This window comes from Mirounga leonina, unplaced genomic scaffold (genome assembly GCF_011800145.1).
Source record: "Mirounga leonina isolate KUSES-001 unplaced genomic scaffold, KU_Mleo_1.0 Mir_153, whole genome shotgun sequence".
Lineage (NCBI taxonomy): Eukaryota > Metazoa > Chordata > Mammalia > Carnivora > Phocidae > Mirounga > Mirounga leonina.
Window position 1 is genome coordinate 15,009,645 of NW_023270387.1, and position 115,582 is coordinate 15,125,226.

Sequence of the window (115,582 nt, forward strand, 5' to 3'; positions counted from 1 at the left end):
GGTGGAGCTGCTCCTTGTACTTGGCGTGAAGTCTCAGCACAGCCCCGTCCCACTGAGGCTTGACAGCTCTCAGCTTGGCCAAGAGTCGGTCCAGGCTGCCCTGCAGACACCAAGGTTCAGGCCCCAGGAAGGGAGAGGGTAGAATGAGGGGTGCCCCAGGCTGGTCTGTAAGCTTTCCTCGCCGGTGACGTCTTCAAGTTCTTACTCTTAGTAAGTAGGCATGATTGTAGTCCCCTGGCTGTCTGCCCTCAAGACAGAGCAGGGTTCCCTGTGGGGATGCTGCTTCTCCTTCCCCCTGGTCTGTCATTAATGACAATGACAGCATGGACTAGTTGGGGCCTGGGGGATGGGGGAGTGCCAGGTACCGGGGTGGTTGGGCTTCCAACAGTGTGGCTTACATGTAAGATTTCCTCATACTTGGCCTCCATGTCTGCCACGTGGGCCCGAAGCTGAGCCAGAGTCTGGTCCCGCTCTCCGAGGGCCTGCTCAGCCTCTTGCCGTGCAGCCTCGGCCTCCCTCTGGCACGTCTCTGCAGGGCAAGGCGGAAGGATGAAGGGGACTGCATAGTGAGACTCTACCTGTAAACAGAGTCTCCAAAGGCACCTAAAAAGCAGAACTTGAATGGGATCATTCCAGACTCCCCCCAGGATCATCAGTTTCCCCACAGCCCGTGTAAGGAGCTGACGTACAGCGTTAAGGTACAGCAGAGAGAGCAGTGGACTTGGGACAGGGATGTGGTCCAAAGTCTGGTTGTCACTTACTCCCTGTGTAACCTCGGACATGCCTCTCTCTGAGACACAGTTTCTTCATCTTTAAAGACAGACTGATACAAACCTTATAGGCTTACCGTGAGTTAAATGTGAGAATGTATGGGAAAATACCTAGTATTTACAGGAGGTGTTCCATAAATGCTGATTGAGTTTAAATTTGAGATAAGGCAAGGATTAGGAAAGGAATTCAGGGTCTGCCTGGCAGATAAACAATTCTTGGGTATCTGTAGCTAAACTGAGGCTATTTTAGGGACGCCTGGCTGACTTAGTTGGTAGAGCCTGAGACCCTTGATCTCAGGTTCATGAATTCGAGCCCCACGTTGGGCGTGGCACCTAGTAAAAAAAAGAAAGAAAGAAAGAAAGAAACTGAGGCTATTTTAGGTTAAGAAAACTTTGAGACTGGGCGCCTGGGTGGCTCAGTTGGCTGGGCAACTGCCTTTGGCTCGGGTCATGATCCCAGAGTCCTGGGATCGAGTCCCACATCGGATTCCCGGCTCGATGGGGAGCCTGCTTCTCCCTCTGACCCTCTCCCCTCTCATGCTGTTTCTCTCTCTCTCTCTCTCAAATAAATAAATAAAATCTTAAAAAAAAAAAAGAAAGAAAACTTTGAGACCACAATTGTGAAAGATCTTATGTCCCATGCTAAGATAGTTCAACTCTATTCCTTAACCAAGAGAGAAAGGAAAAACTTCCTGTTCTTTACATTTTTGCTTATCTGCAAGGGTCATTCCTTTATTTAGCAATAATTATGTAGGACTTGGCATGCACTTGGCATTGAAGATACAAAAGTAAATAAGTCACATATCTTTCCTTAGTTTCATTGTAAAAATCAGCTAGGAGGGAATATATTTCGCTTGTGACAGACATGGCAGGGGTAGGGAGAAAGATCTGGATTTGGAGAGACCATCAAGAGAGGGAGATGGGGTGAGAGACTCAGGTCTGCTTTAGTGACAACGTAGGGATTTTTGCCATCTTGAACCCTCTGCTCCAATCCTCCATGGTGGGACAGTCAGTGGGGAAAATGGTCCAAGAGCCTAGACTGCAGTCTTCTAGAGAAGGACCATCTTCAGTCCACCCCTGCAGGCTGGACCTTGTCAGTGCACTGGAGAGAAAGGGCTTAGGGGGGTGGGGAAGCCTACCCAGCTGCTCCCGAAGGCCCGTCACTTCTTCCTCCAGCTTCCTGCTGTGGATCTCCATTTCCTTCTGCAGGGCCCGGCACTGACGACTCATCTCTGTGGTGGGGGCAGAGGGTGACCAGAGACCCGGGTGTGGATGGAGCAGTGGAGAAATGAAGGGTAGTTGTGGGTGGGGAAGGGCCTGCTTGGCCCAATGGGACAGGAGCATAGAGACCTTCCCAGTTCTCGAAATTCCCAGAAGCTGACAGAGCCTGAACACCTGGGGAAGAGCTAGGAAACCACACCCCTTCCCCCATTCCAGCTCAGGACCTGGATTCTAGCTCTTCTCCTCACTCATTCCCAAGGCACAAATGAGACAAAAGCCATGTCATTTTTTGTAATCCACATAGCTGGAGGTAATCCAAAAAGCACATGGCATCGGGCATCCTGGAAGGTTCCTGCCCGGGATCCAAGAGACCTTCCTTGGGTTCCTTTAGGCCCCTGCCTGATTCATGCTGAGCCAGGAAGGTTGGGGCTAGGCAGGGCAGATGGAAGTCCTCCTCGGTTCCCTTCCTTGCATCCTCTGGCCCTCTTGATTGTCCTCTTCCAGGCCCCTGTCTCCTGCCCACATGCCTGACCAACCACACACCTGCATAGATGGCCTTCGTCTCACTTCGGGCCTCCTCCAACTCAGCCTCCAGCACTTGCAGCCTCTGCCTCAGCTGCTCTTCAGAAGCTTTGGCCCGGCGGGCCTCATCCCTCCGAAGAGCTGTGAAAAGTCCCAGAGCAGTCCTCACACCTGGCTGGGGATCCCACTGAATCAGGCCCTGTGGGCTTAATAGACTCTGCCCACCTCTGGGAACCTGGTGGCAGATCTCCAGCCTCTCATTCTCTCTCTGGGTTGGCTGGTTGGTTGGATGGTTTTTCCCCTAGAATCCCATGAGCTCTTCATTGCTAGGAAGGAAGAGCTCCATGTTCTGCTTATAAAAAATAGCTATCCTCGGGCGCCTGGGTGGCTCAGATGGTTAAGCGTCTGCCTTCGGCTCAGGTCATGATCCCAGGGTCCTGGGATCAAGTCCCGCATCGGGCTCTCTGCTCCTTGGGAGCCTGCTTCTCCCTCTGCCTCTCTCTGTCTCTCATGAATAAAGAAATAAAATCTTAAAAAAAAAAAAAAAAAAAAGCTATCCTCACCCACCCTCACTGCCCACCCCTTCCTTTCTCCACCAGGGGATGGAGGACAGGTCAGCTCAGCCTCCTGCCACAGCTCCAACTGTCCAAGCCTCCAGGATGCAAAATGCCGCATTGCCCCACCTCTGTTGTCCCAGAGCTTCCACCCTTCTTACCCAAGTGGTCTCGGAGCAGCTCCTTCTCCAGCACTGTCCGCCTGTGCGTGGACTTGGCCTCCACATCTGCCCTGGCAAGTTGACAAAGCCTCAGCTTGTCATGATCTCAGCCTTCCTCATGTCTCCCCATCCTCAGCCCACACCCTGGACTTTCTTCCTGCAGTTCCGAGGGCCTCTAAATGAGGGATCTCTGATGGCAATCTACTGAGTTCACCCCTGTGTCCCGGCTGCCCAGCACAGAGTAGGTACACGGAATATGGGTGATGAATATATCAAGGAAGGCACAGAGCCAGAAGGGCATCACGGAGTGGGTGCATGCTGATTTCCCCAATTTCCCAGCTCCATGGGAACTGGAGGAGGGGGGTGAGTCATGAAAGCTCCATCTTGTCATGCAGAGGGCTGCATTCTCTCTGGAGCAACTCTACTTGGTCTCCAGGCCAGAGCATGGAGAAGCAGGAGGCACTCACCTCCAGCCGCCCTGACTCACCAGCACCCGCATTCTGTTTCTTCTTCTGTACCCCAGTTTTCTTCCCTTTTTCTTTGGTCTTGGGTGGCATCTCCTTGCTGTCCTGGGGAGAGAAAGGACTCATATTTATGCCCTGGGCACAGGGCTCCTTTCCTGACCCCTAGATTGAACCAGGAGTCCCAGGAGAGTTAGAGTTCTAGTCTCCAAGTCTGTCTCTTCTACTTTCCAGAAGCTTCCATTCTTGGTCTCCTTGGAACCTTAGGCAAGGCTGGGATGTGGGGAGGGTGGAGCTGTTTCTTTCTACCAGTCACGTTCTGTGGGCAGAAATCATTCCTCTCAATCCTCTTTTGGAGAAAATATATCTCAGTACTTGTTCCTTCCCTCTTCCCATCATCCTTACCCTGCCTCTTCCTACCTGCGGGATCCTCTCTGGCCTCTGTTGTGTCTCCCTGTGGGGAGGACCCACTGATGGGGAGGGGCAGAGAAAAGGCCCAACCAGCTGGGAGCCCGAGGAGGAGCCTGGGTTCTGGGAGCCAATCCAGGGTGACAAATTTCCTTCGAGGGCAGAACTGGGAACTGCACGGTTGGGTTTCTGGAGACCGAATGTTGCCCAGGTAACTGGGAAACATGGAGCTCACAGACAGGTGGAATGTGCCAAGTACAAAGCTTAAAATAGCAAGGTCCTGGAGGGTCGCTTCTCTCCTTATCCCTAAATCCTAAATGTAGTTTGAGGAGAAAGGGCTTCAGAGCCGGTTAGTTATGCTTCATTTCCATGTAGCAGTGCCTGAAGTTTGGAGACTTACAAATTACAGATTTACACATCTGATACGATGCTGTGGTGCTGATACAGAGGAAAAGCGCTGACAGGAGCCATTTTAGGCGATTTACATCCCTAGGGCTCGTGAGCCAGCACATGACATTATTAGGCTTTGGGAAGGCATTCTATCGTGTATGAGGGAAAGAAGTGCAGGAGAAGGTAGCCGAGAGAGTTTCTCACTTCAGAGAAAGGAGACACAGAGGAGAGGTAGACCCAAGGACTCCAGGGTGCTGACATAGAGGGAGGCAAATGTAGAAGAAAGGATATTGGTTAGAGACAAGAGCCCTGAGTTCTAATACCCCCTCCGGTTATGCAACCTTGGGCAAGGCATTTAATTTTGTGCAACCTCAGTTTCCTGGTCTTTAAGTCTTTGACTCTGTAAATCCTGAAAGGCCTGGATTTTCACTGGGTATTCACAGGGCTCTCTTCCCTTGTGGGGACTTAATTTATTGCCTCTCTTCCCCTATTCCCTGATGTGGCTGATTTTCAGCCTGGTGCCGAGAAACTACTTTGCTAGGCTCCCCTCAGTATTGAGTTGGTCGGAGCTCCCTCTAGTGGACTTGCTTGACCTCAGGAGTCTCCTTAATTTTTCTACTTAAATTCTTGGGCCTTGTCTGGGGGGGCGCCTCCCTCTCGGGGATACTTCCTACCATCTTGAGGGGGTCATGAGTGGTTGGAAAAACAAATTTGGGGAAGGGAGTATGATGGGTGGACTTGTCCTTGTCCCCACCCTTCTTCCAGCCCTGTGCCATTCTGGAGACTTGTCATCGGTCTGCCACCTGGATCTCTGGGCACCATACTGGCTAGAATGAAAACAGCAAAAATGTCAGGGATTTTCCTCTTGTGGATCAAGGAACCTGCAGACTCTTTAGATGTTTCTCTCTATCTCTGTCCCCCTCAACACTTTTGGCCAATTGCCTGTTGTCAGGAGCAGATCTGAAGAAATAGCTTTGAGATCTGGGATTTAAAAATCCTTCCTCTGGGGAGTGGACAGATTCAGGTGGGGGCTGATTCATGTTTATTTGTCACCTTCGTGGCTGCAGGGTACTTCTCTGACCCTTCAGACATTTTACAGAGTAAAGAGAAGAACCAGGCTTGCCTTTTCCGGGGCTTATAGTTCTTGTACCCCAGGGTCAGATAACTTTGTGCACAACTCCCAAATCTGGAGAATACTTTTCTTCTCATGTTGAAGTTTGTTTTTCCTTCATTCTCCCTCCAGAACTCTTTGCCCCTGCATAGGAATGCAGTAGACATTCCTGCCGCAGTCCTTCTCCTCATCTAGAAGCCTGTTTGGGGTCATTTTCCAGGGAATGATTAGTTTCTGCGTTACGCTGATGCATGGGATGACATTTTGAGGACATGGCTTACTGAATACAAACAACATATCATGCCTCAGAAAAGCATTTACTTTTCAAATATGTTCAGTCAACCGACTTTCAGGTGCAGAATGAGGATGTGGTTTGGGTGAAGGTGAAATGGAATAAGAAAAGTGCCCCATATCACATGATGTGATGATACAAACTGAGCCAGCTCTAGAACAAGCCAAGAATGCGAATGACATTGTGATCAACAATCCAGTCCCATCTTTAGTATACGTTGAAAACAAGCCAAGTAAAAATTGTGTGTGGGGGGGGGAAAAGTCAATCTTTCCTTCTTCTTTCATTAACTTCAGTTTAGAAATGAAAATGGGAAAGATCATCTCAGCAGAACTCTGTCTTCCTTTGAATAGGATCCCATCTGGGAGTTTTGAAGAGATATAGAGGAGAGAACTGTCACTCTCTCTGCTTTATTCGAATGTGAGAGATAGGTCATTTGTATATTTAAAGAAATATGGCTTTTTCTCTTTTACAGGGCACCTGAGCGGCACAGTCAGTTAAGCAACTAACTCTGGATTTTGGCTCAGGTCCTGACCTCAGGGTAGTGAGACAGAGCCCCACCCTTGGGCTCCGTACTCCGAGGTCGCAGTCGCTTGAGATTTTCTGCCTGCACCGCCCCCCCCCCCCCCCCCCCCCCCCCCCCCCCCCCCCCCCCCCCCCCCCCCCCCCCCCCCCGGCCCCGTTTGCGTGTGTCCCGCGCGCGCATACGCATGCTGTCTCGCTAATAAATCAATCTTAAAAAAAAATTACGGCTTCTCTTTTTTTTTTCTTTTTAGAGAGGGGGGAGGAGCAGAGAGAGAGAATCTTAAGCAGGCTCCACACCCAGTGCAAGCCCAATGCAGGGCTCGACCTCATGACCCTGAGATCATGACCTGACCTGAAATCAAGAGTCAGAGGCTCCCAGGAGCCCCAAGAAATATGGCTTCTGCAAGCAGAAACAAAGTACAAATTATACCATTATATTCTATCCAGGTGGTACTGAAGATAATACAAATTGGAAGCCTTTACAGGAAGCCAGAGATGCGATCATGACCCAGACGAACCCATATAGGCCCAAGGGTTAATTTCTTGCCTGTATTCCATTAAATCTGGGTTTGATGATGAGGGGGAAAAATACCCTGTGTACTTACACTATGTTACGTACTGTGGAAGACCAAAGTCGAGACAGCATAGCACAAATTAATGTGAGGTAGCTGTGAGAATAAATGGTTATGGAAATTTAGAGGAGGAAAGGATTATTTCTAGCTGGAATGTCTGGTAAGAAAGAAAATATTTGAATTGAGTTCTGAAGAATGGACTGGACTTCAGTAGCACGCTTTAGGCAGAGGGAACGCTCTCAGCAATGGTGATGAAAAAAAGAAAGAGTTGTGGTATTTTGTGACTTGGGAGTCACCCAGCATAGGATATACGTATTGGAACAGTATAAAACTGCAAGGTAGTTTGGAGTTAGATCATGACTGTTAACTTTATCCAGGAGACAATCAGCAGTGTTTGAAGTTTTTTTCTGATGCGATCAGAGCTATACTTCAGGAAGACTGGTCTAGTGGCAGAGTGGATTGGAGGTGGCAGGGAAACCAGTGAGGAAAAGGTTTCAATAAATAGATCAGGGGAGAGAAAGGGAGGGCCTGCAACCAGGGTGGTAGATGGGAAGTTTTGACAATTATCTAAGAGGCTGGCCTAGGTTTTCCCTTGGGAGATGTCTTCTCTTTCTAGGTAGGAACTGATTAAAGGAAATTCTATTGATAGGAAATGATAATGTTGACTCCATAATCAATCTTAGGTAAAGGCCATGCTCAAGGATGTCTGGCTGATGGGTCCTTGAGTTCAGATTTTTTTTTTTCTCTTGTGACAGGAGCCCGCGATGAACTTAACTCCTTTATCAGTCAAGGGCTTTGTGGAAGACCCAGGTAGGGGATCTAAGACGGAACCGAGTACTTACAGGCACACTAGAGCCTGCAAGCTCCCAAAGAGGAGGCTCAGAATTAGCAAATAAGGGCAGGGCACTTCCTTCTTTAGGAAGAAAGTTCCCTTTTTTCAAAGTTTTCCCAGCAGAACTTTTAGATTAGAGAAGTGGAAATGACTGGCAATTGCATTTCTCTTCCATGAGAGGAGCGAGTACTCCTCTGGCCAGAGCTCACAGCTGTCTCACAGCTTCTGTGGTCAAGGCCTGGTGCTGGCGGTGCAGACCTGCGGCGCAATGCGTGGAGCCCACTGCGCTGAGCTGCGGAATCTTAAGTACATACTCAATTCCCAGAAAAAGGAACTAGTGTTCAGAAGCCAAAAAAGGGGGAAGTGTTTTGTTTTCATAAGGTCAAAGGGCCTGGAAGAAGAGCTTGCGGCCTGAGCGTCTCAAGCCTTTCTGGGCTGTAATCAGGCTTGAACAATCCGCAGCAGTCACATTCCTGTTCTTGGCGCCTACTTAATGAGTTCAAAACACCAAGGGGTGGGGAAAGAACTTCCGTTTTTCTCCCACAATGTGAAGAAGCAAATGGCTTTAAGCTCAATTTCCTCATCTGTCAAGTATGGGGGAAAGACTTGACGTTGAGGTTCTTTCCACGGCTACTTGTCTTCGCTTAAATATCCCAGTAACCTCCTCAAAGAACGCCAACCTTACAGCCCACAAGGAACATGGAGGGCTCGGCTTCTGTCTCGTGCGCAGACTCCATGCCAGGCCCCGCCCCCTCCCTTCCCGGCTTCTCCAGCAGAGGGCGCAGACGCAAAAGTGCCGCCTGGGCCCGCCCCCGGGGGCAGGGGAGGGGTAGGCGGCGCGGAAACTTGGCCGCGGCTTTCCGGGAGCTGTGGCTCGGGAGGGGGTGGCGCAGGAGCGGTCGCTACCCAGTCCGGACCAGGCCGCTGGCTTCCCCGAGCTCCGCGCGCTCCTCCAGCCCCCGGGCTCGCGCGCTCGGAAGGGGCGCGCCCGCGCGGACCCGCGCTCCCGTCGCCGCCCACTCCCCTCCCCGCGGCCGCCCCTCCCTCCGCCCGGACCGCCGGCAGCGGCGGCGGCGGCGGCGGCGGCGGCCGGGAGAGGCCCCTCCTTCACGCCCTCCCTTCTTTTCCTCGCTCGCAGCGGAGCGGAGCCGGCGGACGCGGCTCAGCCTCCAACCCTCCCCGGGCCATGGCCGGCAACGTGAAAAAGAGCTCCGGGGCCGGGGGCGGCGGCGGCTCCGGGGGCTCGGGCTCGGGCGGCCTGATCGGGCTCATGAAGGACGCCTTCCAGCCGCACCACCACCACCACCACCTCAGCCCCCACCCGCCCGGCACCGTGGACAAGAAGATGGTGGAGAAGTGCTGGAAGCTCATGGACAAGGTGAAAGGCCTGCCCGGGACCCGCGGGAGCAGGGGTGGGCGTGGGCGGAGGGGCCGAGGCAGGGGAAGGAAGGGACAGAGGAAGCTGGGGGAGGGGACGGGTCATGCGGGGCTTGGGGAGGCGAGGAGCTGGGGTGACCCGGCCGAGAGGGTGGGGGACGTGGGGGTGGGGAAGAGACCGGGAGGGTGGGGGTCGGCGGTGGGGGAAGGGCTGCGGTTGGGAGTGGGGAACGTTGAAGTGGTGTGTTTGGGGTAGCGAGACAAAGATGGGGTGGGGGCTGGGGTGAAGGTTAACTGGGAAGCCGCCGGGGCGGAAGTATAATGGGGGGGTGCGGAGTTTGGGGCTCTGCAGGGTCTAGGGATGTGGGTCACGACATTGGCCCCAGGAGGTAGGAGGGAGGGGGAGGGCGAGGAAGAGTGTGCAGTTAACCGGCTGGGGTTGTTAGCTGGATGAGGAGTCGAGCCCTGAGTCGGGAGTTAACGTTTATGGGCTCCGATTGAGAGACCTGGGGTCAGGACAACTCTGCAGGCAAACTGCGCTCGCGGCGAGCGCAGAGTTTTTTCTCATTAAGATGTAACACCAAGATAAAAGAAATTCGGGATGTTTAAATGGGCCAAGGAAGGAACTTTGCTCCACATCCAGCGCTGGGGCAAGTTTTTATCCTCCAAAACATTGGACGTGATCCATTGCTGGTGCTGAGATTAAACCACAAGTTCTGGTTAGAACCATTATCTGGGGAAAGATGTATTAACTGAGCGTGCTGAGCCCCAAATTCAGACTCTTTCCAGATTCTGACTGCTTCCCAAACTTCCTCCTCACGCTGCTTTTAGCTGGGTTCTACTTTCTTCGTGGCCGACCTGACTCCTTGTTGCAGGACCCGGCTTTAAGCTTGTTCAGTGAGCTTCTTTGATGACCTTTTTTGAAGCAAGTGTGAAAAATACCGCTTTTATATTTGGCCATTTAAGTTTGGCGTTTGGGAGAATTTTACTTCCTCATAGTGTCTGTATAATGAAATCTAGTAGCCCAGAGTATTTAAAAGTGTTTAAGCATTTCCAGAGAATTCAATACAATATTTCCTTAATATTTTTCACATTCGTTAATTCATAACTTATTTTTGAAAAGTAATTAGAAGTATCTGGCATATTGTAAGAGAACGGTGTTATTTCCCCCAGAGTAAACTTGGTTTTCTTTGGTTCCTCTCTAGGTCTAGGTTCCTCTTCTGTAAGTTCTTCATGGATTGTTTTGGAGTAAAACAGCTAATAAAAATGATTATGAAGCACTTGGCAAATATAAACGTTCTGTATAAATGCTTAATAAGACCAGTGCGTGAATTAACACTCCTGCAGTGCATACAAGTGGTTTCAGAGTCACTTTTTCAGGGCTGGTGTTTCTCATGTTAAATAATTGGTGCTGTAATTAAAGATACAAGTATTTGTATATTCATTATGTTGGTGGTGTAGTGCTAATCTCATTATTAGAAATCATAATAAAACCATTACAGAAAGTTGGGCATGGAAAGGAAACTTTGAATTCATCGACACCTTTAAAAAAAAAAATGTATTCAGTATCTGAAGTTTGTAGGTTTGCATTTTAAGGATTTATAGCTAAGGACAAAAAAAGTTCTCCTGGAATAGAGAAAACATTTGTATTTTTAGTTTCTCGTGTAAGATGTATGTATGCAGTACATCAAAACTATTGACCAAAGACCTTTCCTTAAAAATAATAAACTTTTTCTCAAACTTTTTCATCTCTATAAAGTAGTTCAAATAAGATCCTTCTTTAAGTTTTATTTATTTCTTAAAGTATGTGTATGGATTTTTAATTTTTTCTTCAGAATATTTAATTGGGAAGAGTAAAGAGGACTCATTTTGAGTGCTTTTCAGGTTTTGATAGTTTCAGAGAGAGTTGGTGCCTAGCTTTCCCTTTCTAGTGTTGGGAGAGAGGGACGTTTTATTCTTGTGTTGCTTGTCCTGGAAGGTAATTTTTAGTACTCTTCTGTGCCCCATATCACATATTAACTAGTCATGCTGAAATAAAACTTAGTTCTTCTTTCTGATATATTTGTCTGATAGGTTCATGCCACTCTCCAGATTTTGAGTACTTTTGTAAATATTAGATTGTAACTGTCTCTTCTATGCTTGCATAGATGGTGTTTTTTCACTTTTTTATTGTTAGAGTCTTAAATATGTCCGTAACCCTTCTTGACTTCATGCAGTATGATGTAAGTGGTAAAGAACTTAACTGTCAAATCCACAAGTGTCCCACACGCTTACTGAATTTGATTCTAAGTCACCTTCTCGTTCCTGTTTTGTCCTTGTTATTGAAGCTAGGTGACTGTTATTCCAGCCTATTAATTATCAATTTATTGACTTAGCACTGGGAACTGTTGGCGTCCTCCCCTCCCCCAATATTGAATATGTGCAGATGGAGAAGTTGGCATAAGTCATGGGTTCTGGTCAACATAGGCCCGATTTACCAATCCATTGTGGAACTTAAACTCATTGTTGGGAAAATGCTTGTGCTAGAACACTTGTTATTTAACAAAAGACATGGTCAGCCTCTGGGGTTTTTTTGTGCTAGCCTAGTATCTTGTAATTAATATTTGTATAAATACTTGTGTGTGAAGAAAGTGGCCAGTAAGAGACAAGTGGGCAGGGGAGTGGAGAGAGAGAAATCCTATAAATTGCCTTAAATGTCAACTTGGAAGTATTAAAGTATTTAATTTGGTGAGAGATTCAGAATTCTGTTTTGTTGTTTTTTCCAACATTCTGTTATCACGTAGAGCAGGAGGAGCTGGCAAACTTTCTGTCGAGGGGACAGACAGTAAATATTTTAGGCTTTGCTGGACCCACTTAGTATTGTTTTCTTTGTTGTTGTTTTACAAATCTTTAAAAATGTAAAAGCCATTCTTAGCTTGCAGGTGTAGGAAAAAGGCTGGAGGTTGTAGGTTGCCCGCCTCTGAAGTAGAGCAACATGCTGGCTGTATTTTAGGTCTGTACTATGTTTTTATTTTGAATCAGCTTGTATCATTAGAACATTAAGATGTTGATTTTTTTTAATGGTTATTCATAAAAGAATTTATGGGGCGCCTGGGTGGCTCAGTTGGTTAAGCATCTATCTGGCTTTTGGTTTTGGCTCAGGTCATGATCTCTGGGTCATGAGATAGAGCCCTGTGTCCGGCTCAGTGGGGAGTCTGCTTGAGGATTCTCTCTCCCTCTGCCCCCCGCCCCCCCCGCTCGAGTATGTGCACTCTCTCTCAAATAAATAAATAATATTTAGAAAAAGAATTTATAATTCACTTATGATTTATGAGGGAAAAAAGCTTCCTTTTAAGGCATGAGTTTAAAAAAGTATTTTCAAAAGGTGATTCTTCCTTTTGCTACCTGTCTTCTGTTTGTCCTATCCCCCCCCCCCCCCCGCCCGCCAAAAGTACCTGAGTAACTTTCTGTAATTTGGAAGTAAGGTGCATTAAATAGAATTTATGATTCAGTATATTTCATTGGACTACTTCCTCCTTCCCTCTCTCCCTTCCTTCCTTCCTTCGCATGCTAAGTCCCAAGCATGGTACTAGGTGTGAATTCTTACCTTCTAGGAGATAAGGGACCACATAAGTGTGTACAAAGTAATACAGGATCTCTTAAGTTTAAATGTAGTGTTCATATTTCTTCAGTGTTTATCTTAACCTCTCAAGATTGTAAACTCCATGAGGACAGCAACTATAATCTCCTTTATCTCCTGCAGTCTGCAGTCATGAGGCTTTACACAATAGTAAGTGCTTTGTAAATATTTAAATTGCTTTGTATGTTCCAAAGGAATAACTGAAAAGGTGTGGGGGTGGGAATAAATTTTAATTACACTAAACTTATTTGTCACAGTAGCCCTTTGGTGGTATAATGTCTGTTCTATAGATGGAGACAATTAGGCTCAGAGAGGTTATGTAATTTAATTTAGTTAGTGGTGGAGCCTCATGTGGAATCCAGGATTACCTCTCCCCTAAGGCTTAGTTATTCCCTCCGTACAGTACCTTCTCAGGTATGCAGCAAAGCTTCAATAACAGAAAGCCATTTATTCAGAAAGTGACCTGTGTAGGTATAAAACAGTCTTCACGCACACACGTTCCACCATCCACACGCTCAAGCAGAGTAGACATTCTCTTGAATGATATTAGGAGAGCATTTAATATCCTTCAGTGAAATATCATCTGTTATCTGCTTTCAGGTTACGGGTTTGTGTCTCTCCAAATTACGTGTATTGGTTACTTTGCATGGTGATCACAGAGGCTTGTACCCTTGATTTTCCCATTATACTCAGTGTATGTTCTCTGTGGTATCATTTATCACCCTTTTTTCCATCTGTTTTACCCTCCAGTAGAGCTCTTCAGGACCAAGGCTTTGTCTTCATTTCAGTTCCTGGGCCTAACATGTGGTACTTGGTGAATGAAGTGCAAACATTTAACAAAGTAAAATGACCTCAGAACTAAGTCCCTCGGGCGCCTGGGTGGCTCAGTTGGTTAAGCGACTGCCTTCGGCTCAGGTCATGGTCCTGGAGTCCCGGGATCGAGTCCCACGTCGGGCTCCCTGCTCAGCGGGGGGTCTGCTTCTCCCTCTGACCCTCTCCCCTCTCTTGCTCTCTCTCATTCTCTCTCTCAAATAAATAAATAAAATCTTTAAAAACAAAAAAAAAAGAACTAAGTCCCTCTTCATTCTCTGTATGATTAATTAGGGGGAATCAGGTAGGGAATCTCTTTTTTTGAGTGCTGACTTGCAGTATCATTTACTCAAAGTACTTTTACCTTTTTCGGTTATAAAGGTAATATGTAGTCATTGTAAAACATGATTGTGCTGTTAAGACCTCCCCCAAAGGATGTAAAATTCTTCATAATTCCTTATGAAACACGAGCTCCCTTGAACATTTTCACATGATACGTGATAATTTGGAAGGTATATGGAAAAAAAGTGAGGTTGGGCCAGGGGAGAAGAGAATCTGTTCATTTTGTAAAAAGTTGCGTTGACATTTTTGGTAACTCTTGCTACAGTAAAACCTGTTTTTAGTATGTGGTTGGTATGTTGTTAGTATATATACATTAAACCTGATAAATCATGGGCAGATTGGTCCCTTACTCTTACTGCCAACAGAATTCATGTTATATTCAAACATAACAATTTAGTAATGTTTATACTATGAAAAAAACCCCGTTTCCCTAATGATTAACCCAGATCATTAAAAGAAAAACAAATTAAGTATTAACTTGAAAACGGAGTCTGAACTTCAATCACATTTTTTAATGAAGTTGTTAATTCTGATCTACATTAGGTTTGTTGGAATTGGGGGGTTATAACAAGCAAGTCATTGTGAAATGTTTTCATGATTAGCACATTTTGTGCTGGAAGGAAATAGGTGGGAGTAGGCAACCAGGAGCACTGGAAGCCAGCCTCAGCTCTGTCCCCACAGTGTTCCTTCCTGCAGCAGCTTCCAAAAGGAGGAAGGGAGAGGGGGCTTATGGTGGCACTGGTAGCGTACCCCCACTGGGGACTGCAAGCCCTGGGAAGATCCTGTGCCACAATCCTAGATGCTCCTGTGATTGCCTCAGAAGAAATCCACAGTGACTCCGGGTCTCCTCTCTCCAGCTTTTAAGACGGACAGTGAGTCTTGCTTAGCTGACTCTGCTGTCTGGGCACCTTCTCAGAACCACCTCTGACTACTCTTTCCTCTGGCTCTGGGATCAGCCATGAGGAAGACTTAAATGGAGGCCAGCATATTGATACGTAGTGAATGAGATGCGATCCTTATTCCCGCCTCTTCCTTTCTTAGACCTACTTTGAATAGCAGTACCGAAGTATAGCACTCTTTGTGAAAAACAGTGTATGAATCATAACATATACAGAACAAAATGTAAACGTTCCCTTTTAGTCTCCTACTCCCACGTGACTACCTCTCCAGAGGTACTTAACTGCCTACGGTTTGGGTTCCATCCCTCCAGTCCTTAGTCCCTTTCCCCAACTGGCTATGAGAGGGTTGGATGGCCAGCATTGCCGAGGAAAGATTTATCAACTTTGAGCAAGTTACTGACTTCTTAGCATTTACTCACTAAGACTAATAACTGAGTTCTCATCATTCCTTACAGAGCAGTTTACATTTCACATCTGCTGATAAACATCAGAAATATCAAAATAGTGTGTTTGAGGAGAATGAAACCGATTCAGAGAGATTAAGTAACCTTAGTCACCCAGCTAATACTTTTGTTTTTCATGTGGATCTTGAACTGGTGTTCAGGCTCTGTTAAGCGATTTCTTATAAGCCAGTGCTTCTCAGACTTTAAGATGAATTCAGACCATCTGGGGATTTTTTTTTTTTTTTTTTTAAGATTTATTAATTTTTTAGAGGGTGGGGAGGGGCAGAGGGAGAGGGAGGGAAACTCAAGCAGACTCCACTGAGCATGGAGCCTGACGCAGGGCTTGGTCTCAGGGATGACCCTGAGATCATGACCTGAGCCAAAAGCAGGAGTCGAACGCTTGACCAGCTACGCCACCCAGGTGCCCCCAGACCATCTGTGGATCTTGTTAAAAATGTAGAGGCTGTGTAGATCTGGGGTGGGGCCCATGAGTCTGTATTCCAGACCAGCTCCCGGGTGATGTCCATGCAGCTGGCCCCAGGGACCACACTTGAAGCAAGCCTCCAGTCCACAGTTGCTTTTCTCTTAGGTGAGCTGCCAGACTTTTTTTTTTTCCCTCCCCTTAAGAAATAGCAGTAGGGTTATCGTGTTTATGTTGAAGATTTTAATTATTATGTTCTTAAATTTCAAAAGTAATTTGTACTCAATATACATTTTTAAGCAAAAGTGGGACTTTTAAACAAAAATGGTTCTAGAATTTTTTGCTTTTTAAAAAATTGCTGTATTATGGAGATTTACCAGGTTAAGGCCACGTATAGGTCTCCCTGAATTTTTTAAGGATTGTATAAGATTTCATAGTTACATGTTTACCTAATAAATTCGTATGGATAATTTTCTAGGTTATTTCTGATTTTTAATATTAGGAACAGTGCTGTAGTGACTTTACATTATGCAATTTCTAAATATTTCTTTAGAATAAACTCCTAGGAATGAAATGTGCTGGGTCAAAAGACTCCTACATTCAAGTTTAAAAATACATATATTAGCACATTGCCCTCCAAAAAATTTGCTTCCACCCATGATCCTTGTCTAGTTTGTTGATGTAAATATGATTCCTTGGTACCTTAGGTGAAAATTATGTTGGCATCTGTCCACAATCACACTTTATTGAACACAAGCTGTATGCCAGGTTCTGTTAAAGATGTTAAAGGAGTTAAAGATGACCCAGTGTAGGGGCGCCTGGGTGGTTCAGTTGTTAAGCGTCTGCCTTCAGCTCAGGTCATGGTCCCGGGGTCCTGGGATCGAGCCCCGCATCGGGCTCCCTGCTCGGTGGGAAGCCTGCTTCTCCCTCTCCCACTCCCCCTGCTTGTGTTCCCTCTCGCTGTGTCTCTCTCTGTTCTTAAAAAAAAAAAAAGTTCTGTGGGTCAGGGGTGCCTGGGTGGCTCAGTCGTTAAGTGTCCGCCTTTGGCTCAGGTCACGATCCCAGGGTCCTGGGATCGAGCCCCGCGTCGGGTTCCCTGCTCAGTGGGGAGCCTGCTTCTCCCTCTCCCACTCCCCCCGCTTGTGTTCCTTCTCGCTGTGTCTCTCTCTGTCAAATAAATAGATAAAATCTTAAAAAAAAAAAAAAAGATGACCCAGTGTACTCAGAATCTGGTGATCTAACCAAAGGTATACAAAGGGCTCTGGGAAGTCTCTGTGGGAATCATTAGGCAAACCTTTACTTCATTCCTGAGGAGACAAGAAAGGGGATTGGGAATGGGGAGGCACTTTAGAGCAAATTGGTGCCTTTGCAATATCCTAAGCCACAGTTGTATCTTAATCAAGGTCTGACATCCAAAAGTGATACTAAAATCATTTAATCTCTAGTTTATGCTAAGTATTCCGTTTGAAGTTGCACTGATAAGTCTGGGTAGAGAATTATCTTTTTCCTTTAAAACATAAAATCCAGGGTGCCTGGGTGGCTCAGTCGGTTAAGCGTCTGCCTTTGGCTCAGGTCATGATCCCAGGACCCTGGGATCGGTCTGCTTCTCCCTCTTCTTCTAACCCTGCCCCTGCTCATGCTCTCTCTCTCTCTCTCTCTCTCTCTCAGATAAATAAATTTAGAAAATATATTTTAAAAAACAGAATCTGTGTATAAAAACTGCATGGTTAAACTATCAGCATGTGTAGGTTATTTAATATCATACATTGTGTTGGATTTTTTTCCCTGCAGTTAATGTGATAAATGAAAAGTAATGAGATTGGTAATTAGTTATAGGTGGCATAGTGTCTTTAATAAAGAGTGTTGGGCGGTATTTGAGAAGTGTTAGGTAGTAATTATAGTTCAAGTCCCTAAATGGAGTTTCGAGAAATCAATAATGGAGAATAGTAATTAGAAGTAAAAGGCTTTTTTCTTGGGGCTGTTATCTAGTGATGATGTGTTTCTTAAAAACACACACACACACACACACAAACCTAGGTTTCTGATCTCTCTTAAAAAACATTTAAAAGCTTCACTGTATGTACTTGTAAAACTGTTAAACGTTTTCAAGTTTTTGTGTTGATGAGTTTCTAAACCTGAAGCTTTAAGAAGACATTAAGAAATTAAAGTCTTGGGCGCCTGGGTGGCTCAGTCGTTAAGCATCTACCTTCGGCTCAGGTCATGATCCCGGGGTCCTGGGATCGAGCCCCGCATCGGGCTCCCTGCTCCGTGGGAAGCCTGCTTCTCCCTCTCCCACTCCCCCTGCTTGTGTTCCCTCTTTCGCTGTGTCTCTCTCTGTCAAATAAATAAACAAAATCTTAAAAAAAAACACAACTAAAGTCTTAAGAGGCTTTAGAAATTAATTGATCTCTTTCATTTATAGAGGCAGAAATTGAGACCCAGAGAGGTGAATAAACTTGCTTAAGGTCAACATAGCCAGATAATGTTAGTCATCAGGCTAGAACCCGGGTCTCCAGACCTGGTGTCCTTCCTGCCATACCTCCTGCTCCTTTGAGCAGTATGGAGCCTTTTAAAACTGTAACTAGATTTTGCGTGTTGTATGTTCCAACTCAACAAACTGAATACTCATTTTAAAGCATAAATCTTATTTTAATCACGTTTTAAGTATGATAAAGTTTGAAATGAAAAACGCTTGCATGGGTAAGTTGAGGTCTACAGAGCTAAAAATACTTAGTCATTCATAGTCCTATATGCTTAGAGATTTCTGCCTAATTGGAAATTCACGTTCCTTAGTGGTAGAAAAGAGTCTGTGTTCAGAATAGAATTAGGCTTAGGCACTGTTCTCAGTACCTTTTCTCTTTTTATAAATTTAGCTATTTCCAGGCATAATTTTATTCCTCTTTATTGTGATCATAGCACTTTCCAAATTTTTTCTATTGACCATTGCGCCTTGGCAGCAGCAGAGGGAGGAGTGAGGCCAATGAGAAAGCTGTTATGAATGGACTGTATGGCAGCCGTACAAGGATGCTGTTGCTTTCCCAGAGCGAAGCACGTTTCTTTTTGGCATTGTTTTGAGTGATGCTGTAAATGTACAGGCAGAAGTAAACAAAAGGAAGCCATTTTTGCCATTGCAAGACTTGGAAGGCCAAATAAAGTTGGCCAAATGGAGGACACACTGAGCAGGAAAGTATTTTAGCGTTTTAGAAATTTTTTGGTGAACGTTTTTGAAGTTCAATGTCCATTTATGCTTTAGCTAGATATGACTGCCAGTTTAAAGTTCACTAAGTAATAAAGGCAGGTTTTCGCTTTTGATGTTTGTTAACTCTTGAATTAGAGCCTTTTTTGAACTTTTTTTCTAGAGCTTATATGTTTAGGGCATTTCTTTTTCTTTCTAGAAGATTTTAGTATCGCTAGAGTAGGTCTACTTGGGGCGCCTGGGTGGCTCAGTTGTTAAGCGTCTGCCTTCGGCTCAGGTCATGATCCCAGGGTCCTGGGATCGAGCCCCGCACCGGGCTCCCTGCTCCGCGGGAGGCCTGTTTCTCCCTCTCCCACTCCCCCTGCTTGTGTTCCCTCTCTCGCTGTGTCTCTCTCTGTCACATAAATAAAATCTTAAAAAAAAAGGTCTACTTACATATTTTCTTTATGGTCTGTGTTAGTGTTAAAAACTCAGGAGTTGTTAGTGGAATACTGATTTCCCTGGTCATGTGATGATTCATCTCAAAAAGATCTTGAGAAAAGCAGACATTTAATCTGCAAATGATCTTTATAAGGTCACATTCGAAGGAGGGATAAATAGTATTTGTGAAAGGTACGTGGTACTAGCTTAAAAATGCAAGCAAATCAAGTGTTTTTGGAGACATTTTTTAACTTGTGATATTTTAAATCTGGTATGTTATGAGGAGTGTTATGTTTTTCAATGAATTGTCGTTAACATTGATTGCATGTTATACATTGGGTATTGTATGTAACACTAAGCAATTTTAGTTTCATTTTGTTGTTGAAAGGAACTATATCTTTTTTCCAGAGGTATTAGGCAAATAATGCATTTTAACCTAAACTCTGTGAAGTTAATGCATTTACATTTAGATAGGGAGAACAGGGGGCGCCTGGGCAGCTCAGTGGGTTAAGCATCTGACTTCGGCCCAGGTCTTGATCCCAGGGCGGTGGGATGGAGCCCCACATTGGGCTCCCTGCTCAACGGGGAGCCTGGATCTCCCTCTCCTGCTCTCCCTGCTTGTGCTCTCTTGCTCTGTCAAATAAATAAATAAAAGCTTTAAAAATAAATAAATGGGGAGAACAGGTGGGTTGGTGTGTGTAGCCCCGGATGTAAATGTAAACTCTTATTGGGAGCTCTGCTGGATTTGGACCTTGGGTGGGGGGGGTACTGTAGCTTTTGCAGATCGTGGGTCACCCTGTTCTTGGGTGGCCTGCTGCCTTTTCTCTATCCTTCGGTCATCAGTTAGAGACTACGCAGGATTGGGAAGGTAGCAGTGGCATGAGCCAGGATGGTAGGAATTATGGTACTGGTTTCTGGGAGTCATCAAAAGGTGACGTTCAGTCTACCACTCTACCTACAATCCACAATTCCTGCCTACCCTGACGATAAGCCTGGTCAAGGTGAATGGAAATGGGGAGCAGAACTAACACATACTGAGTACCCACCTTACTGGAAACTGTGCAGCCCTTTTATACGTGTTTATTGTGAGGTAGGTATTCTCTCTGTTTTTGCTGGTGGAAGAGCTGAGGCTCAGAGGTTAAGAAAACTAGTGACGGTAAATGACCAAAACAGGACATAAAATAGTTGGTTGATGCAATCTTAGCAAAATACGAAAACATTTGGTCCTTTCTAATTTTTTTTTTTTTTAAGATTTTATTTATTTATTTGACAGAGAGACAGTGAGAGAGGGAGGAGTGGGAAGGGAGAAGCAGGCTTTCTGCCAAGCAGGGAGCCCGACGTGGGACTCGATCCCAGGACCCTGGGATCATGACCTGAGCTGAAGGCGGATGCTTCACCAACTGAGCCACCCAGGCGCCCCAAGTCCTTTCTAATTTTGATTGGATACTTCAAAGCTTATATTTCAGGCTTCATCATAATGTCCCCTTGTTAATTCCCTGCCTATTTCACATCTCTCTCTTGCTCTCTCCACTTGGCTCTCTCCATTTTAGTCTCACTGATCTTTTTATTCCTCAGACAAATCCAGACCTGTTCCCACTTTCAGACTGTTGGATTAGTTTCCCGCTCTGGGCTCCTCTTTTGCTGATACCACATGGCTAGCACCTTCCTGTAATTTCAACTTAGTCCAAAAACACCTCAGAGAAGCTTTCCTTGTTCACTGTTCTAAAGGAGTCGTCTAAAGGGGACGCCAGGGTCGCTCAGTCGGTTAAGCGTCTGCCTTCGGCTCAGGTCATGATCTCAGGGTCCTGGGATTGAGCCCCAAGTCAGGCTCCCTGCTCAGTGGGGAGCCTGCCTCTCCCTCTGCTGTTGCCCCTGCTTGTGCTTTCTCTCTTTATCAAATAAATAAAATCTTTAAAAAAAAATAAAGGAGTCGTTCAGCATTTTCTTACTCTATTACTCTATTTAAATTCTCTGCATAGAGCCTGATACTTTTCTTTTTATTCAAGTATAAATGACATGTAATATTAGTTAGTTTCAGGTGTGTAACACAGTGATTCTGTATTTGTATACATTGCAGAATGATCACCACAATAAGTATAGTTACCATCTGTCACCATACAAAGTTACAAAGCTGTCCTCACAAATTTTTTTTCTTTCAATGAGAACTTTTAAGATTTACTCTCTTAACAATGCTCAATTATTCAGTACATATTGTATTATTGACTATAGCCGCCAAGCATTACATTCCCCATGACTGAAGTTTATACTTTTTGACTCCCTTCACCCGTTTTGCTGACCTCCCAACCCCCTCTCCCCTCTGGCAACCACAAATTTGTTCTCTATGAGTTTTGTATTGTTTGCATGTTTGTTTTATTTATCAAATTTTACATATAAGTGAAATCATAAGGTATTTGTCTTTCTCTGTCTGGCTTATTTCACAGTAAAATACCCTCAAGGTCCATCCATGTTATCATAGATGGCGAGATTTCATTCTTTTTTATGACCCAGTAGTATTCTGTTATACATACATACCACATCTTCTTTATCCATTCATCAGCCCATGGACACTTAGATTGTTTCCATATGTTGGCTATTGTAAATAGTGCTGCAGTGAACACAGGGGTGCATGTCTTTTCAAACTAGTTTTGTTTTCTTCAGATAAATATCCACAAGTGGAATTATTGGATCGTATGGTAGTTCTATTTTTAATTTATTTTGAGGAACCTCCATACTGGTTTCTGTATGGCTGCATCAATTTACATTCCCACCAAGAATGCATGAGGGTTCCCTTTTCTCTGCATCCTTGCCAACACTTCTGTTTTTGATACTAGCCATTCTGACATGTATAAGGTAATGTATCTCACTGTGGTTTTGATTTGCAGTTTCCTGATGATGAGTGATGTTGAGCATCTTTTATGCGCCTGTTGGCCATCTGGATGTCTTTGGAAAAATATCTGTTGAGATCCTTTGCTCACATGAAAATCAGATTGTCTGTCTTTATTATTGAGTTGTGTGAGTTCTTTAATGTTTTAGATGTTAACCCCTAATCAGATACATGATTTGCAAGTATCTTCTCCCATTTGGTAGGTGGCCTTTTCATTTTGTTGATGATTTCCTTTACTGGGCAAAAACTTTTTAGTTTGATGTTGTCCCCTTTAATTTTGCTCTTTTGCCCTTGCTTTTGGAGTGAGATCCAAAAAATCATCACCAAGACCATTGTCAAGAAGCTTACCACCTATGTTTTCTTCTGGGAGTTTTATGGTTTCAGGTCTTAGAACCTCATATTTTTCTTGAATTCATTTTTTTAGTTTATTGCCTGATGATGGCTCTCAGATTCAGGCATGTTGTCCTTTTACTTCTATATCCCAGTGCTTGAGATACATTTGTTGAATGGGTGCATTGAGAAAAACCAAAACCATCAGGAACATTCCTACCTTCAGCTTACTGCCTTCATCTGTCTGAATTTGTCTCAGTCTGCCCTCACTCCCTTCTGTTTTAGAGGATGGAGGTGTCCCTTTTAATGATGTTTAATGTTCCTAGCTATATTGTAGATCTCATTTCCTGTTGTCTTCCCAGAAACCTTAGCTTTTCACTTACCTTTTTTCCTTCTGGTTCTTTCTCCATGCCCAATTTTCTGTGACAATAAAACCTCCAATTATATACCTCTTGTAGCCTTTGCTAGATCTTGAGATCTTAGTCTCATTGTCAGTCTCCTCTACCTTCCTCCATGAACTAACCTCAGGAAGGTTTCATTTTGATTATTTTTATTATAAACATATATTCTGTAAAAATATATTCTGAATTATAAACACCTGCCTTACAAATGAGGTTTGGGAATGTAACACTTATAAATTGGAGACTATTTTTTTTATTAGTATGAGTTCTTAATTCTTGGACTTAGAATATAGTTGTCCTCTGTGGTAGTCTTTTTTTCTTGGCTGTGTTTTTCCCTTTTGGCTTGCAATATTTAATAGGATGAGCAGCTTCCTAAAACACTGCTAAAATATTCATACATCAGATATTTTTGTTGATTCAGCTTGTGTTTAGTAGGATTATATGGGCCTGTTTTTTTCAAGAGTTGAGGAAATGGTGTACAGAGAATAAAATACCTAGCTTTAAAAATTTAATACCTGACTCATCATTTGACGAGTCATTGATGATTAGTTATTAAATGGGAATTTTGCAGTTATTCTAACTGACCCTAACGTTTCCACTTCTGGGGGACTCTATCTGAAGGAAATAATCAGATGTATAAAATAATAACATGCTCAGCGATGTTCATCACAGTGATCCTTGTAATAGTGACTTGAAAACAACATAAATGTTAAAACAGAGTGTGGGGTGGGGTGGGATGGTTAAGATATATTATGGTATATCCATAGAATGGAATCGTTTAGACATCTCATCTCAAGCTTATAATGAGCTTTTGTTGACACAAAGAAATAAATGTTTTTAAGTGTGAAATAAAAAGCAAGACATCAGACTTTGCTTCTACCAACGTTAGACAATGTCAGATTGTTTCAGACCAAATATATTGCTGACAACTAGAAAAGCTAGAAGGCATTGAAGAGCCATAAAAGCAGTAAGGAATTAGGAGGCCAAGTTCCAGAAGATAAGGAAAGCTCTGAGAAGTTAGCCTAATGTTTGAGGCTGCCTCGTCCATGAGATCATGGCTGAATTTGGAAGTGACAGTTGAGAGGCTGAGTAGAGTTTTCAAAAGGCTGATGTCAGGGAGGACAAAAAATTGGAATCAGAGCCTCCCAGGGTAGAGGGCCCTGGAAAACTCTTGGTTTTGGGGTTGGGTTCCTCAGGGCCTAAATTGTAGGAGTAAGGGTAAAACAAGTAGACTAGTCTTTATAGGGACTGAAGCCCAGCTTTTCAGTTTTTTCAGTTCTGGATTAGATTAAGGTGATCTGGGAATCCTAATGTCCCTAGCCTGTCTGCTTGCCAGAAGCAAAAGTAAACCCTTTCTGAGTAACATCATCCGTGGCCTCAGATTGTGTCTATAATTTCTTATATATAGTGTCCAACATTCAATAAAGAATAACCAGGCATATGAAAAGACTAAACACAACTGGAAACTGAGAGGAAAAATTGACAATAGAAACCCATAGGACAGGCAGAGATATTTGAATTATCAATCATGGACTTAAAAAATGTATGATTAATGTGTTAGAGGAACTAAAGACAAAATCGATAATTTTGACATTTGAAATAGAAATTCTGAAACTGAAAAAAACAACTGATTATTAAGAACCCCGTGAATGGGTTTAACAGCGTAGATACAGCTGAAGAGAAAATTAGTGAAGTGAAAGATAAATTAGGGAATAAATCCAGACTAAGCCACTGAGAGGCAAAGGATGGAGAAGACAGAAAAGAGTGTAAAAAACATGGAACATGGTGAAAAGTTCTTATGGATTAGGTCATTGAAGTTCCAGAAGGAGAGAAGAAAGTAAATGGCACAGAAGCAATTACAGGCATACCTCATTTTATTGTGCTTTGCACATACTGCATTTTTTACAAATTGAAGCAAGCCTCTTTACAAATTAAAGCAAGTCTCTCCATTTTTCCAACAGCATTTGCTCACTTTGTGTCATATGGTAAATTCTTCCAATATTTCAAACTTTCTCATTTATGTTTGTTACAGTGATGAGTAATCTTTGATATTACTATTCTGATTGTTTTAGGGCACCACGAACCACACCCATGAGAAATGGTGAACTTTTTTTTTTAATTGAGCTCTACACCCAATGTGGGGCTTGAACTCAAGACCCCAAGATCAAGAGTTGTATGCTTAAAAAAAAAAAAAGAAAAGAGTTGTATGTTCTACTGACTGAGCCAGCCAGGCACCCCTGAAATGGCAAACTTTTTTTTTTTTAAGATTTTGTTTATTTATTCTACAGAGGGAGAGACACAGTGAGAGCAGGAACACAAGCAGGGGGAGTGGGAGAGGGAGAAGCAGGCTTCCAGCTGAACAGGGAGCCCGATGTGGGGGCTTGATCCCAGGACTCTGGGACCATGACCTGAGCCGAAGGCAGACGCTTAACGACTGAGCCCCTGAAATGGCAAACATAATCAATATATGTTCTGTGTTCTGACTACTGACCAGCTCTTCCCCATCTCTCTCCCTCTCGTTTGGCCTCTCTTACTTCCTGAGACACAACAATATTGAAATTAGGACAATTAGTAATCCTACACTGGCCTCTAAGTATTCAAGTGAAAGGAAGAATTGCACATCTCTCACTTTAAATCAAAAGCTAGAAATGATTAAGCTTAGCGAGGAAGGCACCTCTAAAGCTGAGACAGGCTGAAAGCTACACCTCTTGCACCAGTTAGCCAAGTTGAGTGCAAAGGAACTTCCTGAAGGAAGTTAAAAGCGCTAGCTACTCCAGTGAACACATGAATGATAAAGCGAAACATTTACTGCCCATGAGGAGAAAGTTTGAGTGGTCTGGATAGAAGATCAAATTAGCCCCAACGGTCCCTTAAACCAAAGCCGAATCCAGAGCAAGGCCCTGACTCTCTTCAATTCTGTGAAGGCTGAGAGAGGTGGGGAAGCTGCAGAAGCAAAGCGTGAAGCTAGCAGGGGCGGGTTCATGAGGTTTAAGGAAAGAAGCCGTCTCCATAACGTAGAAGTGCAGGTGGAAGCAGCGAGTGCTGAAGTAGAAGCTGCAGCAAGTTCTCCAGAAGATCTAGCTCAGATAGTGGAGGCGGCTCCACGGAACAACAGACCTTTCAGTGTAGACTGCACAGCCTTCTATTGGACAAAGATGCCCTCTAGGACTTTCATAGCTAGAGAGAAATCAAAGCCTGGCTTCCGAGTTCAGTCTGACTCTCTTGTCAGGGGCTCATGTGGCTGGTGACTTGAACTTGAAGCCAGTCCTCATTTACCACTCCAGAATCCTAGGGCCCTTCAGAATCATGTTAAATCCACTCTGCCTGAGCTCCATAAATGGAACAACAAAGCCTGTTTACAACATGGTTTGCTGGATATTATAAGCCCACGGTTGAGACCTACTGCTCAGAAAATTTATTTCAAAATACTACCGCTCATTGACATTGTACCTAGTCACCCAAGAGCTCTGATGGAGATGTAAAATGAGATGAATGTTTTCTTTCTTTCTTTTTTTTTTTAAAGATTTTATTTATTTATTTGAAAGAGAGAATGAGAGAGAGCACATGAGAGTGGGGAGGGTCAGAGGGAGAAGCAGACCCCCCGCCGAGCAGGGAGCCCAATGCGGGAATCGATCCAGGGACTCCAGGATCATGACCTGAGCCGAAGGCAGTCGCTTAACCAACTGAGCCACCCAGGTGCCCTGAGATGAATGTTTTCATGTCTGCTAGTAAAGCATCCATTCTGCAGCCCATGGATCAAGGAGTCATTTTGACTTTCAAGTCTTATTATTCAAGAAATACATTTCATAAGGCTATAGCTGCCGTGGATAGTGATTCCTCTATGGAGCTAGGCAAAATTAATTGAAAACCTCTAGAAAGGATTCATCATTCTAGATGCCATTAAGAACATTAGTGATTCATGAGAAGAGCTCAAAATACCAACATTAACAGGAGTTGGGAAGAATTTGATTGCAACCCTCATGTATGACTTTGAGGGGTTCAAGACTTTAGCAGAGGAAGTACCTGCAGATGTGGTGGAAACAGCAAGAGAACTACAATCAGAAGTGGAGCCTGAAGATGGGACTGAGTTGCTACAGTCTCATGATAAAACTTGAACGGATGAGGGGTTGCTTCTTACAGATGAGCAAAGTGGTTTCTTGAGATGGAATCTACTTCTAGAGAAGGTGCTGTGAAGATTGTTGAAGTGATGACAAAAGACTTAGAATACTACATAACTTAATTGATAAAGCTGTGGCAGGCTTTGAGAGGATTGAAAGATTTTGAAAGACTTTGCACTGTGCATATAATGCTATCAAATAGCACCACATGCTATAGAGAACTCACTCGTGGGAGGAAGAGTCCGTCGAGGCAGCAGACTTCACTCTTGTCTTATTTTAAGAACTTGCCACAGCCGCCCCAGCCTTCAGCAGCCTCCACCCTGATGAGTCAGCAGCCATGGACATTGAGGCCGGGCCCTCCACTGCAAAAAAGTTACAGCTCACTAAAAGCTTAGATGGTGCTTAGCATTTTGTAGCAATAAAGTATTTTTTAATTAAGGTATGTACGTTTTTTTAGGACCTACTACTATTGTATACTTAATAGATTACAGTATGGTATAAACATAACTTTTATATGCACTGGGAAGCCAAAATACTCATTTGATTCACTTTATTGAGATAAGTGCTTTATTGTGGTGGTCTGGAATCGAACCTGCGGTATCTCTGAAGTATGCCTGTATATTCTGGATATATACATTTGGATATGTATATATGTATTACAAATATTTTTGATTCTGTACATGTGTTTTTACTCTTTATAGGGTATCTTGAAGTAGGAGAATTTTAATTAACTTTTTTATGTGTGTGGTTAATGCTTTTTATAGTCCTGTTTAAGAAAATTTTCTCTGGGGCGCCTGGGTGGCTCAGTCGGTTGAGCGACTGCCTTCGGCTCAGGTCATGATCCCAGGGTCCTGGGATCAAGCCCCGCATCGGGCTCCCTGCTTCACAGGAAGCCTGCTTCTCCCTCTCCCACTCCCCCTGCTTGTGTTCCCTCTCTCGCTGTGTCTCTCTCTGTCAAATAAATAAATAAAATCTTTAAAAAAAAAAAAATTTTTCTCTGTAGTGAAGATAATTTTCTTATATTATTTTCTATGCTTTATAGATCTGCCTTTCACATTTAGGTCTATAACCCAAGGTCTACTTTTTTGGGGTTTTGTGTGTGTGTGTGTGTGTGTCTATATGTATGGTGTTTTGTTTTTTGGTATAGTGTAAGGTGAGGGCTTAGTTTATTTTTTCTATATGGATACCCAATTGTTCCACTACTATTTTTGGAAAAGACCACTCCTTTGTGATAAGTGAAGGGCCTATATATGTGTGGGTCTGTTTCTAGACTTTTCCCTTCCACTAATTTATTTCTCTTTCCCAGACACAGAAAAATCCATGTAAGTGGAAAATACAAAATAAGATGGTAGGAATAAATACAAATTTATTAGTCATTATTAACAAATATAAAATGTACTAAACTCATTAGTTTAAAAACGAAGACTGTTACATTGGGTTTTAAAAATACTGCTACATGTTCTTTAAAAGAAACCTACATAAAACATAAGAACTCAGAAGTTGAATGTAAAATATGGGAAAAAGAATTATTAGGCAAATTCTGGAGGCTTTTTTTTTTTTTTTTTTAAGCATTCTCTACACCCAGAGTGGGGGCTGGAGGTTCTTTATATGGCAAGGAATGGTATCTCAGTTGAGCTCCGTGGGGTTCAAGTCCCCTCTGCTCCCAGACCCTAGTGGCTGTTACAACTCTGGGCTCTACGTTACTTCCCATGGCGGCAATGTTGTTGTTGTTGCTGTTTTTTTAAAATGATTTTTATTTATTTATTTGACAGAGACACAGCGAGAGAGGAAACACAAGCAGGGGGAGAGGGAGAGGGAGAAGCAGGCTTCCCGTGGAGCAGGGAGCCTGATGTGGGCCTCCATCCCAGGACCCTGGGATCGTGACCTGAGCTGAAGGCAGATGCTTAACGACTGAGCCACTGAGGCGCCCCAGCCATGTTCTTTATGTCTGTCCTTGGGAATTTTTTTTATTGTGTTGTGGGGTGAGCCATGCATTTAAAATGAACTTGTCCTAGTTCATCTAGCACTTTTTAGGTGTTAGTGCAATGTCTTCCTCCCCCCTGCAATGTTTAGTCTGCTATGTAATTTCTTTTCTTTTTTTTAAGATTTATTTTTACGTTCTCTCTACACTCATCGTGGGGCTCAGCCTCACAACCACAAGATCAAGAGTCGTACAGTGCACCGACTGAGCCAGCCCGGCCCCCCTTGTCTGCTATGTGATTTCTGGACCATTAGTCTCTCATATGGTTTTAAAGAACCCACCCTCCTAGGGGAACCACTAAAAATGCAAATTAATTGCCCATGGGCAGGAGTGTTATGGATCATTTCTTATGGTCTTGTGCATTTTTTAATAATTCTGCAACAGAGCACATATTTTATAACTTTTTTTTAAATTGAAAAAGGAAATCGTCCTTAAGATCCTCCAAGTAATAGCCCTTCTTTTCCATTTGTTGCAGGTGGTGCGATTGTGTCAGAACCCAAAGCTGGCGCTAAAGAATAGCCCACCTTATATCTTAGACCTGCTGCCAGATACCTACCAGCATCTCCGCACTGTCTTGTCAAGATATGAGGGGAAGATGGAGACACTTGGAGAAAATGAGTATTTTAGGGTGTTCATGGAGAATTTGATGAAGAAAACTAAGCAGACCATAAGCCTCTTCAAGGAGGGGAAAGAAAGAATGTATGAGGAGAATTCTCAGCCTAGGTAATGGCAAATACTACACAAATATTTTTTCAGGTCTGTGACTGCCTAAATGGGTAACACTTAGAAGTAGCTGTGACTTGGTTTGAATTTTTAGGTCAACGAAAATGCAAAGTTGACATTTGATTTAAAGGTGGGTTTTATATCAAACGTTGCCTTGGAGGGTGTTGAACCCCTCTCTGAAAAGTCAGTGCCTTTTAGTCATGAAGATGAATTGGAGGCAGAAGGTCCATTGGGGACCCCAAAGATCATGAAAGTTTGGGGATAGGTGAGAGTTTGAAAGAAGGTCGAGGTTAAGCTGAGGTTGGGAGTCAACAATAAGAGGGCAGATTTTGCCAGAGCTGTAGCTTATTTAGGGAAGTCAAAAGTATGGGATAATAATAGTTAGGTAACCCCCCCCTTTTTTTTTTTTAATAAAACAAAGTGAAATGACATTTCTTTTGTAGGTAACTTTTCCAGTAGAATAGATATTGACAAATGTAGTTAATTCAGTAAATATTTGACAGACTCCTATGTATTCTTTGATACTTATTACTGTATTGGGTGTCCCATATGTTATTAGTTTGGCTATTTTAAATTATATACTGGGAGAGAAATGGGTTGATTGTAGATATGGTTATATTTGATTTGGTCCAGTTGGAAATATTAACTCATCTAGGACAAGTAATAAAACGTAAATTCCACTAGAACTTTGTAGGTAGTAAATTAACTCTCAAGGAGTGACATGAATTAGGAAGAACAGTAATTTTTGAGGGCATTAAGTAAGCATGTATTACTCAAGCACTAACTTACTAAATGGTATCCTTATAGCCTACCTACCACTCCTTTCTCTGTTGACTTAGATTCTGGGAACCCTCATCTCTTAGTTAAAATTTTACCCATGTCATTATTCATAAGTTTACTACGACAGATTACTCAGGTTTGGTCCAGAGTATCAGTTTTTTCTCATTAAGAAGATTTCTGGTGACTGAATTCAATCTGTAGAAACCTTTGTAACTTCTAGTTTATATGAAAATGAACTTTATTCTTTTTAAATATTTAAATTTTATGACTTTTGTTAAGATAAAACCTGACTATGTGGATCGTAGCTAACTGGTGATTTTGTATTGCTGAATTAAAAAAAAAATAATTTTACTTACTTTAATTAAAAAATTTAATTTAGCATCTACAGCAAACTAGGTTCTAACTGTAGGAGGTGAAAAGGGGAATTATGATGTACTGAGGTGGATGCTTTAATAGAGAGAGGTGCAAAAGGCTGCGTGAACACAGGTTTGCCTTGTGGTGTCAGGGAGTGTGGCACAAAGGAAGTGTGATGTGAGCTAGGTTGTAGAAGGCAAGTAGAAATTTTCTAATCAGAGAAGTGAAAAAAAGGCCTTTAACACAGGTGCATGAACATGCACAGGCTCTGTATGTTGAAGGAACATGAGCAGTCTGGTTTGGCTAGAATTGGGAAAGACAAGTGAGCTGTGAATACAGATGGGAGTCAGGATGTAAGTGTTCTTTTACCTCTAGACATTCTCCCGTAGATAATAGGCTGCTATAGAAGAGTTGTTTTTATGTAAATTTTTTTTTTTAAGATTTTATTTATTTATTTGAGAGAGAGAGAATGAGAGACAGAGAGCATGAGAGGGAGGAGGGTCAGAGGGAGAAGCAGACTCCCCGCCGAGCAGGGAGCCCGATGCGGGACTCGATCCCGGGACTCCAGGATCATGACCTGAGCCGAAGGCAGTCGCTTAACCAACTGAGCCACCCAGACGCCCGTTGTTGTTGTTTTTAAAGAGCACTTTTACAGTGAAATAAAAATTGTAGATTTTCCAGTTTTAGAGCATACTGAACATTATTTAACATTTTTTTTTCCGATGGATTGTTCATCCCTGAGAGACAGTATTGTGTACTGGTTAAGAGGATGGACTCTGAAGCCTGCGTTTGAATCTTAATTTTGCCACTTAGCTTTGTGAACCCTGTTTCTTCATCTGTAAAATGAGCTGACAGTAGTACTTTCTTTGTAGGGTTGTTGGGAGTTATTAAATGAGTGAGTCAATGTTCAGTACTTAAGAGTGGTGATTGGCACAATGAAAGTAATAAGTGGGTTAGCTCTAATTTTAATCATCATCCTCATTTTCTTTACTATAAACATACACTGTGTATTAGTGAGACTGCCAGATCATAATGAAGTACGTAGACCAATTTAGCCTTAGTAAGTGGCCCCATACTATTGCTTTCAAGTTCTTTAGCCATTTTTTTTAACCTTCCTGTCAGTATGTTTGTCTATCAATGTTATTACCCATAATAGGAAGTTTTTAATACACTATGGGCTTTGAAATTTTTTTCAAGTTATATGTAAAGTGAGAATAAATAAATTTCAGTTGCAATTCCGATTTTTTTTAAAGAAAAATGTATGGCTTTACTGTGTGACCTTTGTGAGCTGTATTTCGGTTCCTATTTTCCTAATCAGTTTTTTAAATTGAGATATTAACATATCATAAAATTCACCCTTTTACAGAATGTAATTCGGTGGTTTTTGGTATGTTCACAAAGTCGTGTAACCGTCCCCACTATCTAATTTCAGAATGTTTCCATCATCTCAACAAGAAACCCCACACTCATTAGCAGTCACTGCCCATTCCCCACTCCTGCTTCTCCCCCAGCCCCTGGCAGTCACAAATACCTACTTTCTGTCTCTGAAGATTTGCCTGTTTTAGACGTTTCATGTAAGTGGACTTGGAACGTGTGGCCTTTTTTGTCTGGCTTTCCTAGCACATATTTTCATAACTCATTCATGTTGTAGTGTGGGTCAGTACGTCTTTCCTTTTTAATGGCTAGATAATACTCGATTGCATGGCTATACCACATTTTGATTATGGACATTTGGGTTGTTTCCCCTTGATATAATGAATAATGCTGCTGTGAACATCTGCGTACAAGTTTTTGTGTGGCTATATGTTTTCAGTTCTCTTGGGTAAATACCTGGGAGAGGAATTCCTGAGTCATATGTAATTCTAGTTTAACTTTTTGAGGAACCATTGACTGTTTATCACAGCAGCATTTTACATTCTTCCAACGATGTGTGAGGGTTCCAGTTTCTCACCAATACTTGTTATTTTTTTGTTTTTGTTTTGTTTTGTTTTGTTTTTTTATAGCTGTCCTACTGGGTATGAAGTAGCTATCATTGTGGTTTTGATTTGCATTTCCATAATGAGTAATAATGTGAGCTTTTTTCATATGTATATCTTCTTTGGAGGATTGTCTATTCAAATCCTTTGCCCAGTTGGGGTTCTTTTTCTTTTTATTGTTGAGTTGTAGAGTTCTTTACATATTCTGGATACTAGACCCTTATCAGATACATCATTTACAAAATTTTATTCCCATTCTGTGGGTGGTCTTTTCACTTTCTTTTTAGTGTCATTTAAAGCACGAACAGTTTTAATTTTGGTGAGGTCCACTACTTTTTTGTTGGTTACCTGTGCTTTTGATCTCATGGCTAAGAAACCATTGCTTAATCCGATGTCATGAAGATTATGCCTGTGATCATTTTGAGTTAATTTTTTTTTTTTTTTAAGATTTTATTTATTTATTTGAGACAGAGAGAGCACATGAAAGGGGGGAGGGTCAGAGGGAGAAGCAGGCTCCCTGCCGAGCAGGGAGCCCGATGCGGGACTCGATCCAGGGACTCCAGGATCATGACCTGAGCCGAAGGCAGTCGCTTAACCAACTGAGCCACCCAGGCGCCCTTGAGTTAATTTTTGTATATGGTCAAAGGTAAGAGTCCAACTTTACTCTTTTGCATATGGGTATCCTTTAGTGCCAGCACTGTTTATTGAAAAGAACATTCTTTCCCCATTGAATTGGCTTGATGCCCTTGTCAAAAGTCAATTGTATGAAGGTTTATTTCTAGGTTCTCTGTCTTCTTTGCATGGTTATATGTCTGTCCTTAGACCAGTACCCACACCATCTTTATTACTGTAGCTTTGTAGTAAAGTTTTGGAATCAGCAAGTGTGAGTCCTCCAACTTTGTTCTTCTTTTTCAAGATGGTTTTGGCTATTTGAGGTCCCTTGAGATTCCTTATGAGTCAGCTCACCAATTTCTGCGAAAAGGGTGGTTGTTATTTTCTTAGGAATTGCATTGGACTGGTACATCTGTTTGGGAAGTATTGCTATCTTAACACTAAGTCTTCTAATCTATGAACATGGGATGTTTTTCCATTTGTTAAGGTCTTTTAAAACATCTTTCGGCAGTGTTTTTGTAGTTTCCAGCGTATAGGTTTTTCACCTCCTTGGTTTAATTTATTCCTAAGTAGGCATGCTGGGTGGCTTAGTTGGTTAAGCGGCCAAGTCTTGGTTTCAGCTGAGGTCCTGGGGTTGAGCCCTTCATTGGGCTCTGCTCTCAACAGGGAGTCTGCTTGAGGATTCTCTATCTCCTTCTCCCTACCCCGGCGCATTCGCTCTCTCTCTCTCTCAATAAATAAATAAAAATCTTTTAAAAATTAAAATTAAAAAATCTTAAAAAATTTTATTTCTGGGCGCCTGGGTGACTCAGTCAGTTAAGTGTCTGCCTTTGGTTCTGGTCATGATCCCAGAGTCCTGGGATCAGGTTCTGCTTCGGGGCTCCCTGCTCGGTGGGGAGCCTGCTTCTCCCTCTCCCTCTGCTGCTCCCTCTGCTTGTGCTCTCTCCTTAAAAAAATTTTTTTTTATTCCTAAGTGTTTTATTCTTTCTGATGCAAATGGAATTGTTTTCCCGATTTCATTTTTGGATAGTTTATTACTGGTATATAGAACACAATTGATTTTTGTATATTGATTTTGTATCCTGTAACTCTGCAGGACTCATTTATTGATTCTAGTAGTTTCTTACTGGATTCATTAGGATTTTTTTACAAACAAGATCGTGTCATGTGCAAATAGAGAAAGTTTTACTACTTCTCCTTTATGGATGCCTTTTATTTTTTTTCTTGCCTAGTTGTGGTGACTAGAACTTGATGTTGAATAGAATTTATGTTGAATAGAAGTGGTGAGAGCAGACATCCTTGTCTTGTTCTTGATATGAGGAGGAAAGCTTTCAGTCTTTCACCATTGAGTATCATGTTAGCTGTGGGATTTTCATAGATGTCCTTTATCAGGTTGAGAAGGTTTTCTTCTGTTCCTCGTTTAGTGTTTTTTATCATGATAAAGGGTATTACAGGCCTTTTATGCTTCATTCCTGGTTTTTCTTCTTGGGAGAGAGAAATTTGTGGACTTGTAAAATTCTAGAAAAAGTGACTATGTTAAGTTGCACTAAGGGCAAGGAGTAACCGAAACCAGGGTTGGAAATGTTGCCGGGACTCTCTGCATTCTCTTGGTGCAGATTGATGTCTGAATTGCTGGAAAACTGACCTCTGCTACATCCAACATTTACATCTTACGGGGTTTCCAATGTAGCAGAACATCTGACTCTTAGTTTCAGTTTTGACTTTGGCTTGCTATAGATCAGTTGGTTATCCCTGAACCAGTCAACTCGAAAGAAAAGGTAAGTGCTGTGATTAGTCCAGCGTGGACCAGGTGTCACCTCTAGATGAACCTGCTGTGGCTTGGGGAACACATATGTTTCCCTAAAGCTGTATACACAAGGGAATTTGTTCCTAGGCTGGATGTTAAAGAGCTGATCCCTTAAGTCTGCTCTGTATATCTATCAGTATTTAATAGAGTTGCTTCCTGTCTTTATTTTAGGTTATTAGGTAAAGTAACTTCTCTAAAGATAAACTTGCCCTTATTTCTCTTAGACTTTTTGTTAAAAAAAACGACTTAAACAAAAACTATAAGCTGCTTTCTTGTCTTTGATCTGTAACCCTGGTTTTTGCACCTGTTTTCCTTCTTGCGCAGGATGTTACAGTAGAAGCCGAGTGGGATTATGCAGTGAAGTTCATTTTAAAACACTACTGTGAAACTTTGTTGTAACTCTACTGCCTTTTTAGTTATAAGCTGAAATGACCAAGATTTGGTTTTATTGTAATTCAGCTGGGAATAATTCAGAACTAACTAAAAGCTCATGTTCTAACCATTCATTAAAGAAAAAATTAGTCTTGGGTACGTTCTTGGTGGTAAGCACTACCCTAGGAGCAGTGATTGCATACTGGGTAGTACCAACATAGTCCTTCTCTTACGAGGCTTGTAGGCTAGGGTCTTAGCTTGTGAGGTTTTCGGTGTTTCTCTAGTGGAACAGTGGTGTTTCAAAAACTAGACAGAAGTGTTTGTGCTGCTATAGTCTTTCACTAGCACCCCGAAGAGAGGTTTTCAGTTAGTGTGCCAAATCTTAACCTACCATTAGTGGTAGGTAAGGGCAGCTTAGATCTTTGTGTGGAGAAGTTAGGGCTTGGGGCGCTTGGCTGGCATAGTTGGTTAACCGTCTTTTTGGTTTCATCTGAGGTCGTGATATCGAGCCCCACTTTGGGCTGCCCGCTTTGGGCTCTGTGCTCAGCGCAAGTCTGCTTAAATTTCTCTCTCCCTCTGTCTCCCCCTGCCCCCCACGCTTGCTCTCAGTCTGTTTCTGTCTTTCAAATAAATCCTTTTTTTTTTTTTTTTAAGTAGTTTGGTTTTGGTTAGAAAAGATTCCCGCTTAGATTAGGAATGCCTTTCTAATGATTGCGGAAGGGGCAGCACCCCCTTTTTGGTTCTGGAGAAAGATGATGATGGCTTGAACCAAAGTGTTGATGCTGGAGATGGCAAAAAGTAGACCGTACTTGATGTGTTTTAAATCTAGCAAGGGGCACCTGGATGGCTCAGTCGGTTAAGCCTCTTGATTTTTGGCTCAGGTCATGATCTCAGGGTTGAGGGATTGAGTCCCGCATTGGGCTCTGTGCTCAGTGCAGAGTCTGCTTGGGATTCTCTCTCTTTCTCTCTCTCTCTCTCTCTCTCTCTCGTCATCCTCTGGCCCTCTCCCTGCTCATGTGTGTGCTCTCTCTCCACCTCCTCTTAATAAATAAATAAATAGGGGCGCCTGGGTGGCTCAGTTGGTTGGGCGACTGCCTTCGGCTCAGGTCATGATCCTGGAGTCCCGGGATCGAGTCCCACGTCGGGCTCCCTGCTCAGCAGGGAGTCTGCCTCTCTCTCTGACCCTCTCCCCTCTCATGCTCTCTATCTCATTCTCTCTCTCAAATAAATGAATAAAATCTTTAAAAAATAAATAAATAAATAAATAAATAAATAAAGTCTTAAAAAAAAAAAAAAAGCAGCAGCCAGCATAGCATGACTTGTGAATGGATTGGCTAGGTTTCTGGTTTGAGCAATGCGATGTCACAGAAAGGTGTAAAAAGAGTGGAAGGACCTGATCCGGTAGTTACCTTACAATGGTAGCGTTGGCTGCTCTTTGGCAAATGGGTTAGGCTCGTGGGGGTACAGTGATGGGAGTAAAGGGTTGGGTTACAAGGTTGTCAGCCAGATGGGAGGCAGGATAGCCTGGTCTAGAGAAAGGCTGAAAGGATGAAAAGTAGACAGATTGGAGCTAGAATCAAAAAGAATTGCTGGGGAATTAGACCAGAGGAGGGCAGGAAAAGATGACAGGGAAGGATCAAGATGACGTATAGGTCTCTGTCATTAACTCTGCCAGTGACAGCAGCATTTGCTAAAATGGGGAATTCAGAGTATAGATGTGGGGAGAGCTAAATTGGGAGTGAGGAGGATCAAGAATTCCATTTTGGACTTATTTACACTGGAGATATTTTTATGAGCCATCTAAGGCAATAAGTCAAGCAGGCAATTGGCTGTATTAGACTTTGGAATTCAGAGGGAGAGGTGTGGGATAGAGTTAGAAATTTGGTGGCATTCAGAGTAATACTTAAAGCCAAGAGAGTGGACAGAATCATCTAGGGGGAGAGGAGTCGGCAGGGGAGACTGAGCAAGAAAGAAGGGAGAGACTAGATTCCAATAGCCACAGCGAAAATTTTAAAAAAAAAGGGACGCCTGGGTGGCTCAGTCGGTTACGCATCTGCCTTCAGCTCAGGTCATGATCCTGGGGTCTTGTGATCAAGCCCTGCATTGGGCTCCCTGCTTAGCAGGGAGCCCGCCTCTCCCTCTGCTGCTCCCCCTGCTTGTGATCTCTCTCTGTCAAATAAATAAATAAAATCTTAACAAAAAAAAATTTTATTTATTTTTAAGATTTTATTTATTTATTTGACAGAGAGAGAGAGAAGGAACACAAGCAGGGGGAGTGGGAGAGGGAGAAGCAGGCCTCCCGCGGAGCAGGGATCCCGATGCGGGGCTTGATCCCAGGACCCTGGGATCATGACCTGAGCCGAAGGCAGACGCCCAACAACTGAGCCACCCAGGTGCCCCAAAACCCCTCTTTTTAAATAGAAAATTGACAAAGGAAATGACTAGTTCACAGAAGAAGAAAAATAAAAGGGCAAATATGAATATTAAAAGAACAGTCTAGTTTGCTAGTCATAAAATAATTTTCTTTGGCCTAAGAAATTGGCAAAAAAATGGAAAATCAGCTTATAATTAGTGTTTCTTTCTTTTTTTTTTTTTTTTTAAAGATTTTATTTATTTATTTGAGAGAGAGACAGAGAGAGCATGAGAGGGGGGAGGGTCGGGAGGGTCAGAGGGAGAAGCAGACTCCCTGCCGAGCAGGGAGCCTGATGCGGGACTCGATCCAGGGACTCCAGGATCATGACCTGAGCCGAAGGCAGTCGCTTAACCAACTGAGCCACCCAGGCGCCCTATAATTAGTGTTTCAAAGGAGGGTGCAGGAAAAGGAGTACTCCCTTACCTGGTTGTGGTAGGAATGAGATAGGTTTAGCCTTTCTGGGGGCTGATAGATATAGAAAGATTTAGAATCTTGCTCAGTAGTTCCACTTTTAGAAATTTATCAAAAAGTAGTGAGAAGGGATTTGGATTAAAACATAAAACCATAAAAAAAAACCCCATAAAACTTCTAAAGAAGAATCTAGGGGCGCCTGGGTGGCACATTCAGTTAAGCATCCGACTCTTGGTTTCAGCTCAGGTCCTGATCTCAAGGTCAGGAGATCGAGCCCGGCGTGGGGCTCTGTGCTGAGTGGAGTCTGCTTAAGATTCTCTGTCTCAGGGGCGCCTGGGTGGCTCAGTTGGTTGAATATCTGCCTTCCGCTCAAGTCCTGATCCCAGGGTTCTGGGATTGAGTCCCATGTCTGGCTCCCTGCTCAGCGGGGAGTCTGCTCCTCCCTTATCCTCTGCCCTCCCCCCCCCATTTGTATGCTCTCTCTCTGTCACTCTCTCAAATGAATGAATAAAATCTTTGAAAAAAAAATCATTAAAAAAAAAAAAAAAAGACTGTCTCTCCCTCTGTCCCCCACACCCTGCATGTGTGCCCTCTCTCTCAAATCTTAAAAAAAAAAAAAAAAATCTAGGTAGTAAGCTCTTGGACATTGGCCTTATTAGCAATATTTTTCTGGATTGGTCTCCTCAGGCAAGAGAAACAAAAGCAAAAATAAACTGTTGCGATGACATCAAATTAAAAAGCTTTTGCACAGTGAAGGAAACCATCAACAAAACAAAAAGGCAACCCACTGAATGGGAGAAAATATCTGCAAGTGATATATCCAATGTGGGGTTAGTAATCAAAATACATAAAGAATTCCTACAACTCAATACCAAAAATACAAATAATCTGACTAAAAAATGGGCAGAGGACCTGAACAGGCATTTTTGTATTACTGAAAGTTAGAATAAGTTACCCAAGTATGTGTAGCTAGTTAAGTGCCAGAGCCTCTTTTTCCTTTTTTTTTTTTTTAAGCTTGTCTCCCAAATGTTTATTACTAATTATTTTGGTTTTCTTTGAATGTAAAGGAATGGTAACAGGATATTCCGTTCCCTATTACAGAAATGATCCTTGGAGGCCACACTTCAAGTATCATATAAAATAGTAAACCACATAGACTCAGACGTTAATACATTTTTTTAATTGGTATGTCTTTTGAACACAAATACTCAGTAGTGTGATTTACCACAGGATGATGTCTTTACATAACAAGAGAATTTCACCCAAAATATTTCTTACCGGACATAAGCTTGATTATGCCAATAGAGGGAACATGAAGATCTCCTCCCTTGCCTCCTCTCAAAGAATCTGTGATAACTTTTATAAAACCAGAACATTATAGAGAAGTAGGCAGTGAATGTCAAGTAGAATGTGCAAAAGCTTTTTCTAATCACTTTGCTCTAGTAGTGTGCCAACCAAGACTTGCTCTAAAACCATAATACTTGTGAAGTGCACAACTGCATTTAAATTAGAACATCTTAAAGAACAAGCTCGAAAGCTGGCTACGAGAAGGTCTTTTTTGCCAGGCTGTAGTGTACAAAGCAGCAAGTGCTTGCTGGGGATGCCTAGTAGTATGAAAATGCGTTGTGAACTTTAATCCTGGCAACTTCTTTTTTTACTGATTGTGTATTGAAATGTATATATTTTTTTTCCAGAAAGTTTAAATCCAGTGTTTTAAATTTGTCAAAGAAATGGAATGAGGAGCCTTCATTAGCATTTTTCTTCCCTCTTTGTTTAAACCCTCCCCCTCCTCCTTTCACATGCAAAACACCCAGCTTTAGTGTCTAATACAATATACCTGGATGGTTGAAATCCAAGTTTAAGCATTCAGAGTTAGTATTCCATAACTCGTTTCGTTCTTATTCTTAGAGCTTCTTCCCCCACTTACTTACATTTAAAATAGTTGACTTGTATTTCCTCGGTGAAGTTGAACCAGATAATAGTGATCCTTTTCTTTGATTCTCCTGTTCTAACTTCAAAGAGCATGATTAAAACGGCACTTAGGAAAGAGAATCTTCCATTGTTTGTATTAACTGTGAGCTAAGTTCTCCGCGTGAACCTTTGTGTAGGGATCTTTAGACCTTTCTTTGTTTGAGTGAATATTCTCCATTTTACATTTTAATCACTGGATGAAGGTTTTTGTTTTGTTTTGTTTTTTTTTAAAGATTTTATTTATTTATTTATTTGAGAGGAACAGCATGAGAGGGGAGAGGGTCAGAGGGAGAAGCAGGCTCCCCGCTGAGCTGGGAGCCTGATGTGGGACTTGATCCCAGGACTCCAGGATCATGACCTGAACCAAAGGCAGTCGCTTAACCAACTGAGCCACCCAGGTGCCCTGGATGAAGGTTTTGTAGATTAAATTTTTACTTGGAGATCCTGAATGATAATTAAGGCCCTGCCTTATAGCACAGTTTCTCAATCATTTCCAGCCCATGACACACTCACATGTTGGGAAACACGGCATGTTGAGCAGTGCTGTTGAGACAGGATAGAATTAGATGTAAGTGGGACTGTCTGTGTGAGCTGGATTGCCCAGAGTGGAGCCCTCAGCTCTTCACTGTCTAGGACCTGAGACCAGGTACTGCTCTTCGCCTCGGATATCTCACTTAAAGGTGTTCTCCTGGGATTGTTGTGTTCTAATAAATATGGTAATATTTGGGAAACACTTAGAATAATACACAGTTCACAGAAAGCAGACCTAGGTATTTGGCTTTTTAAAAAAATTAGAGGGGCACCTGGGTGGCCCAGTTGGGTAAGCGTCTGCCTTCAGCTCAGGTCGTGATCCCGGGCGCCTAGGATTGAGCCCCGAGTTGGGCTCCGCATCGGGCTCTGCATGGGGCTCCCTGCTCATCCGGGAGCCTGCTTCTCCCTCTTCCTCTGCCTGCCCCTCCCCTTGCTTGTGCTCTCTCTCTGTCAAATGAATCAATAAAGTCTGTAAAAAAAAATTAGAGATCCACAGTCATTGAAAAATAAGCGAAGGAGAAAAGTATATTCATTGCCCTATCCACAGAATTATACACTTGAAAATGGTTAAAATAGTAATTTTTATATCATGTATACTTTACCATAACTTTTTCAGAAGCAGTGTCATAATGCAAAGGCTACTGAAGTTTTCTTGATCCAAGTGTTGAGTCAGCAAGTAGTTTTGAGAACTTGCTCTCAGTGGAATCAAGGTGAATGTCAGGCTGGAATTCATGGGTGGAAGGATGACAGGTACACAGACCCCCTCTTTTTTCGGTGTCCTTTGGAGAGGAGTGCTTGGGTTGGGGCACAGCTGGCCGTACTGTGAGACTGGGCTCCAGGAAAGAGACCCTACCTCCACAACCCACCCTGTACTCTCTCTTTTTATGGGGTTGAGTGTGATGAGCGAGGTAAAAAGTGGGAGTTTAGGAACCACCTGTTTCTAGGAGTTGCTGAGAACCAGCTGTCACGTACCTAGAGACTGTGAGAACCCTTGGGAAGATGTTTAGTAGAAACCCCTCCTGGCAGAGGGAAGGAGGAGCCCTTGGTCCTTGTTGGCTCATTGCTGAGCTCATTGCCAGAGAGCACAGGATGACTGGTCAGGAGCTAAACCAGTCATCCGGGTGAGATGGTGGTAACTGGGACTGAAGTGGTAACTGGACTGCCATGGAGATAAGAAGTCATTGGCTCTATAAAGTGAACATGTTTTGTTTTTCTTTTCTTTCTTTCTTTTTCTTTCTTTCTTTCTTTCTTTCTTTCTTTCTTTCTTTCTTTCTTTCTTTCTTTCTTTCTTTCTTTCTTTCTTTCATTTATTTATTTTAGAGAGAGCTCGCAGGGGTGAAGGTGAACAGCAGGGGCAGAGGGAGAGGGAATCTAAAGCAGACTCCCTGCTGAGCGTAGAGCCCAACCCAGGGCTCATCTCATGACCCTCAGATCACAACCTGAGCCGAAATTAAGAGTTGGATGCTCGCCTGACTGAGCCACCCTGGCACCTCCATATTTTGTTTCTCTGTATGCAGTTGTTACAGTGAATTATGGTAATAGATTTGTAAAGTTGCTGGGATTAACCCTAGTTTGTAATGATGTATGAATGCTTCACTGGCTTCTATTTAACAATCATTTATGATTTGGGGGGCACCTGGGTGGCTCAGTCGGTTGAGCATCTGGCTCTTGATATTTTGGCTCAGGTCATGATCTCAGGGTTGTGAGATTGAGCCCCACATCTGGCTTCTTGCTCAGTGCGGAGTCTGCTTGAGATTCTCTACCTTTCCCTCTCCCTCTGCTCTTCCCCCTGTTCATGCTCTCTTTCTGTCTCTAAAATAAATAAATGAATAAAATCTTAAAAACAAAACAATCATTTACGATTTTTTATCTATATAGTACGTTGCATTAGTATATATAATATATAAATATACTAACAATCATTTATGATTTATTCATCTATATAACACATTATATTAGTAAGTGAAGCTAGCATATAATTTTTTTTCTCATGCTCTTTGATTATGGAAATAATCACAGTGAGTTAATTCTTCTCTTTCTGTATTTGTGACAGTTTGCAAAAATAAGAATTCGCTTTTGTGGGGGATATTTAGCAAAAATTTCTTCTGTAGTACTGTTATGGTCTAATGTGCATGCTTGTGCCTACATGCATGCATAATTAAGTCTCTGTTTGAGGGGTGGGGAGGGGCTTTTGGTACCTACTCTGTTTAATGGTTGTGGTTTACTCAGGGTCTGAAATGAAATAGTCCATTTCCCCTAAATTCATAGGTTTAAGAACAGTGCTTGCCATATAGTAGGCATTCAATATTTATGGAATGAATAAATTAGTAAAAGTTACTGGAGTAGAGTTAACTGTAATCTGTTATTAAAATGCCTTCTATATTTTGTGTCTGATTTGTGTTAGATTTTAAGAGTTGCTGCATTCTGAAGATTTTTAACAATTCATCATGATAGGTTTAAGTTTGCATTCTCACATAGCTTTCAAATATCTTGTATTCTCCTCCTTTCCTTCTTTTTCCTCATATGTGAATATACCTCTGCACTTTGACACCGTTGACATTTTATCATGTGTCTTACTTTGTGAATTTACTGAACACAGTAAATACTGTTTACTCTTGCATGGTGGTTCTCATACACATGGTGGTCCTTTTGGGAAGTTGGATAGATGTACTGGACGGGTGGCACAGTCCCTAAAATTTTAGAATCTGTGAAGATGTCCTAAGATGCTAAATGCATTTTTATCAAGTCTATATAAAAAATACTGACAAATACTGGGTCTCAAAGAGATGGCATTAATTTCTGCCTTATGTGAGAATGTACAAAATTAGCACGATTTTCTTATAAAGAAAGAAAATGGTTGGGACATTGATTGCCCAGTATTTCAGAATAACCGTTCACATGGATTTGTTCTGCCTTTTAAAAATTTATTTATTTATATATTTTAAGTAACCTCCACACCCAACATGGGTCTCGAACTCATGACCCCGAGACCAAAAGTCGCACTCTCTTCCAACTGAGCCAGTCAAGTGCCCTGGATTTGTTTTGCTTTTTATTTTTATTTATTTATTTATTTTTTTAAAGATTTTATTTATTTATTTGACAGAGAGAGAGCACTGAGCAGGGAACCTGATGAGGGACTCGATCCCAGGACCCTGGGATCATGACCTGAGCCGAAGGCAGCTTAACCGACTGAGCCACCCAGGCGTCGTCCCTGTTTTGCTTTTTATGAGAAGTGTGCCACTCCTGTTCTGACTCCATCCCACCCTCCCCTACACTCCTCCCAAAGGGAGACACTCCAAGTCTTTTCAAAACGCCATCGTTTCAGTTTGATTGTCCTGTGTGAGGGAATGAGCAGACAGTTGGTCCCATTCCCAACAGTGTTGACAGTCTTATACAGATGATTCACAAACCTGCTTCCCTGTCTCTTTCCCAGGCTGCTGGCTAAATGTTACCATATGAATATCTTTCGGACATCTCATAATCAACATGTCTGAACACAGAATGTGTCCTCTTCCTTAAGTAGACCAGCTGCCTTTTCTCTGTTACAGGATTGATATCAGGCAGCCGTGGCGAGCTCAAACTACTGGGATTGGTTCTAGGCTTAGTTCTTTCGACCTTGGGGTTTTCATCTGTAAAATGGGGGTAATTATTGATTCTATCTTACAGGATTGTGAATAAGAATTAATTAAATAAAATGTAAAGTGCCTGACACATAGAAAGCCCTTAAAAAGTATTAGCTTTTATTAGCATATTTTTTTAAGACCCTGTTTCCGGTTGTTCAGGCTCAGAGTTTCAGGTTCATCATCTCTTCGATTCAGTCATTTTTTCTTGATTTTACTTCTGCAGTATCTCTCACATCTGTCTTATTTTATATGTATATGGGGCTCAAACTCAAGATCAAGAGTCACAGGCTCTACTGAGTGAGCCAGCCGGGCACTGCACACCGGTCTTATTTTACCGCCCATGTTCAGGCTCCCATTACCTTTCGGCTGCAGTCCATCCTAATTGATCCCTCTGCTTTTGTCATTCTCCTCTAATTCACTCTTTCCTGCTGCTGTCATTTATGGCCTTAAAAACCGATTAGATGTCACCCCGTTGCAAACCCTTAATGACTTCCTGCTGCATTTTTAATATCTCGCACCCTGCTTGCTAAAGTTTGAGTCCCGCCTGCATTTTCAGTTTTATCGAAAGTTGCCATGGTGGTACGTTCTAGCCTCCCAGTTGGTTTGACAGTCCCCGAGCTCTTTTACAGAGCTTTGGTCACTCCCTTGGCCTGGAATCCCTTTCCTTCCCATATTGTCTGGTGAAGTTTCATTGAATCTCTAAAGCCCAAGAGGCCTCCTAAATTATACTAGTTTTAATTCTTGTTCCCCGCCCCTCCCCCCCATGCTCTTACAGCACTCAGTTTTTACTTGACTCTGGTTGGCCAAAGTGTGAGTCTGCTTTGCTAACTAGACGGGTCTAGTTAGACTTTCTTTCCTATGTTATATGGCATTGTCTTTGGTTGTGGTTTCTTTTTCTTTTTTTTTTTTTAAGATTTGATTTATTTGACAGGAAAGAGAGAGTACAAGCAGGGGTAGTGGCAGACAGAGGGAGAGGGAGAAGCAGGCTCCCTGTTCAGCAGGGAGCCCTACGCGGGGCTCGATCCCAGGACCCTGGGATCATGACCTGAGCCGAAGGCAGATGCTTAACCGTCTGAGCCACCCAGGCACCCCTGGTTGTGGTTTCTTAATAAAGAATGTTTAATTTGATAAAATACTACCAACTAAATAGTAATTGCTGAAATACTACTAACTAAATAAATAAAATACTAATGCCAGAGTTGTACGGAGACACAGAATTGTGAACTTGAGGAGGATTTTTTTTTTTTAAGATTTTATTTATTTGTCAGGGAGAGCATGCACAAGTGGGGGGAGCGGCGCTTGCTGAACAAGGAGCCCAATGCGGGACTCGATCCTAGGACCCTGGGATCATCATGCATGACCTGAGCTGAAGGCAGACACTTAACTGACTGAGCCACCCAGGCATCTTAAGGAGGATTATTTTTCATGGAAAACATATTGAAGAGAATGGCAGTGACAAAGATTTCTCTAGCTTTGATCCCTTCAAAAGTCTTAGATTCAGATAGTTATGGAAAATTTCATATTCCTTCCCAAGTTTTGAGGACAGTAAAGTTTAGTAGCTACTCTGTATTTGTTCAGAGAAACCATATATTTAAATGTCTAATGTGTCATATATTTAGGAGGTAAATAATTAATGATAACCAGATAAACTTTCTGCATATTAGATTAGATTCTATTAGAGCTGTTTCCTCCTCAATATAATTTGTCTGTCTATATATCCATATATTTTTAAATTTATATTTTAAGTTCACAGGACAGGCTTTCTGAAAGCTACCTGGTGCTTTTGTCATTTGTTAGTGAGAGGGTATGAGAAGTTTTGGAGATTTCTGCATTATGTTACTTAAGTGTTCGCATATTCTTTAAAGAACTGGTATAGAGAAGTAGTAATCAGTTCTTGGGGTTAATACACTTTAGCTGCAGACACATGCTTCAGTGTATGTAATAGCTTATATATTTATCTTTCAGAACTTGGGTTGAGGTTATTTTGAAATACAGAGAAGTCGGATTATAGTCTTAAACTCTTTAGAAAATAAAAAATACAAAAAAAAATACAAACTCTTTAGAAAATAATTATTTTCAAATACTGTCTCTAGTATAAGTGATCCTGTTTCAGATGAATTAGGAAAGGAAGACTATCTGTGAAAAAGGAAATCTTTTCCACTAGTAACTGTACAGTGGAGAAGCATGGCAAACCCTCCTGGCATTAACCCAGTGATCAAGGTTAACATCACCAGTGATGTCATGAGGACTTCATGTAGCCCCTGATAGGATGTGATGAGAAGGGCATCTCACTTCTGTGGCATTCTTTCTGTAAACTCAAGCCTCGTCAAAAATAGCATAACATCAGCTAAACACATTGGGGAATGTTCTACAAAATACCTGACAAGTACCCCTCAAAACTCTTAAGGTCAAAGAAAATCAAGGACTAAGAAACTGTCACAGACCAGAGGAGAGTAAGGAGATTTGATGTTAAATGTAATGTATCCTGGGGGTGCCTGAGTGGCTCAGTTGCTTAAGCGTCTGCCTTTGGCTGGGGTCATGATCCCAGGGGCCTGGGATTGAGCCCCACGTCGGGCTCCTTGCTCGGCAAGGGAGCCTACTTCTCCCTCTCCCTCTGCTCCTGCTTGCGTGTGCTCTCTCTCTTGCTCACTCTGTCTCCCAAATAATTTTTAAAAAAGATAATGTATCCTGGATTGGATCCTGAAACAAACAAGGGCATTAATGGAAAAAAAACAGGCGAGACCTGCATGAAGTCTGCGGTTTAGTTAATAGGACCATACTGATGTGGGTTTGTTAGTTTTCACAAATGCACCACAGTAATATAAGGTGTTAATACTGTTAAGGGAAACTGAAACTGAATGAGGGATATATGGAAAATTCTGTAGTATCTTTGCAACTTTTTGTAAATCTGAGGTTCCAGAGTAAAAAGTTTATTTAAAAAATAAAATAAGATTTTCCAGTTCAGTTCTACAAATGTATTGAATGCCTGTTAAGTGCAAGGCAGTGTGCTTCCTCCTGCAGGAGATGAAGTGTGTGAGACACCTTCCCTGCCCGTCAGGAGTTGTCCAGTTGGGGACTAAGACAACGGATACAAAGCAGAACATGGTAGAGCCTTTGCTGAGTATGAACAAAGTGCTTTGGGGTCTGAGGTTGGAAGGTGGACATTAAATGAAGACTGGTGAATATCCCACACCTACCCGCCCCACTACACACACGGGGGAGATAGCATTTGAGATGAACTTTGGGCAGGAGTTCAGTGACCATAGGCGTTAGAAAGGAAATCTGCATCATACCGACCAGCCTGGGCTCTTGAATCAGGTAGACCGGCTCTGCCACTTACTAGCTCTATGACCTTGGGCAAGTTACTTAATTTCACTAAGTCTTTGTTTCTCTTTTGTATGATAGGGTTAATAATTCCTATTTCAAAGCACTATTATGAGAATTAAATGAGGTATATATGTAGCTTAGCAAAGCATCTGATACCTAGTAAGGTCTTCATGTTAACTGTTAGAGATAGAGACATATATTGTTGATGTAACATCATCAAGAAAGGTGCGGGGCCCCAGAAAGTATAGGATGTTTGGGGAAATATTGAGTAGTATGTGTTTAGAAAGATGAATCAGGACCATATTGTAAGTGCTTTGATTTGTAAGCTGAGCAATTTGAACTTTTTTGGTGGTTATTGGGAAGTCCATGAAGATTTTTGTGTAGGGGGAGTAATGAGATTGAGTTTATGGTTTAAGATTAATTTGTTAGAAATGTGAGGGGAGTATTGGAGATTCTCACATGGGCTGCTGCCTTCCCATTCACCTGGTGAATTAGTTTAGTGTCCCTTTAGTTTTGAATTCTATGAAACAGGTAGCTCAGAATGCTCTGGATGGTTAATGCTGTGTGATGATTACCGTATGTAACCATATGTAACATAATCTGTTACATGTCTTAAAAAGCATGATCATGAGTATAACAATAGATACATTTAATATGTTTTGTATAAAAAAAGGTCATTGATATTTTTAGAGATACTGGCTCAGACAGAACTCCTTTTGTAGGTGATGGTTTTGGTTTTGCCACCCCTTTTTTTTTTTTAAAGTAGTTTAAGCAGATAAGAGTTAAACAGTACTTTATTGACTTCCTGTGGAGCTTGTTGAAAGAAGTTCCGTTGTATCTATTTTTAAAGCTGATTACTGTGAGCAGGGGATGCTGCTATTGAGTTATGAATATCATCACAGTATGCTCTCACTCAGCATTCTTTGGATGACACTAGTGTTTGCATATAAGGTTCTCGGAGTTCAGTGAGTAGGAAAGCAGCATAATTATCACTGAAATGGTACCAGTGAATGAAATATTTACAAGCATTGATCATATCACCATTCCACAGTATAATCAATTTATCATCATCTATATGGGGCCTTTAGCTCACCCCGTGGCTGACTGGCAAAAAATGGGTTATCTCTGTGACCTCATTTTCGGGGATATTTTACAACTCCAAAATGATACTATGCAGTGTTCTATATAGCTTGTTTGTTAATCATCATATTAAAAGTCCTCACCATTTTGAAATTTACTCACTGGGAAATAGAGGTTCATTGGGTCCACAGATATTAAAATAGATTTCAGCCTGAATTATTGGGGTTTTCCCCCAATGTTTTATTATGAAAATTTTCATTCATACAGAGAAATTGAATTTTATGCCAATCATATACCCCATCACTTAGATTCTACAAGTAACTAAATTGTAAAAGGAAAGTTCTGCTTTCTTCTCTTTAAAAATCAAAGAAATTTCTTTCTGAGCCTTTGAACCATTTTCACGTGAGACAGTATTTTGAAATGGCTGAGATGATTTTTTTTTTAGATTTTATTTGAGAGAGAGACAGAGCGAGCATGAGCAGGGGGAGGGGCAGGGGGAGAAGCAGACTCCCCGCAAGCAGAGAGAGCCCAACGTGGGGCTCCATCCCAGGACCCTGGGATTATGACCTGAGCCTAAGGCAGGTCAACCAGCTGAGCCACCCAGGCGCCCCGGCTGAGATGATTTTTGATGTTTGTTATTTCTTCAGAAATAAGATTGAGTAAAATAATTCACCACACATTCTGGGATTTAGCAAATCCCCGGTGTTAGAATAGAAAACAGTATTTACCAGATCAGATTAACTTTTCAGATCCCACATTGGGTTCCTACAATTAACTGCTCATTTAAATTCCATGAGACATAAGTTCATTTAAATTCTTTGCAGGTGGGGCACCTGGGTGGCTCAGTCAAAGCTTCTGCCTTCAGCTCAGGTCATGATCCCAGGGTCCTGGGATTTGAGCCCCATGTCAGGCTCCCTGCTCAGTGGGGAGCCTGCTTCTCCCTCTCTCTCTGCTTGCTGCTGCCCTTGCTTGTGTGCTTGCTCTCTCTCTCTGTCAAATAAATAAATAAAATCTTGGGGCGCCTGGGTGGCTCAGTCTGTTAAGCGTCTGCCTTCGGCTCAGGTTGTGATCCCGGGGTCCTGGGATCGAGCCCCACATCGGGCTCCTTGCTCAGCAAGGAGCCTGCTTCTCCCTCTCTCTGCCTGCAGCTCCCCCTGCTTGTGCTCTCTTTCTCACTCTCTCTCTGTCAAATAAATAAATCTTAAAAAAAAAAAATCTTTAAAAATAAATTCTTTACAGGCAAAAATAAAACAAGACGAAATCAGGGAGGGAGACAAACCTTAAGAGACTGTTAATCATAGGAAACAAACTGAGGGTTGTTGGAAGGGAGGAGGGTGGAGGGATAGGGTAACTGGGTGATGGACATTAAGGAGGGCTCGTGTAATGAGCACTGGGTATTATATAAGACTGATTAAACATTAACCTCTACCTCTGAAACTAACAACACATTATATGTTAATGAATTGAATTTAAGTTAAATAAAAATGTTAAAAAGTAAAAAAAATTCTTTGCAGGCAGAAATAAAATATACTTGTAAAAATTATTTCCTATAAAAAGTTATTATAATTTCTAGTCCTCCATCTTATAAAGATACATGCTAGTTTGCTTTCTTGCTTTCTTCTTCAATCCTATTATGAAATTAAACTGCTGAAGTTAAGGTTTCTTTTCCAGTTCAAATCCGTGGAATAGCATAAATTCATAAATTTTTATTGATAGAAAGAGATCTTTAAGAGTCATTGGTTCCAGCTCTCTTTTATATTACATCAGGGAGTGGCAGTCCGGAGAGGTTAACTAACTGCCCAACGGCACAGTAAATTAATGGGAGATCAGGGAATACATTTTATTTATTTGTTTATTTTTAAGAATTTTAATTTTAAGTAATCTCTATACCCAACTATGTGGGGCTCCTTCACAACCACAAGATCAAGAGTCACATACTCTACCAACTGAGCCCACCAGGCACCCCAGGAAATACATTTTAGATCTCTAGTCTTCTCCAGTATTTTTTTTAAGATTTTATTTATTTATTTTTTTTTTTTAATTTTTTATTTTTTTTTTAAAGATTTTATTTATTTATTTGACAGAGAGAGACACAGCGAGAGAGGGAACACAAGCAGGGGGAGTGGGAGAGGGAGAAGCAGGCCTCCCGCCGAGCAGGGAGCCCGATGCGGGGCTCGATCCCAGGACCCTGAGATCATGACCTGAGCCGAAGGCAGATGCTTAACCAACTGAGCCACCCAGGCGCCCTTATTTATTTATTTGACAGAGAGAGACACAGTGAGAGACAGAACACAGGCAGGGGGAGGGGGAGAGGGAGAAGCAGGCTTCCCTGATGCGGGCCTTGATCCCAGAACCCTGAGATCGTGACCTGAGCTGAAGGCAGACGCTTAACGACTGAGCCACCCAGGCGCCCCTAGTCTTCTCCAGTATTAACATACATTATTTTTAGATAGCTCTTTTATAGAAAGAATACACAGAGCATGCTTTTCAGCTGTAGAATTTATCTCTATTAAAATGGTGTTTCGGGGCGCCTGGGTGGCTCAGTCGGTTAAGCGACTGCCTTCGGCTCAGGTCATGATCCTGGAGTCCCGGGATCGAGTCCCGCATCGGGCTCCCTGCTCGGTGGGGGGTCTGCTTCTCCCTCTGACCCTCCTCCCTCTCATGCTCTCTGTCTCTCATTCTCTCTGTCTCAAATAAATAAATAAAATCTTAAAATGGTGTTTCAAAAAACGGAACCCTAAGTGAGAATATCTTTATGAATACATTGGACTAATTGTTTTATAAGTCGTATTTTTTTCCCAGATCATCTCAGTCTCCTATGTTGATTTCTCACCAGTCCTTTTCTTCATGATGTTGTTGCTATACTTCGAAGGGAAGGAGCATTCTCATTAAGCAAAGAAGAGTGGTACTGCTCTCAGTACTCATCTTAATTTTAAGCTAATAAATACATTTTAATAGAAAGGGTTAATTTATCTCCCCGCACTATGTTCTTTTTTCCATTTCCTCTTTCTCTGCAAATAGCTTTGTGGCTGTGAGTTACAAGATAGCTTGTTTTTCAGTATTTTGTGCAGTAGTAAGTTCATCATTTGGAATCATTTGAAGAGGTTTCTGTTTATCTCATTCATATAAAAGCTACTTCTCAAAACTGCCTTGTTTGATCTGTAGAAGTGGTGATTGTAATTCCTTTCAAGTTGTATTTATCTTTCTACTTTAGAAGCTAAAACAGGAACTATAATTGCTTCTTTAATCTTTAATGTACCTGTGTATTTGTGACAGAAATCTTAGTCCCTGTTAGCTGAAATTATACCCAGAAGATGTAACCATTGCTTTAGGCCTGAGGTACAAAGGTATGTCAGCTTTTAGAATAAGACCTGAGGTAGGGAGAAAAGAAGTGACACTGGTCTTGAACTTCAAAAAAAAACTGACTCTGCATACTGAATCAGCATTTGATTACGGGGAAGTTGTGAGCGAAAGGAAGAGGAAGATGGAAGCTATAGGGTAGAATTTGTGGTTACTTAGATATAGATGTTTGGCGTTAAAGGTAATAAAAATGACCTCCTTCTTCAAACACCAAGTTAAAGAAAAACCTGTATTACTTGCTACTGCTGGAACTTAAAGAAAACTTTTGTCTTCAGGGTATTTATAAAAAAAAAAAAAATAGAAGAGTTGTGTTCCTTTGTGGATCTTTGGAGAATTGTTAGAACATAGTGTATGAATTGAAGTAACTGCTGACAGAATTTTGCAAAGTAGTGGGGCGCCTGGGTGGCTCAGTGGCTAAGCGTCTGCCTTTGGCTCAGGTCGTGGTCCCTGCTTCTCTCCCTCTTCAGCTCCCCCCTGCTTGTGTTCCCCCTCTTGCTGTCTCTGTCAAATAAATGAATAAAATCTTTAAAAAAAAAAAAAAGGATTTTGCAAAATATTGCTTACCTTGTCATAAGCCTTAATATCCATCATGCCTCATTGTTCTGAGATTACACGTTTAGACAGATTCTGCTGATTAAATTCAACCCTGTACATGGCAGACGCTCAGCTATAAGCCTATGGCCTTAAAATGTTATTGAACAGAATTCCAACTCAGATCAGTTACAAAACCCTCTGGCCCATGGGCTTTTATAGATGCTTAATTTCCTTTTAAGAAGTGTGATGCTTATGGTGCACATCTCTGGTGGTTTTAAGAAATGTACACTGCCTTTTTGGGGGGATGCATCCTTAAGTAGGAAAGTATCTCAAATTGATTTTCAGTATCTATTTCAGTCAGCACTTTGAACTGCTCTTACGTGCCTGGTACCATTACATCCTTGTGGTCAATAACTTTCCCTTTTCTCGTGGCTTACTTCACATATTAAAATAGCTTTCTGTCCATTATTATTTTGGTGTGTATATTTTATCTCTGATCCCGCATAATGCTGGGCACTTGGTAGATCTGACTGGAAAATTATCTGAAAAGATGCCAGCATGGCTTGGTCATCCCAGACACACTTGTCCCCACTTCGGACTTGGTTTAAGAATTTACTCTCGGGGGGCGGGGGGGCGCCTGGGTGGCTCAGTCGTTAAGCATCTGCCTTCAGCTCAGGTCATGGTCCCAGGGTCCTGGGATCGAGCCCCGCATCGGGCTCCCTGCTCTGTGGGAAGCCTGCTTCTCCCTCTCCCACTCCCCCTGCTTGTGTTCCTGCTCTCGCTATGTCTCTCTCTGTCAAATAAATAAATAAAATCTTTAATTAAAAAAAAAAAGAATCGGGGCGCCTGGGTGGCTCAGTCGTTGAGCGTCTGCCTTCGGCTCAGGTCATGATCCCAGGGTCCTGGGATCAAGCCCCGCATCGGGCTCCCTGCTCGGCGGGAAGCCTGCTTCTCCCTCTCCCACTCCCCCTGCTTGTGTTCCCTCTCTCGCTGTGTCTCTCTCTGTCAAATAAATAAAACCTTTAAAAAAAAAAAAAAGAATCTACTCTCGGAGAGGTTCCTCAGACCACCCTCTCCAAAACAGCAACCCTATACAACTTTCTTCTCATATGCTGCTTTGTTTTCTTCAGAGCACTTTTCTCTCACCACCTGATGCTCTCCTATGGGAATATAAATGCCATACATAAAACCCAGGAATTTTGTTTTGTTCACTGTTAATATCCATCCCTAGCGCCTAGCAAGCACATAGTAGGCACTCAGTGTTTTCGGAAGGTATCATGAAGGTTAGAAATTGTGCCAGATTCCCTATGGATATAAATACACATTAGAAATGGATTTAGCCCTTGTGTCCTCAGATAGCTAAAGTACAAGATGAGTTCAGGTGGCCTGAGAACTTCAGCAAATACGCTGTGCGTATCTTATTGGCTTCTCACTTCTAGCTGGCTTCTTAGGAAATGATATTTAAGCTGCGTCTTATTTCAGACTGGGGAAACGGATAAGCAGAGGCTCAGAGGTTGGACAGCTAGTGAGGGTGGTATGTATAAGGAACATATACAGTTTGGTTAGAATATACTCCTGACAAAGTAAGAAGTTAGTTAGAAAGGTGGGTTAGATCTGGGGCAGTTGGAAAGTCTTCACATCAAAGCTGAGTTTGGGTTTTGTCCTGCTGGCACTGTGGAAATTGTTTTTTTCCCTCCTCAAAGGGCAGTTAGGGGCGCCTGGGGTTGTTCAGTCGGTTAAACATCTGCCTTTGGCTCAGGTCATGATCCTGGAGTCCCGGGATCGAGCCCCGCATCGGGCTCCCTGCTCATCCGGGAGTCTGCTTCTCCCTCTACTCCTCACCCCACTCATGTGCGCTTTGTCTCTCTCCATCTCTCGCTCTCTCTCGCTTTCTCTCTCTTGCGCTCGCTCTAAAATAAATAAATAATTTTTAAAAGGAGGTAGTTATGTGACATGTTTGGACCTGCATAGGAGGAGACTGAAGACTTAAGTTTGTTTTTATTATTATTAAATGTTTTATTTTCGTTCCAGTATGTTAGCAAAGTGTTCTATTGGTTCCAGGCGTACAGTGTAGTGACTCAGCAGTTCTCTACATGACTCCGTGCTCATCCTGATGAGCGGACCCTTTATCCCCGTCACCTAGTCCACCCCTCCCCCCACCCACCTCCCCTCTGGAGCCATCAGTTTGTTCTCTGGAGTTAAGGTCTGTTTCTTGTTTTGTGTGTCTCTTTTTTTCCTTTGCTCATTTGTTTTGTTTCTTAAATTCCACATATGAGTGAAATCATATGGTATTTGTCTTTCTCTGACTTACTTCACTTAGCATTATCCTCTCTAGTTCAATCCATGTGTTGCAAAATTTCACTTTTTATGACAGAATAATATTCCATTGTGCATATATATACCACATCTTCTTTATCCATTCATCTTGGACAGTTGGGCTGCTTCCATAGTTTGGCTAGTGTAAATAATGCTGCTGTAAACAGGGGTGCATGTATTCCTTTGAATTAGTGTTTTTATATTTTGGGGGTTAATAACCAGTAGTGTGATTACTGGATTGTAGGTCAGTTCTATTTTTAACTTTGTGAGGAACCTCCATACTGTTTTCCACAGTGACTGCTCCAGTTCAGTTCCAGTCAACATCCTCACCAACACCTGTTGTTTCTTGTGTTGTTGATTTTAACCACTCTGACAGGTGTGAGGTGATTCCTCATGAGTGTGATGTTGAACATCTTTTTGTGTGTCTGTTGGCCATCTGTATGGAAGACTAAAGTTTGAATTGTAGAGTAGGTGGGGGAAGGTAGCAAGGAACTTATATTAGAATAATATAATTTAAAGATAGGAAGACAACAGTGGTCAGCAAATGGACAAATAAACCTGAAATGGAGAATAAGGGAAATGAAAGAAACCAAGAGGACTCTAAGGTTTCGAATTTGTGGGAAGTAAAATGGTGCTGTCATTAAAGAGAACATGAAGTAAGAGCAGATTTGAGAAGGAAGATTAATTTAATTTTGAACATGTTGCTCTGAGGTGCTAGCATTTGAGTGGAGGAATGTGGTTGGCAGTTGGAGAGCTACCAAGGCTTAAGATTTGGGCATCGCTTGCAGAGTAGTTTCTGAAGCTTGAGAATGTGAAGGAAGAGTCAAGAGAGTACATGGAAAAAGGAAAGTAGCAGAGAGCATGTTCTTGGGAAATAAAGAATAAGAGGAAAAGCCCGAGAAAGACAAGCCAGTAGGAGAACCAAGAGAAGACACTAGAGAAACCAAAGAAAGATATTTTCAGGATGATCTAAGAGTCCAGAAAAAGCTCTATGGTAACCTTGAGTGTGATATATATCTTTTTGGTCATGTCATATGTTGTTCTGTACTGTTCTTTTTTAATTTTTTCTTTTTTTAAAGATTTTATTTATTTATTTGAGAGAGAGAGAACACATGAGAAGGGGGGAGGGTCAGAGGGAGAAGCAGACTCCCTGCTGAGCGGGGAGCCCGATGCAGGACTCGATCCCGGGACTCCAGGATCATGACCTGAGCCGAAGGCAGCCGCTTAACCAACTGAGCCACCCAGGCGCCCCTGTTCTTACTTTTTTTTAAATATTTAAGTAATCTCTACCCCCATTGTGGGGCTCGAAACCATAACCCTCAGATTGAGTTGCGCCGTCTACCTACTGAGCCAGCCAGGTGCCCCATTCTGTGATATATTCTTGATCTTATTTCCTTTTTGATAAAATAGTAAAAGTTCTAACAAGCGATAATTGAAGGATCTCAAAGCGCAAGGAGGACAACGGTTAAGGGTTAAGGGAGGTTAGGGATTGAGTAAGTGCTTGTTTTCCTATCTCACACTTGATCTACTTAGCATATGAATTATTTTAGACTGTCTTCAAAGAATATGTTATCACTTTTGTAAGTGCTTTCAGAAAACAAATCAGAAACTAGAAAGAGTAACTTGCTAAAGTGCAAGAAGACAGATCTCAAAGAACTGAAGCTGATCTGGTGAAAGCTGACTGGAAAGATTTCAGTAGCATTTTGCCCAAGAGTCAGGGCTGGAAAGCCTTGGAGTCTTTGGTGCAACATTTTGTGTAGGAATAAAAGAGAAAAATCTCTCTATGAAAGGGAATGTTTAGGTACTCAAATTTGATCATGAGTTGACTTGAAATTTTATAATCCACTTAAGAACAGACGTTTGAATATATAAATACTAATGATTGAGACAAGGGGAAAATAAGTACAGTCAGTACCTGGTTTGGTGTATAACAATATCTAAAGCATCTGTCTCTATCTTGCTCTGTATGACAGCACATTAAAAATAAGAAAGATGTGGGCGCCTGGGTGGCTGAGTTGGTTAAGCGACTGCCTTCGGCTCAGGTCGTGATCCTGGAGTCCCGGGATCGAGTCCCACATCGGGCTCCCTGCTCGGCGGGGAGTCTGCTTCTCCCTCTGACCTTCCCCCCTCTCATGCTCTCTGTCTCTCATTCTCTCTCTCTCAAATAAATAAAATAAATAAATAAATAAGAAAGATAATCTGATTAAAGGACATACCAGAAGTGCAGACATCATGTGGTGTGTTAAATTGGTACTATGTGGCATCTTTTTTTTTAAATTCAATTATAGTGGACACACAATGTTACATTAATTTCAAGTGTACGACATAGTGATTCAATAACTCTCTACATCCTCTGTGGCATCGTTATGAGGTTATTAGAATAAAGTTCACTAATTGGTAAAGCATAGCAATAGCATATACAGTTAGGTAGAAATTGTCACATGGTTTGGATATGAGCATTTCAGTTTTGGTACAGGAAGAGGAGTTGTTTTGGTAAAACTTAACCTCTTTAAGGTCTGATTTAAGTGAAAATACTTGTTAGGTCTGGATATTCAAATTGAGAATTGTAATTTATTAATTTGTTAATTTATTTTTTAATTTGGATGAGTGATATGATTAGCTTTATTATATTTTTTTTTAAGATTTTATTTGTTTATTTGACAGAGAGAGACGCAGCGAGAGAGGGAAGACAAGCAGGGGGAGTGGGAGAGGGAGAAGCAGGCTTCCCGCCGAGCAGGGAGCCTGATGTGGGGCTCGATCCCAGGACCCTGGGATCATGACCTGAGCTGGAGGCAGACGCTTAACGACTGAGCCACCCAGGCGCCCCTATGATTAGCTTTAAAGTCCAGAATAGCGGGGTGCCTGGTGGCTCAGCCAGTTAAGTGTCTGCCCTTGGCTCAGGTCATGATCCCAGGGTCCTAGGATTGAGCCCCGCTTTGGGCTTCCTGCTCAGCGACGAGTCTCCTTCACCCTCTCCTTCTGCCCCTCCCCCAACTTCTGATTTTTCTTTCTCTCTCTCAAATAAATAAATGAAATCTTTTTAAAACATCCAGAATAGCTTATGCAAAGCAGAAATAATATATTTTGCTTTTTTAGTATTTCCTTTCTTTTGTTAGTGAATGATTCTATCAGTGTACAAGTTTGTACCTTTATTTGTTGAGTTGTCTTATCTGTCATCCTCAAAAAGTAGATTTGTTCATGTTAGTTAATACTCAGAGGTATTAGGCCTGATTATATTTGTTATAATATAATTGTATATAAAATCCTTAAAATATATTACTGTTAAAATTTTCTATTTACTATCCAACATCTTTTTGAATGGGGGAAATAGGGGTGGACCTAGTGAATGCAACAGTCTTTCCTGTGTTATATCTGCATCTTTCATATGGTGTTAGAACAAAAACAGTTTCTGAAGCCCTTCTTTGAACAAAGATAATATCAAGAGTATTTAATAGTGTCAACAGCACATTCCTTCCTCTCTTCTTTCCTAGTTTTGTATATCTCTGAATAATAATTGCCAGAAAGTATATTTGAAGAGGTTCTTTGTAAATGTATGTTCATGTTCATATTAATTACACACCTGATATGGTGAATTCAGTGCATTTAAAATAAAAGTAAGTTTATGTGTTTAATTATTGCACTTCTGATCATTTGTAGGCGAAACCTAACCAAACTGTCCCTGATCTTCAGCCACATGCTGGCAGAACTAAAAGGAATCTTTCCAAGTGGACTCTTTCAAGGAGACACATTTCGGATTACTAAAGCAGATGCTGCAGAATTTTGGAGGAAAGCTTTTGGGGAAAAGTAAGTCTCAAAATAATGAATTTTTGTTTGTGTGTGTGTTTGTTTTTTAAGTAGGCTCCCAGCATGGATCCCATTGCAGGTCTCGAACTCACAACCCTGAGATCAGGACCTGAGCTGAGACCAAGAGTCAGGCGCTTAACCCACTGAGCTACCCAGGTACCCCTCGAAATAATGAATTTGAACTGTAAAGAACTAAAGCTTATGTTGTGGCCTTTTGCTTAATTTTTTAAAATCTTTTATCTAATTTTTAACTTTTTTTTTTATTTTTTTAAGTAAATGCTGACCCCAATGTGAGGCTCGAAATCACAACCCCAAGATCCAGAGTCGCATGGTCTACCAAATGAGCCCGCGGGGTACCCTTGTTTATTTTTTTAATTAATTATATCATGGGAAAGCATAGAGAAAAATAATTAGTATGTGTGTACAGTAGGCCCCCCTTATCTGCAGTTTTACTTTCCATGGTTTCAGTTACCTGAGGTCAGCTGTGGTCCAGAAGCAGATGGTCTTCCTGATGTATTATCTGAAGGTCAATAATAGCCTAACGCTATGTTGCAATGCCTGCGTCTTTCCCCTCACTTCATCTCGTCCAAGAGGCATCTTATCTCATCATCACAAGAAGGATGTGTACAGCACCGTGAGATACTGAGAGAGAGAGAGAAAGCCCACATTCATGTAGCTTTCATTACAGTGTATTGGTTATAATTGTTCTATTTTACTATTGTTGTTAATTTCTTACTGTGCCTAATTTATAAATTAAACTTCATCATAGGTGTGTGTGTACAGGAAAAACTATAGTGTATTTAGGGTTTGGTACTATCTGCCATTTCAGCCATCCACTGAGGATTTTGCAAAGTATCCCTTGCAGATAAGGGGGCACTGTTGTACCTACCTCCCCATGTTTTGGGGGTTTTTTGTTCCTGTTTTTTTTAAAGCTTTGCAGATTCAGTTGAAACACATGTTCTTTAATTGAATATTCGTCTGTATCTCTCCCCATCCATTCTGCTGTTAATAGACGTTTGTGTTTCACATTATTTGCTCTCACAAAACTGTGCTGCAGTGAACAAAATTACATTTGTCTTCATGTGCAAGAGCTTCTTCACAGTTAGATGCCTAGGACTGAAATAGCTGAATCGGGGTTTCATGTCCTCTGCTTTGCCAAATATTGCCTAATTGCTTTCCAAAGTGGTTATACCAGTTTCTATCCCTATAAGTAGTATACACAAATTCCAGTAGCTCCACAATTGGGCTAACACTGGTAGTATGAATTGGGTATCATATTTTGCTTTATATTCCTGATGACAAAGGAGATTGGGCATCTTTTCACAATTATGACCCGTTGGGATTCTTATTCTGACTTGCCCATTCCTGTTCCTAACTTGTCCATTTTCCTACTGAGTAACTTGTCTTTTTCCTGTTGAAAGGTACTGATTGTTAGTTACTTAAATTACAGATATCTTCTCCTAGTCTATGGCTAGTTTTTCCACTTTGTTGTTATATTGTCTTTTTTTTTTTTTTTTTTTTAAGATTTTATTTATTTTTTGACAGAGGGAACACAAGCAGGGGGAGTGGGAGAGGGAGAAGCAGACTTCCCGCAGAGCAGGGAGCCTGATGCGGGACTTGATCCCAGGACTCTGGGACCATGACCTGAGCCGAAGGCAGATGCTTAAAGGCTGAGCCACCCAGGCGCCCCGTTATATTGTCTTTTGATGTATAGAAGTTTTAAATTATATAGACAGATTTATGAATTAAACTTATGCTTTTAAGTATTAATATAAATGTTTATCTTCTGAAGTTTCGGATCAAGGAACTGAAAAAAAGAGCAGTACTTTTTAGTTGAATATACAGATCCTAATGTAAATTTCGCTTTAAATGCCTTTTAAAAAATATGTTTAAATGTAAAATATAGAATAATTAGTGATTTTAAAACTTAAAGGGGATGGGAATGAATTTAACTTTGTTCCTTTTAACTTAATAACCCCATTAGAAAAGAGTTCAAAATGCCACTTTCTCTTTTAATTCTTAGGCAATGAGTACAGAAACATTTCAAAGTCAGTGAGCTTGTGTTTATGTAAAGATCTTGAGAAATAGAAATCCCGTAGTATCTTGTGCTAGCCTTATCTGGGGTATAATCACTCTTACGTTAATAATTTATTCCTCATCCCTTTCAGAACCATGTTCTTCCTGTGCCTTAAGCCTATTTCCTCATGTCTAGGCCTTGAGATTGTGAGTTCCTCAAAGAACTCAGAATGTTTTATGTGCTTTTAAAAAGTTGGTTTAAATGTAAGCTTTTCAGTTAGTGAAGGCCTGGCTACAGATGACATTTATATAAAGAGTAATCTCCTCTCTCTTTCCATGTTTCTCTAAAGAGAACAAATGTGTGAAGAAAGATGAGAAAGGGGATTAGTTTGTGACATTGCCAAAGAATAGTGGGAAAAGATTTCTCTGTTACTAATTTCCTTATTAGAAAATTAAGAAATACATCATTTATTTCCTTTCTGTTCTCAATCCAAAATACAACTTCGCTTCTTTAAGAGAGTTGAAATTGATACTGAGACCTTAATGTGGCTTTTTTTCTTGGTTATTATAGCAATGGCCAGAATTGTCTGTTATCTCACTCTGTGCCTTCCCTTCCACCCCTGCTCCTCCATCTAGGACAATAGTCCCTTGGAAGAGTTTCCGACAGGCCCTTCATGAAGTGCATCCCATCAGTTCTGGGCTCGAGGCCATGGCTCTGAAATCCACTATTGATCTGACCTGCAATGATTATATTTCAGTTTTTGAATTTGACATTTTCACACGACTCTTTCAGGTAGGATACTAAAATGTTGGCTAAACTAGCTGCTACTTTTCTGAAGAGAGAGCTCTTTAAAAAAATAACATCTGGGAGTTTACATATTATATAAAAATATTTTTAGTCAGTGTAGAAATTATAAGCAAAAAAACCCTCACTATTTTTATCTATTAAAAATAATAACTGTGTAATCTGCTTTCTTCCCCTCACATTTATAATCTCTCTTTGTTAGTAAATATTCCTCTTTTGCATCATTTTAATGATTGTAGAACATCCAGAAAATGGGTATAATGTGACCTATTTAATCAGTTTCCTGTTGTTAAACATTTATGTATGTTTCCAACTTTGAAATTTTTGACTGTTATATTGACTTGCATTGATGCTTCAGAAATAACTCAATTCTTTTTTTCTGTAAAGATAATGTGTGTATGCCAACTTGTATAAGCCTTTATTTGCAACTTCTTAGTTGTACATGTAGGCCCCTGCTGTTGGCTAGAACTGCTGTAAAATGTCTTGAATTTCATTCTATAATGAAATTTCTTTGTATAACCATGTATTTATTTCTTCTTGGCTTTTCTGAGTTCTTACCTCTCAAACATATTTCCCTCAAAGTCACAGTGTAATTGAAATTTGTGACAATGAATGGAGAATTGAGGTTGTTTTCCTTCTGTTCTTCATTGCTCTGAGGATGGTCAGCTGTCTTGAGCCAAGTGGTCTGATTGAGCTCTTGTTCCCTTAGCCCTGGTCCTCTTTGCTCAGGAACTGGAACAGTCTTGCCGTAACTCATCCTGGTTACATGGCTTTCCTGACCTATGACGAAGTGAAAGCTCGGCTCCAGAAGTTCATTCACAAACCAGGCAGGTCAGTGCCGTGAAGCAAAGAGGTTTATTCTCCTAAATTTTATTCTCTTGTGACCTCTGCCAGGATGGAGGAAACGTGATCGTGGATTAGTTCCCCAGTGGCCCCGTTGCTGCACTAGGATTGATGTCTGTTTACCAGAGGAATTGACTTATTCAGATCTTATAATCTGATAAATGCTTTCAAGCCACTTAAGAATTGAGCTCACGTATTTTTTGCTTTTGGTCTGGAGTCACTGTAGAATTTATTATTGATAGTCCGTTTGATTTTTGTCTCTGTCTTGCCTTCCACCCTAATATAAACACGTAAAAGGTTCTGTTCATCTCTGTTCTCAGTTACATTTTCCGGCTGAGCTGCACTCGTCTGGGTCAGTGGGCTATTGGGTATGTCACTGCTGATGGGAACATTCTCCAGACGATCCCTCACAATAAACCTCTCTTCCAAGCCCTGATTGACGGCTTCAGGGAAGGCTTGTGAGTATCTGCTGTTTGCCACTTGCTGGAGTCTAGGAACTTAGGGGTGTAAAACTTGATCATCAGTGACTTGATTCCAGGTGTCTTCATGGTTGAAGATTCAAGAAACATATTAACAGATTGTATTATTTAGACCTTCAGCTTCCATAGGACTTTTGTTATTTAAAACGACTCCGAGTGAAATGATTTTTCTCTGGTGCTTTAGTTATTACCAAGAGCAAACTATTTTTCTCCTTTTCCAGATGTTAACTTACCTTCAAGTCTATATTGGAAAAGACGCTAATTAGCAGAGAGTGTTACCAGTTATTTAACTAGCTCACATTAGAGTGGTTAGATATTTTTAATAACAGCAGGCTCAGTGGCCTTCATCTGCCCGAAGCGTTTTGTTTTGGCAGTATTTCTTCAGGCTTTGGGCTGCTGTAATCTATGCTGATATTTATGACTTAAGTTCCTATTTATTCCAGAATGCTATTCTTTTGGGAACTCAAATTGATTATCACTTGGTAGGCACTAAAAATACTAGCAGTTGACCAGCTGTCAGAAAGCTGCTTGCATTTTGAAGCAATGAGGAAAGTCCATTTTCCATCCTGCATCATGTTTGGCAGCAGCCTTGGAGCTGAAGGGGGTGCGTCCCCAAACATCAGAGCAGGCCGACACACCAGGCTTCCTGGTAGTTGATCTCAGGGGCTTACTTTGGTTCTTGTTACATTTCTTTTACATTGGTGTCTCTCGGTGTTAAATACGCTGTAAATAAGGGTATTTTAGGCCTTTGGTCAAAAACAAATGGTGCTTAAATTAAGAATTTGGGGGCACCTGGGTAGCTTAGTGGTTAAGTTTCCAACTCTTGATCTCAGCTCAGGTCTTCATCTCAGGGTTGTGAGATCGAGCCCCATGTCAGGCTCCATGCTGGGTGTGGAGCCTACATAAAATAAAAAATAAAATAAAATAAAAAATTAATAATTTGTATTTTGTGGCCATCCATAGATTAAAACAGGGGTTGGCAAACTATGGCCCACAAGCTAGCTGTTGTGGTATGGCCTGGAACTAAGATAGGTTTTCCTTTTTGAAGTGTTACTTAAAAAATAACAACCAAAGAAGAATATATGACACAGACTTCTATGGCTTGCAAAGTCTAAAATATTTACTCTTTGGCCCTTTACAGAAAAAGTTTGTCAGCCACTCAGTGTAAAGATAAAGCCCGTGGCATTGTGGCCTAGAGAAGGCATATCAGTGTTTGGAGAATATCTTCTTGGAACTGTTCTATGTTATTTATCGTTTGGAGTATTTATCTTTGTACTTATGCAGAGTTGCCTATTTATCTGAGAGAGTGTGTACGAGCAGTGGGAGGGGCAGAGGGAGAAAGAGAATCTCAAGCAGACTCCATGCTGAGTGCGAAGCTCGTGGCGCGGGGCTCAATCTCACGACCCTGAGATTATGACGTGAGATGAAATCAACAGTTGGACGTTTAATGGATGGAGCCACTCAGGCACCCCCAAAGTTGCTCTTTTAGACGAGAGAAGTCCTAGATATCATTTGTCTGTATTAGCAAGCAGTTATAAATTGGCTTTAGTAAAACCCGAAGGCTGGTTACTCTTTTTACAGCTATCTGTTTCCAGATGGACGGAATCAGAATCCCGACCTGACAGGCTTATGTGAACCAACTCCCCAAGACCACATCAAAGTGACCCAGGTGAATTTTGTTTTCCGTCCTCACCGTGTCTCTACAGGCAGGCTTTTGTACGTACCTGAAACAGCTGACAGTGGAGTGGTATGAAGTGATTGGAACACTTACGTGTTAAACCATCGACCAGCTTAGGGAGCTTATGTGTGTGTGGTTTCTCTAAAGAACTTAAAATAGGACCAAGACCGCGTGTTTTCTGTGTCGATGAGAGACTAGTGACCATTGTGTGGCACTTCCACAGAAGCAAAATTTGTATAGAGAGTAACCGTCTGTAGTTTTCCTGGTGTTGGGGTTTAAGGTTGCAGTCATTGATCCGTTTGACAAATACCTGCAATTGGCTGAGTAATCACTTCAATTTTTTTTAATCAAAGGAACAATATGAATTATACTGTGAGATGGGCTCCACCTTCCAACTGTGTAAAATATGCGCTGAAAACGACAAGGATGTGAAAATTGAGCCCTGTGGACACCTCATGTGTACATCCTGTCTCACATCCTGGCAGGTATGGATCCAGACCATCTCCGCTATGTAATCCTCAGAAGAATTGGGGGTTTTGTATCCTGTACGGAGAGAAAGGATGGCCTGGTTTGTGGGGGAGGTTTTAAGCTTCTGGTTTCTTTTTTCGTCTTTAGGAAGTGTATTTCCTAGTGGACACAAATTGTCAGTACTTTCAGATGCGCCTGTGACTGTCTCCCGTTTGCTCTGCAGGAATCAGAAGGCCAGGGCTGTCCTTTCTGCCGATGTGAAATTAAAGGTACTGAGCCCATTGTGGTAGATCCATTTGACCCTCGAGGAAGTGGCAGCCTCCTGAGGCAAGGGGCCGAGGGAGCTCCCTCCCCAAATTATGAGGACGATGACGATGAACGAGCTGATGATTCTCTCTTTATGATGAAGGAACTGGCTGGTGCCAAGGTAAGACTGCAGGTTCAGAGACTGGCAAACTCCATTGTGAGTTGTGTTCTAAAGGAATAGAGCACTTGATGAGATCCAGACCACAAGCTGACATTTGCTGAGCATTTACTATGTGAGACATGCCATGCTAAGCACTTCCCTTATTTTAACTCCTGTAATCCTGTCCTCATACATACTCAAATAACTCAAGATAGGTACTCTTATTCTCATTTAGCAGATGAAGAAACCAGGGCACGGCAAGGTTAAGGAATTCACTGAAAATTACATAGCTGCAGCCAGACATTCGGCTTCAGGGCCCATGCTCTGTGTCCTAGAACTGCGCTTTCCCCAGCTTGTTGGAGAGAATGAGAGGGGATAAGACAGTGGGGCCCTATTGTGCTGCTATGAGTAGAGTCTGGTGCTCTGGTCTTCTTTCCTAAGGGGTCTTGGCACTGGAAAGTTGGATTGCAGAGGGGAGAGACACTGTTAGTAACCAGACCTAGCGACTGAAGTGACCGGAGGGTGGTAGGAGGTACCAGGTAGAAGCTAAACTGGAAAGGCCCTAGTAAAGAGGGGAGACCTACAGACTAAGAAAGGATGGGATCAAATTCCGTAACATCAGCGGGTAGGGTAAAACAGCGATCTGTTCACGAATTAGAAGTAAGGGAGTCTTGGAAGATGTTAGCCTATGCAGGGCAAACATAGATTCTCTAGTTCAGAAGGTTATATAAATTCATGGGCAGCACCTCACTGCCTGGCACATAGTAGATACTGAAAGAATGGATTTGGTGGGGGGCTCCTGGGTGGCTCAGTTGGTTGAGAGTCCTACTGTTGATTTTGGCTGAGGTCATGATCTCAGGGTCCTGGGCTCCATTCTCAGTGGGGAATCTGTTTGGTATTCTTGCTCTCCCTCTCCCTCGGCCCCACCCCTCACCCCTAAAATAAAAAAAAAATTAAAAAAGGAATGGATTTGATCTCTTAAATGATTGTATCCAGTGTGTCTCCTCTGTGTGCTCAGTGCCACTTGCCTTATTTCAGGCTGTCATCGTCATCTCTCTGCCCTACTACCAGCACCAGTGATCTACAGCGCAAACCTGACCATCCCATTCCTTTGCCTCGTACTCTGATGACTTCTCATTACTTAATGGGTTAAGCCATTCTCCTTTCCAGGCACTTTGCCCTCAAAATCCTTTTTGCTTTATGTTTTGTGGTCCAGCAAGGCCAAACCACTAGAAATCTCTCCATGCTTTTGTCTTGGTAGTTTTTTTTTTGTTTTTTGTTTTTTGTTTTTTAAGATTTTTATTTATTTATTTGAGAGAGAGAGAATGAGAGAGAGAGAACACATGAGAGGGGATAGGGTCAGAGGACGAAGCAGACTCCCTGCCGAGCAGGGAGCCCGATGCGGGACTCGATCCCGGGACTCCAGGATTATGACCTGAGCCGAAGGCAGTCGCTTAACCGACTGAGCCACCCAGGCGCCCCCCCCCCCCCTTTTTTTTTAAGATTTTTAAAAATTTCTTTTAGAGAGGGAGCATGTGAGCAGGGGGAGGAGTATGGGGGGGGGACAAGCAGACTCCCTGCTGAGTGGGGACCCCCCCCCCCACCAACACGGGGCTCAATCCCAGGACCCTTGAGATCATGACCTGAGCCGAAACTAAGAGTCAGATGCTTAACCTACTTGAGCCACTCTGTCTTGGTAGTTTCTTTGTAATTTAGTTGAGTTTTCATTTCCTAGGAAACCTTTCCAGACTGTTTGTTCCTGCTTCCCCCACCCCCAGTTCACATGTGTTGACACACACATCATGTCTAGGTCTGCCTGGGTGTCTCTGAGACCCTGAATGTGTCTGCCATAGAATGAACCACCTTGGAATATTTTATTACATGTATTTCCTGGTACGTTGTCAATTCCTAGAAGGCCAGAGCCGCTATACAAAATTGAGCACACGGTAATTACTTTGAATGTTTGACTGGGAATTGAAACAACCTCAAAACAGGAATTAATAAATCTATCTATGCTTTATCAATAACGGGCAGTTGAGGAAGTCTGGAATGAATTGTACAATTTTGGTTTTTTGAAGTGGACAGATTTTTTTAAGTTTTTTCAAGTTTGAAGTTTTTGAATCCCTTATAACAGGTTCCTTGGGTCCATTTTAAGAGATTAATTTGAGGGTTGCCTGGGTAGCTCAGTAGGTTAAGCGTCTGCCTTCGGCTCAGGTCATGATCCCAGGGTCCTGAGATCGCGTCTTGCATTGGGCTCCATGCTCAGCGAGGAATCTGCTTCTCCCTCTCCCTCTGCCCCCCTCCTTGCTTATGAGCTCTCTCTCTCTCAAATAAATAAATACATGAAATCTTTAAAAAGAGATTAATTTGACCTCTAAAGCAGTTTTATGTTCTTAGATTTCTGTCTGTTCATGAAAATTTATTGGTAACTCCTGGAATATTAGGGAAGCCGGATAAAAAGATAAGTGATTTTTACTGGATTTTTTTTTTTTTGAAGACTATTTATTTATTTGCAAGAGAGGGAGAGAGTACAGAGGGAGAGGGAGAAGCAGACTCCCTGACTGAGCCACCCAGGCTCTCCTTCTAGATATGTTTATTTGAAATTAAAATTACCCTTTTTCTTCATGCAATTTTATAGATGAATAATACCTTTTTTTTTTTTTTTAAGATTTTATTTATTTGACAGAGATACAGCAAGAGAGGGAACACAAGCAGGGGGAGTGGGAGAGGGAGAAGCAGGCTTCCTGCGGAGCAGGGAGCCCGATGCGGGGCTCCATCCCAGGACCCTGGGATCATGACCTGAGCTGAAGACAGGCGCTTAACGACTGAGCCACCCAGGCGCCCCCGATGAATAATACTTATTGTGGAGAAATAGGCATCACATTCAGTGTTGATGTGGGTACAAATTAGCCCATCGTTTGGAAGGACACTTTAACACCTATCAAAATGTATTATGGTCACAGTTTGAACTAGCAATTCCAATTCTAGGGATTTATCTTAAAGGAATACTCAGATAAGCACACAAAGATGTGGATGCAGTTCTTGTAGCATTATTTGCAATAATGGAAAATTAGAACCAACTCACATGTCCAGCAGTAAGAATTTATGATATGTCTGTGTGTTTGTATTCTGTTTCTGCCATAACAAATTACTACAGATTTAGCAGCATAAAGCAGCACAAATTTATTCTGTTACAGTTTTGAAGGTCAGAAGTCCACCACATGTGCCATCCAGCTAAATCAGGGTGTCAGCAGGTCTGTAGTTCTTCCTATAGGCTCTAGGGAAAGATCCATTTCCTTTTTCATTTGGATTTGGCAGAGTTTAGTTCCTTGCCAGTTGTAGGATTAAAATCCCCATGTCTTTGCTCGCTGTCATCTCATGGTATCCCAGGTTCTAGTGGTCAGCCACACTCTTTGGCTCCTGGATTCCTTTTCTCCTCCTCCAGCCCTATCTCTCCGAGGTGCTCTGCTTTTAAGGACTCATATCATTAGATCGGGCCTATCCAGAGAGTCCAGGATAATTCCCCCATCTCAAGATCCATACCCTCAGTCACATTAGCGAAGTTCCTTTTACCAAGTAAAATAACATATTCACAGTTTCTGGGTTTTGGGGTGTGAGTAAACATCTTAGGGCTGTGGGATAGGGCATCCTCATTCTGCCTCCTGTAGTCCACATAATGGAATGCTCTGCATAATGAGTTCAGTTTACGTATACTTAAGTGGAAAACTGTATAATGAATACTAAGTTTAAAAAATAATTGTATACTATGCATAGTATCATCTTATTTCTCTAAAAAAAATTATTTTAACATGCATAGGGGGGAAAATTGACTCTCCACTAAACTGATATAATTTCTGAGGGCACAAGTTTAGAGGACTTGAACTTTATGGGATATTTGAATGTTTTACAATAAACATAGTACTTTTGCAAGGTTGGTTCATGATGCTGGGTAACAGGCTCTATATTGAGTGCTGTAAGTATTGAATGAAATAAGAAACCTGAGACAGGCCTGCAAGGTGAAACTATTTAACACAGGCCGACAGCATACATTGTTTTAGATATTTGGGTACACACACTAAGTGTTGTAGGACTTAAAAGAAAAAAATGAACCCTTTTTAACTGTAGCTCATCTCTATGAATGATTTTAAATATACTCATTTAAATAAAAGTAATAAACGTACACTGTAAAAATTCAAATAGAGAAAAAGCAGCTTCGTGCATTGTGCTCTCACTTGGCTATTCCGTAATTTAGTTTCTTAATGGACGTTCGTATTATTTCCAGACTTACACAGACTGATACTCTTTTCAGGTCTGTAGGGAAAATTCCTAGCAGTGCAATTGCTGGATAAAAGTGAATGTCCATTTAAACTCTTTGATGGAGGAAAGGATGTAATTATAATTAGGGGAGGGGCACGTGGGAATTGTGCAAAGACGGTGCTGCTGCATTTCTTAGCTGCACGGTAGGTACTACGTGGGTGTTTATTATTCTTTGTGTGAATAAAATATTTTATAAAATATTTAACTTTTTTTGAGTAGGTAACTAAAATTTATCCACAAGTTTTTGTCCTAAACTCACTCCTGAAGGTATAGGAGACTAGGGGGGCTGCTTGATTTGTCGCATCCTGGGTAGCTGTCGTTGGGGTTTTTTTTGTTGCTCTCTTATTTCGATTTGTTTTTAATGTGGTCAGTCTACTTATTACAAAATCCAAATGACAAACGCATATGGATTTTTTGGTAAGTTTAAAAGACTTGCTAGAAGGCTGGCAGAAACCTTGGCTCCCTGCCTCTGCCGCCTTCACCTCTTCCATGGGCCCCACTCAGATTTGTGGGTTCTTAACACCTTTCACACCATATACATAAACTGCTTTCTCAGTCATCTGTTCACTTCAGGTGTTGTAGAAAAGGATTGATTATCTCCCTCCTTCCCACACCATATCTCCCCACTACGGTTATTTGAGTGTTTTTTGGCCAAATCACTATTCAGTGTGTAAATGATTTTGCTCCTTACTGTTCCAAGCAATATACAATGATGTAATTGCTGTTGTTTTCTCATACGACCTTCTGCTTTTCCTGGGATAACTGCTATATGTATATATAAAAATAAATAATATTTTAAGATTTTGCTTATTTGAGAGAGAGTGCGCACGAGCAGGAGGAGGAGCAGAGGGAGAGGGAGAGAATCTCCAGCAGACTCTCCACTGAGGGGGGAGCCAGACGCGGGGCTTGATCTCACGACCCTGTGAGATCATGACCTGAGCCAAAATCACAAATTGGACACTTACCCGACCGAACCTCCCAGGCGCCCCAAATTACTTTATTTTTATTTTCTTAGTTTTCCGTTTGTACCTGTCACTACCAGGTCTTACCAAGCTGTCTGACATCCTCTCAGTATAATTTTCTATGAAGTAAATTCTCTAAATACAGTAGATACTATATAACATATGGTGGTGACGTGGGAAACGTGGCTCCCACGTTTTCCTCTTTCTTGCTCTACTTCCTTGTTTGGGTGAAGTGTGTCTTCAAAAAGGTGAGAGGTAAAATTTTTGAGACGTTTGATATCTTAAATGTCTTTGTTCGGCCTTCAAACTGTCTAGTTACACAGTGCTAGGTTGAAAAAATCTCTAAATTGTTATGGCTTCACTTTGCTTCTAGGTTCTAGTGTATTTTTGCTATTTGGTGCCCCCTTTCCCTCTATCCCAAGAAGCTTTTAGGTTATTCTCCTTATCCTTGATTCCTTGAAAGCGTAAGGGCGGGGCGCCTGGGTGGCTCAGTCGGTTAAGCGACTGCCTTCAGCTCAGGTCGTGATCCTGGAGTCCCGGGATCGAGTCCCACATCGGGCTCCCCGCTCAGTGGGGAGTCTGCTTCTCCCTCTGACCCTCTCCCCTCTCATGCTCTCTCTCTCTCAAATAAATAAATAAAATCTTTAAAAAAAAAGAAAAAAGAAAACATAAGGGTGCTTTTTGGTTTGTTTGCTTGTTTGTCATGGGTTTTTTTTTTCCTTCATTGGGCTGGCTATGCAGTGAACCCTTTCTGTATGGATATTCATGTCCCTTAGGTCATGGAACCATTCCTGTGTTATTTCTCTGATCATTTCCTCTCCACTTGTGTTTTTTCTCCTTTTCTGGAACTTTATTATATGTTGTAGTAAAAGAACAGTGCAAGGATCGGTTATGATGTTGAGCCACGAAGAGTGTGATTAGCTCAACCCTCTGTACTTCAGGAAGGGGAATGAGCAATGGATGGTGAGAGGGGTTGATATAGGCAGAGAGGGGCGCCTGGCTGGCTCAGTCAGTGGAACGTGCGACTCTTACCTTGGGGTTGTGAGTTTGAGCCCCACGTTGGGTTGGGTTGGGTGTAGAGATCACTTAAAAATAAAATCTTAAGGGCGCCTGGGTGGCTCAATTGGTTGGGCGACTGCCTTCGGCCCAGGTCATGATCCCGGAGTCCCGGGATTGAGTCCCGCATCGGGCTCCCTGCTCGGCGGGGAGTCTGCTTCTCCCTCTGACCCTCCCCCACTCATGTACTCTCTCTCTCTCTCTCTCTCTCTCTCTCTCTCATTCTCGCTCTCTCAAAATAAATAAATAAATCTTTAAAAAATAAATAAATAAAATAAAATCTTGAAAAAAAAGGCAGAGAGGGCTTTTCCAGTTGGGAAACAACCTGAACAAAGGCAAGGAGGTAGGAATTCTAGAGTCGAGACTGGTGGGAAAATGGGAGTTACTGGTGGGTGGTTTTTGAGCTATTTTGTATTCTAAGGATGGCTAAGCCTGGTAATGGTGAGCATACGGATTTGGCGAGATAAGAAACTGAGAATTGCAAGAAGGTGGTTTTAATAAATCAGATCTGAGATTGGTAAGCAGAATGGAAAGGCTGATAAAGATATGAGGCCCTTTCATGAAAGAATCAACAGGATATAGTGACTGGCTAGAAATTGATGAAGGGACAACCTAATAACTTCTCACTGTGCTTAACCCTTGAGGTGTCCCTAGCTGTTCATGCTGCATCACTCACGCACCAGGGACATGGAGCCGTTTTTCTTAAGCATGAGTAAAAGCAGGTAGCTTTGATGAGGGCTTTCTTTGCCTTCATTTACCACCCAGCATTAATTATAGGACTGAGTATGTGAATGGTTATCTTTCTGTCATCTTACATAAGTGCTCATAATACATATTTGCCTATATTCCATCTGTATCGCTCCCTGGGAGAGAATGCAAATGCCAAGTAGCATTTTGTATGAATTATGCATATCTCTTGATCGCTTGCCTGGACAAGCTTAGCAGCCATTCATCACCCTGCTACAGGCTCGGAAATGGGAGAGGTTATACACGTATTGCTTCGTCTAATTTGGCACCTCTTTTTAAGAACACAAATTGATAGGAAATATTAATCCCTTTAAATTACTGAATTGAAATAACATTTCTTCAGAAGGACTCGAGATGCTTTTTAGTGATACTGTTGATTCTTTTTCTCTTAACATCTTCATTTTTTTCTTTTTTCTGTCATTTTTTTCTTTTTTCTGTCATGATAAGCCACGGAGGATTTCTCCTCTTTGATCTCTTTCATTGTTCTGTGCCTTAAATGTCATTTTCCCACGTAATTTGTTGAGAGGTGAATGTCTGCTCCTTCCTTTTTATATGGGTTCCTATTTTTAATTTTGAAAAGATTTTTTTTCTTTCTCTGAAGATGAGGAGGTGGAAAAGTGTAATACTTGTTTTCAGTTGTAAGCTAGGAAGCTTTTTGTAGCACAGCCATTTCTAGATACTTGCCTGTAGCTTGCATCTGCTCGTAGTAGTAGTAGTTCTGTGATTGAGAGCGCCCTCTTATGGTGACACAGAAATAGTTCAGGAAGGCTGACCCATTGGTAGTTACAGTTAGTGTTCATACAGTACTTGCTGTCTACAGCTTTAGGAGGAGTTGAAAGATGCCACTCCCTCATACAAGAATAATCTATTAGGAAATTTTATTTGTGTCAGGTGGAACGGCCTCCTTCTCCGTTTTCCATGGCCCCACAAGCTTCCCTTCCCCCGGTGCCACCACGACTTGACCTTCTGCAACAGCGGGTATCTCTTCCTTCAAGTGCTTCTGGTCTTGGAACTGCTTCTAAGGTAAGACGTTATCCATTTCTACAGTTTTCTGGTTCTTTGTTGTGGATTATAGTGGTTTTTTTTTAAATTAATGAGTTTTGATTGATTTGCTTTCCTCGTGCTTCCACAGGTAGCTTCTGGCTCCCTTCATAAGGACAAACCATTACCAATACCTCCCACACTTCGAGATCTTCCACCACCACCCCCTCCAGACCGGCCATATTCTGTTGGAGCAGAAACCCGGCCACAGAGACGTCCCTTGCCTTGTACACCGGGCGACTGTCCATCCAGGGACAAACTGCCCCCTGTTCCCTCTAGCCGTCTTGGGGAATCATGGCTGCCTCGGCCAATCCCCAAAGTACCGGTGGTTGCCCCAAACTCTAGTGACCCCTGGACAGGTAGAGAATTAACCAACAGGCACTCACTTCCATTTTCATTGCCCTCACAAATGGAACCCAGAACAGATGTGTCCAGGCTTGGAAGCACATTCAGTGTGGATACCTCCATGGTGAGTCCTGTCTTTGACATTTTTTAGCCTATTAACAGATATTTTTGGATGACATTTAATGGGTCAGAGTTTTGTGATAGGTTTTGTGCAGGATTCGGAGACAATGAAACATCCCTACCCTCAGACGTGTATATACCCTCAAGAAGTATATTACCAGAGCAGATAAAGCATGTTTGTAAATACCCCAGTAGGTATGTGTGTGTACCTGTGTATATATGTATATATGGCTGGACTCATGTAGTATAAATGAGTATTAGAAACAGAACGCGTTTAAGTTGTAAAGAGAGGAGAGATTATTTCCAAGTGGAGCAGTCATGAGGGCTTTATGGAACAAATGGCATCTGAATTCAAAGGGTTCTTTCCAAAGTGAATAGTGTTAAGGTCAGAGGTACGATGACACAGATGCTTGAGGTACATTGTGGAACTAGAAGTAGTTTAATTTGAGTGGAGCAGAAGTTTTGTATGTCAGAGGAGAGAAGAGGTCTAGAAAGGGGCATTAATACTAGATTAGAGGATTTTGAAAATCCCATCAAGGCCAAAGGAATTTGAATTTATTTGGTAGGAAGTGAGCATTTGAAGGGTTTAAATTAGTGGAGTGACATGAGCAAAATGATTTACAGAGATAAATCTAATAGTAGATTATCTACTAATAAGTGGATTGCTAAGAGAATAGCTGGAAAAAAGGTTAGCGGTTCATTGTATAAGCATGAGATAAGGGGTCCAGACCTGGGGGTGGGGCGATTTATTTTTCTTTTATTGGTTCATTTGTGTATGTGCTCCACAAAATATCCTACCTTCACAAATTTACATTCTAGTGGAGTAAAGACAAACATGGTAAGTTAAAACAAAGGGCATTGGATGCTGATGAGAGCTGTGGAGAAAAACAGTGGAAAAAAAGGGATATCGGGAAAGTTGGGGTGGGGGTACGTGGAGGGATGGGGTACAATTCTGAGCAAAGATCTGGAGCATTGGTGAGAGCGAGCCGTGCTGATTCTGAGGGAGACCCTTCCAGGATGAAGGGGAGGCAGGTGAGTTGGGGAGAGTATAGCGCTAAGTAAGCAAGAAGGAGAATGCTCTAGTGCACATTTCATTGACCTGCTTTCTCTTGTGTATGTGAGCAGTATTCTTTCTTACGTGCTACACAAATAGTTGAAGGTTAATTAGCAGTGTAACTACATAGTAATGCTGCCAGTCCCCTTCAGACAAATGAAAAAAAAAGGCGGGGAGACCAACTTGTGAGCCATGAAGTTGAGGAATATGGTGGGGCCCTTACATGAACTGGGTACTTCTTGGTGGCAAGAGAAGGGGGATGGTCACTTACAAGTGGCATCGAATGATAGGCCGTCTAATTCGTGAGAATGAATTAGGTCAGGCTTTCTGGTGACCTCACTGTAGAAATAGGTATAGATTTTTAGAGCTAGAAAGGGTATTTGCATAGACAGCCAATTTCCTCAAATCTTCTAGAATCAAAACAAAAACCCCCATTTCCTTGGCTCTTTTTAGATCTCTGTCTTCCTCACCCTGACATTTAAACTTTTTTCAGCGCCTGAAAGCAGCTCTGCTTTTGGTCAGACGTAATAACCCCTAAGCACGGCATTGAGAGTGGGGTCGGGGTCTGTATTACTGTTCTTGTTATTTTGACTAGGTTGGAGAAGTAAGAGGAGTCACTGAGTTGTGTTAAGAAGGTTCTTTCTCACCAATTTTCTTTCCAGAATGTGAATAACAGCCCATTAGCAGGTTCAGAGTGTGAGCACCCCAAGATCAAACCTTCTGCATCTGCCAATGCCATTTATTCTCTGGCTGCCAGGTAAGTCCTAAGGCTGTGTCTTGTGGAGCGGATGTGCTCCTGCCAATTCAATTAGCAGCTTACTCAGAACGTAGAAAACCCAGAGCAGTATGAAGAAGAAAGTAAAAACCGATCTGTGTTTGGATCAGTTCAAAATTAGAGTTTCTGTTTTGGTCTCATTCTTCTTATTTTCTCTGTGTGCATGTACATAGATCAGCCTTACTGGGCTTCACAATTTTATTAATCTTCTCAAAGAAGCAGTTTTAGTTTTGTTGACTTTTGTAAAAAAAAAAAAAAAAAAAAATTCTTATTCATTCTTACAGGGGCGCCTGGGTGGCTCAGTCGGTTGGGCAGCTGCCTTCAGCTCAGGTCATGATCCCAGGGTCCTGGGATCGAGCCCCACATCGGGCTCCCTGCTCGGCGGAGAGCCTGCCTCTCCCTCTCCCTCTGCCGTTCTGCCTACTTGTGCTCTCTGTCTCTGTTAAATAAATAAAAATCTTTAAAAAATCATTCTTATAATTTTTAATTTTAATTCTTAATTCTTAGGTATCTGTATATGTATGATAAAATACACATCGAATATACCATCTTGGGGCGCCTGGGTGGCTCAGTTAGTTAAGCGTCTGACTCTTGATTTCAGCTCAGGTCATGATCTTGGGGTTGTGGGATTGAGCCCTGCATTGGGCTCCATGTTGGGCATCGAGCCTGCTTGGGATTCTCTCTCTCCCTCTGCTCCCACCCTCCTCCCTCTCCGTTTCTCCCTTTCTAAAAATATATACATATACCATCGTACTAATATTTATGAGTGTAAGGTTCAGTGATATTAAATACATTCACAATATCAACCATCACCACCATCCATGCTCATAACTCTTCATCTTGTAAAACTGAAACTCCGTACCTACTAAACAGTAGCTCCATGTCCTTCCCTGGCCCAGCCCCTGGCAGCCACCATTACACTTTGTCTTCAGGATTTTGACTACTCTAAATACTGCCCATAAGTGAAACCATACAGTATTTGTCTTTTTGTGACTGGTTTAATTTACTTACCATAATGTTCTCACCAATGTTGTAGAATATTGCAGAATTTCCTTCCTCTTTAAGGCAGAATGATGTTCCAGTGTATGTATATACAGTAGTACCCTCCCTTATCTGCATGGACTACCTTTCAAGACCCCCTGAGGGGCGCCTGGGTGGCTCAGTCGTTGGGCGTCTGCCTTTGGCTCAGGTCATGATCCCAGGGTCCTGGGATCGAGCCCCGCATCAGGCTCTCTGCTTGGCAGGGAGCCTACTTCTCTTTGTCCCTCTGCCTGCTGCTCTGCCTACCTGTGCTCTCTCTCTCTCTCTGTCAAATAAATAAAATCTTTTAAAAAACATATACAAGGGGCGCCTGGTGGCTCAGTCGTTAAGCGTCTGCCTTTGGCTCAGGTCATGATCCGGGTCCTGGGATCGAGCCCCGTATCGGGCTCCCTGCTCAGCGGGGAGCCTGCTTCTCCCTCTCCCACTCCCCCTGCTTGTGTTCCCTCTCTTGCTATGTCTCTCTCTGTCAAATTAAATAAAATCTTTAAAAATATATTAAAAAAAAAAAAAAGACCCCCTGAATGCCTGAAACCCAAGGGTAGTACTGAACCCTTTATGTACACTATGTTTTTTTCTATACATACATACATGGTAAAATTTAATTTATAAATTAGGCATAGTAAGAAATTAACAATAACTAATAATAAAATAGAGCAGTTATAATAAAAGTTGTAAGAATGTGGTCTTTCTCAGAATACTACATTGTACTCACCCTTCTTGGGCTCATGTGAGATAGGCCTATGTGATAAGATGGAGTGAGCGGAGTGACGTAGGTATTGGGACATAGTGTTAGGCCACTGTTCACCTTCTGATAATACATCAGAAGGAGAATCATCTGCTTCCAGACCACAGTTGACTGTGGGTAAGTAAAACCACAGAAAATAAAATTACAGATAAAGGGTGACTGCTGTACCACGTTTTACTTATCCACTCATCAGTGGATGGACACTTGGATTGCTTCCACGTTTTAGCTATTGCAATGATGCTGCTGTGAACAGGGGTGAACAGATTGTCTTCGGGGCCCTACTTGCAATTCTTTTGAATATATACGCAGAAGTAGTATTCCTGGATCACAGGGTAATTCTATTTTTAATTTTTTGAGACACCATCATACTGTTTCCCATGCCCTTTTTGTGGCATCTTTAGGCTTTTTTACATTTGAGATCATACCATCTACAAACAGGGAGATAATTTTTCTTCTTTTCCAATATGGATGCCTTTTATTTCTTTTTCTTGCCTAATTGAGCTGGTTAGAAATTCCAGTACTGGGACACCTGGGTGGCTCAGTTAAGCATCTGCCTTCAGCTCAGGTCATGATCCCAGGGTCCTGGGATCTAGTCCTGTGTCAGGCTCCTTGCTGAACGGGGAGCCTGCTTCTCCCTCTGCCTGCCGCTCCCCCTGCTTGTGCTCTCTCTCTCTCTCTGACAAATAAATAAATACAATCTTAAAAAAAAAAAGAAATTCCAGTACTGTCTTGAGTAGGAATGGTGAAAGTGGTGGACATCCTTGCCTTGTTCCTCATCCTTCAGGAAAAGCTTTCAGTCTTTCACCCTTGAGTGTGATGCTTGTTGTGGGCGTTTCATATATGGCTTTTGTTATGTTTAGGTACTTTTATTCCTATTTTAGTTGAGTGTTTTTGTCATAAAAGGGTGTTAAATTTTGTCAAACGCTTGAAATGATCGTGTGGGTTTTTAAAACCTTTTGTTGATGTGGTTATATATATATATTTTTTAAAGATTTTATTTATTTATTTGAGAGAGAATGAGAGAGAGAGAGAGCATGAGAAGGGGGAGGGTCAGAGGGAGAAGCAGACTCCCTGCTGAGCGGGGAGCCCGATGCGGGACTCGATCCCGGGACTCCAGGATCATGACCTGAGCCGAAGGCAGTGGCTTAACCAACTGAGCCACCCAGGCGCCCGTGATGTGGTTATATTTATATTAATCAATTGTCATATGTTGAACCACCCTTGTGTTCCAGGTATAAATCCCACTGATACATAACGATGTATAATTCTTCTTATATGCTGCTGAATTCTTTTTGCTGGGGTTTTGTTGTGGACTTTCGTATCAGTATTCATAAGGGATATTGGTCTGTTGTTTCCTTGTAGTGTCCTTGTCTGGCTTTGTGTCATGATTGTGCCATCCTCGAAGAATGAGTTAGGAAGTGTTCCCTCTTCAGGTTTTTGGAGCAATTTGAAAAGAATTGGTATTTGTGGGGCGAATGGTGGTTCAGTGAGTTAAGCGTCTGCCTTCAGCTCAGGTCGTGATCCCCCTCTTCAGCGAGGAGCCTGCTTCTCCCTCTCCCTCCTCCCACCTCCCTCCACTCTTGTGTGCGTGCTTTCTCTCTCTCTCTCTCAAGTAAATAAAATCTTTCCAAAAAAAGAGTTGGTATTCATTTTTTATTAAATGGCAGCATTCACCAGTGAAGCTGTCAGGTACAGGGCTTTTCTTTGTTGGCAGATTTTTGATTACTGAATCCATCTCCTGTAAGTCTTTTAAGATTTTCAATTTTTTGTGATTTAGTCTTTTTTTTTTTTTTTTTTTGATGGGTATTAAAGAGGGCACGTTCTGCAGTGATTTAGTCTTGGTAAGTATTGTGTTTCTAGGAATTTGTCCATTTAAATTACACAGTGTTTTGACATGTAACTGTTCATAGTACTCTCTTAAAAGCCTTTTTATTTCCGTAGAATTGGTAGTAATGTCTCCACTTTAATTTCTGAGTTTTAGTAATTGGAGTCTTCTCTCTTTTTTCTTAGTCCATCTAGATAAAGTTTGTCAGTTTTGTTGATCTTTCTGAAGAACTAACTTTTGGTTTCATTGATTTTTCTCTGTTGCTGTTGTGGGGTTTTTTTCTCTGTATTTTATTTACTTCTGCCCTAGTCTTCATTGCTTCCTTCCTTCCACTAGCGTTGGGTTTAGTTGGTTCTTTTTCTAGTTCCTTAAGTTGAAAGTTAGGAGATCTTTTTTTTTTTTTTTTTTAAGATTTTATTTATTTATTTGACAGAGAGAGAAAGAGAAAGAGAGCACAAGCAGGGGGAGCGGGAGAGGGAGAAGCAGGCTTCCTGCTGAGCAGGGAGCCCGATGCGGGGCTCGATCCCAGGAACCTGGAATCATGACCTGAGCCGAAGGCAGATGCTTAACCAACTGAGCCACCCAGGCGCCCCTCTTTTTTGATTTTTAATGTAACCATTTAGTACGTTATGTTTTTTGTATTCACCTCTAAGTGTTTTCTAATTTCTTTTGTAGTTTCTACTTTGATCCATTGACTGTTTAAAAGTGTATTGTTTGATTTTCACAATTTTGTGGAATTTTCAGTTTTACTTTTGTTACTGATTTCTAATTTCATGCCATTGTGGTCAGAGAAGATACCTTGTATATCTTTTAAAATCTATTCAGACTTAAAATTTGTGGCCTCATGTATTGTCTATCTAGAAAATGTCCCTGTGCACTTGAGAAGAATGTGTATGTATGCTGTTGAGTAGAGTGTTCTGTTTATGTTTATTAGGTCTAATTGGTTTATTATATTGTTTAAGTACTGTTTCCTTACTTCTGTCTGATTCTGTCCATTATTGTGGGTGAGGTATTGAAATTTCCAACTATTGGCGCGCCTGGGTGGTGCACTTGGTCAGGCATCCGACTCTTGGTTTCGGCTCAGGTCATGAGATCAAACCCCACATCAGGCTCCAAGCTCTGCACAGAGTCTGCTTGAGGATTCTTCTCATTCTCCCTCTGTCCCTCAACTCCGCCCCCCCCCCCGCCCCCATGTGCACATGTTCACTCTCTCTCTCTCTCCTTCTCTTTCTCTCAAATAAATAAATCTTTTTTTTTTAAGTTCCTTTATTCAGTACATTATTATTTGACAGGTTGTGACCTATTTTTTCAGTATCATAAATAATACTATAGTGAATATTCTTGATTATTTCCTTAGGGAAAATTCTTAGAAATGGAATTTCTGAGTCCAAGGGTATGCATGTTTGGTTAAATATTTTTGGTGAATTAGGGGCGCCTGGGTGGCTCAGTCGTTAAGCGTCTGCCTTTGGCTCAGGTCATGATCTCAGGGTCCTGGGATCGAGCCCCGCATCGGGCTCCCTGCTCGGCAGGAAGCCTGCTTCTCCCTCTCCCACCACCCCTGCTTGTGTTCTCTGTCTCCCTGCTTGTGTTCTGTTTCTCGCTGTGTCTCTCTCTGTCAAATAAATAAATAAAATCTTTAAAAAAAAAATTTTTTTTTTGGTGAATTACACTCCGATAAAGTTGTACTAATTTCTTATTTCTAAAACTATATAAGAAAATACCCATTTCCCTATGTTTTCGCCAATACTTGGTATTTTTTCTTAATCTTTATAGGTATTTCCCATGAATAATTTATTACGAGAAGTTTTAAGCATAGAGTCAGGGTGACAGATTTTTACAGTGATCATCCATATACTCCCCACCTGGCTTCTACTATTAGCATTTTCTTATCCTTGTTTTATCACACATTTCTAGCTATACTTTTTTTTTAATCTCTACACCGGGGTCGCCTGGGTGGCTCAGTCATTAGGTGTCTGCCTTCGGCTCAGGTCATGATCCCAGTGTCCTGGGATCGAGCCTCACATTGGGCTCCCTGCTCGGCGGGAAGCCTGCTTCTCCCTCTCCCACTCCCCCTGCTTGTGTTCTTTCTCTCGCTGTGTCTGTCAAATAAATAAACAAAATCTTAAAAAAAAAACAAAAAAAACTCTACACCCAATGTGGGGCTTGAACCTACAACCCTGAGATCAAGAGTTGCACGCTCCATGACTGAGCAAGCCAGGCGCCCCTCTATCTGTACTTATATCCATCCATCAGTCTATCTTTTTGGACACATTTCAGAGCAAATTGTAGATACTAATACATTTCCACCTCAAAACCACAGCATGCAGTGCACAAATTAACATGAAGACATGAAAAAAAAAATCTCAAGTTAGATTATAGGGACTGTCTGTTTTAGGTTTCTGTAGCATTTAAGGGTCTTACAATCAATCAGCTATTGCTTTTGTAACTGGGAAAAATAAACATTGAGTAAACACAGGCGAACCCAGTAGGTGCTCCTTCTAGTTACAGAGTGTTCAGGATGTACAGAAACAGTACAAAGAGGGAGGGAGGAGATACTGGCTTTAGCTCACATTCCCAGGAGCAGTTGGGTGAATGTGTGTGTGCCTGTGCGCATGTGTGTGTTTCTTAATTTGTGCATTTGTTTTGTTTTCTTGTTGTTTTTGTGTTTGGTTTCAGGGGGTGGGTAGCAGGAGAGGTTTTGGTTCCAGAGTTTCTGGGTGAGAGCTCTGGGTGTAACTGCAAGATCCCTGACACGGGAGTCAAGATAGGAGGCCTGGTCTCAGATTTGGTGCTAAGCTACCAAGGACCTGATCTCTTTATTTCAGATGTTTCTTATATCGGACGAGGAGAAAAGGTGTTTATACTATGAGATAACCTATGAGAAAGCTTTTGACAAGCTGTCTACTCTTTGAAACTGTAGGTAGATTCTAGAATAGGGATTTGGCAGCATACTGTCCGAGAGCCACCGCTGCTCCTTTAGGCCGGCGAGAGAGAACCTGGTGCTCCAGCCCTGGGACGGGGACTCCCGACTTCTTTGGGGACTGAGACTAACGAGTATCAAGTACTGCGCCTGTATAACCCATCTCAGACAATGTAGCTGCATCTGTGGTCAGCTGAGAGCAGAAATCTATCCGTGCCTTTTGTAATAATGCCCTTTCTTGGCCGGGAGAAGTAACAGTTCCCTAGGTGGCATCCTTTCTGCTCTGTCAGATTTGAGTCGTGCCCTGGTTGAAGGCACTCATTTCATACTTGCAAGTTTTGCAGCTTGTTAGTTGTTTTCATTTTCTTTCTCTGTCTTTTATTCTTCCTCTTCTAGGCCTCTTCCTGTGCCAAAGCTGCCCCCTGGGGAGCAGTGTGAAAGTGAGGAGGACACAGAGTATATGACCCCCTCTTCCAGACCTCTAGGGCTGCCGAAGCCAGATGGGAAACGGCCTTTGGAGACAACCCAGAGTTCACGGTAGGCTCAGGACAGTCCCATCTGGGAACTGGGGTGACGCCACGCACCTGCCTGGCTGCTGCGTGTGCAGTGTCATCCAGCCAGAAGTAAAGCAGAAAGATGTATGTAGCCCCTGATGTTTGGCCTCTTACAGCTATAAGCAATTCCACTTAGCTTCCTCACTGTCACAGTCATTTCGGAAACACGCATCTATTAGAAGAGTCAGTCTTGGGACATTTGTTAGTGATCCTGGCAAAGGAGCATTGTGTCCTCTTGATAGACTCTGGGTCTGGAATAGTGAAGAATAGATGAGTCTTAATCAGTTTGCAGGTAACAGAGTTCTGTTTCTGAAGATCCTCTGCCCCTTCCTTCTGGTTCAGAGTGTGTGATTGTGACCAGCCGATCGATAGCTGTACATACGAAGCGATGTATAATATTCAGTCCCAGGCAACGCCATCTGCCACAGAGAGCGGCCCCTTCGGTGAGTAGCCATTCTGCCACTTGGAAAACCATTGCTGTGTCATAGGAATGAGACAGCTTGATCTTAGCAGAAACTCTAAATAATTTCCTTTGCAAAATATCTTTGATCCATGGGCAGCAAAACCCTCTCCTCTCTCTCTTATTTCCCGTTCCCACAGCAAGTTCCCTTTGTGCCTCTTCACCCTTCCAGGGCCTAGAGACACTTGGGCTATAGGGCCTGGGCCTGCCGTGCTGGTAGCTCCCTTTTATTTCCTTGGCTTTTTAGCATGGATGAAATTCTTGTGTGTGTGGGTGGTGAATACTCCATTCCCATATCAGCTAGCTTCCCAAGGGGAAAGTTCAAGAAGGCAGCACACACAGGCCCTTTGGCTGCTCCTCCAAGGCGAGATGCCGATGGAGCTGTTGAATGGATGCTGTAAGATGGCGCTGAGCCTTTGCGTCGGCGGCTGTCCCCGTTGGCGGGGGTAGCTCTCGCCCTGTCCGGGAAAGCAGAGCTGCGGGACTGGTACAGACTGCGTTTTCTCTGTCCTTTTATGGCCACCCACAGGGCCTCACCTGGCGGTGGGCCCGGGCTAGACGGTCGGTAACTTCGGGGCTGTACGTGCGGGAATGAATGGGTTTCCCTCGAGCTGCGTTAGCGGACGCGGTGTGTAAGGAGATGGTGATGGCACACGCTTCGCTCCACAGGTGAAGGGAATCTGGCCACGGGCCACGCGGGCGCCGGCCCCGAGGGATCAGAGAATGAGGAGGACGGCTACGACGTCCCTAAGCCGCCGGTGCAAGCCGTGCTGGCCCGCCGGACCCTGTCCGACATCTCTAACGCCAGCTCCTCGTTCGGCTGGTTGTCTCTGGAAGGCGATCCCACCACACGTGAGTCTCCAGGCCGCCGTGCATTTGCGCAGGGTGCGAGGGCAGCCCTGGATGCTCAAGGAGTTGCGGCGTGGCTCCTGGTTTCCGCTACAGCAGAGCTGACGGCCTGGCGACAGCGCCTTTGTCACCAGGTGGTAGTCTCTTTCTCCATGGGAGGAAAAGCCGGCCCTAGGTCCCAGTTAGGAAGTTAACCCGGAGTCTGATTCTTTGGGGTTCCTCCAGACATAGAAAAGAGGTTGTTACTTAAGCCCTGGCTCCTCCTGGCTGGCGGCAGGTGGGGCTTCTGGGGCTTCTGCGTGTGTGGTAGGACGCTGGTAACGACGCCTGGTGGTCCAGAGCACGCCTTCCTGACTTTGGGCCCTGTCGCATTGCCAGGCCGGCGTGCTGGCTCTGGAAGGCACACCGAGTGGCCGTGACCGTCCAGGGCTGTCCTCGCACCTGTGGCTGCCTGGGAGCGCGGCAGCCGGGGTGGCCGTCCCTTTGGAAACTGAGGCCCGCACCCGGGACAGCTGGTGAAAGCTGGACAGCATCCAGTTGCCCAAATGGGCGGTGGCCCCACCCACCCAGCCTCGCTTCCTGCGGCTCCATGGCCACTCAGGCTTGCTTCTGTTTTCCTCCTTTGTCAAAAGAGAAGGTTAGTGTCTTCTCTGGCCCCGTCTGAAACGTTTTAAATCATCCAGGCACTGCTGTGCGTGAACACTTGCTGCCAAGTGTGTAAAGCAAGACGCGGACGCAGGTGTCTGCGCAGGGGACAGCAGTGTTCCTGTCCGTGCAGCAGGTGTGTGGTATATTTAGAAGGCTGCTCCTGCCAGGAGGAGGAGGAGGAGGAGGAGGAGGCTAGCTGCTGAAACCCTGGCCCTTTGAGAGCCCAGGGGCCCCGTTACAGTAGGTCAGCCTGATCCTGGCACACAGTTGTTCTTTTTTTATGTTTCTTTTTTTTTTTTTTTTTTAAGATTTTATTTATTTGAGAGAGAGAGAATGAGAGACAGAGAGCATGAGAGGGAGGAGGGTCAGAGGGAGAAGCAGACTCCCCGCCGAGCAGGGAGCCCGATGCGGGACTCGATCCCAGGACTCCGGGATCATGACCTGAGCCGAAGGCAGTCGCTTAGCCAACTGAGCCACCCAGGCGCCCGGCACACTGTTGTTCTTGCTGCCGTTGAAGGAGGGTTGCCCCCAGATCTGCAACTCTTTTCTGTTTGATTTCTTCTAGACTTCACTGAGGGTTCCCAAGTTCCTGAAAGGCCCCCCAAACCGTTCCCTCGGCGAATCAACTCGGAACGGAAAGCAGGTGGCTGTCAGCAGGGCAGCGCTGCCGCGGCTGCCTCGCCACAGCTCTCCAGTGAGATCGAGAGCCTCCTGAGCCAGGGGTACTCCTACCAGGACATCCAGAAAGCCCTGGTCATTGCCCACAACAACGTCGAAATGGCCAAGAACATCCTCCGGGAGTTTGTCTCTATCTCGTCTCCCGCCCACCTCGCCACCTAGCCCAGGCCGCTTCGCTGCCGTGTCAGAGGACCAGTGAGCCGGCGCTCTCCCCGGGGGCCCTCGGAGGGCAGAGGCTCCTTTGGAGACTTCACAGTGAGGTCTTGCCCTCTCTGTGGGATTCCACGTCTGTGGTTCCAGGATTTCAAGGCAGTGGAATGAACGTGGAGCAGCTAGTGTGTTTTATTATCTTATCTTTTTGAGAGTGGATTTGAAGGTGTCCTTCAGTCCCCACTGCGAGTGTGGATTTTTATTAAACGGTTAGCCTACCGGGGGAACAGTCCAGAAAGCGGTGGGAGAAGTACTGTGCTGTAAATCCTCCTGGGGGACTTCGGACTTCCCTGGGTTAAGGATGTGGTTGTGTGTCTGTCTGTCTGTCTGTCTGTGGTGGCGTGTGCCCTGTGATTATAAGATGAACCTGCTGTGTGTGTTAATCCCGGGCGGGGACTTAGCACAAGAGGTGTAGGAAGGAATCGTCTAAAGACTTCCATCTGCTGTGCTGTGAGACCCAGCCCCGGCGTGTGGTAGAACTCCAGCATCCCGTGCGGCCTGGATGATCATCCCGTGGCTCGAGTCTTGTATTTTTAGAACACCCTCCCTCTGTCCTTTCCCCTGCCTCCTGCCTCCTCCTCGGTGTCTGTCATTGGCACTGGGCTTGCTCTGACCAGCCTCACTGAAGCCAAGTGGCTTAGAGGATGTTCTTGATTACGTGTGGTGCTGTTGGTTGGTTTGGTAGATCGGTGGGGCACAGACCAGGACTGTCGCTGTATCGTTATAGTCCTGTTCGATCCTCGCGGCTGACGCTGGTCCCTCGGAAGCATTGTTTCTACAGGAAAATTGCATCTGTTACAGTAGGATGTTTTCATTACCCTAATTACACAATGACTGACTGGAGCTAGAGGCCTTCAGGTACATTCCATGCCCTCCCCAGAAGACCGTCTGTGGGAGTCCGTTGCCTTCCTGCCAGGTTGTGTGTTCTCATGTAGGTCATGGGTGTTTCTCCTTACTGGGAAGGGAAGAACACTTGTTTCCAGCCTGGCTTTCTGGCCTGAATACCACAGAACTTTGAGGAAGCTTCATTCACATGCTGTTTACCTTGTTAGGCAGAAGAGGCACAAAATAGGATTAATCGGTTTGGTTTTTCTTCCCAGGGAATTAATTCCAGCTTGTGTGGGCGTCTCCCTCGGAACACGAGCCAGGTTATACTTTCAGAAGAGATTTTAGTCCTTGCCCTTGAAGGGGAGGGGCTAGCACCCATGGTAGCAGAACATTTTGCTTGTAGTGAGCACCAGGCCTCCACTGGCTGCCACCGACGACGTGGTTTTCTCTTGTGCCCGTGGCTCTGCGAATGGAGTGTCTCCTCCCCTCCCCTCTTCCCGCTAGTCCTCTCTGCTCTTCCCGGACCGTGTTCTCCGCGGTAGTCACGCACCCTGTAGTGTGATACACGAGTTCGCAGGGGTCAGAGACAGGAGGTGAAAAGCCCAGCAGCTGGTGTGAGTGCAGGTTTGTGCGGAAAATTTGGAGTCCAGCGTGGGGCAGCCGTGAGTCAGTTCCCGTAGGTGCTGCGGAATGAGCCCCGGTCAGTGAAGTGCTGACTTCCCTAGCAGGCCGTACCCCCCCGCGGTGTATCAGAAGCAAGCCACTCTGACACATCTACCCTCCTCAAAATCCAGATCATGCTTTTGGCTTTAGATCCAGACAGAAATGAATCTCTTGAGGTATGGTTTCTTTCCCACATTTTTGTCTGTGGAACTAAAACCTTTTCTGACTCTTCTCTTGGCTTTCAGCTGTTCCTAGACCTTTTGGCTTTAAGCTCCTGCCTCAGAGCCATTTACATTCCCAGGGTAGATGGTACTGGACCTCTTGTTGATTGGCCATGGCTCCCCAGTGTCTGCTCAACATGGTGGAGAGCAGCACGGCCCGCCGTCAGGTCCAGGCGCTGCTGGGAGCTGGGATAGTGGCGGCGATTGGGAAGCCGTGACCCAGCGTCTCCTTCTGCGAGCCGGTAAGGAGGGTGTTCCACCTGTGGTTAACACTCAGTTTGCATTTTGTTTAGATGCTGAAGAGCCAGACAAAGAACTAAGAAAACTGGCAGCATTTTCCGTGCCTGTCCACACTGGAAGTTTCCTTGTCTGCAGATATGGTCCATAGTCTGAAGATGGGTCAAGAGAACAGAGCCCTGGTTCTGCCTATCTCTTGCCTGTTCGGTGTATCTCAGATCTTCTTTGGAGATTCTTTCTTTACTCATAGAGGCCAAAGGCAGGTTCATCCCTTTTTTCCCAGTTGAGTGCCCCGGTGGCTCCTGGGGTCAGCCCTGAGACCGGGCTGCGTCAGATCCCAGGGTCGGACATACACGTCGGTGACCGGCTTGCTGGTTGGCCTGTCTGCTGTGGGTCTGCGGGCTTCCCAGGCGTTAGATCGTTCTGGGAGGTTTGCTTCCCTTGGGTGCTCTGAGGACAAACCTTGGCCGTGCCTGAGGCCACCAGTGTTGCCTCAGGACAGTTTCCACGTGGGCATTTGTCTTGAGGGGACTTCCAGAACTTTAATTTCTTAGCTTTTCCTTGGACTGAGGCACAAATAACCCTTCTTCATCTTCCAGTTGTATGGCAGTTTCTAATTCCTGGGCTCTGCTCAGAATTTAAAATTTCCCTTTCAAAAGTGGGCTCTGAGTTTTGTCATTTTGGGCAGATCCCTCTCCTTTCTCCCTTCGAATTACAAGTGGTTTCTTCTCTGGTCCCTTCCCAGGTGGATAAGGTCAAAAAGCCACTTTGAGGTTTTGTCAGATGCATTAGGCTCTTCTCTTCAGTGCGGTCTCCTGCTTTCCCTCTGTCTTTCCGGCTTGTTCTGCACAGCCTGCCTCGTCGTCCGCTGCCCCTGCCGGCCTCCTTCCGCTCAAGTACAGGGTTCTCGAGTGGAAAAACCTGTGGGCTCTATGATATACCTCCCTTGAAGAAATGAAGAGATTGGGCAGTTTCTCGTCTCAGCGTTTACCTGTTATGTTGATGTAAATAGTGATCTGTACCTGTGGATGGCCATTCTCCTCCCCTGGCCCTCTGTCCCCCCACAGCGCCCCTCTATACACTCTGCCCTTCTGTTCTCTTACCCACAGCGCCCGAGGGCCCAGCATCAGTTAGCTGTTCTGTGGATCAAAATTTTTGGTGGGGAGTTGCTATTCTTCATGCTTAAAGTATTTATTTCCTCCGTAGAAAAGTAAAATATAACCCATGGTCCACACAGCCAACGTACAAATGAGTTTTTGTAAATTTGCTAGCAGAGTAGGGACCAAGCTCTATATTCCCTTTAAGGCACCATTAATAAGATCGACACCTGTTTTGGGTGGTCAGCGCAGGTGTTGATGCAGAATATTCTCCTACCTCATGTCATGACAGTCAGGATTATAGACCTTCTTCCTAAACTGTACCTTCCCCTTCCTGCCATTGGCCTTTCTGACTCCGGTGGCCACTGCCCAGGGAGGAACGGCGTTCGGACCACTGGCCTGGCTGCGTTCCGGTTAGCCTGTTCGTTCAGCAAAGGTCCCGTGAGTGATTCCCATATGCCGGAAGTGCCAGTGCCGAGCCCTTCGCTGCCACCACGTGCGGATTTCCCGATGCCGGCGGATTGTACTTGGGCCGTCTTGCCCTTGCATCTGGCCCTGAAATAGCCCTTCCCAAGGAGACTGTGCAGTGTGTATTTACAGCTCTTCCACGTAGACACGTATTTCCTTGTAGAGCTGTCCTGGGTAGGAGCAATTCAAGGCTCTTCATGAACCCCTGTTGTCTTCCTAGAGCCTTGATAATGTCTGGGAGATTCCGCGGTGTCGGCCTCATGGGGACCTGCCGTCTTGGATGCCTTGCAATGGAATCTGTGTGGTGGGTTGAGGCGCATATTGGCTCAGAGTCGCACAGTAGGGCAGTTAAATGTTTAAGCAGAGCATCTGCCCACAGTCCCCTCTCCAGTCTAGTGCCTTCCCCGATCTTTTTACTGAACTGCTTTGAGTCCCTAGTCCCCCATTGTTGTGAAGTTTCCTTGTCACCCTCCTGGGACCTGTCACCATCTCCCATTCTCCTTGAGACTTGTTTCCCAGCCCTTCAGCGACCTTTGCAGCTCATCCTGTGTCCTAGAAGGGCTGAAGGTGTGGGAGACGGGTGGATACCTAACGTTGGGTCCTGGTCTTGAACAGATGTATGTGCTCTCCCAAGAGCCAGGCAGTAAAATAGATGGAACTCAGTCACTTCTCAGAAATGCCAGCCTTTCTGTCCCAGGGTAGGGAGCCCAGGACCCTAGAACTTAGCATCAGGATGCGCACATCACCATTCTTCTGCTAACTGTGCAGGCTTTAGAAATTCAAGCTGAAGTAATCTACGTCAGCATAAAGTGGTCCTGGCACCACTTTGACCCCAGCCTGTGTCGCAGTCTTTCTTTAGAAACGCATCAAGCCATTTGTGCACAGAGGAGGGTGCATGCTGAAAGGAGGTCACGGTTTTATATTGTTGACTGTCCTGTTTAGGAATCCTTCAGATGCAAGAAACAGGTATCCAGGCTAAAGAAAGGAGGGAGTCCTAAGGATGCAGGGTATTTTATAGACCCCAGTATAGGAAGTACAGTGGGTTCTTACATGGAGCTGGGGCTGTCAAAATTTGCACCTAGTCCTTTCTCCTTGTCATGCACCGCCCCAGATTAGACAGCCCTGTCCGCAGGTCCACACGACCTCCCGGCTCTCGGGATCACCATGCACAGATTCCCAGGGCCTCTTACTCCTCTTCTCAAGAAAAAACACGATCAGCCCAGCACGTTGCTCGGGCCTCTACCCCTGACTGGTCAGCCTGGGCGCAGGGGTGACAGTGGCCCCCTCAGGTGGGAGTCGGGGGAGGGCTCTCAGAGAAGAGGCTTCAGACGGGATAGATACCCTAGAAGTATTTTAGTAGCAAAACTGCTGTCGTGTAACTGCCTTCTCTCCCCCCCCCCCCGGAGAGTGGAAAGGCAGGGCATGGGACTTGGGACTGTATCTGGGACATTGAAGAAATTCTTAGGTTTCGCTTAATTCGGGTTTCCGTCATCTTTGTTGCTTTATTTCGTGTTTTAATTCCCTTTACCGGTCTTGGCATCCAAGATTTCTTACCTCCCTCTTCAGGACCAGTTTCTCCTGTTCCGGAGCCAGTCTGTTCTTAGGTGACATTTCTTTGCCTTCATTCAATCTCAGGTTTTTAGCCTTCTTTCATATTATTTGGAGAGCAGATGACAGATCCCACTGTAGCCACCCATGGACCTCTGGCTCTCTTCAGGTTTTCTCGCTGAACATATATTCATTCTGTGGGCCCGTGGCCCTCCCTGCCCTCCTCCTTCACCCCTGCATTTGGTGTTTGCTGCGTGCGGAGAGCTCTGTGGTAATGTTCTTAGGCAAGCCTTCCGAGGTGCCTCAGAAACTACTTCCCTGTAGCCAGCAAGACTATCTAATAGTTGGGACAGTTGCCAGGATATAAATCCGATGTAGATTCCAGTTTAGAGGAGAGTTTTGACTGAGAGCTCTTTAGACTGGAAACCCTTGTCTTCCCCGTCCACTTGCTTTCTTTGTAGTGCCGTATCAAAGCCTTTATTTTTTGGATTTTTACAGAACTGCTTCTGCTTGCCTAAGTGTTTTGATCGATCTTACCTCATCCAAGGGCCTGTCCCATGTTAGTAAGGCATTTCATAATTACTTGTAACTTTTTTAAGCTATTGGAGTCGTTTGGAGTACACAGAAGTAACCTAGTAATCCAAAGATACACATTGATGAAGGGGGGTCGTTAGCCTTTGCATTTGGTATATCCTGGACTCGGTCCAGAATCAAGGAGCAGAGGGACGGCAACGCCATGCGCCCGTGTCCTCGGAAATCTGGGTTGGTTTCAGAGGGAGTACCGGTGTGTTCTGGTTCTGCTGAGTAGCACCGGAGTAAGAGGTGGGGAGATAGGGGCGGGTGGAGGCACATCCGCGTTCAGATGGGAACGTCAGCTCTTCAGAAGCGCGCCTGCCGAGCTCGGAGTAACAGCTGTCTGGACATCTATCTCCCTGCCCCTTCCCTTCCCTGGGGTAGTGCTTGAGAAAAATGTGGCAGACCACTCCCTCTTGTACAGAGCAAAGGCTGAAAGCCAACCTCCGTGCTCCTCCTGATGAGGCAGCCAAGCAGATCAGCAGAGTTGTGATCACCGGCTCCGGATTCTTGACTTCTTCCTACAGTGAACTCGCAAATTCTCCTCCCAGACGGGGGTGGGGGGGTGCAGGCCAGACTGCTTGCCCACGCTTCGTGCCCTTACGTCCGTGTGTGTCTGCTCCCTCCTCCCTACCTACCTCTGACCCTGTTGTGGGTGAGGGTGGCCCTGCTCACGGCTGTCTTGAAACTGAGGAGGCAGAGAACTACTCAGGAGTCTGGAGACCCCGTGTTTTCTCTCCCCTGGCTTCCTTCTGCTGTCTGGGTAAGCCTGTAGGCGCAGCGCCCGTGAGAGTGGATACCTCCTGACCTGCCCGTCTCAGTGTCTTGGCCTTGACCTCCTGCTGAAACGCGCGGTAGAGGCGTGGCAGCTAGGAGGTGCCTCCTACATTTGCTCTCTGGCTGCAGTGACTTGGAATTTTTAACCTTATATATCTTTTTCCTTTATTCAAAACAGAACAATTTTTAGCATACCGAAAAAAAAAAAAAAAAGCCAAACATTTTGTGCCTTTCTAAGGCAGCACTGTGTCCCAGGCTGCATTTTAGGACTTAATATGGAAATATCAGAGTCTTAGCTCCTCTACCTTGAGCGTCAGTCCTCACAGTGTAGGGGGGAGGAGGAGACGCTGTGTGGGGCTGGGGAGAGGGCACATAGGTGCGGCGGGGCAGCAGTCCCTTCCCCCTGCCCTGGTGCCGTGTCGGGAGAAGCCAGCGTTACCTGGGAGCATCTGGTTGGTTCCATTCAGAGTCGTAGTTACAGGTTGAGCGATCTGTCTCCAGCCAGAGGAGAGAGACTGTTCTGGGATTCCCAGGAGTGCCCTGGACCACTTGGCGCGTGCCAGCCTCCTGGTCCTGCCTGGTAAGGCCCCAGCTGCATGCAAGAGTGGAGGATGGGCTCTGCTGACAAGGGGGGGTTGTTTCTTTGTGCTGCATCCCGAACTGGCCTAGACCTCCTGCCTCTCCCTTCAGACTCGGCTTTCCTCTTACTTGAAGACTTGAGTCTCAGAGCATTAGGCAGCCGGTGCCCTCGGCGGGGTCGCTCGCCCCTGGGAGAGGCAGCAAGGCCCGCGCCCGAGCCCGGCCTCAGGCTTGTGTGGCCGCTGTAGGTCTGGGCAAAGAAAAAAGACAAAATGCTTTCTACGCGGTATTTTACTTCTCCCTCTCCGACCTTTTCAGTTCCTCCCTGCCTTTAACTAATAAGGAATTGGGAGAGAAACCCTTCTTTTTCAAGTCCTCCCTCTTTAGGATTTTGACATTCTTGACCTGGGTGGGGCTGAGGAGAACTTGATGCCTTCTCCAGAAGAGAGAGTCCCAATTTGTGTATCAGTGTTAAAAATAAAACAAAACGGAAACTTAGATGAGATTTTTGTGGACTATTTTAAAAATGTGTCATTAATATAAAAAAAATTTATATTAGCAGTATTTAATCATTCTCACCTGTAAAGAATAAAAACAGAAGGTAAATATTCTTACAGAGAAGAGCAGAGCTTTAAGATTCATTTTCAAGTCCCTTTTGTTTTGCCAGTGTATTAATGTTTAGAGGTCTGTTATACTAATGTTATTTATTAATTTTTTTTCATTTCCATACACAGTTAACTAAAGAGCTTTTTCAAGCACCCATGTCTGTAAAAAAAAAAAAAAAAAAGTATTTTTAAATAAAGTTTCTTTTGTTGTAGCAGACTGGAGTTCTTGCTCTTCCGTGGGGGTGGGAGAGCGACAGACAGACTCGGCCCACCCAGTCGTCACGGTGAGGTAGGTCTGCGCAGGAGGAAAGCCCTCCTGCCGGCAGAAGGGCCCCCGTAGCTCCTTGCCCACAGCCCGGCAGGCCCTGCAGGCTGCCTCGGGCAAGGCGGCTTCGCTGCTGCTAAGAAGGGTCATTATCCTCTGTGGTAGAACTTGAGCCATTTGCTCAGAAGCAGAGGTAACCCTGGTCCCCGCTCCCAAATGCAAAGGGTTTGGTATTCCTTTTGGTGCAGTGCCAGATCCGGAGGCCCCAGGCTGCTGTGGTACCGTGATGAATAAAAAGCAGTGTGACGTTTCTGGGACAATTAAGCTTTATTTTTCATATATATATATATATAAAGGAAATTTGCAAATGTACACACGACCTAACAAAACCACATATACATACACGCACACACAGATAGATACACATACACACCCCAAAGCTGCAGCCAGGCCCGCTCCTCGTCCCGAAGTACCATTCTCCCGTGAGGGCGCTTCTGCCAGGGTCTAAGCCCGTTAGCTCAGTTCGTAGAAGTTTGGTGCTAGTAGAATTATAGCCTTGATATAATTCTCCTAAAAGACAGTCGGGACCTCATCTCTGTCCCCTTTTAGTCTGATACGACCCCTTGACTGGGCAGTGGGAGCCAAACTGCAGGGGGAGGGTGTTGGGCTCAATGGCCTAACTCTGGAAAACTGCCTAGCTTCCTCCCTGCAGGGACCATGAGATACACCCAACACCTCTTTTAAGGAATGACACCAGTCCTGGCTTCTGCCCAGAGGAAGGTGGGTCACAAAAGGGGCTCCTGAAGCAGGTGGGTAGCCGCTTGTCAGGAAGGCTGCGGTACTCTCCAGAACGGTGTGAGAGGGGCCTGGGCTCAGGGAGCCCTCACTTCAGCGACACAACTGAAGGACGAGGCCAGCCTTCGGAGCAGGAAGCCAGCACCAAGATAAATAGGCTGCCGGCTGAAGACAGGTACGTACACCCACAACATGGTCTGTGAGAAACTCCTTCCCGCTCCCAGGATGCTGAGGCCCCTCCCTGGGGTGAGCATCACCCAACAGTGAGACGGTGGCGGGCTGGCTCAGCCCTCTGAGATGGGGCCGGCACGCCTGCTGCGGCAGGGGCCTTCTCCACAGCCCGCTTCGGAGGCTTTGGCGGTCGTCCTGAGCGTTGGGAGGGAGGGCGTGAGTGGGGAGCAGAAAACATTCCAGGTGGGAAGGGCGCTCGGTGTCCTGGGCGGGCTAGTGCCTCAGATCGATGTATTTCTCTCCCTAGACACGGGTGGACAGGAGAGGTAAGGGGGGCGCGGCGGGGACAGGGAGGGACAGGGACGGGAGTCTGGGGTGTGAGCGCTGAAGGGACCAGGGACTAAAGCCAAAGCTGATGGATGAGGCGTGGAGGGAAGCAGCGGGAGGGGGTGGTGGGGCAGGGCGGGCGAGCCTAGGCCCCCCAACCAGACTGGCCACGCTGCACCTGGTGACCTGAGCCACGGCACTGTTGGGGAAAGGGTGGTGGAGACGGGCAGTGTTTGCCCTCTGTCCTGGGAGCTACCCCTTCTCCAGGGTCCCTCGGCCACTCGCCTCACCCTACCATCTGGGACTAGTGTTAGGAAGCCAAGACGGGCCTGCTCCCAGTCTCCCAACAGAGGAGGAGGAAGTGGGGAGACAGAGTTAGTGTTCGGGGACACGAGGGCCATCAGCCCCTGGAGCTCGCGATCCCTGAAGCTGGGTCAGGCGCTGGCCGCAGGAGCTGCCTCCTACCTGGTCTCCGGGCGCCCTCTGGTCACCGCTGCTGCCCTGTAGGAGGCCCATCTCTTCTGGGAGCTTATCTGACTTAACTTCAACTACAAATTCGCTCTTACGAGACGGGGGCAGCGTGCTGGGAGGAGGGAGGGAGGCAAGAAGTTGGCATCTCGGGCGAGGAAAGGGAGGCTCACTGGCAAAGACATCGGACTGGGCGATGAGGGGCTCTTCGGCGCTCCGGGGCCAGCTCAGGGAAGGGGGACAGGCGATGAATGGAGACGTGTGGGTGATGGCAGCTAGCCAGTGGGCAGGAAAGCGGGGAGCACTCACCCCCCAGCGGCCCCCTCCTGCTCCGAAGGGGTGAGTGGGTGGGGGCGGGCAGGGAACGTCCCTGCCCAGGCGACAAGCTGGGGAGCGCGCGACGGGTGGGGGCGCAGGGCACAGGGTACCGTGCTTACATCTCCTGCTTGCCTGACCGCCCGCACGGCAGCTTGCCCTTCTTGTAGAAGAAATAGAGGACGGCACCCAGCACGGCCAGCACCAGCACACACACCGTCACGGCCACGATGGCCACGCCCTTGCTTTCAGGCTCTGGCAGCTTCTTCTCTGTCCCACAAAGACGCTCCGGGTCACTCCAGGCCGCCCCCCCAGCCCAGGGCTGACGGAAGATGGGCCCCCGCTCACCTTTCTCAGCAGGGCTCCCCGGGGAAGGGTCAGGGCAGGAGGAGGCTGCCCGCCCCGCTCTCGAGCCGAGACGGCTTGCTTACCTGTGGAGGTGCTGTTGGCTCGGACGGAGGGACTGACGGTGGAGGTGCTCAGGCCGGTGCTTCTGCTGGAGTCTGGTGAGTGGCGAAGGCGGTGGAGAGGTGCGTTAGGAAAAGCGCACACTGGGGCCCACACCCCGCCACGCCGCGGGATGAGGCCCTTACCCAGCTCCAGGAGAATGGTGGTGGTGTTTGTGCCGAGGGAGTTGGAAGCCACGCACTCGGCCCCCGTCCTCAACAGCTCTGGGGTCACGAGGACATTCAGGACACTCAGGACGCCCTGCGGATCTTGGTCTTGTTCCTGTGCCTACAAGGACGGAGGAGCCACTCAGGGAGGGGCGCACGGGGAGGGGGCCCAGAGCCGGCAGCAGAGCCCCGGGCAGGGGTTCCTGAGCGCGGGCAGAGGCGGCGGGCCTGCTCACCGTGCCCGCGACGCTCCAGGAGATGCTGGGCCGCGGATGTCCCGAGGCTTCGCACGACAGATTGAGCACCTCGTTCTCTCGCACCCGTATCTTCCTCTCCTTCAGCGTCATCCATGGGGACCCTTAGGGAGGGAGGGGTACGGGTGTGGCAGCAAAGTCTGCTAGCCGGCCTCCCCGTCCCCACCAGCGCACCCCAGGGCATCTTCAAGGGGCCGCCTGATCTCTGCCCAGAGGGCCTCTCACCAAGAATGGCCACGTGGACCAGCTGCGTGCGGTTCAGGCCCGGGACGCTGGGCACGGACGCCAGGCAGCGGTAGCCTCCCCCTGCCTCGCGCGTCAGGCCGTGGAACTGGAGCACAGGCCCCTTCTCCAGCACCTGGCCTGTCTGGGGTGAGAGACGGCGTCAGGGGCTCGCTCCCAGCCCCACGCAGCCCGCAGCCCCAGGCCCGCCTGCGTACCTTCTCCCTCAGCCACTGGAACTCCACGGCTTGGTTACTCTCTGCCTCACAGCGGAGGGTGAGGCTGCCGCCCTCCCGGCTCTCCGGGGCTGCAGGGCTCACCCGCACGTCGGACACGTCTGGGGACACAGCAGTGGTGTCAGCCCGGGCGGGGCGAATTCCCTCTTGCCACCCCCCAGCCCGGGCCCCCTTGCCCTGGGCCCCTGGCCCCTCACAGTTCACCAGCAGCTCCTGTGGGTCGCTCAGCAGCGAAGCCATGGTTTCCAAGTCCAGGCCCTGACACTGATAGAGCCCACTATGCTCCTTCTGGGCAGACTCCAAGACCAGGGCCCCGTTGTCTTCGGGTGTCATCTCCTCCGTGTCCTTGGTGCCGAGGTTCTGGAAGAGAGCGGAGGGGTGAGCGGGGGGGCCTCCGGCCAGTCCCGCGGCCCACGGGCCCCCAGCGTGGCGCCCTCCGCACCTGCTTGCTGATGGTGAAGTGGGGCGGGGGGTTGCCGTCCGCCAAACACCTGATTTCCACGCGGTCGCCTTCCTTCAGCGCCCCCACGGGCTCCACCTCCAGCCACACCTTCTCCGCCGGGTCTGCAGAGGCACAGGCCGCGGCCCTCAGCCCCAGAGCTGTCCCCGCGCTGGGGAGCGGAGCTAGCCGGGGTTGCCACCAGCCTCAGCCCAGGGCCGCACCGGGACTCACAGAAAACCTGGACGTTGACTTCCCGAGACTCCTTCATGTGGTTGCCGCTGGGCAGCCGGTAGTTGAGCTCACAGTAAAACCGTGCATCTTTGTCCTCCTTCGCCAGCTGGGCCTTCAGAACGCTCTCCAAGGTGTACAGACCGCTTGACTCCACGATCTGGGATGACTGAATGTGGACCCCTGGCCAGGGAGAAGGGGGGGGCGGGGAGAAGGGCTTGGCCGCGGCCCCGCCTCTGCCCCCAGCCCAGAGTCCCCGGGGGGGCACCTGGAGAGGGACCCCTGACCCTCGCGCACACACACGAGGACGGGACGCCGCAGTGACGGGGGGAGGCGGTGGGGAACACTCCAGACGTCCACCAACTGGGGACTGCACAGTTAGCCCCCCTCCACCGTCCCCACCGTAGGCAATCCGGGGGTCAGGGGGGGTGGGCAGAACAATCAGGTACAGCTCCACAGGCTCCGCTGAGCTTTCCAGGACCCACCGACCAAAGAAAACCAATCCCGGCGTGACGACAGACGCCACACCAAGCCACTGAGGTCGGGGTTTCTCAACCTCAGCGCGACCTTAGCTGGGGCGGGGGGCGGGGGGGCTGCTGTCCTGTGCACTATGGGGTGTTTAGCATCAGCTCCCCGGACGTGACTGGACGTCCCCGAGGGGGAGCAGCATCAGCCCTGGTTGAGAACCACTGCTTTAGATGAGAGAAAAACAAAAGCCTCCACGTGCCTCGGTGTATGTGTGTGTGTGTGTGTGTGAGTACCCAGAAACCGGATGGAAAGAACAAACACGGACAGCAGAGATTACTTCTGGGAGGGGATCCGGGGCGGAAAGGGAACTTTCCTTCTAGATCTTCTGCACAGTTTAAATTCTCAGGAAAAGATTTTCAGGCGTCACTTGTGTACGTGAAGCAAACAAAGCACAAGGAAACGCAGGGTGGTCCCTCTCTGGTGCCATCAGCATGGCTTCTTAGGGCGCAGAGGGCAACTCACGGTTCTTCTCCTCCTTCAGGGAGTGGCCGTTCTTATACCAGATGACTTGAGGAACGGGGTACCCATTTCTCCCCACACAGGTGGCCACCTGAGGAGGACACGGTGTGAGTCTCCCTGCCACGGAGGCCCCACCCGGCCCCACCCGGGCTCCTGCTTCCCACCTGGCCAGTCTCACCTCCTCAGGCTCCTTACTGCTGACAGAGATGCCCAAGGGATTGACCTGGATGGTCGGCTCCTCCGGGGCTTCTACAAGGGAAGGAAATGAGGGGCCCGGGACCTCCACCACCAATGACCACCCGCACGGCCCACAACCCTCAGGTGGGGCACTCACTGTAGACACGGAGTTGGATGCGGTGCTCGTGGGACTGAGGGCGCTTGGCCTGGCACAGGAAGATGCGCTCGTCGTGGGGCGTGATGTGGCTCAGGGCCAGCGTGGTCCCTCTGTCCTGGAGACTGAGCCGCTGCTGGTACTCCCCGGGTTCACTCTGGCCCTGGCCCTTGCGCACGCGGAAGATGAGCGTCGGCTTCTCCTTGTGCACCTGATGGCCGGTGTTGGAGAGGACGTGAGGGTCCCGGGGTGCAGGAGGGGGACAGCCGCCCGCCCCCCTGCCGCCCTCTCCAGGGCCCGCGCACTCACAGAAAACCAGTCCACGTGGCTGAAGTTGCCCTGGGAATGGGAGGGGCTGCACTTGAGAAGCGCCGTGCCGCCCACTTCCGCCTCCACCAGCTCCGGCTCGGGGGGCTCTGCCTCTCCGGGCACACCTGGGGTGGAGGAGGCCCGTCCCAGCAGCTGTCGGCTCCAGCTGCTCTCCATGCCCTCCCTGCACGCCCCTGCCCTGCAGCTGTTCCCCCTACCACTTGCAGGGTCCAGAGGGGACTCGGTCCTCCTAACCCTCAACCCCCCTCTACCTGCTGCCCCAGGCAGCCCCCTCTCCCCTGACCGCCCCCCCCCCGTCCCCCCTGTTCGGGAGAGCTGAGGGTGACCGTCTCTGGTCATTGCAGCAGAGACCCTGAGCACGAGCATCTTCCAGATGAGGCTGGCAGAGGGGCAACCCAGGCTCTGGGCCAAGAGGAAGGCCCCTTTCCTTCCAAGCCCCCACCCCTTCCAGTGAGCTCAGAGTGTGGGAATGCAAGGCATGTGCCAGGCTGAGCCACACAGGCCCCTTTGTGTCCCCATGCCCGCCGAGGGGAAGACACCACTACTCTGCCCCCCAAAGAGCCCTCCCCAAATTTCCCGCAAGACCTAGTGGGCCAACCATGGCCAGAGCTCCCATCACATGCTCCCTAAGCAGTACCTCTGAACATCCCACAAACTCAGAGGACCCCATCCTGGGAGTGTTGTGAGCATGGAGGGGTCAGAATCCCCCCCCCAGGGGTCAGGGCAAGGGCCAGGCAGTGGGCAAGAGCGACGTCAGTGGTGCCAGGGTGCTCCCTGCCCTGTGAGGAGGTGATGTCACTCAATACCATCTGGCAGGCCTCGGGGACGCTGGGCTATTGCCCTGGGCTGGCTCCCAGACAAGGAGGGCAGATGGAGTGGTCTTCAACCCAGAGCACAAGCCTCGGATCCCTGACTCGGTTTCCCCAGAGCTGAAGGAGCAGGGCACGGTGGGGCTAGATCTGCTGCCGCTGTGGAGCCCAATTTCGCCCCTTCCCCAGAAACACAGCTTGGGAGCCAGCAGCCGGGGGTACCCCAGGGACACTGCAGGCACTGGGCATGAGGCCAGTGAGCTGGGTACTGCCTGGCCCTCCCCTTCCCCAGCCGGACAGCGGCTGGGACCCAGGAAAAGGAGCCAAGTGAAACACGCCACACCGCTGCAGGCCATACAAGGGCAGCGTGCACCCGGGAGCGCCGGGCAGTTCCAGAGAAAAACTCCGAGGTGCAGGGGCGCTCTTCCCACCTGAACGGGGTCCCATTCCGGGAGGCGTAATGGATCTGGGGCGCTTCCACTCTGGACACCCTCAATCCCTCGTTTCTGCCACCTGTGATCCCGTCACCCGGGCAGGCGCGAGGCGACCCACGCCGCCCCCCAACCCCTGCCAACGCCCTGCTCGGGCGGGAGCCGCCGTCCGACCCCCCCCCCCCCCCCCCCCCGGCTCACCTCCAGCCTGGCTAGAAGCCCAGGCGGGAGAGGAGGCGTCCGCGCACCCCCTCCCGCTAAGCAAGCTGCCTTTTTCCAGCAACAGGCGGGCGCAGAATTCGGGCTCTGGGGATGCGCTCTCCTGCGCCTGCCGCCGCCGCTCCAACCGCGGGCCCCCAGAGTGGGCACCTGAGGCAGAGCTCTCCCCAGCTCCCCGAGAGGCTCGGCTCCACCCCTTCCCGCTCCGGGCAGCAGCCTCCTCCCCGCCTCCCCGGTCCTCCTCCCGGGATACTCCAGAATCCAGGCTGCAAACTCGCCGCACCGAAGAGTTGCACGCGCGCAAGACGCCGGGGCGCCGGCGAGGAGGAGCGCACGCCCGAGCGCAAAGCCCCGGCCCGCAGCGCCCTGCCCGCTCCGCTGCCCGGCACGCTCCGCCGAAGCGCCCCCCGACCGCCCGGCCCGGGCCGTTCGGGGCGCGGCGCCCCCCCCCTCCCACCGCGCGAAGCCACTTACCCGCGGCGCGGCGACAGCAGCAGCAGGCGGCGAGCAGGAGGGCGCACACGAGCCCGGACGGCCCCATGCTTCCCGGCCGGAGGGCGAGCGCCTAGTGAGCGAGCCGCCGGCCGCCGGGGGCTGACGTCAGGGGGGCGGGGGAGGGGGCCCGGCCCGCCCCGCCCCGCGCAGCCCCCCGCCCCCGCGCCGCTCCGTGGGGGCGGGCCCGGAGCCGCGCCTGGCCGCTCGGCCCCAGCGAGGCCGGGCCGGCTGCCCAGCCCCCCGCCCGGTCGGGCCGGCCGAGGGGGCAGTGACAGGTGTCTGGAGGCCGGGCTGGCTGGCCGAGGCGGCGGCGAGGAGAGGGAGAGAGGCTGGCCCGGATGCCCAGAGTCAGGCCGGGTCAGAACCAGCCGCGCTCGCCCCCGCGCAGCCCCCAGCAGCCGGTGCGGCCCTGGCGGACCGCGGGGCGGACGAGCCTCAGACCGGGGCCTCCCGTGCAGGCCCCTCTTCCCCCCTCCGCCGCCTCCGCCGCGCCCGACCCCTGCCACAGAGACCCTGGCCGGCCACGGTCGCTTCCCAGAACGATTGCACCACTGCGGCTGCGGCCGGCCCGGCACTGCCGCCGAGCCTCGCACACCCCCCGCCTCGCAGAGCCGGCAGCTTTGAGGGAAGAACCCTGGGCCCGGTGCCACAGACCCAGAGGTACCCGTCCCGGGGAGTGGAGATGGCGCCTTACGGGCTGCCCCTTCAAACCCAAGCGGGATCCCGCAAGGCCCGACTAGCGGGAAAGGGAGGGGGCTGAATTCAGGGGCCCAAGGTTTTCACACTTGTGCACGTCCAGACCTTGAAAATTCTGTTTGTACCCTCTTCATTCCATGAGCCTAGCTGGGACTCAGTTTCCCCTCACCTGAATGAAGAAAAGAGGGGAAAGGAAGGGTAAATGGGTGCGAGGTCTCCAGGTTGGCCCCTGAAAACCCGTTGCTGTCCTGATGGTTGAAAAGAACCCCCTGCAGGCAGGCTCCCGCACACCCCAGGCCCTCCACCCCCACCGTTGACCGTGGCTCAGCACCTGGGGGGAGGGGAAGCATGGAGGGGGCATCAGATCTGGTTGCAGGCAGCCCTCCACACAGCAAGCTCCCCCTCTTCCCAAACCTGGGTCTTCTGGCCTCATGAAGGAAGGCTCTGGGGAGTGGGAAGGGCTCTTGCCTCTTAGAGACCCCAGCATCACATCTGCTGCGGCTCCTTCAGCGGGAGGGTCAAATAGAGGTCTGGGTTGGGGGTGGAGGCCTGTCCCTGGCAGGGCAGCCTTTCTGCAGGGTGGGGGAGGAGCCGCGTGAGGCAGCAAACGCCGCAGATGGGCAGGTGACTTGAGAGAAGGCTCCGGGGTGGTATTTTGATGACGCAGAGATGACTGGCAAACTACATCAGCCTCGTTTTTTCGGAACCTTGGTGACCCCTCCTCTCTCTCCATCAGTCTTCAGCCAGAGGCAATGCCAAGCCGGCCAGGGCAGGGGCCTGGAGCCCGGAGCCTGGGTTGGGGGGGAAGAGGACCGTGGCTCCGCAACCCCCAGAGTGAACGTATGGACTGGCCCAGGGCCCAGAGTGGAATGGATGAGTTTGTCTACAGGGGCAGGAGTGGGAATGGCTGAAGGATGTTGTTTGCCCTGGCAAGCCAGAGCTGGGCATGGAGCTCGGCTTCCCTGCCCCCACTCCCTTCCCTTCACTTAACACCATTAACTAATCATTCTCCTCTTCGCCTGAAAACAAAGCCAGCTAACCACCAAGGACAGTCAGTTCGGAATTCGTCTTGTGCCAAGGGAAGCCAGGTGGGGGTGGAGGAGCTGTCTCTGCGGTGAAGGGGAAATGAGGTTGGAGCCCAGGGTGACATCCTTTCCCTGCCCGACTCCACCAAACAAGCACAAGGACTGTCCTTTAAGGAAGCCGGCAGCTTGGGGCAAGATCGGGGCTGCCAGGGAGTGGGCAGTAGAGGTCAAGGGGCAGGCAACTTTGGGACTCCAAACCAAAGAGAGATCAGGACTTTGGAGAGGATTCAGAGGGGTCTGGAAACAGGAAGAAAGGGCAGTGAAGGCAGGAGAACCGGGTAGAGGGAACACAAGGTGGTGGAGAGTAACAGCGCTCTGGCTCCTTGAAGATGCCAGAAGGCAGAGCTGCAACAGTAGTAGGGAAGAGAAAGGAAGCAGAGGAAGAACTTTCAGCAAGAGGACTGCCACCCAGCTGAAGGGGGGACCAAGGGGGCAGCGATGGGTCTTGCACCAGCAGAGACTCTGGCGCCTGGGCTGGGTTGGAAGCAGTGCTGCCCGGATGTAGGCCAAGACAAGAAGAGGCCCAGGACCAGAGTCCCAATTTGTCTGTTTCTCTCCAGAAGGAAGGGATAGGAAGGCTGCTTTCCTCCACCCCCATGGTAGACCCAGGGTACACAGAGAGGAGGGGACCGCTGTGTGGAATGTCCTCTGTGTAGTCTCTCTGGCATAGGTCTGACCACAGGCAGAGAAACTGAGGCTGGGTGGGGTGGTGGCCATGGTCTGGTCTTCAGGGTGGTGGGGCTTTCATCTGGGTGTAAGGAAAAGTGGGAAGAGCAGGGCCCCAGCCACAGCGGAGTGGGAGGTAAAAAGACAAGGACGGGCCTGCCCCCAGGGGCCACTGGGGCCGGGTTCTAACCTAGGAGTCCTCCCTCAAGTCCTCTCTCAGCTCCAGCATGGCAGGCACAGCGGCCTCCCACCCACCCCTCTGGCCCAGGGGCTTGACCAGGAGGAAGATATGAGAAAGGCGGGCTGGGCGGAGGAAGGAAGCTAATAAAGACATTGCAGCTGCAATGAGGAAGGAACAGGGGGTGGAGGGGGGTGGCCCAGCAAACTTGGCAATTATGGAGGCTGGGGAACCCCCTGGCCTGGCCAGAAAATAGAGACCAGTTTGGGTCTTTGGAGGGGAGGGGAGAGAAGCTTTTCAGAATGGGGGTCTGACTTGGGAGGAGGCTGTGCTGAGGGAGTGGAAAACAGGGTGGGAGGAGGGTGGGGGGCAATTGTTGCCGAGGACATCATCAGGCCAGGAAACCGGATACTGGGGGGCTGGGTTGGAAGATGTGGGGGAAGAGATTGAATGGGGGGAAGCAGCCCCTAGCCTGGCCGGACGCTGTCTCACCCATGCCCTTTGCACCTGACCCGGGGCAGGAGGAAGGAGGTGCAGCCTGGACTGAGGTGCGCCCCAGAAACACCGGGAAGAGGAGGAGGGTGACTTGGGGGTGGAGGATGGGCGGGGCTATTTTTAAACTTGGAAAAAACTTGAGTGAGTTCATCTCCACCCTGAGTACTGGAGGCGGCAAAGGCCCCATTGTACAGAGGTCCAGAGAAGGGGGGCGGGGAAGGGGTGAGTGGCACAATGGCGAGAATTATGTTGGAGTAGGCTGGCCGGCTGAGGGCGGGGGAGGGGACTCCTCGTCACAGCTGGCCTACTGAACTCTGGGGTCCAGCCAGGGGGGGTTCCACTGTCACAAAGCCCCCTATGGGGGAGCTGGGGTCTCTGGCATCCGGTGGTCCACCCTGGGGAGGGGGCTGCGGGTGGTATTCCCACAGCCTGGCTTTCCCAGGGACTGCAGGGCCTGTTCCCAGGCTCCCAGCATTCCAGTGACTCCCCTGGGAGCTAGTGGCCTCTCTTCTCAGCCCCTTCTCTGCTCGGGAGTTGGGGGGAGAGAAGGAGAAAGAGGATGTGCATGTGTAGGGACTCTTCCTGGGGACTAGGGACCCTTAAGCCAGAGGGAGGGGGGCTGCCCTCCCATCCTAGTTCCCAACCCTGCTAAGGCCTCAGAATGGGGACTGTCCTTCTTGTCCCCTCCGACCCCAGGGGCCTCTCCACGTTGGCAGCCCTCCAGCACCCAGGCCTCAGCCCCCAGGGTGGGGGGATCCCGCCAGGAGTCCCCGGAGCCCAGCTCGCGGGGTCTCGCCCAGCGGGGGCTGCGGGAGGCGGGGCATCCGGCGCCGCTCGCACCAGCCCAAACATTACCTTAAATGCTCAGGCGGCCGCCGCGGGCCGGGGAGGGGCTCGGCGGGGGCCCTGGGGCTCTCCGGAAGCCGGGAATCGGTCTCCAGGCCTTTCCCAGCGCGGCCGGCAGCTGGGATTCAGTCCACTGGTCCCCCTTCTGGAAAGCAGGAGAGGGAGGGAGAATGGGAGGGGGGTGTTGGGGATTGAGCCGCGGCTGCACGGGGAGTCCCTGGGGACCGCCTCCTGGGCGCCCAGCGATCTCTGATCAAGGAAAGAGTGGGACCCTCCAGCCAGGATGTCAGCCTGGGGACAGGAGTGGGGGCTTCTGGGTCTCCCTCTAGCTCTTCAGGACCCGCTCCTGTTAGCTGCTTGAATGGAGCCTCCTGCACCCCACCCCGCCTCCGGATCTCAGTTCTCTGGCTTCTGAGGGCCCTGCTGCTTCCTCCCCCCACCCTAAATTTGGAGAAGGGAGCATGTTGGTGGGGTTGGGGAGAGGGCCCGGGAGCAGGATGCCCGATCCTACACCACTCCCCCTCAGGGAAGTTCACATCCGCTCCCCAAAATACCACCACCCAGAATGTCCCCAGAGAGCTGTTTAAATCTGACTTGGAGTCATCCCTGAGGCAAGGCCAGCTAGTCCCCCTCAGAGAAGCCTAAGGGCAATCCAGGCTCACCACCTAGGGGCTCCTGGCCCTCTCCTCCCTGAAGGCCACTTCTGCCTTGTTTCCCCTTCCACACAGAGCTCTGCGCCGCCCAGGTGGAGCCCTGGACGAGGGGGCCTGTGGTCCCCACTGTAGTTGCCACAGCTCACCTTAGAGGCAGGGAGAGAGGAGGAACGAACGAGGGGAGGCAAGCCTGGGGCCTGCTACCCACCTCCCTGTGCCACACCCCTGTGGCTGGGGCTTCCAGTGGCGAGAGAGAACCCAGAATTTGGAGTCGGGGGAAAGCCCCAGACTAGGTAAGACTGAGGCTGTGCTCCCCCCTGGCACCTTCCCTTGGCATCCCCGGCACACTGGACAGCGCATGTTCAACTCTGGTCTCAAACAGCTGACTGTAAACTCCATTACTGGATTGGTGGCCTCGAGACAGCCCTGCCACTTCGTCAGCTAATCTTGGGCAAGTGACTGAACCAGTGACTGTTCAGAGGGGACAGATCTGGTATTTGTACAGTGCTTTACAACTTGGACCTCTCACATCAGGGTCTTTTTTTTTTTTTTTTACATCGGGATCATTTTCATCACCAATATTTATCTTGATCTTTGCCCCCCAAAATGAGGAAACTAAAGAACAAAGAGTGACATGGTCTAAAGTCACACAGCCTGTGAGAGATGGAACGATATATTTTTCCCTTTTTTAAAAAAAAATTACTTATTGATTTATTTATTGGTGGGGGGAGGAGGGGGAGGAGCAGAGGGAGAGAGAGAGAGAGAATCTTAAGCAGACTCTGCTCTGAGCGTGGAGCCCAAAGCGGGGCTCGATCTCACAACCCTGAGATCATAACCTGAGCCAAAATCAGAAGTTGGTCGCCCAACAGACTGAGCCACCCAGGCGCCCCCTATATATATTTGTTTGCTGTGGTAAAATACACATACCATAAAATGCACCCTCTTCACCATTTTAAGTGTGCAGTTCAGTGGCCTTAGCACATTCACAGTATGCAACCATCACCGCTGTCCAGTTCCAGAACTTTTTGGTCACCTCAAGGAACTAAATCTTGAAGCAAGATTGCTCTAACCCCAGTGCACTATACCTGTAACAATTTACAGCTGAATTAAGTAAACATATAACGGAAATGAAAGTAGCGGATGAAGGAGCACTGAATTCTGTGGTATAAACAGGAAGTGCAACAGGGATTCAGCAAAGAGAGCATCCATGTGGACCTCTGCCTGCACTAGCTAGGAAAGTCTTTCTGCAAGTGTGGAGGCGCTCGTGAAAAGGCGGGTTTCGAGAGGGAGCAGTGAGGCTCGAGCATTCCAGGCAGGGCAAGTGGCAGGAGCAAAGAGAGAGGGATGAGGCTGAAGAAAGAGGCACTGACGATAACAACTGCAGAATTTCTGTATAAACAGTTTCTGAGGAGCCATCTGGCTGGAAGGGAGGCTAGATGACACGGCTCTCAAGTACATTTGCATAGCAAGCCCACTGCTTTCGTTTCCATTATATGTTTGTTTGGAGTGCCTTGAGGAGAGCTTTAGCCACTGCTTCCACCTGTGGCACCACCCTTATGCAAACAGCTGGTACTCAATAAAGAGTGCTACATGGCTAACTGGAAATTCAACAGGGTAGAGGGTGCATGCATGTGACAGCTTGGGCAGATGAGGCGGAGTTAGGTCATAGGGGAGGAATTGGATCTTAAGATAGAGGAGGCAATCGGGAGCCACGGCCGGCTCTTGAGCAATGGCAGATGATGGGATGCAACTGGAACTCAGGATTAGATGGTTTCTCTATTTCTTCTTTGCCTGAGAGCGCCCCCTGGTGCCCCTAGTTTGACTTGTTCCCTTATCTTACGGAGTAGGTGGGAGGATGGGGGACTGAGAAGCAGGACCGATGGGTTGGGAGTAGGTGGGAGGATGGGGGACTGAGAAGCCAGACTCTTGGGCCACACTCCAATTCATCCTGAGTGATAATAGTAGTGAGACAAAAATAGAGACGACATGTGGACAGAGAGGGTTTGATGTGAAGGAAAAGGGCATGGGGGTGGTTCCCTCCTGTGTCCCACCTCGTTCTGAGCTAGGATAATGGGTGTCAGTCAGGTAGTAAGGCGGAGCTGGAGGCAGGATGATTACTAAGACAGGGTCCATGTTCTTGGGGGAACTTGTACTCTAGTGAGTAAACAGTTAGAATACAACGTGTCAAATACTAGGGTGCAAATATGCACATACAACAGTTACTGAACCCAGCCTGAGGTGGTCAGAGAAGGCTGCCTGGAGGAGTTGATATCTAGCTTCATTTTCACGATAATAATAGGTAACCGTGGGGGCACCTGGGTGGCTCAGTCGGTTAAGCATCTGCCTTCGGCTCAGGTCATGACCCCAGGGTCCTGGGATCGAGCCCTGCATCGGGCTCCCTGCTCAGCGGGGAGTCTGCTTCTTCCTCTGCCTCTGCTCCTCCCCCCACTTGTGATTTCTCCCTCCCTCTCTCTCAAATAAATAAATAAAATCTTTAAAAAAATAGTAGGTGGGCGCCTGGGTGGCTCAGTTGGTTAAGCGACTGCCTTCGGCTCAGGTCATGATCCTGGAGTCCCGGGATCGAGTCCCGCATCGGGCTCCCTGCTCGGCAGGGAGTCTGCTTCTCCCTCTGACCCTCTTCCCTCTCATGCTCTCTGTCTCTCATTCTCTCTGTCTCGAATAAATAAATAAAATCTTAAAAAAAATAAAAATAAAAAAATAGTAGGTAACCGTGGCATGTGCTATTTAAAGTGTGACCTAGGGGAGGCGACTGGCTGGCTCAGTCATTAGAGTACGTGACTCTTGATCTCAGGGTCATGAGTTCAAGCCCCACACTGGGTGTGGAGCGTACTTAATTAAATAAATTTAAAAATAAGTAAATAAAGATACATAAAGTGTGACCTAGGGACACCTGGCTCAGTCGGTGGAGCATGTGACTCTTGATCTCGGGGTTGTGAGTTCAAGCCCCACAGTGGGGGTAGAGATTACTTAAACATAAAGTCTTTAAAGCGTAACCCAGCATGCTGTGTGCTGGAGACTACCCGCAGTTGGTTAGTACCCTGCAAGGAAAGGCTGAGTTGAGTGAGGGATGAGGCCAGATTACAGAGGATTTGTAAACTATGGTAAATTATCTGGAGCAACAGGGTGCCTTGTGCATGGTGGAAGCTTGGAAGCACCTGCTGACTGGTTTAGACCCATCAGAGCTCAGGCCCTAGAGGGACAGAACAAAAGGCCCCACTTTCTAAGGTCCAGTTTCCCTTCTCGGGTCCATCCTCTCCCCTGTGACTGAGGCTGGAAACATCTAGTCCCTTCCAGAGAGGCTGCCTCTACACATGGGGTGCAGCCTTATTTTAACCGTCCGCCAGCCAATTTATCTGATCATAAGAGCTCCACACTAGAATGAAAGATGAGTGTTGGGGGACTTCTTCCCTTATGTCACCCACATGTGACTGACACCGTCTTAGAAGCCTCTGCCCCCCCATCTAACTTGAAGTGAGGTACAACATTTTTTTGAGTGCCCTATCCATAATCCTTAAATAGGCTCACACCGTGGAGTACTATGCAGCTGTTAAAAGCATAGTGATCGGGGCGCCTGGGTGGCTCAGTCAGTTAAGCGGCTGCCTTCGGCTCAGGTCATGATCCCAGGGTCCTGGGATCGAGCCCCACGTCAGGCTCCCTGCTCGATGGAGAGCTTGCTTCTTCCTCTCCCTCTCCCTGCTGTTCTGCCTACTTGTGCTCTCTCTCTCTGTCAAATAAATAAAATCTTTAAAAAAAAAAAAAAAGCAAGCATAGTGATCTCTGTACACTGACCATGGAGTGATGGCCAGAACATCATTTTAAATTAAAAAGCTAGTTAGGGAACACTATACAGAGAATGCTACCTTTTCGGTAAGAATGGATGAACATTTTATATCTTACACATCTGTATTTATTACTTTCAAATAGAAACATTAAAAGGACCAAAACCAGATAAAAATAGTTACCCATATAGAGAGGTGGAAGGCCTACCCCCAGTATTTGTGGGGCCAGGTTGGAGTACAACCAAGGGCTCACATATCCCTATATTGAAATATTTGAGTTATTTGAAAGCTAACTGTTAAATATGCTTTATCCCCTTACCTTGACAAATACACTTTGTAATGACAAAATAAAAAAATAGGTAAAGTGATGGCTTTTGTATGACTTAAAGTCAACAGAATATCCAGGGAAAAGTAACTTAATTTTTTTAAAGATTTTATGTTTAAGTAATCTCTACACCCAACGTGGAGCTTGAACTCACAACCCCGAGATCAAGAGTCACGTGTTCCACCGACTGAGCCAGTCAGGCGCCCCATAAATTAACTTAATTATTATTGCACATGCCTGGATATTCTCATGATGGGCCAGCAATGTTTGGATGGAATAATACAGTCATATACAACTCATAAATTATTATATATTTATTCCATTAAATTAATTTTTCTTGTCTTAATTTTGGCAAAATCCCTCATAGTATTGTTATAATAAAATTTTCTCATTATGCATATTCTGTTGCCAGTTATGCCAAATTAATCAACCTTGCTCGAATTATTCTTGTTCTTAGTTGTTTAAAAAATTAATTCTAATTTAGAGAAACATTGCTCCAAACTGAAATTATTCCTAATATTTTTTTTTTAAGATTTTATTTATTTATTTCAGAGAGAGAGAATGAGAGAGAGCACATGAGAGGGGGGAGGGGCAGAGGGAGAAGCAGACTCCCTGCCGAGCAGGGAGCCCGATGTGGGACTCGATCCCGGGACTCCAGGATCATGACCTGAGCCGAAGGCAGTCGCTTAACCAACTGAGCCACCCAGGCGCCCTTAAACCAGTGTTCTGAGGGGTGTCTGGGAAGCTCAGTTGGTTAAGCATCTGACTCTACGTTGGCTCAGGTCATGATCTCCTGGTGCTTAGATCAAGCCCCGCATGGGGCTGCGTGTTCATCAGGGAATCTGCTTCTCTCTCTCTCTCTCTCTCTACCCGTTCCCCCACTTGTGTGTGTGTGTGCACACTCTCTCTCTCAAATCTTAAAAAAAAAATCAGTGCTTTGATTCAGAATTGGATCATAAACTTTATGTCATGTTCAAACATTATATAGGCATTACATATGATAAATATTTTATCCCAGAAAATATTTAAAATATTTTTTTCATCATATTAATATTTATCATTTATATTGCAATTTTCACCATCTCTTAAAGCAATATCTAGATCCATTTGGTGTTCGTTTTACTCTTTTAATGTTTTTTTAAATTTTTTCCTCAGAATTTTATTTTATTCTTTATTTTTAAAAAGATTTTATTTATTTATTTATTTGAGAGAGAGCGAGAGTGAGAGAGCACGAGAAGGGGGAGGGGCAGAAGGAGAGGGAGAAGCAGGCTCCTTGCTGAGCAGGGAGCCCGATGTGGGGCCTCGTTTCCAGGACTCTGAGATCATGACCTGAGCTGAAGATAGATGCTTAACTGACTGAGCCACCCAGGTGCCCCAGAATTTTATTTTATTTAAAAATTTTTTATTTGATCCTAGCTGACACACAATGTTACACTGTGTACAACATAGCGATTTGGTAACTCTATACATTGTTATTTTTTTAAGTTTTATTTATTTGACAGAGCCCCACATTGTTATTTTTTTTAATAGAAGACCTAGATTTCTTAAACTATTACAAAGACAAAACAATTATCATTGAAGTACTCTGAGGACTTCATTCTAATTTCACTTGTTATGGAAACCAACCTAGGTGGTTAGAAATTAAAGGATATAACCTAAGAGGTATTAACAAAACAGACTGGTGAAAGGAATAAAAGCTAGTCAGAAGCATCTGTGTTAGTGATATACCATGTGGCCAGGATGTTTCCCAAGAGGCTCCCTAAAGATGCCTGAATGAATTAATCTGGGTCCCAAATTAGTAAAAAGACCCTTAACCCTGTGAAAAACGAGCAGAGGCCAGAATTTCTCTGAGATCTCTTTGTCTTTCTTTTTAAGGGGCAAGGGGATCCTTAGGCTCTAAAATGGTCTATCTTAGATTCAGCCTCCTTCCTTCCCATCCAGTCTACCTATGCCTTCAAACGCCTGCCCATTCTTACCACGTAGGCTGGCAGGTTACAGAAGGTGCATATAGTGAAGGCAGGAACTCCGGGCCTACTCAGAGGGTACCTATACACAGAGTTTTGGGGTAGATGATAAACTACAAATACGCTCTTGGTTAAGTTAATTCACCTTTGTTAATAAAGGTCATAGTTTCTTTGGCTGCTGACAACTTTTTGTCTCAGTATAGTCTGTCTCAAAAAAGAACTGGTTCAGGTAAATTTTGGAGAAGGAAAAAGACTTTCATCAACACCCACTCCACAGGAGAAGAGGCACGACGTTCTGCCCTAGTTATGAGCAGAATCCCACAGCCGCATAAATCATTCTCAGTGATCACCATCTGCATCCTCAAACTGTCCAGCAACCATTGGTGTAGTGTCTATCTCCATCCCATCTTCATAATCTCTTCTTGAATCTTCTGTCTGGACTCCAGCCATGTTATATTGGCCACTCACAGACTGAGAAAGCATTCCTTCTAATCTCTCCAATGTGGCTTGGCCTTCCGCTGCTAAATGGGATAATCCTTCTTCATAGGCATAGAATGTAGGGATGTCTCCTGCCCTTGTTCATATATTCTTCTCCATCGTAACCATCTCAGTCCTCAGGGTCAGGAGAAAGGAGAGCTTGGGCTCAATCCCAGGACCCTGAGATCATGAACTGAGCAGAAGGCAGATGCTTAACCGACTGAGCCACCCAGGCTCCCCTAGACCTAGCCTAATATATATAGTATATATGTGTGTGTGTGTGTGTGTGTATAATATATATATTGTTAGAAAGCATGAGTTCATGCTGGTAACTTCCAATGCTGATCCAGCTCCAGGGGATTCTACCTTGCCTTCCTGCATTCCATATTTATGTCTCCCTTCTTCCAAAGAACTCTGGCTCCCAGCAATATTTCAGACTTGCTACACCCATACCATTATAAAAAGCAAAGCTAATAAAAACAGTTCAAGAGGTCTTTTCTTCCCCCAGGCTGAGGGTATAAAGTTAGTTCTTACTTGTCGCCTTTCTGGATGGTTATATTAATCATATGAAATATAGTTGGGTTCATTTATTTCTGTTTGCTTTCAGTTTTGGATATTTTTTCTCATGTTTGTTGATTTAATTTTAATTTTTTATTTTATTTTAAAAGATTTTAAAAATTTATTTATTTGGGGGCGCCTGGGTGGCTCAGTTGTTAAGTGTCTGCCTTCGGCTCAGGTCATGATCCCAGGATCTGGGAGAAGCCTGCTTCTCCCTCTCCCACTCCTCCTGCTTGTGTTCCCTCTCTCGCTGTGTCTCTCTCTGTCAAATAAATAAAATATTTTTAAAAAATTAATTTATTTGACAGAGAGAGCACAAGCAGGGGGAGCAGCAGGCAGAGGGAGAGGCAAGCTCCCTGCTGATCAGGGAGCCCGATGTGGGGCTCAATCCCAGGACCCTGGTATCATGACCTGAGCCGAAGGCAGATGCTTAACCAACTGAGCCACCCAGGCGCCCCCCCCCCCTTTCTTTTTTCTAATAGCTGCATTGTACTCCACTGGATTTACCTACCATAGTTTTGTCAAACAATCTCCTGTTTGGGCTTTTGGATGATTTCCAGTATTTTGCAATGTTACAGATAATGTTACAATATATTTTTATTTTGTTGAAAGTGTCTTAACAGTAAATTCCTGGAAGTGGATTGCTGGGTCAAAGAGTAAAGGCATATGTAGGTTTTTTTGTTTTGTTTTTTTAGTTATGGTAAAAAAAAAACAAAACCAAAAACCCACATGACATAAAATCTACCATCTTAACCATTGGTAAGTGCACAGTTCAGTAGTGGTAAGTATATTCTGTTGTAAAATAGATCTCCAGAACTTTTTTTATCTTGAAAACTGCAGCTTTATATCCATTAAACAAAAACCCCCCTTTCCCTCTTCCTTTAGACTCCAGTAATCACTATTCTACTTTCCGCTTCTAGAAATCTGACTACTTTAGATAGCTATATAAGTGGGATCATACAGTATTCGTCTTTTTGTGACTGGCTTCTTTCACTTAGCATAATGACTTCACATTTCATTCATGCTGTAGCATGTATCAGAATTTCATTTGTCTCTATGGTTGAATAATATTCCACTGGATGTGTAGACCACATTTTGTTTGTACATTTATCTGTCACCAGATGCATGGGTTGCTTCTACCTCTTGGCTCTTGTGAATAGCACTGCTATGAACATGGGTGTGCAAATATCTCTTTGAGACCCTGCTTTCAATTATTTTGCTTATATGCCCAGAAGTGGGGTTGCTGAATCATGGGATGGTTCTATTTTTAATTTGTTGAGGAAACTCCATACTGTTTTCTATAGTTCTGCTCCACTCCACGATCTCACCAACAGTGCACAAGGGCTCCAGCCTCTCCACATCCTTGCCAACACCTGCTATTTTCTGTTTCCTTGATAGGAGCCATCCCACTGGGTCCAAGATGACATCCCACCTCAGCCCTACTAGTACCTCTCTGATGACCAGAGATGCCAAGCTTCCCCCCATTTGTCTGCTGGCCAAACACACATCATCTTTGGAGAAATGTCCATTCAGGTCTTGCACACAATCCCCTCCCCCATGTGATTTTCTGCTGCTGAGTGGTAGGAGTTCTCCGGACATCAACCCTCATTAGATACATGACCCGCAAGCACTTTCCCCCACTCTGTAGACTGTCCTCGCTACTCTGTTGATTGTGTTGCTTGAGGCACAAGAGCCTCCACGTTCAATGTAGTCCAATTTGTCTAATTTTTCTTTTCCTGCTTATGTTTTTGGTGTCAGATCCAAGAAGTCACTGCCAAGCCCAATGTCATGAAACTTTGCCTCTGTTTTCTCCTAGGAATTTCATAGGTTTGGGTCTTATGTTTAGGTCTTTATTCCATTTTGATTTAATTTTTGAAGATGGTGTAAGATAAGGGTCTAAACTCATGCTTTTGCATGCAGTTGTCCAGTTTTCCCAACACCGTTTGTTGAAGAGACTGTCCTTTCCCCATTGAGTGGTCTTAACACTCCTGTTGAAGATCATATGACCATGTATGCAAGAGTTTATTTCTGGGCTCTCTATTTATTGGTCTATATGAATGTCTGTCTTATGCCATTACTTCATGACTTCAGCTTTGTAACAATGCACATGTAGATATTGTAGATATTGCCAAGCTCCTCCCCATTGGTGGGTAACATTTTGCTTTCCTACCAGCAACGTAGCAGAGTGCCTGTTTCCCCAGAACCTTGCTA

The 115,582-nt window shown here is 45.5% G+C and overlaps 3 protein-coding genes and 1 non-coding gene across 7 annotated transcripts in view; 2 read left to right on the plus strand and 2 right to left on the minus strand.

The window, feature by feature from the left end:
* CCDC153 (coiled-coil domain containing 153) overlaps positions 1-4,138 on the minus strand; it is a 4,347-nt gene extending 209 nt beyond the window's left edge. Inside the window, exons 1-7 of one of the 2 annotated variants that reach the window (XM_035008734.1) lie at positions 4,110-4,138; positions 3,716-3,797; positions 3,229-3,294; positions 2,535-2,654; positions 1,910-2,002; positions 399-529; positions 1-100 (exon numbers count right to left, since the gene is read on the minus strand). The exon at positions 1-100 is cut by the window's left edge and continues 120 nt beyond it. In XM_035008734.1, coding sequence (XP_034864625.1) covers positions 1-100; positions 399-529; positions 1,910-2,002; positions 2,535-2,654; positions 3,229-3,294; positions 3,716-3,785 — 580 coding nt within the window. In that variant the 5' untranslated portion in view covers positions 3,786-3,797; positions 4,110-4,138. Of the gene's footprint in view, positions 530-1,909; positions 2,003-2,534; positions 2,655-3,228; positions 3,295-3,715; positions 3,798-4,109 lie in introns of both variants that reach the window. The other variant, XM_035008733.1, reaches the window with a different exon arrangement.
* Positions 4,139-8,860: 4,722 nt separating this feature from the next.
* CBL (Cbl proto-oncogene) lies at positions 8,861-92,718 on the plus strand. 2 transcript variants are annotated; one of them, XM_035009123.1, is made up of 16 exons: positions 8,861-9,194; positions 29,533-29,780; positions 58,905-59,051; positions 61,704-61,860; positions 62,582-62,703; positions 63,036-63,173; positions 64,776-64,863; positions 65,226-65,357; positions 65,564-65,767; positions 73,720-73,851; positions 73,961-74,338; positions 76,051-76,145; positions 83,091-83,231; positions 83,591-83,691; positions 84,378-84,560; positions 85,771-92,718. In XM_035009123.1, the coding sequence occupies exons 1-16, from the start codon at positions 9,003-9,005 to the stop codon at positions 86,043-86,045; spliced, it is 2,733 nt and encodes a 910-aa protein (XP_034865014.1). In that variant the 5' UTR covers positions 8,861-9,002; the 3' UTR covers positions 86,046-92,718. The 2 variants fall into 2 exon arrangements, with proteins under 2 accessions (XP_034865014.1, XP_034865015.1); XM_035009124.1 differs by lacking the exon at positions 85,771-92,718 and adding an exon at positions 84,936-85,473.
* LOC118013586 lies at positions 75,417-75,546 on the plus strand. The gene has a single exon (XR_004680069.1). It is a non-coding gene; the product is annotated as a small nucleolar RNA SNORA19 (small nucleolar RNA).
* A 1,837-nt stretch (positions 92,719-94,555) lies between the features above and the next one.
* MCAM (melanoma cell adhesion molecule) lies at positions 94,556-102,817 on the minus strand. Of its 2 annotated transcripts, XM_035009125.1 has the most exons (18): positions 102,656-102,817; positions 102,430-102,493; positions 101,608-101,698; positions 99,654-99,778; positions 99,348-99,555; positions 99,192-99,262; positions 99,017-99,104; positions 98,030-98,209; positions 97,799-97,920; positions 97,554-97,716; positions 97,339-97,457; positions 97,124-97,265; positions 96,881-97,002; positions 96,624-96,765; positions 96,462-96,533; positions 96,153-96,300; positions 95,713-95,830; positions 94,556-95,223 (listed from the first exon to the last, which is right to left on the minus strand). In XM_035009125.1, exons 3-18 carry the CDS (start codon positions 101,672-101,674, stop codon positions 95,194-95,196), a joined length of 1,917 nt encoding a protein of 638 aa, XP_034865016.1. In that variant the 5' UTR covers positions 101,675-101,698; positions 102,430-102,493; positions 102,656-102,817; the 3' UTR covers positions 94,556-95,193. The 2 variants fall into 2 exon arrangements, with proteins under 2 accessions (XP_034865016.1, XP_034865018.1); XM_035009127.1 differs by lacking the exon at positions 95,713-95,830 and having other exon boundaries at positions 102,656-102,816.
* Positions 102,818-115,582: the final 12,765 nt, after the last annotated feature.

Coding starts and splice junctions, on each gene's coding strand:
- MCAM (XM_035009125.1), bottom strand. CDS start 101,674: ATGGGGCCGTCCGGGCTCGTGTGCGCCCTCCTGCTCGCCGCCTGCTGC. Junction 99,779..101,607: donor CTGCTGTCGCCGCGCCGCGG/GTAAGTGGCTTC, acceptor CCTCCACCCCAG/GTGTGCCCGGAGAGGCAGAG. Junction 97,717..97,798: donor ACTTCACCATCAGCAAGCAG/GTGCGGAGGGCG, acceptor GCTCTCTTCCAG/AACCTCGGCACCAAGGACAC.
- CBL (XM_035009123.1), top strand. CDS start 9,003: ATGGCCGGCAACGTGAAAAAGAGCTCCGGGGCCGGGGGCGGCGGCGGC. Junction 76,146..83,090: donor ATTTATTCTCTGGCTGCCAG/GTAAGTCCTAAG, acceptor TTCCTCTTCTAG/GCCTCTTCCTGTGCCAAAGC. Junction 83,692..84,377: donor CACAGAGAGCGGCCCCTTCG/GTGAGTAGCCAT, acceptor TTCGCTCCACAG/GTGAAGGGAATCTGGCCACG.